This window comes from Panthera uncia, chromosome D1 (assembly GCF_023721935.1).
Source record: "Panthera uncia isolate 11264 chromosome D1, Puncia_PCG_1.0, whole genome shotgun sequence".
Taxonomy (NCBI): domain Eukaryota; kingdom Metazoa; phylum Chordata; class Mammalia; order Carnivora; family Felidae; genus Panthera; species Panthera uncia.
This window is the reverse complement of record NC_064808.1, coordinates 25,603,613-25,709,323: the sequence shown is the minus strand read 5'-3', so window position 1 is coordinate 25,709,323 and position 105,711 is coordinate 25,603,613. Positions and strand designations below refer to the sequence as shown.

General features: G+C 42.5%; 2 protein-coding genes, 1 non-coding gene and 1 pseudogene across 4 annotated transcripts; all 4 read left to right on the top strand.

The window, feature by feature from the left end:
• Positions 1-3,188: 3,188 nt before the first annotated feature.
• LOC125928935 (40S ribosomal protein S17-like) lies at positions 3,189-6,281 on the top strand (annotated as a pseudogene).
• Positions 6,282-26,311: 20,030 nt separating this feature from the next.
• On the top strand, positions 26,312-64,374 carry CAPRIN1 (cell cycle associated protein 1). 2 transcript variants are annotated; one of them, XM_049648460.1, is made up of 19 exons: positions 26,312-26,368; positions 28,373-28,588; positions 43,013-43,075; positions 43,189-43,275; positions 46,944-47,182; positions 47,270-47,352; positions 50,961-51,098; positions 52,276-52,328; positions 52,404-52,490; positions 54,475-54,630; positions 54,713-54,821; positions 55,935-55,996; positions 56,488-56,598; positions 57,060-57,209; positions 58,105-58,255; positions 60,706-60,900; positions 61,392-61,492; positions 62,544-62,607; positions 64,138-64,374. In XM_049648460.1, the coding sequence occupies exons 2-19, from the start codon at positions 28,373-28,375 to the stop codon at positions 64,200-64,202; spliced, it is 2,130 nt and encodes a 709-aa protein (XP_049504417.1). In that variant the 5' UTR covers positions 26,312-26,368; the 3' UTR covers positions 64,203-64,374. The 2 variants fall into 2 exon arrangements, with proteins under 2 accessions (XP_049504417.1, XP_049504412.1); XM_049648455.1 differs by lacking the exon at positions 26,312-26,368 and adding an exon at positions 27,592-27,787.
• A 1,989-nt stretch (positions 64,375-66,363) lies between these two features.
• Positions 66,364-105,158, top strand: NAT10 (N-acetyltransferase 10). Its single transcript, XM_049648451.1, has 29 exons — positions 66,364-70,281; positions 72,233-72,355; positions 72,668-72,759; positions 73,347-73,518; positions 75,239-75,361; positions 77,224-77,285; positions 78,696-78,810; positions 78,908-79,015; positions 82,126-82,259; positions 83,483-83,576; positions 83,719-83,817; positions 86,632-86,768; positions 89,515-89,639; positions 90,103-90,253; positions 90,528-90,624; positions 91,708-91,824; positions 92,658-92,759; positions 92,854-92,928; positions 93,716-93,832; positions 94,632-94,765; positions 94,978-95,026; positions 98,320-98,416; positions 98,495-98,605; positions 99,509-99,681; positions 100,182-100,301; positions 100,663-100,761; positions 101,131-101,204; positions 102,120-102,203; positions 104,410-105,158. Exons 2-29 carry the CDS (start codon positions 72,248-72,250, stop codon positions 104,519-104,521), a joined length of 3,081 nt encoding a protein of 1,026 aa, XP_049504408.1. The 5' UTR covers positions 66,364-70,281; positions 72,233-72,247; the 3' UTR covers positions 104,522-105,158.
• Positions 74,193-74,299, top strand: LOC125917300 (U6 spliceosomal RNA). The gene has a single exon (XR_007456147.1). It is a non-coding gene; the product is annotated as a U6 spliceosomal RNA (small nuclear RNA).
• Positions 105,159-105,711: the final 553 nt, after the last annotated feature.

The following is a 105,711-nucleotide window of genomic DNA, read 5'->3' as shown; positions in this document are numbered from 1 at the left end:
ATTAAAAAAAAAAAAAAAAAGACCTGGGGCGCCTGGGTGGCTCAGTCGGTTGAGCAGCCGACTTCGGCTCAGGTCATGATCTCGCGGTCTGTGAGTTCGAGCCCCGCGTCGGGCTCTGTGCTGACAGCTCAGAGCCTGGAGCCTGTTTCAGATTCTGTGTCTCCCTCTCTCTGACCCTCCCCTGTTCATGCTCTGTCTCTTTCTGTCTCAAAAATAAATAAAAACGTTAAAAAAAATTAAAAAAAAAAAAGACCAAATGAAAATTCTTAAAACTGATGCTCATCAGTATTGCTTATGTTCATTTGTTTTCATTGTAAAAGCAGTTTTAGAAGTTAATATGGAAGTATAATTCTATTTCTTTGCAAATTCCTAATTGTTATACCTTTCCACTTCTTTGGGGGGGAATGTTTTTGTGTTTGTTTTTGTTTTTGAGAGAGAGAGAAAGAGAGAGAGAGAGGGAGCAAGTGAGCGAGGGACAGAGAGAGAGAGAGAGAGAGAGAGAAGTGGGGCTCACCCAGGGCTCGTGTTTTTTACCTGAAGTGGGGTAGAAGCTCACTCGAAGTGGGTCTCGAACTCACAAACTGTGAGATCATGACCTGAGTTATATTCAGATGCTTAATGACTAAACCACCCAGGCGCTTGAAGAAGAAAGTTTTTTTTTTAATGTTTATTTATTTTTGAGAGAGAGAGACAGAGCATGAATGGGGGAGGAGCAGAGAGAGAGGGAGACACAGAATCTGAAACAGGCTCCAGGCTCTGAGCTGTCAGCACAGAGCCCGACGCAGGGCTCAAACTCAAGAACCGTGAGATCATGACCTGAGCCAAAGTTGGACACTTAACCAACTGAGCCACCCAAGTGCCCCAGGAAAGTTTTTAAGAAACAAACACTGGAACTCAAAGAGAGAGCATGAGAAAAGTATATCAGGGTAGCCAAAAACAAAAGTCCCTTGTTCCGGAGAAATCAGTGGCTTTGAAAAGATTAGCAGAAGACCAGCTCAGTTCACATAATGGCGTACACATTCTTAGTAAAACTTCAAACTGCTTTTTGTTTTCAGGTGTTAGGCTAGTGTGAAACAGGATTAAGGCCACATCCATTAGACTTCGCTTGTGTAAAGTCTGAAGCTGATTTTAGATTCTAAAGTTGACTTTTCTATTACAGTGAGACTGTCAAAGCTGAGTTTCAGGGCACATAGTGACTCAACAACTCCAGCTATATTTCAAATTCACTGAGGGACCCCGTCATTCCGGAGTCATTGAAAACTTAAACTCGTAGGGTCAGTGACTCTCCATGTTTCATTGTCCTGTCATTATAAGAAAAGCAGTGGAGAATGAGGCCGGAATACCAGCAAGGGAGAAGAGCCTGCTGGAATATGGATGAGCTAGAAATGTCTATGAAACTATTTTATTGGTGATGGTGGATGGGAAATTCTGGTGGGAGGTGAAGGGCGGGACAAAGTGTTTGCAGTGGACATTTCCCCTCCTGGCAATAGCCAGGAGGGAAGCTCCCCACCCCCATCACCAGCCATGTGGTTTGGGTGGGATTGACCCCAGCTCCATTTTAGATGGGCTGTGACTTGCTTAAGCCACGCTAGGCCTCTTAGTCACCATGGTCTTTCCAATGGGCACCTAGTGCATTGAAGGCAACTAGAATGCAAGGAAGTATTGGGACATCTGGGGGGAACTGTTTGCTTTCCCTACAGTGGGAGTATCACAAGAGACCCTCTTCCTCTGAAAAGTAGTAATAAGGACAGCACACCTGACCCACTTGGATTCTGAGTATCCCTAGGGTCCCTGGACAGGTCACCCAGCTGTTCAAAATCCATCTTTGCCATAGTCCTCTAAGAGGGCCTTTTTTTTTTTTTTTTTTCCTGGCAGGCATGTGTAGACATCCCATCCTGATGGAAACAGCTTTTATTCTTTTCTTATTTCCAGATCATGTGGGACTTGGTGAAAAATGACAGCAAACTCTCAGCTAGGTGCTTGTTCCATACGGGTATTGTGCTGAGTAATTTATATGTACCATCTAATTTTCTTTCAGTAGGTACTATTTTTACTATCGTACCTATTTTCTAGACGGAAAAAACGAGGGTTAGAAGAGTTAAGACACCTGCCCATGCCCACACAGGTGGCAACATCAAGGCCAGGGCTTGAACTCTTTCAGGGCCACATTGAAGGGTAAAGGCTACAGCTAATAATGTTAGTTACTGGTGGGAAAAGCCAAAGAGGCTGGTTCAAGGTCTCTTGGGCATAGATAAGCTGTAGCCAACATTTCCTCCTCGCCAGGAGACGAGAGCAGAAAAACAAACATTGCTTCGCAGCACACGTACTTCCGCATTAATTAGATGGTCATTACCAGGATCATTTCTTTCTGATTAGGAATGTGCCAACAAGCTCTGCTTTGGGGGGAAAGGACTGAAATCCCCCCTGCTTCTGTCCCTTTGGCACTGTCTGTGTGTGTGCTGAGTTGTGGTCCAGAAAGAAGATGGGGGCGGGGCGGGGTGGGACAGGAGCTGGGAAGGGAGACTGAAAAGAAGCTTAAAAGGTCCTGAAAAACTTGCTAAAGGTGTGAGGTTTGAGCAAGATAATGACTTAAACAATTGTCTTAAGGACAAAGGTGAATCTGAGATGTAGCATGAGTCAAGCTCCAAGGGGGTAGACTGGGAATACCCCCAATTCTAAAATGGGCAGATTCTACAGCAGAGAATTGGCAGAGACTGGTGCCCAGATCTCCATGTCATGATAATGGTTTTGAAGTTGTGTTATCTCTTGCGTCTTTTGTAAACAAACAGATTCATTTCACAAACATGTTCTGATGTCTTGCTATGTGCCAGGCACTGTCCCAGGAGCTAGAAGAATAAAGATAAACAGGAGGGAATCCCTGTCTTCAAGGAGTTTATAGTCTAATGAGGAAAATAAATATTGGAGAAAATAAAATGCTATGTGTTAAGTGCTAAAACGGAGATATGAGAATAACTCTGACAAAGAAGCTTCAAAACGACAATATTGGGGCTGAGTCTTGAAGGATAAGTAGGAATTCTTCAAGGACCTTACAGGAAGGAGAGATTCTATACAGAAGAACTTAGGTTTGCAAGGGTATAAAAGAATGCAGTCTGTCTATAGATCAGCATCATAATTTGTGAGACTAGAGTATAGGGTCTCAAGAAGGATTTGGTGGGAGGGGGACTGATATGGGAGAAGTAAAGCCTCGGAATAATTCAAATGCCAAAAAGGGCGTTAACACGGAGTGGATTTGTTTCTCTGTTTTGAGTCGGCTGAGAGGTAAGATAGCAAGATATAAGTTATGATAGGTACCAAGGTATATCAGTCAGGGTATAATCAGGAGACAGAAATCATACAGTCATTACAACAAGGAAAGTTCAGTATAAAGAATTATCAGCTATGACATGACTTTGGAGTGATGAATGATTAGTAAGAAGTAAAGAGAACTCTAAAGAATACAGAAATAGCAGATCTCTAATAGTAGTTCTATTACCTATATTATATCCAATCGCGATTACCCCTAAGGTTGAGTTAGGGTACAGAAGAAGAGCCCCCATGGCCGCTAAGGTTGAGCTCATACTGGAGAGGGCATGGCCATGGCTTACTGGATGGCAAAGGAGTCTCTGTGGTGCTGCACCTGTGAAACTTACCATAAATCTGCTCCCTGGAGTTCATACCCTTATACAACTGCCTGAGGAGGGACCAGGGGAGCCTGGCTGCTGGGCCCTGGTGCACTTCAGGGGCAGGACACCAGAGAAGACTGTCATGCAACTGGCCACTGGGGAAATGACATGTGCCGCCAGAGCCCAGTGTTGAAGGAAGACACAGGAATTCAAGTTTGCTGCAGGAACCAAGAAAGAAAACCCTTTCCTCCTGTAATATCTCTCCAGCACCCTCTACTGACAAAGCTCCAGGGTCAGCTGGCGAAGGACATATGTTAAAGGCCCAGATCCATTTTCACAGAACAGGCCAAAAGGTTGAATTGGAGCTGAGAGGAAGTAAATCTACAGCTGGCACCCAGGGACAGGGAAAAATTCTTCCGACATACCCCGAGAAAGTTATTTTCAAACTAAACTCACGATGTCAAAGTGTTATATCTGATAAAATCCTTTCTAGTGGCTAAAAATCTGTCCTGGGAGATTTGTGCCAGCACACCCCGTCTACTAACATGACTTTTCTGTTATTAGTATCAGGGAAAGTTGTTTCCATTTGTGATTAAAAGTGGTGTTGTGTGCCTTATTTTTAAATGGTAGTTAAGAACAGGAGCTTTGGAGTTGAAAAATCTGAGTGTGGCCAGTTACTTGACTGCCTGGTACACATATAAATATTATCAGACTGCTAATAGCAGCTGAAAAGAATGACAGCATACTAACACTTAAAATAATTCACTACATGCTAGACCTGACAGGGGCTTTAAAATATTATTTATTCATCCAATATTATATATCAACATTAATCAAATCTTGGAATTTGGGTAAGAGACTGGTTACAGATGTCATGAAGCTATATCAATATGGCAGTTAGAATGTATTGCTCTTTTCTCTGTATTTCTGAACTAAATGCCTTATTTGTGTGCCTATTCTAGTGCTCAAATCATTTTGTCTGTTATTACGGTATTATGGAAGATGGTTTTCACTAGGCAGTGATTTCCTCAGGATGAATACTGTTTACCCATTTTTCTTTTCCCTCCAGACTTTTAAAAATTATGTATTTTGCATACAATAGGCACTCAGATAATTGCCAAAATGGAATTTTTTATTTTATCATCAGTCTTTCCTTATTCTTGCATATCTTGAAATTCTTACAAACTCCCTGTAAAGATTTAAAGGGAACAAGAAGGTTTAATAATTTTGTTTTACAGAAGAAGATTCTGAGACCAGAGTGTTACCTGCTTAAGGTCACACAGCTAGCTTAAGGACAGGCCTAGGACCAGAACCTAAGTTTTGTTTATGGATTGGTCATTTTTCAGATATTGAGCTAGGTACAATGCTGGGCTCTACAGTTCTACGAATTAAGCACAAAGTCTTTGCTTTCAAAGATCTGACAATATATTGGGATGGGGGGGGGGACAGGGGACAAGTAAAAGTAATCCTATGGATACCAAGCAATGTGACAAGTGTACTACAGGGAAACATGGGCTGATATTGAGCTGATGGTCCAAATACTGAAATATTTTTATGTCACTGATCAATAGCCACCTCCCCTGATACCTTCTCTCAGACATTCCCATGATCTAGAAACTAAAAGATTAATTCAGGAGTATCCAGAACTCTGTTCTAGTTGTTGGAACCAGGCTGGTGTTCTGATTAGTCACTCTCAAAGCAAAGTCAGTTTTTATATATCTTTTCATATTTTGAATATCACCCTGGGGATATGCATAGGGAGTTAGAATTCAATGGAGTGTAGCTCAGGAGAGGGAACGAATTCAGAACAAAAGGTTAAAAAGCATCTTCAAGAACTTTAAAAAAGATTATTTTTATCTGATTATAACATATACTAAAGAATTTATGAAATACATATATTGTTATGTAAGATACTGTCAAGGGGTAAACTGAGTGAAGGGTACAAAAGACCCCTCTACTATTTTTCCAACTTCCTGTAAATCTTCAATTATTTAAAAAAAAAGTGTTGTTTTTCTTTTTAACATGAAGGAAACCTATCTACCTGGGTTGCTATTGTTAATTACAAAGATATTCAATATGCCATTGCAAATGGAATTCTGCTTGGGCTTAATTAAAATGCACAAATTTTAATGACAGAAAAGATTAAGTCTAAAATAGATCTGAAATATTTCACTTCACTAGTTTGCAGTATAACACAGACACATCTTACAAAGGTCAAATATTAAGGCCTTGGCCCTTTTACCCTACTGCCAACACAGGCCACGTTCTCACCGGAACCGTGAAGAAGGCGACTCGGGTCATCACTGAGACGTACTACACACACCTGGATGACTTCCGTACCGACATGGCCCTGTGAGAGGAGACCGCCATTATTCCCAGCCAGAAGCTCCGCAACAAGGCAGCAGGGCTATGTCACATGTCTGATGAAGCAGATGCAGAGAGGCCCGGGGAGAGGTATCTCCATCAAGCCGCAGGAGGAGGAGAGAGAAAGGAGGGCTAATTATATACCTGAGGTCTCAGCTCTGGATCAGCAGATCTTGAGGTAGATCCTGACACCAAGGAAATGTTGAAACCCTTGGTTTTGGTACTCCATCCAACCTGGAAGTCACTCAGCCTACGATCAGGATGAATTTCAAAACACCATGTGGAGAAGTTTGAATCTTCCTGCCAGGCTGTAACATCTTCAAAAAACCTTGGACAACATTATCAACATCATCATCATCATCATCATCACCATCAACAACAACAACAAAAGGGCTCGGTCTTATGGAAATCCCTCCTTCTCCTGAAGTTCTCCCTCATAGATGCCCATTCTCCATGATTCCTGTGGCCCATGCTGCATGTCAAACCCTGGAAACTCAGACTGCCAGGGCCCTTTTGGGAAGCACTGATTCACCCTCACCATTTCCCTCAGCAATTACTTGGGAGAGATTAGTCAGGAAGGTTCTAGAGTCTACCACTTGCTCAACCTGGAAGCATTTACTCCAAGCAAGGACATAGTCATTATCCTTAAATTCTTATGAAGTAAAGGCAGACCCCACCACACAGATGAGGCAAATATGATAGTCTATTTTTTTAAGTTCATTTATTTATTTTTGAGAGAGAGAGAGGGAGAACATGAGTAGGGGAGCGGCAGAGAGAGAGGGAGAGAGAGAATCTCAAGCAGGCTCTGCACTGTCAGTGCAGAGCCCAGTATGGGGCTTGAACTCACAAACCATGAGATCATGACCTGAGCGGAAACCAAGAGCCAGACGCTTAACCGACTAAGCCACCCAGGTGCCCCTGAAATTACTAAAATTTTAGAAAGCCATTTCTCCCTCTTCTTCAAAGTCACAGGCTGGCTAAAGACAAGCTCAGTTTGCATTACTAGACAGAACATGAAGTCTCAGTCTGTGGCATCAGTGTGCAGATTTAAAGTGAACTGTATAGCTTTCTTGGAGACCACTGAGTAAATGTTTGCCTCATATAATAATAAATAAGGAGCCCATTGTGCTGAGTTTCCCAAAACCGAGGAGTCAGCTCCAAAGAGAACTCCAGAAGCCAAAACAAATGACAGCTTCCTTGGATGGAATGACTTTACACACAACATGCACACATGCACACACACACAAACACACACACACATACACACCTATAAACACCACTGTGCACATACGCTTATATATTTTAGTCTAAGATTTTTCTTAGTTCCTATATATATTTTTTGAGTTCTTCTTCTGGTACCCCACAAGATAATAAAATAGATCAACATAAACACAAAATGACAAATAAATGAAGTTAAATTTTAAGAGTATCTTTTCAACTCACCTCTCAGTACAAGTAAATATACATGAATGAACACGTATATTTCACTCTAATGCAACCACTAAGTGAATATGTGAAAATCATACATTAAATAATGAATGTGAGATTCCCCATCTGCCAACATATGGAAGCGCTGATGAGTGGAGAGGCTGGGATGGAAATAAGTCACGGCATGTTAGTTCTAGAAGGCATGGTAACTGGTCTCCCAAGGTGGCTCCGATGAACCACTTTTTCTAGTAGCCATGCCCTCTGTAGTCCCCTCTCACGGTGAATCTGGGCTGACCCTTCTGCTTGCTTTAACCAATAGAATGCAGTGGAAGTGATGCTCAACAACAAAAGCATTTTTTAATTCTTTTTTTAAAAGTTTATTTATTTATTTTGAGGAGGGGTGTGAATGGGGGAGGGGCAGAGAGAGCAGGGGAAAGAGGGAGAGAGAGACTCCCAAGCAGGCCCCGTGCTGTCAGCCCAGACCTCACATGAGGCTCAAACCCATGAACCATGAGATCATGACCTGAAGTCAAATCAAGAGTCGGAGGCTGAACTGACCAGGTGTCCCAACAAAAGCATTTGTAACAATCAATTGCTATATAGAACTTAAGATAAAAAAAATATATTTTATTGTATGTTGTGTCTATTCATCTTTTATAGTGATAAATTATAAAATACACACAAACACATACATGTCACACACATACACACGTGCATGCACACACACACTTTTTTCCCAGAAAGCCAGTTGTTGAATATTCACCAGCACTGTTGGGCTTGCCTCATCTCAACATACCTTCCTGGAGTTGTAATCTTCTGGAAAAAAAACAAGTCCTCAATCCTTTTACTCTGAACTGGAAATTACTAAAATCTGCCAGAGTGGTCTTGGGTGACCCTTTGATCCCTGTGATAGGAAATACAAAAAAATCATTGTGATACAACTGCCCATGAGGATAGAAAGGGCGGGAAGCAGTGGACTCACTTCTGCATCATGCAAAAGAAAATGAAGGTCCTGAGTCTATGAGAAGGCCCTGGCTCAACTTCCTTAAAGGCAAGCTCCAAGAGAATGATGGAGTTGGTGATGCGGATTTGCTGTGGCACAGGGGATTCAAGGTGATCTTGATGTAGAATACCTTGGCATAAAGACCATCAGGCTCTATCCTGGCCTGCCAGGGTCTCAGCAGGCAGTGAGACCCAGTCTCCGGGTGACAACATTGAGCAGAAACTTCTCTGCACACAGCATGGGTTTCAGCCAAGCAAGCAGGCGGCATCCAGGAGCACATGCAGAAGACTTCAGGCTCAAGCAGGTCAGTCTGACTTTCAGCTTCAGAAGCCAAGCTGTGCTAATACCCCAAGTCCCAGAAGGCTTTTGGCTCTAAGTAAAGTTTTAGTGTCAGATGAGATTTATTTTCTAGAAAAAGAGCAGAAGCTTAATTTTAAAAAGGAAGACGGGAGGGGAAAAGAGGAAAGGATAAGGAAAAAAACATTTTGCCTGGTCATTAAAGACGAGCATTAAGTTGGGTTCAAATTTAGCACCATGGCAAAGGGCATGACATTCATCCTTAAAACGGAAGTGGAACGGGAATGAAGGTTCTCACATAGACACATCTTGGTAGGTTGCCAAAGGGCAATGTCCCAGCAAACAGGGGAGCTTGCCACCAAAGCCAGAGGTAGGGAACTAAGGGCAGAGAATGTTTCCTAAACGAGGAAGGTACTTTAAAATGTATGGTCTTTTTAAAGAACTGTTTTTTTACCCTCTAAATTTTAGGCCCAACCGCAGACTAAGCCTCAGTTACTAAATTGTAGCTCTAGATATTAGCTAAGTCACTTAAATTCTCTGAGTCTCCATTCTCTTGTATTGGTAAAATAACACCTGCCTCACTGTATTAATTGTGCAGGTTAAATAAGGATACAGATGAAGTGCTTGGCATATAGTGAAAGGTAGCCAGAATTGTTTCTATTGAGGCCTTTCAATCAGGATTAGATTAGTAACGCTTCATACTAGATTTTTAAGTCTAAGAAAGCATTCAGTTTTACTTAGGGTTTATTTCTTTAAATTTTTCTCTAAAATTAGGAATTATGGGGCACCTGGGTGGCTCAGTCAGTTGGGCATCCTACTTTTGGTTTCAGCTCAGATCATGATCTCGTGGTCTGTGGGTTTGAGCTCTCCATCGGGCTCTGTGCTGACAGTGCAGAGCCTGCTTGGGGCGCTCTCTCTCTCTCTCTCTCTCTCCCTCTCTGCCCCTCCCCCGCTCACTTGTGCACACTCTTGCTCTCTCTCTCTCCCAAAATAAATAAACTTAAAAGTAAAATAAATAAAATTAGGAATTGCTTCATTAACGGTTTCTGCAGAAAAGTTATTGAGGATGTTTGATGAGAGCAGGTACCTGGGACTTAGGAAAAACAATCCAGTTTGATATGTAGTCCTACACAGGTACTATCATTCATCTTTTTTTATGTTACCTAAATTTCAGGCATAGTGTGTAGAAAGAAAGAAATAGCCTCTGAAGGACTGTGCAAAGCAAATTTATAAGAACGTGTATATTTGGTGGGGGGGAGTGCCCCTGGTGATTCTGATGTGCAGTCATAAATATTTATTCGAATGAATGGATTTCCAATCCCTAAACCCCACAGTGGAGAACCTCTGGGAGCATGTTCAAATTTTGTTGCCAAGCTGTGCTTACTTGCCCTAATTTCCAATTAACTTTAGCATGCCCAGAGGGTACATGGCACAACACTTTTAGACCTTCTAAGGACTTACCAGACAGATATTTCATGTTCTGATAGGTCCGTGGCTCTGTAAGGGCTCGCCCTGCCCTCACCTGAGCCAGACTGCACACAGGTATTTATGGGTGGCTCTATTTTGCTCCTACGGCCAATTGAAGGGAAGGGCCCAATATAAATCCAGTCTCATCTTGAGAAGTAACAGAAGTCGGATTAATTTTGCTCTTTTCGTGGGGACTAATATGTTAAGTTAGGGCAACTTTGGGTCATTAGCCCCTTCTGAAGACCCTATAGAATTCTTCATAACCCCTTTAGGACATGGTGCCGGAATGAGAATTCCACCTGCAATCCCCAGAGAATTGATTGGGCTCTGACTCAAAGTGCCACTCCTTTCTCTACTGTACTTCCTCCATTCTGTTCAGACGGAACTTCCAGCTTTATCCTGACTCATATGCTAGTGTTTCTGCCTGAAAGGACACATGTGACTTCTCCCTCTATTAACAGGCTAGAAGCAAATGATGGCCAGGAGCGATTCACGGACATGTGTAATTTTCCCTGGGAACTTGATAAATGTTAGGAGGGAGAGGAGTCTGAGAGATACCGTAACATCTTCAAATCAACTACGTTAGGGCTTGGAGCTTTGAGATTCTGGAGTTAAGATTCAAAAATATTCCCAGAATTCAAGTGAAGTATCAATAAGTTTACTCCAAATTTCAGTTCTCTAACTTCCCCAAATATTTTCAGGAAAACCTTGGAAACAATTTGAATCCCTGCTAGTCAATCCGGTAAGGTCTTGGAGCATCAAAATCAGGGGGATTGCGGGGTGCCTGAGTGGCTTGGTCAGTTGAGCATCCGACTTTGGCTCAGGTCATGATCTTGCCATTTGTGAGTTTGAGCCCCGAGTCAGGCTCTGTGTTGAGACAGTTCAGAGCCTGGAGCCTGCTTCAGGTTCTGTGTCTCCCTCTTTCTCTGCCCTCCCCCTGCTCACCCTGTCTCTCTTTCTCTCTCTCAAAAATAAGTAAAACATTAAAAAAAATTTTTTTTTTAAAGATTAGGAATATTGGTACATTAGGGATATTGGTATTGGGATATTGTGACTTCATTTATGTAAACCAGCTTGTGAAGCCTGAGATCTAACAGCTGTTGGCAGCTCTATGTCACTGTTGTTCTGATCCAGCTGTCTATGCCTGGCAGTCCTTGGACGTTTCAAGCACTATCACCACTCCTTAGTGGAGCCAGACAGCTGATTATATCTCGGCCAAGACTTCACAATCTAAGCCCCAACAATTCCACAGTGCTGCAGTTTTAGGCCAGCCTCCAATTTTCCTGAACTTAGTATAAAAATCCTTCAGTTCACAAGGTAGCACTGCTTTGTGCTAGGCTCCTGAAAGGGATACTCCATAATACAGATTTCTGGACTCCGTGGTATATTCTCTGGGACTAAGCTGACATTACTTGAATTAAGACAAGACCCTCAACCCCCCCCCCCCCACCACCCACCCAAGCTGAATCTACTGAGGCCACTGGTGTCAAGCTGATGCCACCTAGAGTGAAGGGAGCCAACCCCTCTGTCCATTAACCCAGAATCAGACATCCTCCAGGAGATGGTGGATGGTGGACTAATCCACTCGGCACTCCCATCCCGGTTGTCCTTGCCACATTAGTCACTGGTTTTCCATCACATCTGTGGTCTCTGAAAGTGTGGACCTTGGATCAGAGCATCCACATCACTTGTAACACAACTTGTAATACAAATTCTCAGGCCCCACCCAGATCCACTCAGTCATACACTCTGGGAGTGGGTCCTAGCAGTCTGTGTTACAACAAGCCCTCCCCCGTGATTCTCATGCACATTAAAGTCTGAGCATGACTGCATTAGAACATCATCCCCATTATGCTCCGTATTTCCTTGTTCCTGAATCGGTACCCCTTCCCCCCTCCACTGCCCTCCAATGTACCTTCTGGAGCAACTGCTCTGTGATCAGCAAATTGCCCTTCATTCTCCACATCTTCCAGGCATTTTCTCCATACCTCCTCACATTAATTGAAGCCCAGTGTCTTCTAGAGAGGCCCTCTGTGGTGGTGGATAGGTGCTCGTATCTATTTACAGCAGGGCAGGTCCTTGTCCCCCTTCCTCTTCATCGGTATTTCTACACAATTACTTCTTTCCCACCCTTTTATAAAAACACCTACTCCATTGAAGCTCATGCCCTGTAGTTATATCACCCTTCCCTCTTCTCATCATTCAAGTCTTCTGTACCAGGCTCATCCTGGGTCACTTTGAAGTCCATTGTGCTGGTGAACACCTGAGCCTCTCCATTTCTTGACTACTTTATCTCCAATGACTTCCTCCTTTGTCCTCTAACACTGACTCTCAGAGTACACACAGAATCTGTTCCCCTTGAAACTACCTTCCCTCTAAAAATCACAAATACAGGCATCCCATTCCTGACCACAAATTCTTGCAGTATAGTTTGTTTGACCGCTATTCGCATTAGGATCATTTTCGAACCTCTTTGGGATATCTAATTCCAACCCTTCCCCTTTTAACTCCCCTCATATGGTCACCTCCTTTGTTCCTTTCCCAGCTTTGATTGGATGGCCTATCATTTCAGTCTTTTGTATATATCTTCATTTACTTTGTCTTTCTGACCTCTGTCTCTACTCTGGCAAAATCCAATCATGGTTGACATCAACCATCAATAAATCAGATATTGAATAAGCATCAACTTCATGTCCAGTACTTTTTATAGGCACTAACACTGCAAAGTGAACAAGTCAGATCATGGCCTTGGCCTAGTGGAGTTTATTCCCTATTGGAGGATAGATGGGGATGAAAAAATCAGACACACAGATATTCATTTATTTATTTTCCTTTTTTTTCTTCCAAGATTTTATTAAAATTCAAGTTAGCTAACATATAGTGTGGTATTGGTTTCAGGAGTAGAATTTAGTGACTTATCACTTACATATAGCCCAGTGCTCATCACAAGTGCCCTCCTTAATGTTCATCATATATCTAGCCCATCCCCGCCCCTACTCCCTCTCTTGCAACCCTCAGTTTGTTTTCTATAGTTAAGAGTCTCTTATGGCTTGCCTCCCTCTCTTTTTTTTTTATCTTATTTTATTTTTCCTTCCCTTTCCCTATGTTCATCTGTTTTGTTTCTTAAATTCCACGTGAGTGAAATCATATAGTATTTGTCTTTCTTTAACTTATTTCACCTAGCATAATACACTCTTGCTCTATCCACATTACTGTAAATGGAAGGATTTCACTCTTTTTGATGGTTGAGTAATATTTCACAGTGTATATAAACCACATCTTCTTTATCCATTCATCAGTCGATGGACATTTGGGCTCTTTCCATACTTTGGCTATTGTTGATAGCGCTGCTATAAACATTGGGCTACACATATAATATGCCCCTTATAATCAGTATTTTTGTATCCTTTGGATAAATACCTAGTATTGCAACTGCTGGGTCGTAGGGTAGTTCTATTTTTTAAAAAATATTTTTTAACATTTATTCATTTTTGAGAGAGAGAGAGAGATAGAACGTGAGTGGAGGAGGGGCAGAGAAAGGGAGACACAGAATTCGAAGCAGGCTCCAGGCTCTGAGATGTCAGCACAGAGTCTGATGCAGGGCTCAAACCCATGAGCCATGAGATCATGACCTGAGCTGAAGCTGGACGCTTAATCGACTGAGCCACCCAGGCACCCCAGGGTAGTTCTATTTTTAACTTTTGGAGGAAATGCCATACTGTTCTTCAGAGTGGCTGTACCAGTTTGCATTCCCACCAACAGTATAGACGGTTCCCCTTTCTCCACATCCTCTCCAACATCTGTTGTTTCTTGAGTTAATTTTAGCCATTCTGACAGGTGTGAAGTGATATCTCATTGTGGTTTTGATCTGTATTTTCCTGATGATGAGCAATATCGAGCATTTTCCATGTATTTTTTAACATTTACATGTCTTCTTTGGAGAAATGCCTGTTCATGTCTTCTGCCCATTTATTAACTGGATTATTTATTTTTGGGGGTGTTGTTTGATAAGTTCTTTATATATCTTGGATACTAACCCTTTATCCTATATATTTGCAAATATCCTCTCCCATTCTGTCAGTTGCCTTTTAGTTTTGTTGCTTGTTTCCTTCCCTGTGCAGAAGCTTTTTATCTTGATGAGGTCCCAATAGTTCATTTTTGCTTTTGTTTCCCTTGTCTCTGGAGACATGTCTAGTAGAAAGTTGTTGTGGCCAAGATCAAAGAGATTGCTGCCTGTGTTCTCCTCTAGGATTTTGACGGTTTCCTGTCTCACATTTAGGTCTTTCATCTATTTTGAATTTAATTTTGTGTATTGTGTAAGAAAGTGGTCTAGTTTCAGTCTTGTGCATGTTGCTGTCCAGTTTTCCCAACATCATTTGTTGAAGAGACTTTTTTCCACTGGATGTTCTTTCCTGCTTTGTTGAAGATGAGTTGACCATATAGTTGTGTGTCCATTTCTGGGTTCTCTGTCCCATTCCATTGATCTTTGTGTCTGTTTTCGAGGAACATAGATATTTAATATATGTCAGGATCATGGTAAGTGCTTCCAGGAAGAATAAGTGCCAATAAAGGGGATAGGAAATGATGGGAGCAATGGGGTGGGGAAGAGGGCAGCACTATTTTAGATGCCATGGTCTGAGAAGGCATCATGAGGAGGTGAGTTTTGAGCAGAGACCTGAATGAGGTGAGAGAACCAAGGCATGGGAGGAGACTCCAGAGAAAAGCAGGTGCACAGATCCTCAGGTGGGCATGTGCTTTGCCTGTCAGAGGAAGAGCACGGTAATGGCAGAATTGAAATTCAGAGAGTAGTACAAGATGAGGTGGGAAATATACCCACAGGATGTTTCATGAAGGTCTTATAGATCTAAATGAGGACCTGAGAGTTTGTTTGTTCCAAAGAAGCCACTGAAGAGTTTTAAGCCTTTGAATGAAATGGTCTGACTTTCCTTGGAAAACATCACTCTGAATACCGTGTAGAGATTATACTGCGGGGAAGGCATGGACGGAGTTGGGACACAGTGAGGGAATCCTGCTGTGGTCCAACTGGGAGATGAAGGTGCAGCCATACACTTTCTCTGTACTTCTCTCTGAAAGTGTGGTCCCTGAGCCAGCATCATCCACATCACCTGGAAACTTCTAATGCAAATTTCCGGGCCCCAACCCACTCATCTACCTACATTTATTAAACTTCTGGTCCCTTACATATCCCCTCGTTCTCAGAAAATAACCCTCACTTCCTACTTTGCAGGGAGAATAAAAAAAGGGAATCCATTGTGTAAGAATTCTTCCATTTCCCATATCTATAAAATTATTTCTTTCCAGTCTCTTCATACTAAGGACTTAACCCTCCGTCTAATTGTGGTCTCTCCATCTTATTTGCGTTTATTGTTCACGCGTGCTCAAATCTCTACCAGCATGCTAAAAATAATTTTCCCCACCTCGACCTCCAGCCATCACTCTGATCCAAAGCTGAACAAACTCTTTGAAAAGCTTCTACTTCATTCTCTCTACCCTCCAATCCCTCTCTCCTCCCCAACCTACTTGAACCTGGCTTTGGCTCCCACCATTACACTGAAAGATCTTTCACCAGGTTCCAGATAATCTCTTGCTGTTAAGACCATAGAAAACATTCAGCCATGTCACACATGTACCCCTGAGCTTCATGTTAAATTATTGGAATACTTTTGAACCAGTTTTATAAAGAGCTGCCACCCAAACCCCACCCCAATACATCCTCTCTCTCCCTGTCTCAGACCCTCCTGCTTAGATCCCCCTCACCTAGTAGCTGAGGGGTTAATGCCAGGCACAGCAAGTGCCCTCCTCACCCAACTCCCATATCAGCCATTCTGATTGGTTTGTATACTATATACTTTAGTATAACCCATCTCAGCTAAAATCACAAAACTTCCAGGCTCCTTCTTGACTGTTCAGAATCATTTAACACAGTGGACTCTTTGAAACAGTCTCTTTGATTTCTCTGATGACACACTCTTGATTTTCTTCTTGCACTTTTCAGTTTCCTATACTGCCTTTCCCCATTGACATAACCTTTACGTGTTGATATTGTTCTGGACCCTCTTCTCTTTGCTTTACTATCTCAATAGATCTCACTTATTCTCACCTCATGTCTTTAATCACTATCTGTATGCAAATGAATCCCACATTAAATGTTTAACCAAGACCTCTTTTCTGAACTCCAGACCTGACTCAAATATCTGCTTAGCAAATCATTTGGCTGTCCCATCAAATCTACAAATGTAACATGCATGAAATTGACTTTCTAGCTCTTAGCTTCCCATCTGTTCCTTCTGCAGAGATGGTTCTACCACCATCTACCCAGTTGCACAAATCAGAAAGCTGGGAGTCATCGGTAACTCCTCTCTCTCCCTCACTACCCCTTCACTACCCCTCATTTGCCATCAGTTACCATGTCCTATTTACTCTCTTTTAACCTACATGGGATATATATTAAATCCATTCCATTTGCTCCCCATATCCCCTGCCGTCTCTGGTTCAAGCCACCATCACCTCCTACCTCACTGATTATAGTGGGCCTCTTGTATTCCTGTGTCCATATTTGCCTCCCTCCATTCTATTTTCTCTAAAGCAGCCAGAGTGATCTTTTACAAAATGCAAATCTGATTAAACCAATATATCCTGTTTCACTCCCCTGGAGTTCAAAATGAGGTCACATTCCTCTTAATGTTCAAATCAGATGAGTTAGAGCCTTCAGCTTGTCTGCCAGGTGTGATAACTTCAGATTCCAAAGGTTCAGATGGTCTTAATAAACAGAGCTGGAAAATCTGCTTGACTCTCAGTAAAATGCCAGATTGTACTAGTCCTCTGTCCTTGGGTAGTCCTTATCCATTGCTGCATGATCTGTAGTGACCAGGTACAAACGTCCACCAAATAACCCACAGTAATCCTTACCCAGTGAAAGAAAGTGTTTTTAAGGTCTAAGCCCACCAGTGTTTCAGTTCTGGAGGTAGGGGGAAAGAATCTTTACAAATGTCATAGCCAGCTATGATAGCTCAATGCCATGGTAGGCCTGGGACCCAAATGTTAGAACTCTTCCCTTATTCAGCTCTTTTAGTTCATATACACGGACAAGGAGTGATGGTGGGTATCAGAATCTGCTTACATTTCCCAAGGCAAAGCCTTAATGCCTTTGTGAATTTATGCATGGAGATTGATTTGCTTGTGCTCAGGCCTGAAGGCCCCAATGCAAAGGATATTACCAGAGGCCAGCAGCCTGGGCCCCAACACTAATCAGAATGCACCTGAAGCCTAATGAGTTAGGGTGTAGTCTACCTCTTTCTGAGAAAGATCATTTTTAACCCAAATGTCCCTGACACTCTCTAATTCCTGTCTTGAGTAGGGGGTCTGACTACTAATTCAAGGTAGAAACACAGGAGAATCCCAGGAGCTACCTTCTCCCTGAATCACATCTAATCAGCCACCAATCCTTGATGATTCTACCTATGAACGTCCTTAGAATTCAGCGCTGACACTTAGTTCAAGCTCTGATTTGTTCTTTTACCATTTTAATCAGTTCCTACAGGTCACCTTGGCTCGACTTCCAATATAACCTCCATATTGCACTCATTGATCTTTCTAAAATATAAATCTGATCCTGCCTCTGTTCTGTTGAAAGCTCTTTAGTTAATCCTCCATGTATCTTTTGCAAGGATAGGATACTTAATCTGAGATGCAAGCAGCAGGAGTCAATGGATGGGCATCAGAAGAATTGTGAATCATATGCAAAACTGTACATGTGCATTTTCCCAATGAAATAGCTCACAGTTTTCATTGGAGTTTCAAGGGAATGTATTTCCACAGAAAGGCTAAGATCTACAGCTCAAGCTCAAGCTGTTTAGCTGGGATGAAAGGGATTTTCATGACCCGGTCGTTGCTTACCTGTTCGGTCTTATCATCCACATCTCTCTCCCTGCCACCCCTCCCCACTCAATACTCCAACAATGTAAAACTGCTTATGATTCCTAAAACACACCAGGCGATTCTATGCCTCCATGTGCTTTTGCGCATACCGCTCCCTCTGCCTGCAGTGCCTCCTTCCTTTATTTGCTTTTGTCTGCTTGTAAAATTTATCTTTCAAGATCCAGCTCTGGCAACATTTTCAGAGAACTTTTCCTGGTTCCCTCCTATGAAGAGTTAACCACTCTGACTTGTGAGCCACCTCTCTTTTTTTGTACAGGTGTCTGATTTGGCCCACCTTTGTGTCCGTAAGCAACTGAAATATGTTAAGGAGACATTTTTGTTGAAGTACAACATGTGTCCAGAAATGTGCAAACCGTTTAAGTGTGCGGCAGCTCTGTGATTTTTACAAAGTGCATACACCAGTGTTAACCGTCACTCGGATAAAGGAAAGGAATACTGCCAGGGTCCCGAAAGCCCTCTCGTTTCGCCCCCTGTCATTATCTAACCTCAAATGTAACCACTGTTCTGATTTCTTCTTCCATAAATTAGTTTGCCCATTTGAAAATTTCCGTGCCTCGTGTCCAGCTTCTTCGCTTTGACATTCTGTGTATGAGACTCATCCATGGTGTTTCTGGTAGCAGCAGGTTTGTTCACTGCTGTGTGGTATTCTTTTGTGCAATTTGCGTTTCTTTTTCTACCACCGATAGACATCTGAATTGTTTCCATTTTTAGCTACTAAGAACAGGTCGCTATGAACATTCTTATCCATGTCTTTCATTCACCTTACATATACATTTCTATTAGGTATACATCTAAAAGTAGAATTTCTGGGTTATAGCGTATGTGTGTATTCAGGATACTGCCAATACTGTTCTAAAGCGGTTGGGTCAATTTATACCCCCAGCAACAGTGTTGGAGGGTTCACGTTGCTGTACATTGTCGCCATTACATGCCCATTTCAGTTTTTTTTTTAATTTTTTTAATGTTTATTTTTGAGAGAGAGAGAGAGAGAGAGAGAGAGTGTGTGTGTGTGTGTGTGTGTGTGTGTTTGAGAGAGAGAGAGAGTGGGGGAGTGGCTGAGAGAGAGGGAGACACGGAATCCAAAGCAGGCTCCAGGCTCCAAGCTGTCAGCACAGAGCCACACTCAGGGCTCAAACTAATGAGCCATGAGATCATGACCTGAGCCAAAGTCGGACATTCAACCAACTAAGCCACCCAAGTGCCCTGATTTCAGTTTTTAAGTTTCAACCCACTTTGGTGACTGGAGTGTTACCTCACTGAGGTATATACTATACTGAATTTTATTTCTTTATATATCTGTCTACCCTCGTCAACACTGATTTCCTTGAGGCCATGGGACAATGTCTCATGCAGCATTGGGCACCAACATGTACAATGCCAGCACACTTGGGTGCTAAGGAAGTGTTTGTTGAGTGAACAGACTGTTGGAGAAGTGAGAAGGGGCTCACAAGTCTTCCTAAAGGCAAAATCAAGCTTTTGAGGTAAGTGAGTGTCTATTTTTGCCTAACTTTAAGTCAAGTCCTAGTCATTAGATTTGAGTGTCCATCCACTGCCAGTATTATTGTTCTGGTACCTTCTCAAGGACTCACTAGCTAGGTACTTCATAGCATTGATCAGGAATGTATATACCAGGGCTGTTGACAATTCTAACCATAAAGTTAAAGACACCTTGAAATATAATTGTATTTCCCTCCTTTCTGGCAAAATCACATCTAAGCCACCCGCAGCAAAGAAGAAGCTAATCCTTGTTTAAAGATGCTGATCTTTGTTTAAATCCTCGATTAAAGAAGTTAATCCTTGTTTAAACCTTGTGGGTTTGATGAACACCACTTCTCACAGAGATACGTTCACCAGGATAGCTTTAATAAAAAGGAAAGGATAGTAAGTGTTGGCGAGGATGTGGGGAAATTAGAGGCCTCACAGACAGCTGGTAGGAGTGTAAAACAAATGGTGTGGCTGCTATGTAAAATGGTTTGGCCGTTGCTCAAAAACACAAGCCTAGAGTTACCACAGGATCCAGACATTCTACTCCAGCCATATCTATAGAATTGAAAACACATGTTCACACAGAAGCTTGTACATTCATGTTTATAGCAGCATTATTCAGAATAACCAAAAAGTGGAAACAGCCCAAATGTCCATCAGCTGATGAATAGAATTCATAACAGTGGAATACTATTTGGCCATGAAAAGGAATGAAATACGTGTTACAACATGAGTGAATCTTGAAAAGATCGTGCTAAGTGAAATAAGCCAGACACAAAGGCCACGTATAGAGCCATCTACATAAAATGTCCAGAATAGTCAAATTCATACAGACAGAAATTAGGTTAGTGGTAGCCAGAGGCCAGGGGAAGGAATAATGGAGATTGATTTGTCCCAGGGAGGGACCGATAATGGATACACATTACTTCTAGGGGTGATAAAGTACTAAGATTAGATAATGGTGATGGCTGCATGACTGTCAACATATTTTAAAAAACACTGAATTGCATACTTTAAAAGGATGAATTTTATGGTATATAGATTATATCTCAATAAAGCTGTTATACAATATTTTGAGCTGTTAAATTTATTTTTTTTACTTTAAGAAGTAAAATTTACAATTTACTTCTCATCTGAACTGTTTGCTATAAGCTTGTACTGCTTGTGCAATTTCAAAAATACAAAGGTTTCAAAAATACAGGTGACCCTTGAACAACATGGGTTTAAACTGGGGGGGGGGGGGAAGGTCCACTTATAAGCAGATTTTTCAATGAATATAGTACAGTAATGTGAGTGTATTTTCTCTTCCTTATGATTTCCTTAACATTTTCTTTTTTCTAACTTGCTTTATTGTAAGAATACAGAATATAATACAAATACCATTCAACATATGTGCTAACCAAGCGTTTCTGCTATTGGTAAGGCTTCCTGTCAACAGTAGGTCATTAGTCACTAAGCCTGGGAGAGTCAAAAGTTATACACGGATTTTCTACTCTGCAGGGGAGAGTGTCCATACCCCTAACTCCCAGACTGCTCAAGGGTCAACTGTATATTTAATTATGATTTGTATTTTTTTTCCCTGTAAAAAGGTTGCATTAATGTACTTCTCCTGTATTATTACCTCTTTTTCTCATTGAACCGGGCAGCATCATCCTAATGAACTGGCCCCTGCCTTCTTCAGGTGGATGTCAGCATAGCATTCGTGAAGATTGTCACCGGCTCTAACTCCAAAGAATGCCGAGGACTATCATGTGCAGTAGGAAAGGGCTGGCACAGGCATTTGGTTCAGACCAGAAGAACCCGGGGAAAGTTTGCTGTTTCCTTCCCTCATTGTCCTTTGGAAGCAACGTCTTAATTGAATATGACTAGCCTGATCAAAGTCCCCTTCTACTTCTTCTCTTCTGGTCTTTTGGAGAGGAAAATACCAAACAAAAAGTAGGTACGTAAAACATGGTATTAGAGTATGTACCGTCACCTTCGACGGCTTTTAAAAATTTTGTCTTCCCCTTGGTTTTTTTCCTTGCTCCAATGATTTAAGAAAAAAAAAATTTTTGTTTTTAAATTCCTCTAATCCTGTGCTTCTCAAAATGTGGTTCCCAGCCCAGCAACACCCACATTACCAGAGGAATTGTCAGAAATGTAGATTATTGGCCATGGGAACCTGCACACGCCTGCACTGGGACTGGGACCCTGGGGCCTTAAGTAGCCCCCCTCAAGGTGATTGCGAAGGCTGCTGACCTTTTAGCACCCCTGCTCCGGTTTCTGCTTCTCTCTCTCAGCCATCAGCTTTTCAAGCCTAATGCACATTAGTAAGGCGCCACAGATCTGCTGAGTCACCCTCCTTTCCCTTCCTTTCCCTTACCCTAACCTTCGCCACTCTGCCTGGATTCTTTCCTTAGCATATTTCTCTGCATTTTCTCTTCCATCTTGGAATCCAACTGCTCTTTCCCAAATCAGCAACTTGGGTTTCTGTCCTTTCCCACCTATCCGGTGAATGACAACATGCCCTACTTAAGAATCCCTCACGGCATTGCCTGGGAAGAAAGAGGGTACCACGAAAAGAGGAATTTTTGTTCGAACATTTGTGGTACTTATTTTTGTAAAAATAATTGTGCCACTGCTATGGAGCAGAGATTGACAAACTCAAATGTGTAAAGGGGAGTTTGTGATTTTTAAAATGCATGTTTCCAGGGGCGCCTGGGTGGCTCCGTCAGTTAAGCATCTGGCTTCAGCTCAGGTCATGATCTTGTGGTTCGTGGGTTTGAGTCCCCACGTGGGGCTCTGTGCTGACAGCTCGGAGCCTGGAGCTGTGAGATCATGACCTGAGCTGAAATCAAGAGTCCAATGCTCAACCAACTGAGCCACGCAGGTGCCCCGGTGCCACAGGTGATTTTGAAGGTGGTGGGCCTTGCCCACTTTGAGAAACACTGGCTAAAGCATGAGCTTTATGTTGGGACAGGCCTTCCATACCTCTTCCCTTTGGAGAGTCTACGCTCACTGGAAATGTATACAAGAAAAAAAAAAGTAACACAGGACCTATATCTTTTAGTAACATTTTCCATGTCTTTAGTTTAGCAACTGAGTGCGAAGTACTGGAACAAATGACTACATTTTTGGCCCCATAAAATAGGGTTGCCCAATTCCAGCATTATCATTATTTTGGTCTGGATAATTCTGTGCTGTCCGGTGCTTTGCGGGAGGTTTACAAGTATCCTTGGCCTCTACCCACACTCTGTGTCAGTAGCACCTATCCCCCAAGTTGTGATAACTTAAAAATACCCCCCAGACATTTGCCAAATGTCCTTGGGGGAGCAAAATTTACACAGGTTGAGAACCATTGAAATGGGGACCTTAAGTGAAGAGAATGTACAATTCATATAAGTAACTCTATGGAACATTTGAATGCCTGTGGTCAAAGTATTTTTGCTTTTACATTAGAAATAGTGTGTAGCTTCTAAGAGTGTTCAGTTAGAAACGACAGTGTTTTAAGAAATCTGAAAAAAAATCTTATATCACTACAAAATATGAAGCATATCTCTAAAAGTAACATTAAGAAAGTTAAGGTGGACACATGAAAATGTAAGTGGAAAAGAAAGTTATCTCAGCTCATGACCACCATGTAAGAGGGCAAAGAGGCAGTATGGACCAACAATAATAATATCAATACCATACTGTATGTTAATACAGTAGGCGATGTTGACAAAACATTTGTGCCAGCTGTATTGTTACTTCTGAGAATGCAGAGGTGAGAAAGAAAACAAAATAACTGCCTTCTCTCATAAGGATCAGAGTCTAGTGGGGACTCAAGGGCACAGACAAATAATTACAACATTGACTGAATTAGCATTAAAAGGGCAGTACTGGAAAAATTATGATAGCAGTATCTACTGCTCACTTGTAGTAAAATAACTGAAAATTTTAAGAGACTTTAAAAGCCTTACTGTGTGAGCAGTATAGTTCACACCCAGGCCAGGTTTCTGTCATCCTGACAGAGAGTTAATATAATTCAGACGGACGTACCTCTCTTTTGATTGTAAATAAACATGGCATTAGTTTATTGGGTGATTGAAGTTGAGGCAGCTGGACTATTTTGACAAAATGATCAGGATAAGTAGTTCAATTACTCACTTCACTTGTCTGTGAAGAATTCAGACGGCTGTGGTCCAATGAATTAAGTGAATGTCAACTTGGGAGATTTGTGTTATTAAAATATGTTAATATTTGATACAGCTTTAAAACCAAGGTCTTGGGAGAAAGCGTCCATTTATAGGCACACCTCATTGTGTTGCACTTTGCAGATACTGTGTTTTTTTACAAATTGGAGGTTTGTGGCAACCTTGTGTTAAAGCAAACAGCATCTTCTCATTTCATGTCTGTGTCACATTTTGGTAATTCTCACAGTATTTCAAACTTTTCATTATATTTGTTACGGTGTTCTGTGATCAGTGATTATGACTCACTGAAAGCTCAGATGATGGTTAGCAATTTTTAGCAGTATTTTAAAATTAAGGTACATACAGTATTTTTTAGACTTATTACTGAACATTTAATAGACTACGGTATAGGGTGAACATAACTTCCATATGCACTGGGAAACTAAAAATTCATTTGACTTGCTTAATTGCAACGTTTGCTTTATCGTAGTGGTCTGGAACCGAACCCACAGTATCTCCAAGGTATGCCTGTATACACATATGCTCTCCCACTGGTTTGCTGGGAAAATGCTTTAATTTTCTTGTTTCTTCAGTGATCCAATTACCCCAACCTACTGCATGGCTCTGGGTTAGAAAAAAAGGTTAAATAAGAAAAAGACAGTAAAGGATTAAAAATCCACATAACCATAGCTGCAGTACCTTTTTTGTCAAGTAGGAATCAGACAAATTTGGTTTGCTGGGCCCATGGCATTGGACTGGGGAGGAAGTTAGACAAACGATATTGATTTGCCTTAAAATTTATTGGTCTTCTTGGACTTGCTGACCTGAGTAAGCAACTGTGAACACATTCAAACACCAAGGAAATGGGGTTGGGATGACTGTACATAGGAAATGAGAGTGTGGACAGCTATGCATATTCGCAAATATTTCTAGTTCACCTGGCTTCCTGCTAGGCATTTGATAGAACGGAGCCCTTTGGATGAATGGGATCATGTGACTCTTTCTGGCCAATGAGGTTTGAGCATACATGTGGCATGGCTGGCTGGGGTATTTGACAGCTAGAGATACTCCCTAGTTCTTTTCCTTATAATAATCAGCAACACATGAAATATGGTTTTATCAGCCTGAATCTACTGAATGACTACTGTGAGCATAGCCCTCTGCTGAACCTTGATGGATGTAGATCATTTGTCTTAAGCTTCTTCTGTAAAGTATGAGTATTTTAGGTTTTGCACACCATGCTGACTGTATCACAACTACTCAGCTCTGCTCTGTGTGGCGTGAAAGCAGCCATAGGAAATATATACGTGAATGGATGTGGCTGCAGCTCAAAAAAGCTTTACAAAAACAAAAGGCCACTTGGCCTTGGGACTATAGTTTGCAGACCAGACCCCTGCTTTAAGTCATAGCCTTTTTAGGATTGTTACTGCAGCATAACCTAGCCCATCTTGATATACTGTGGGCTGTGAGATGGCCCCCCAAGTGAGAATCTTTGTCATCTGTGTTATCTTTCCTGCTCTCTCTTGATAACCTTTCCTTTTTCCTTGAAAAGCCTAACTTAGCTGACCATAACTGCTTCCATAACTGTTACTGATGTGCCAATGAAAGGCAGCAGTGGCCTCTCCTCACACCTTCTCTGGAGCCCTCTTCAGCTCAAACCTGAATCATTCATTAGAGGTCTCAGTATCATTGGTTTCTGTACTTTAGAATCACCAGGAGGAGGTGTTAAAAACAGATTGCCGGGCCCCACCCCTGGGGTTCCTGACTGTAGGTCTGGAGAGAATTTGTCTAGCAGACTATTTCATGTCTGATCTTAAAGACATTGGTCCAAGGAATAAAGCAGTGCTTTTTTTTCTTCAAACTTCAATTTGTATGCACACATCAGCTGAGGAGCTCGTTAAAATGCAGATTAATACAGTAGGTCTAGGGTGGGGCCTGAGATTTTGATAGTGATAGAGGTCAGGCTGAGTACACTGAGTTGCAGGGGATATAGGATTCTAATCTTCCTTTCTAGCCTCTAGGTGTAGCAGTGCTAAACACAGTGCAGGTGCTTCAATCTTGAATAACCTTAGGTCAATATTGACTTGTCACACCTTACGATTTTGTTAGCAAACTCTGTTGGTTCTATTATCACAATACACAAAGCAACCAGCCACACATCACCACCGTCGTCGTCGTAACACCCTGACCTTGGCCACCACCACCTACCTGTGAGCCATATTTCAAAAGCCTCCTAATTGGGCCCCAGATTCTGCTCTTGCCCCACTCTCCCTCTTACCTCTAATCCACACTCACGGTAAATTCTTTACATAGCAGCAAGAGGATTTCTTTTAAACACAGGTTGATTACATCACTCCCCTGCTTAAAACTATGTGTGCAGCGACTTCGCATTTCACTCAGCAAAGGCGAAAGTCATGATGGTCTGGCAGGCTTCATAACACTGGATCTCTTTCAGATCTTTGACCTATCTACTACTCTCTGTTTCAGTCACCGTGGCCTGCTTGCTGTTCTTGAACCCACTGAGCACACTCCCATCTCAGATCCTCAAACTTGGGTGTTGCCTCTACCTGGAAAATTCTTGCTCCAAGGTAACTATTGGGCCTCCTTCCTCACTTCCTTCAGTTTGGTCTCAAGTGAACGGTAAGACTCTTCCTACTTTTTCTTCTGTATCATTTCAATATCTGACATTTTCTTTTCCTCGCATGAAATGAAGTTCCACAAAGATCTTTGTTTTGTTCACAGTCTCTAGCACTAAAGAGTTCTTAACACATAGTAAGGTGCTCAAAAAATATTTGAATGAATAGGTAACATACTTTGCAGCTAACTGGAATATTTTAAGGCTGGAGGCTGCTGTTGTTTCCCTAGGCTCCCTCAGGATACACTGTTGCCAGCCAGTATTACTCATTTTATTCCCCAGGGAATAGTGGGTTTGGTATATAATACTTTTCAAAATCCGTTTTCAGAGAATTGAAATTATAAATTGGTCATTTACTGTTGTCATACATTATGCGGCTGAAATTTCTGATCATGTTCGATACATTTTCTTCCAGCACTTGGCTTATTTTCTGTTCATTGTCCACACCCAACCCCACCACACCCCTAGTTTAATTACAGGACTGGAATAATTCCCTTTGAGCAAAAAAATTTTGTTTTGTTTTGTATTTAACATTCTCTTGCGAGTATTAGGAATCCAAAACAAAAAGTCTAATTTGTGATACTCGGGTTTATTGGATAAGTGTCATCTTAAGATAATTTTTAACATGAGTCCCGAGTTTTAAGACTTTTTATAAGCCACCCATCTTGCTCACTTCCAACCCGTTCTATAGGGAACTCCTAGGTTACCGGGTGATTGTTTTGTGGGGGTTAGAGGCGAGCTTTTTTCCAAAGACCTTTTGGGGTGTGGGAATTTGCTTGCTCGGCATACAGAAGGAATTCTAGAAGCTGGGACTGCACCACCCACCCCACGTACCCCTAACTTGCAGAAACCTTTGCCCCCCGCACCCCCCCTTGGCCCCAAGGCTCTTTACAGGGCAGGAGCCAGCTCGGATCCAGCTGCTTGACACCTATTGTCCCCGTTTGGACGTCAAGCGACTTCGCCTGAAGGACCCTAGGTTTGATTTCGCTCAAAACTCAGGACTCCGCTGGGGCACCCCTCCCGGGGCCGTCCCGACCTGCGCGGATCGACCGTCCCCCCCCAAGGGCAGGGGCTAGAGCGGCGCAGTAGGAGACCCGGTGGGCCCTTTCCCACAGGCGTTCGCGTCGGGCAGCCCGAGCGGCCGCGAAGGCCCCCGCCCGCAGCTTCTCCCGCCCCCTCCGCCCCAGAGGGCCGGCTGGCTAAGTCCCTCCCGCTCTCGGCTCTCCGCCTCACTAGCAGCGGCTCTCGGTGCAGCGGGGATAGGGCGAAGCGGCCTGCGCCCACGGAGTGCACGACACTGCCCGGAACGCACAGCCACCCTTGCCCCCTCAGCCGCCCACTCGGGATTTCCAGCGTCCTCTGCGCGCGCACGGTGAGCGCCACCCGGACCGAGGCGCTGACGGTGAAGAGGGCCGCTGCCCCGAGTGTCCTTTACCTCCGGATCGGCTGGACCTTCTCGAGGGGCTTGCTCCTCAAGTCTCCCCTTCCCCCTCCGCCCCCCTCTCCCCCGGTCATTTCCAGTGCCCTTCTCCACCCTTCTCCGCCTCAGCCTCGACCTCTCTCCTCCCTCCTTTCCTCGCCAGGCGACGAGTGCTGGCCGACCCCGGCGGGGACCGTTGCACTGGCCGTTGGCGGCCGGCTCTGCGAGGCCCCGCCCCCGGCGCGAGCCTCGGTACCCCGGGGCTGGTAGGCCGAGCCGGCGGCCTGCGCGGGGGAGGGGCGGGCCGGGGGGGGGGGGCGGTGCGAGGCCCGGCGGGGCGCCCTGCTGGCGGGTCGCGCGCGCGTCCGCGGTGTCTTCCTGCCCTCGCGGCGCGCGCCGGCCCCATCCCCACCCCCACCCGCTCGCGCAGGCTCCCGCCCGCTGCGCGTTTTGTCCCGCGTCTCGCCCCGTCCGCCGCCTGACTCGCCGCTCTTGTCCTTCCTCCCGCTTTTTCTTGTCTCCTCTCACGGTCTAAAGATGCCCTCGGCCACCAGCCACAGCGGAAGCGGCAGCAAGTCGTCCGGACCGCCACCCCCGTCGGGTTCCTCCGGGAGTGAGGCGGCGGCGGGGGCCGGGGCAGCTGCGCCGGCTTCCCAGCACCCCGTAACCGGCACCGGCGCTGTCCAGACCGAGGCCATGAAGCAGATCCTCGGGGTGATCGACAAGAAACTTCGGAACCTGGAGAAGAAAAAGGTGCCAGGAGTTGGCGGGGAAGGGAGGGTTTGATGCTCCAATCCTGACTGCTGTGGCCTGCCCTCTTCCCGTCCCTGTCGCATCCCCTCCACCCATCCCCACCCCCCACGCCCGGCCTGCTCTGTAAACGGAGCTTCGAGCCCTGAAAACGGGCTCCTAGGGGAGGTGCTTGTCACCTGACCCGGACGGGGCGCTGCCCCCCCTCCCGCCCCGGCCGCTTTATTACTCTCCTCCGGCAGTGGGCCAGCTTCTTGGCCTTTGGGAGTGGGATGTGTAAGGGCGGGGGCCTGCCCTGTCGCCAGACTTAGCCGTGTGATACCCTTCCCTCCGTCACCGAGGCCCGATTTCTTTGACGAGGGCCAGCGGGGAGAAATGAAGGGGTCCGGTGAGGGGGCTCAGGGCTCAACCCACCGCCTCGTGGAGTTGGGGCGGCCTATGTCCTACAGTCGTGGGGTTGGTCCGCTCGGTTACCATGTACTTGAGGCCTGTTCGGTGTGCCCTCACCTCTCTTGGGAGAGAAGTGTGATTTCACCCAGAATTGCTTCTGTGTCAGGCCCCTTTTGAGTGTGTCTTCGATTTGCTACCCCCCCCGCCCCCATCTGACGGGCGCCCCCACGTTTCCTTCTTTGTTTCAATTGTCTAGGTGCCCCCCTGAGCCTCAAGCTCAACTCGATCCCGAGAAGATTTTCTGCGGCGGCTCTTTGCCCCTCCGGGACTTTAGAGAGGGATGGGAGGGAGACGGCCACGATCGAGATTCGTTGGGGGGCGTGGGTCCGTGTTAGACCGAGGGGATCGCCGGGTCTCCGGGCACATGGAGAGAGCGTCTAACATGGCGGCGGCTGCGAGGAGAGGGAAGCGCTTTACAGGAGCTGCATTGTGAGCACAAAGCGAAAGCAGAGGGGGAGGGCAGAGACCAGGCAGCCGCCCCGGCTGGCCTTCCTCGCCCCCCCTCCGAAAAACAGTCGAGCCACACCCACAATTTTTTGGATTCAATAGTTTGCCATTCTAGGTCACACCGTGAGGTTTATCTTCAAGTAGGCCTTTTGTTTTATGTTTTCAGTGCAGGACAGTGTACCAACTCTGTTTGGAGCGGCACGTGTGTGTGTGTGTGTGTGTGTGTGTGTGTGTGTGGGTGTGTGCGTTCCTGTGTGGGTGTGTACATATGTAGAGAAAGGGTCTCGGCAGAGTGAATAATTCCACCTTCAGTAAGACTGGAGGTAGAAAGGGAGAAGCAAATCAGTAAGTAGTATGAAAAATTGGATAATTACATCTGTGACTATTATGCAAACTTTTTGCCTTTTACCTTAAGAAAAATAACTTTGCTTGGATAACTTTCGTTTGTCTGCTTCTAGTAAGACATTTATTATAAAACATCTTGAATTTTGAAGAAGTCATTTAAGAATGTTTATTTAGTCACCCACCTAACAGTGTTACTTAAGATGTTGATTGAGATAGTAGCTATTTAAAATTTGGGCCAGATAACTTGAAGAAAATGGTGACATTTAGGCCTTAATTACTTTAATTGCTTGTTTAATTGATTTTATAGTTTTTGGGAGTTTTAAAAGACATTTTTAGATTAGGTACTAATCTGTCTCATTTTTTCTACTGGGAATATTACTTGAATTTCTTAGCTTTTATTTGAAATCGAGAGATGCACTAATTGTGGATGTCTCCTACCTTTTGGTGATACTCTATTTTGATAAACAAGTGTAGTTTATTATAAATGATAAAAGTAATAGATGAATCAATATCAGCAAAGCAACAAAAGTATTTTACTTGTAAAGTAGTTGCATTTAAATACCTATTGGAATAAGCATGCCCAAGGCCAGTATCTTCTGAGTCTGCCATCTGAATCAAGATTTAGGAATCTTTAAAACCTCTTGCTACAAATAAATCCCGTCAATCTGGTTGATGCCTGAGTGGTTTAATTTTCAGAATTCTTCTAGGATAGGAATCAAAAATAGTAATGATGTAGTAAATGTTAACTATAGACATATAAATGTAGATATTTATATTTTAATGACTAAAAAGTAATTTTTCAAAGCCCTTAATGTAAAGTCAGGTACTGATTAGCAACCAATTTAGTTATGATATGACTGATTCTAGTGCTCCAAATGAGTATGGAAAAAAATTAGTTTTTAAGCCCCATGAGGACCTGAACAATGACAGGTCACTTGTGTATGGGTTTATATTGTATACATTGCCTAACACCTGCCACCCCCACCCCCATAGAAGAGAAAGTAATTACGGACTTAGGCTAGTAAATACTGAAAAGTTCTCTTGTAATGGTGGAGGAAAAAAACCTCACAAAGTAACAGAAGTATTTCGTCTTTTTTTTTTTTTTTTTGGTCTTATTGTCTTGAGTGCTAGGGAATAGAAAGGTCAAATTACAGGTAAACTTTTTGGTAACTCACACACTGAGCTACCTACTTGTTAAATAGCTAAGTTGGCAGTATGTTGTGACCTAACTACTATTGAAATTAAGTTTTACTTTTTGAGAGACTTAAGGATTTTGGATTTTTCTCTAAGCACATCTGGTTTCTAGTTTATATTGCATTTTTTCTATATCTAGATTTACTGTATGAAAATGTGATTTTTTTCAAAACATTAATTTTTCAGTAGTGAGCATTTCTAATAAACCTAAAATAGGATTTGCTTTACAAGTCAGTTTTGAATCTTTATAAACCTTTATGCAGTAAAGGAAGATGGTATTTATAAATAACTGGGTTTCTTTTTATTTCAGTCCATTTAGCAACTTCTGTTTGAGCTATATTTTAGACTTGACCTATTCATAACGGTCTTCAGGACAAAATCTTTTTTTTTTTTTTTAATCTTTATTTATTTTTGAGAGAGAGAGACAGAGAGACGGAGCGGGAGCTGGGGAGGAGCAGAGAGGGAGACATGAATCCAAAGCAGGCTCCAGGCTCCAAAGCCTTCAGCACAGAGCCTGTTGTGGGGCTCGAACTCATGACTGCAAATTCATGACCTGAGCTGAAGTCGGACACTTAACCAACTGAGCCACCCAGGTGCCCCAAAATCTCTTTTTTAATGGATTCTAAAATCAAGTGTCCTGACCAAAATTACTACTAGATGTGTATTATCACTTAGTTTAAGACTTGGAGAATTGCAGTAATTTTATTGTACTTCATTTAAAAAAACAAAGTATTTGTTAATTTTCTGATAAGTCAAGCCATTAGAAGAAAGCTAAGCATCTGTTCAGTAAGAATGCATGCTTAACATTAATGAAATATCCTATTATGTAATGCAACTAAATCGCCTGGTAGTTTTTGAAATTTGGGTTTATAAAGACTATACTATGTATGTGCTTAGCAAACAGAAGAAATGCAGTTATAATCAAAAGAATCAAGTGCAAAACTCCATTTACAAATCTTTTAATTTTTATAAGTAATAGAAATTGCCAAGTTTTCTTCATCAGTTTGTTGGTATAGAACAGGGCTATAGGCTAGGCAAGATGTTATTTTGAAAACAACTTTTAATTTTCACTGAAGAGAGAGCTTATTTATATGGTGAGATGTAATCAGTTTTGATGTAGAATAAAGGATGTTTAAATAGATGACATTTAAAATTTTCATGCTTTTTGTAAGTATAATAGGTCTAGACACTAGTGATTTTGGTAGGTGAAAGATTAACCACTGTTCTCTTGCAGAGCAGTCTGACAGCTTTGTAACCAATATGTGACCAAGACAGATAGCCAAAGTGTACTGTTTTTCATCTACTCTCTCAAGTCTTTTTTGCTCTTTAGATCTTTTTAGTTAATTTACTGAAAAAAGATGCTATCATTGTTAGGATAACATTTCTTTTTAGAGCATTGCAGTGTGCCTCTACTTAGAATTTTCAATGCAGCTTTTCTACAGAATTTCTTTGCTAAGTATTTTGAAATAATATTCTCAACTATTTTATAAGTAAAATCTTTCCTTGGGGCTAACATCTGAAGTTTTTCTTGACAGTTGAAATTGCTGATGTATCCGCTTCTCCCATTGGTTGCATGAACTATTTCTCTGCAATGCAGAGGGCAAGATTACTTTGTTTTGCATTCACCTTGTCACAGGAAAAAAAAAAAAAAACCCAAACATTTATAATGCTTCATTTGTTTCTCTCTGCTTGCCTGCCTGGGTGTGTGTGTGTGTGTGTGTGTGTGTGTGTGTGTGTGTGTGTTAGGGAGAGAGAGAGAAAGAGAAGTATTTAAAATTTGAATTTAAAAAGGAAAAGATGTGAATTTCCTCGTGTAATAATTATAAGTATCTTTTTCTTGCATGAGAGTAGAATCCCAAGTATTATAATGAGAATGAATTGGTTTAACCTGACCATGTTGTTTTACTCTAGAAAATTCCCATGTGGCAAATATTTGTATTAGAATACATTTTGTGTGACTTAGAGATTAAACATACAGTTTGTTATAATTTTATGTAATTAATACCTTAGTTTACATTTAGGAGGAGAGGAAGATTAGTACTGTTTCATCTTTTAAAAAAATTAAATTCTTTCAAAGGTTAAAATTATAACAACCTGGTGTCGATCTTATTGTTATACTGTTAATAGAATCTAAGATCATTTAAGGCCTTAAAGTCATCTTAGAATTTATTCTAATTCATTTTATGGAAGAGTTCATTCAGATGCCCATGTAAAGTCAACCAGTTTGGAAAGAGTGAATTCTAAGGTCTCTGGTTTTATGGGAAAGATTAGAATTTGTAATTTTCTGCAACGTAAGTATTTTTTATGTTTAAGCCAATACTGTAGAACCAGGTGAAGGCTTTAACTTAAATCTTTTTTAATTTTAGAGTTCCTCTGTTTTAAAGTGCTGAAAGCAAAAGGAAAAAGCTTTTTATTTCTTCATTGTTAGACCTTTATTTGTATCTTGTTAAATTGTGTTTTTAGGCTGTCCAGGTAATGGGTCTTGAGAAAAACAGTACAAGTAAAGCCCCATTGTATCAGGTGTCATTGGGACATCTGTATTGTTGTAATGAAATGAACTTTTAAAGTTTAAATTCTGATGTTTCTCTTTGTGCTTAAGTAAGCCCTGATGCACACTGGTCCGTCTTAATGCAGGCTTGGTATGTCGTAGACCAGATAATTTGGGAAAAGTGTTACCAGTAAAGCAGTAGGAGGTGTGTCAACCTTTCCATATTCTTGTATTACAGGCTTTGGATATTTTTTAGTAATTGGTCCGTTTTTCTGGTGGCAGTGAATTGTATGTAAGCAGTAGAGAAGAGTAAGAGGAGTAGCAGAAGAGACAGTATCAGCCAAAGTTGGAATTGTAAATTGCTTGGCTTCTGCTCATTTCTTTATTTCTCCCCCTAGCTGTACCAGTGCTTTTGTTGGATAGAGTATTGTGTGTAAAAACATACATGACAGAGACTTTATTGGGCAGAGTTCAGAATTCATATTTCCTGAGGAAAAGGGAAGGTGTGCTTTTTGGCTGTGCTCAGCTAAAGGATGCTGTTTCCTTTAACTTCCTGTACCACCTATTGTCTCTACACTTCCTTGACATTTTGTATTGTCTTATGCTCTTACCTTATGTGTTTTTCTAAATAGGTAGTTAAGCTCCTTGGGGAGTATGAATGACAGCGTATTGGGCCTTACACATGGTAAATGCTAAATATTTGTTAGTTTGACTGAATCATTATATAGAAATATTTGTAGCTTCATCAGTAAAATCCGGTTAAGACGGATTAACCCATGAGGGAGAAAATGCTTTTTGTACAGAGCTATTTACTTCAGTGTTTTTACTGAGATGGAATTTTTCCTGAAGAATTTTCTTTTGATGTATTTTTTAAGCGAGTAGAGTTGATTAGGCAGGTAGAGCACTTTTATAATTTTTTAAAAAAAATATTTATTTTTGAGAGAGAGAGACACACACACAAAGCCCAAGAAGTGGAGCGGCAGAGAGAGAGAGAGGGAGACACAGAATCTGAATCAGGCTCCAGACTCCAGGCTCCAAGCTCAGCACGGAGCCTGATGCGGGCCTTGAAACCATGACCCTTGAGATCATGACCTAAGCGGAAGTTGGATGCTTAACTGACTGAGCCACCCAGGCACCCCCTGCAAGTTGAGCACTTCTAAAATCTTGGTGCTATAAGCACAATTTGTAAATAGTCTTAGGAAGGAGAATAGATGATTCTTTGTATTTGAACCATTGTAAATGATTAGAAATTTTCATTGTATTCCCCTTAATATTGTTATCCAGACATAGAAATAACTGAAATATACTTTAATCATTGGGAAAAAACCTTTTGGTCTCCATTTTAAGTGAATTACAGTTCTCATCTTTTAACATTGAACTCTGAATAGAGTTTCTAAATCATTCATGTAATGAATGTACTATACTCACCCTACTGAGTAGTTTGGTTAAAGCAACTAATAATTCAAAAGATACTTGTTAAGATTATTGATAATCATTTGTTTTTCAGATGCACAATATTTAGACTTAAGAATTCAAAGTGGGTGATGCCGGAACTCTTCGAAATTATCCTTTTTTTGTTTTCCTACTAGGGTTAGCTGCTTCCATTCATTCAGGCTTAACTGCATAATTACAACCATGGATAAGGAATAAGGATTATCTGTTACCTTTTTTTCCCCTTTTTAGTTGGACAAAAGTTTTATCAAGTTAAACTCCTGGTTACTTATTTGCTCGAAAGATTATCTTACAAATTGTCTTAGAAAACCTCTAATTTAGGAGCACCTGGGTGGCTCAGTTGGTTAAGTGTCTGACCCTCGGTTTTGGCTCAGGTCATGATCTTGCGGTTTTGTGAGTTCAAGCCCCACATCAGGCTTTGAGCCTGATGGGATTCTCTCCCTCTCTGCCCCTTCCCCACTCATGCTGTCTTGGTGTCTCTCAAAATAAGTAAAAAAATAAGCTTAAAAAATATTAAAAAAAACAAAAAAGAAAACACCTAATTTAGCATCCTCTTACTATTCTTAGTGTTAAGAAATCCTGCATTCTTGACAAGTGTTCATTCAGTTTCTGCATTAATCAGTCTTCTAGGGCCTGGTAGAATGCTGACTTCTGCTACATGAGCACTGTTAGGGATCATCTATGGATTGTACTATATGTTCTCTCTACCCTCCTTTTTATAATTGAGGAAACTTTTGTTTCTTACGGTCTTTCCTGTCTCCTGTGAAGTTTATTAGCAACTAATTGTCAGTTGAACTGGTGGAGAGTGAACAGGAGGCAGTCAGCTGCCTACCATTATATGGGCAAAGTCAGAACTGATGTTTCTAGGTGAAGAACAGGGAATGTAGGGATTGGGGACTTGAAATAATGTCTAGAAAGTCCACTGAAGATTATGGAAAGTTGACAAGAAAAATCTTTATCTTTTGTTTTTACATTTGTCTTTCGATAGGTTTTCAGTACTGAGAAGTGATTTATTTGGCCTGGAGACACAAAATAGCTTCTAGATGGGTGCTCTTACTACTTTTGTTATTTTAGGCTTTATTTTTAAATTTTCTGTCTCAGTGTGGAGATCTTCTTAATTCAGAACAGAAGGTACAGTTTCTTGGGTAGCTAAGCTAGTTTTTTCAGATGTTGTCCCCTCCTAATCTTTCTTGTTGTGACTGTTTATAATTGTCTAGTTAAGGAATTTGGTTTTTTGGAGTCTCTCCTTTGCTATTTCTTTTTAATTGTGTAATTTAAAAAAATGTTTTCTTTATTCATTTATGGAATTTCAGATCTAACAGGAAGGAAGGAAAGCTCAGGAGGATAGCTGTTCTGGATATTCATCATTGGCATCCTCACAGCACTGTATTGAATTTTTAAAAACCATTTCAGTTAAGTAACTTTGGTGGTGGTGAAAAAATCTTTGGGAAGAGTGGAAGATCTAGGTGTACTGCGATTAAGTCACCTAATTTTTACTCTGGTGAAAGGAAGGGAGGAAAACAGCAGCAGGACAAAAATGAAACGTAGCAATGGCTAGAATCCAGAGTGACAAAAAAGAGGGGTGTAATGAGGCACAAATGATTTTTCTGGGATTTATGACCTTAGGCAAGTTACTAACTGCCCTTTCAGTTTCTAATTAGGTGAAATATGATTGATAATAGTCCTTGCTGATAGGGTTAGCTACCTGATATTTAAAATTTGAATGTCACGTAGTGAATACTGTCAGCTATTAAAAGCAACAAAGAAACAGGAGATAGGGGATAGAACTGGGCTGTACTTCTTGGGTAATTATTTGTCAGGACCACATATACATATAATCTTTTGACATTTACTGGGCATAGTCACATCTCCATACTATGGTTCCCCTTTAGAGACCAGATAATCTGGGAAATGGCCTGATTTTTATCTTAATCATATGTGGTGCTATAAGTGAATCTTTAATACTCTTAGGATGCTCAGTAGTTTGAAAAGGAGCCCTAAATAAGAATTTCTAAATAATTATTTCCAGATAGAATGTAAGAGAGCAGGTTTTTGTTACCAGTTTCGTGATAGGCTCTTTGATAAAGATTTCCTTTTATGCTAGGAAAACAACTCCATTTTCTAGAAAAAAATACTTAATGTTCATTTTATGTGGATGATATGTGTAACAGCCAATTTATTAACTAGGTGTTAGGCAGCCATGTTCTAGCTTAGGGAAGAAAAAAAAAAGCTGTGTTTGTCTGGAGCCCTTTGCTCCTATCCTTGCCCCTTTGCGTTCATCGGAGTTCATGTTGGATCAGTCATTGTGAAAGGCAGTTTATTTATATATTGATTTAGTTCATACTGCAAATTTTAACCTCAAATGCAAAGTTTTTCTACTTGGACTTAATTTAAGCCATTTGGATGGGATGTGACAATATGAAAGAAGTTTGTCTTTGAGTAGTCTACTCATGAGACTAGTGCAGATACATCCTTTTTTTTTTTTCTTTTTGAGATCTCTGAAAGCTACTTAGGAGTGAGCTGAGATTGCAAACCAACCTCATTTTCAAAGGTAGAAAATTAAACCAGTTGATTTTCCTATGAGGCTTTCTGTTTCTAGTGCAAAATTTGGCACTCACCAGTGAGTTTAAGTGCTCTAAACTTCTGGAGCTTGGCTCACAATGCAGAACTTAATAAAAGTAGTATTTATGAATGGAAGATGGTACCCGTTCAATGTTTGGATCATAAATGGATTTTTTCTTGTGTAACTAATGACTAGGTTCAATAGATTTATAAGCTGGTTTAGAAAACCACTATTCAACAAGTTTTCGGAGTTGTTTAATGTTAAACCTTTAACCAAATTGAGGTTGCCATATAATGTGTTTTATGGTCACAGTTTGTATTGGTTGTGTGATTCAGAATAATTTCTTATTTCTAAGACTCAACTATTACAAGTGAATTGCAATGTATTTGATCTAGGTTAGTGTTTCTCAAACTTAAGCACACATTAGAATTAACCAGAAGGCTTGTTAAAACACAGATTGCTGGGTCCTGCCCCCCAGAGTTTCTGATTTAATACGTCTGGGGTGGTGCCTGAGAATTTACATGTCATTTTTCTTTTTTAAAGATTTAATTTTGGTGGGGGAGTGCCTGGGTGACTCTGTTGGTTAAACATCCGACCTTTGATTTCAGATCAGGTCATGATCTCATGGTTTGTGAGTTCGAATCCCACATCGGGCTCTGTGATGGCAGTGCAGAACCTGCTTGGGATTCTCTCTCTCTGCCTCTCATTCTCTCTCTCAAAAAAAAAAAAAATTAATTTTGTAAAAGTAATTTCTTTTTTTTTTTTTTTTTTAATTTTTTTTTTGTCAACGTTTTTTATTTATTTTTGGGACAGAGAGAGACAGAGCATGAACGGGGGAGGGTCAGAGAGAGAGGGAGACACAGAATCGGAAACAGGCTCCAGGCTCCGAGCCATCAGCCCAGAACCCGACGCGGGGCTCGAACCCACGGACCGCGAGATCGCGACCTGGCTGAAGTCGGACGCTTAACCGACTGCGCCACCCAGTCGCCCCTGTAAAAGTAATTTCTATACCCAGCGTGGGCTCTAACTCAACAACCCCAAGATCGAAGTCGCATGCTCCACCAACTGAACCAGCCAGGTACCCTGAGAATTCACATTTCTAACAAGTTCCTAGCTGTTGCTGATGTATTGCTGGTTTGAGGACCACACTTTGGAAATCACTGACTTGTAGACTAATACAGGGTCTCTGCTATGTAGAGTTAATTATGTGTAATAGTGAACAGAGGTGACTTTAGTTCAAATTTCATGGTGATGAAAGTCTTATACACCCAAGCAACCAGGAGATCCTGTATTATATGGACAAAGGAAAAAAAAAAACACCTCGTGCCTTTTAATGTAGAACACTTTTTTCATTGTCTTTGCAGTCTTATTAGTAAGTTTTGAGTTTCCTCAAATGAGAGCTGTTTATTAGGCACTTTGATCAGACTCAGCATCTTGCTTTTTTAAAGGTCGGGTAAGGACAAGGGGACGGGATATTTATAACAGTAATATAGCAAGTGTTAATGGCTATATAGAGGAACAAATGTAAAGCTGTAATGAAACTTTTGTTTTATTATGGTTAGAAAAATGTTCATGAAAGACCTGTAGTTTCCATTCATTTGATTAATAACATTTTTTTTTATTGGACACTATAGCTGTATTAATTCATCTTACCAGATATAAGGAAGTGTGGTCTGCTTTTGAAAATCTTCTGTTAAAGACCCTTGAGATTTTTAAGTTATGTCATGATTTTTGAACATATTTCTTCTGTCACAGTGAACTGTCATTTCTTGTGGTGTTAGTGGCAGTCCTTCCTTTCAAAATTAGGGCTCTTGGGGTGCCTGGGTGGCTCAGTCGGTTAAATGTCCAACTTTGGCTCAGGTCATGATCTTGTAGTCTGTAGGTTTAAGCCCTGCATTGGGCTCTGTGCTGACAGCTCAGAGCCTGGAGCCTGCTTCAGATTCTTTGTCTCCCTCTGTCCCTCCCCCGCTTGCGCACGCTCTCTCTCAAAAATAACATTAAAAAAATTTTTTTTCAATTATGGCTCTTAAATTGTTATGAATTGATAAATTTGAAACCTGTTATAGCAATATAAAAATCAAAAGAAACAGATGTACGAGTTCTAATGAAATAGATCTTTGTTTTGGCTGCACAGAGTCCTTTTGCCTATTTTTTGGTGACGGTATTTCATGAAGATGTGTACTGTGAAACTGAGTTTTGCATAGCAGCTGCTTTCCCTTTCTTTTGATTTCTCTTTTACCCTTGTTCCAGTTACTCCTGTGTGATAAATTACTCCAAAACTTACTCCATTTTATTACGCACACATTCTGCCTGTTAGGGATTCAGACAGGACACACAGTGGGGTTGGTGTCTCTGCGCTAATGATTCCCGGGGCCTCAGCTGGGAAGACTAATGCTTGTTTGCTTCATGTCTGGTGCTTGGGCTATGATTCTAACACTAGGATTGCTGACCAGAATTCTTAAATAAGACCTCTTCATGGCTTGGCCTCCTCATAGCATGGCAACCTCAGGGTTGTTGGACATCTTTTATTTATTTTTATTTTTTAAAATGTTTTATTTATTTTTTGAGAGAGAGAGAGGCAGAGCATGAGCAGGGGAGGGACAGAGAGAGAGGGAGACACAGAATCCGAAGCAGGCTCCAGGCTCTGAGCTGTTAGCACAGAGCCTGATGCGGGGCTTGAACCCACAAACCGCGAGAAGGGTTATTGGACTTCTTAAATGATAGCTTGGGACTCCAAATGTTTTTAGTGACTAGCAAATAGGACAGAGATACATTGCTTTTATGACACAGCCTTGGAAGTTGTACAGGATCACTTCCACTGTACTCTGTTGGTTGAACCCCACTTAGTACAATGGCAGGGGAATTGGACTAGTTCTTAATGGTGCAGTGAACAGTATGTAGAGCTACAGATGTGGCCATTTTTGGAAAATGCAATCTGCTGTAGAGTTTGGGTTGGATAAATACTAAATTTGATACTGTGTAGAAAATTGGAGCTTTGCTTTTCTCTAAAGGTTATTTATTTTGAGAGAGAGAAGGTGGGGGAGGGGCAGAGAGAGGGAGAGAATTCCAAGCAGGCTCCTCACTGTCAGCTTGGAGTCCAGTGTGTGGCTCAAACTCATGAACCATGAGATCATGACTTGAGCCAAAACCAAGAGCTGGACGCTTAACCAGCTGAGCCACGCAGGTGCCCTTGGAGCTTTTCTCCTTTAGGGTAGCTTGCCCAACTATAGGATAGTATAGATTCATATTCAAAGATTATTATAGGTTAAAGTCTTGGCAGTATCCTAAAATCTGCCAATCTTAATAACTTTTTTATTTTATTTTTTTATTTTTATTTATTTTTTTAACGTTTTATTTATTTTTGAGACAGAGAGAGACAGAGCATGAACGGGGGAGGGGCAGAGAGAGAGGGAGACACAGAATCGGAAGCAGGCTCCAGGCTCTGAGCCATCAGCCCAGAGCCCGACGCGGGGCTCGAACTCACGGACCGCGAGATCGTGACCTGAGCCGAAGTCGGATGCTCAACCGACTGAGCCACCCAGGCGCCCCTTAATAACTTTTTTATAGGATGAAATTATAATTTTTTTATTATACAAACTATATGTTCATTGCAGGATATCTAAGTGTACAAAACAAAAGCAAAAGGAAAAGAGTTCCACCTATAGTTCTACCACTCAGGTACATTCTTAACATTAAAAAAGCTTTTCATATATATTTTTGCATATAAACCATCATGATTTAGGAATTCGATTTGACATCCATTTTGATTGGCATGTATGGTTTTAAATTTGTAAGACATTAAATGATAGAGCTAAGCTAGGTATGTAAAACTCTACCCTGTAAGGGATATATACTGCACTCAACTGTGTATTATTTTTAGATTTAGCAACAGTTTCTTTGAAGAATGTATGAAAAAGGAAGATAATAAATGCTAGGTATGAGCTAATAGCAGTTTTTCTTTTGCCTAGCAGTGAATTCAGAATTTTTACTCTACTAGCACTACATTTCAGGCCCTCTTTCCATTTGCATATCTTCTGTTATCTGTATATTTCTAAATAGAGGAATCCTGACTATAATAAAGTGCTATTATACCCTAAGTCATCATTAAAAGCAAATCTTGTTTGTTTTTTTCTTTAAAATAGCCTACCCTTTTAAAAAATGAGTGAGTTGTCTTTATTCATCCTCAGAGAGTGTTCCGAGACAGTTGAGCTTATCTTTTTTACCTGGAATTAGGCCTGTCAGATCAGTGTAGAAAAAACTTCCATTTTTCAACTGGTAGACTTGAATTTTATACCTCTTCAGCCGGAGGTCATTGTGTGAAATAGTCTACTTAAGCATAAAATTGGGTACTTGGATCAGCCTTTAATGTTTTAATGTTTATTTTGGTTTTATTTGCCTCTAGGATAACTAAGGAATTGTTAGGCTTTTAATTTAGGGTGGAATGGTTATGCAAGTTGACTAATGGTTCTGGTGCAAAGAAAATGGATGATTTGACCTAAAACAACTTTTTAGTATTATTTTTAAACTTGTTTCTTGACCCTGAATGCATTTTATCAGATTTTGTGTTTCGTGGCTAATTTTATTATTACTAAGGGTGAGGAACAATATATGTTCATAATTTATTGTGATTATATTAATTTAAAAATTTGTCCCCTTTAATTTAGGTTTCTACTTATTCCTGCTCCTCTGACCTTTAAAACAATAACTTGACTACTATCAAGAATTGTCAAGAATTTTTGACTATTGTATTACCTGAGTATCTTTTCTTTGGGGTCTTATCTAATAATAGCCTGGGAAACTGCCAACATTTTCATTTTAGTTGGAGGAAAAAGATGACTTAAACCAGAGGTTAATTTTCTGTCCCACTGTCATATTTAATTCCATTTGTGAGAAAAGAAAGCAAAGCTGTTGAGTAATGTACTATCCATAGGTGATGTGATAGCTTGGAGTATCATGTTGTTCAAGAGAAATGGATGAGGCCTATCAAAGACAGTATGCACATGGGTTTTTTTCAGGGAAAATACACTCTTTTTATATCACTTAGTCACACGAAGTGAGGAAGTGAGGTGAGGCAGGGGGTGAGGAAGGGATAAGAATTTAACATTATAAAATGTCTGATATGCTTCTGTGTAAGTAGGATCATAACCAAATTGTGGCCTTCACCCATGTTGGTAGGAACCATTTGTGCAGGCCATCTGATGCATATCTCTTTTGAGAAACCTAAATAAACAGTGTTGTATCATGTCATTGGCTTATACTATAGAATTTGGTTATTATTCAGCGGGGGCTGGAGTATCTGCATTCATATTTTAGCGCACTATTAAACTAAGTTATTTTATGCACAAAGTTAAACTGAAGTTAACTAAAAATTATCTTTAGGGCAAGATTTGAGACAAACTTAGAGGATTATATGGGTTTGTTATTTCAGCACGGTTAGGCTGGTATATACTTTAATGTGGGGCATAATTCTTTTTTTCTTTTTACATAGGGCAAGCTTGATGATTACCAGGAACGAATGAACAAAGGGGAAAGGCTTAATCAAGATCAGCTGGTAAAGATGCTACATTTTATTGAAGATTTTCTGCTCACTATTTTTAATAAGAAAATTAATTTTGTGGTTCTTTATGTTTCCAGTAAAGTTGGGCTCTGTCTTTGTTATTTTAGGATGCCGTATCTAAGTACCAGGAAGTCACAAATAACTTGGAGTTTGCAAAAGAATTACAGAGGAGTTTCATGGCATTAAGTCAAGATGTAAGTAGAAGACTATGTATATATGTTTATGAAATATTAAAAATAAGGCAAAAAATTTTATTTATTTACGATTGATAAGCTCTTTGTAAGATGAGAGGATTGGATCCAATTATATCTAAGATGCTTTCCAGTTCTGTAAAGTTTAAAGTAACACCTGAAAAATGCCTTTTTAAAATTTTTAAAAATAATTTATTGTCAAGTTAGGTAACATTCAGTGTATATACAGTGTAGTCTTGGCTTCAAGAGTAGATTCCCATGATTCATATGTACAACTAGTGCTCATCCCATCAAGTGCCCTCCTCAGTGGCCAACTCACCACCCCCATCAACCCTCAGTTTCTTCTCTGTATTTAAGAGCCTCTTATGGTTTGCCTCTCTGTAACTTATTTTTCCTTCTCTTCCCCTATGGTCTATTAGTTTCTCAAATTCCATGTATGAATGAAAACATCTGTCTTTCTCTGACTGACTTTTTTTTTTAAACGTTAAAAAAATTTTTTTAATGTTTGTTTATTTTTGAGAGAGAGAGTGTGAGTGGGGGAGGAGCAGAGAGAGGGAGACACAGAATCCAAAGCAGGCTGCAGGCCCAGGCTCTGAGCTGTCAGCATAGAGCCCAATGCGGGGCTAGAACTCACAAACCGTGAGATCATGACCTGAGCCGAAGTCGGACACTTAACTGACTGAGCCACCCAGGAGTCCCAGACTGACTTATATCACTTAGCATTATACCCTCCAGTTCCATCTACGTTATTGCAAATGGCAAGATTTTATTCCTTTTCATCACTGATCCGTTCATCTTTACATCTTTATCTGTTCATCAGTTGATGGACGTTTGGGCTCTGAAAGGTGCCTTTTAAAAGGACTGAGTCTCAGATATGACAAATATATATATAGGAGATACCCTGAAGATCTCTAAAAAATTAGCTTGTATATACGTGTATATATAAATGTAGCAGGCATTTATTTTCTGTATATTCCTTTATACCTAATGACCATCTTATAATTCTGTTAACTATCAGAAAATAGGTCTTTTTTTTTTGGTAATCACTGTCTCCATTAGGGATCTTAAGGAATGTGGCAGAGTGGGATACATTGCTCTTGTATCAACTCGTGATCCAACAAAGTAAAGTGGTTTTGTGTTTTTCCCATACATCTTTTGATGTGATAGAAACCTTTGGGAACAGGACAAAAATGAAATACAGGCAAAGTCAAATAATTTGAAACTTGAGATCAGAAAATTAATCTTCTGAATTAGTATTAGCTTATTTGGAGAAAGGCTAAAAGCACTGAAATACAAAACTGCCTCTGATTTGGTAAAATGAATAACAAAACAATTTATTATGTGATGAGAGACATTGCAGTACAGAGATGAAAAGTTCTGATTCTGGAACCATACTGTCTGGTTTGAACCCTGATTCTGCCACTTAATAGTTGTAGGACTTTGAGTTACTTAACTTGTCTATCCCTATATCACTCAGGGTTTTCTAGACAAACAGAACCAGTAGTATCAAAAGAGAAGGGGGGAGAGGAGTGGGGCCGTCACACTGCTTCAGTTTTTTCTAATCTGTAAAATGGTGATAATAATGGTACCTCCTTCATCTCAGGGTTGTGAGCAATATTTGATGCATAATTAATATATTTCATGCACTTATTACTTACTAAATTTGATTAAAGTTGGAAAATATTGATGGTATCCCTCAAAATGGAATAAATGAAACTTAATTTACACCCAAGTTGGGAATTGATCCACTTAGGTCAGATGAATCCTGGCCAATTAACTTTCTGATTAAAAAAAAATTTATGGGTTATAGAAGTAGGATTGCTATACAATTTAATAATAGAATCAGTCTATTTCTAAAACTACTAACACTGTGTAAGTGAAAATACTTGTAGTCTCCTTTGCTTTTATGTTAACACTGGTATTTTCAGGAACTTTTCATTGGGTCTTTAACTTCATTGGCAGTCTTTTTATTGAACTCTGATCCTTTATTGCGCTTTCCCACAATTGTTAAACACCTTTTTTGTTTTGTATTCAAGAATTCTTTAATCAAGCTCCAGCCTACCTTTTCTAGATTTCATATTTTCCTTACTTGAACTGCTCATTTTACTCAGAGTGGCATTCTTTATCTTACTTCTTTGGTTTTATTGACTTATTTCATATTCCTGCCTCTATTCCTATATTTCCTGCCTTTGGCTAGTGGCTGCTTCTCTGTCCTAAAATTGTACCCCTCACCCCCAGTAAGATTATGTCCCTTTCTCCTTGAAAGCTTTCTAGAGTGCCCTAGCTTGGATTTCATATCTCTGTTCATATGTACTGTTCACTTGCCACTTAACTGCTAAATATCATTTAATCTGCCCTCTCTGCTGCCATCATAGATTTGTCTTATTGTAGACTTTATTGTTCTCCTATGTCTCTTCCCCCATTACTCCCTTTATTATACATTTCTTTTTTTTTTCTTTTTAATTTTTTTAAATGTTTATTTATTTTAGAGAGAGAGCGGGAGTGGGAGAGGGGCAGAGAGAGAGGGAGACACAGAATCTGAAGCAGGCTCCAGGCTCTGAGCTGTCAGCACAGAGCCCGACGCAGGGCTTGTACCCACAAACTGTGAGATCATGACCTGAGCCGAAATCGGACGCCTAACCGACTGAGCCACCCAGGCGCCCCTTTATTATACATTTTGTATGTCTTTATTTTGGTTTTCTCTGTCTCAATTTATCCCAGTGAGGCTTGAGAAAGGGGAAGAAGGTGGGAAGGATGATACTTTCATGGCTCTTGAAAAATTGACCTTTCTTTAAAATTCTGACCATTCTTTGAGCCCAGTCTGACACTGGACATGAGAAGAGAGAGACATACTTGAGTCTGGTTGATGTTCTCCCTTCAATCTTCACAAGAAAGTAAAAGACGAGTACTAGGAAAAGAGTAGTGGGAAAAATACATGTGTACTGAGCATTTATTTGTCTTCTGCCACCTTCTTTTTCTCTGCCAGCATCCCCTTATTCATAAAAACAAGTTAGTTTTAGTCACTATTTTCAAAATGTTGGGATAATATAATGCTAGCAGTGGGTTGTGAGGAAGCAGTGGTGGGTTTTAGCATCTCTTTTTAAGTTGATAGTAGGTACTTAAAATGAAAATTTTGGACCAGTTTTCCATAGAGGAGATGGATATAGGTAAGATTTTTTTTTTATTTTGCTGTACTCGGGTTTCTTTTTTAATTGGCTTGGATTCTTAATTAGAAATTATAATTCTTATACTTTTTATTATGAAAAATTTCAAAACTAAAGAAAGGAATATAATGAATACCTCTGTACCCATACCCAGCTTCTACAGTTTTTATCTCATGGACAGTCCTGTTTGATATACTCCCTTGTTCCCTGTCAGCCAGATTATTTTGAAGCAAATCCCAAATACATTGTTTTATTGGCAACATTTAGTGTTACAATAATACCTTATAGGGAAAGAAAGATGTGTTCTGAATTTCTAACATCTGCTTAAAACAGATGATGTTATGAGATATTAAACTCTATTTGTACGTTAGGAATCAGCATTTTGTGTATCAGGATCACATAACTCATCGAGTAAAATATGTCTTACATTGGAAATGAAATTGGTTGAACTAAATTGGGAGTTTTGTGAAATTCATTTTAACGTCTATGCTTAATATTTTTATGCAGATTCAGAAAACAATAAAGAAGACTGCACGTCGGGAGCAGCTTATGAGAGAAGAAGCAGAACAAAAACGTTTAAAAACTGTACTTGAGCTCCAGTATGTTTTGGACAAATTGGGGGATGATGAGGTGCGAACTGATCTGAAGCAAGGATTGAATGGAGTGCCAATATTGTCTGAAGAGGAATTGTCATTGTTGGATGAATTCTACAAATTAGCAGACCCTGAACGGGACATGAGCTTGAGGTATAGTGGTATTTGGTAGTAGAAACTTCTAAATGTTGGCTTGACAACTAAAAGGTAATTAATTAGCTTTTTAATTATTATTATAAGGTTGAATGAGCAGTATGAACATGCCTCCATTCACCTATGGGACTTGCTGGAAGGAAAGGAAAAATCTGTATGTGGAACAACCTGTGAGTATTATAATTGTTGTAACTAAGAATATAATTTTGTAACTGAGAATCTTTAAAAGTTAGTTTTCTTTTTGAAAGTAATGTTAATTGGAGAAATTTTTAGAATTGTGTAAGTAACATTCATCTACTGTTTACTTTTTGGTTTATTTCCTTTTTTTCCTTTCTGCTGTGTGTGTGTGTGTAAGTAAAAAAAAAACCCATCATGAATCAATAAATCTGTAGAGATGGGAATCCCCTGACTTAACACGATTTTGTTTGTAACTTACTCTCTGCTTGAGGTGGACAGATTAATACTGAATAGGCTTTCCAGAGTTCTTGGTATTAGATAGGGACTGGTTTTTCCTTATGGCTGAAATTTTGTGAAAAAATACTTACTATGCCTCATACGTTTTACTCATGGTCATTGCCTTCATCTTTCCTTAGTTTTTCATAGACTTCTGGTAATTTGAGGACATTAATTCTTTTGTGCTTTTTAAAAACCTTAACCTCAAATATGCAATGTTTATTGACTTTAAAGAAAACAAAGGACATTTAAGCTTCACTTCATTGGTAAATTAGGAATTTTAGGTTTATTCTCTTAGTAAATAATAGGTTCTTATCTTTGCTATTTATAAAGGTGGTTTAGGGAAGTAGATTTTTGAACATCTTAAGGTAAAAGTGCTTATACCTTATTTTTAGCTGTTTGGTGAAAAATTAAATCGGATTAAAAGCTTTAATTGGCAAAACTATATGATATAATTTGGATTGTATTTGCTTTAAGGAAATGGGTAAATCAAATATGAAGAAACAACTCTTTTATATCTTTTCATTTAAGAAATAATTTTCTTGAGGCACCTGGGTGGCTCAGTCGTTTAAATGTCTGACTCTTGATTTTGGCTCAGGTCATGGTCTCACAGTTCGTGAGATTGAGTCCTGTGTAGGGCTCTGTGCTGCGCAGAGCCTGCTTGGGATTCTCTTTCTCGCTCGCTCTCTGCCACTTCCCCCACTGTGATTCTTTCTCCCCCAAAATAAATAAATAAACTTTTTTTTTTTTTTTTTTTAAGAATTTTTCAGGGCTCTGGGGTGGCTCAGTCAGTTGGGTATCTGATTTTGGCTTAGGTCATGATCTCATAGTTCGTGGGTTTGAACCCCATGTTGGGCTCTCTGCTGTCCGAGCAGAGCCCCCTTGGGATCCTCTCTGTCTTGCTCTCTCTCTGCCCCTCCCACACATGTATCCGTGATAAACATTAAAAAAAAAAATTAAAAATAAACTAAAAAAATTTTCTTTGTTGTGTTGTTTAGTGTATTTCTTTGTAAAGAAATCTTTGTGTCTTCTTAATTTTAGTTTTGCCACAAATATGTACAGAAGTTTTATTAGGAAGAAATTTACATACGTGTATAAACTTGTTAGCTTAAAAAAGTAGTTTTAGTTCAAGCCTGATCAATTTTTCATGAACGTTATTGATGAGTAACAAGGGTTAAAGTATAAGTTTATATCTTTTTAAAAAAAATTTTTTTTTTTTTTTTTAACGTTTATTTATTTTTGAGACAGAGAGAGACAGAGCATGAACGGGGGAGGGGCAGAGAGAGAGGGAGACACAGAACTGGAAGCAGGCTCCAGGCTCTGAGCCATCAGCCCAGAGCCTGACGCGGGGCTCGAACTCACGGTCCGTGAGATCGTGACCTGAGCTGAAGTCGGACGCTCAACCGACTGAGCCACCCAGGCGCCCCTATAAGTTTATATCTTGTTATGGTGTTTTTTGCCTAGTCTTGTTTACCTACCTTAGGAATGTAACATCTTTATAACTAATGAAAAGTTACTAATGTATTCAAGTTAGTATTTTTTTTTTTAATTTTTTTTTTCAACATTTATTTATTTTTGAGACAGAGAGAGACAGAGCATGAATGGGGGAGGGTCAGAGAGAGGGAGACACAGAATCTGAAACAGGCTCCAGGTTCTGAGCTGTCAGCACAGAGCCCGACACGGGGCTCGAACTCACAGACCGCGAGATCATGACCTGAGCCGAAGTGGGCCGCTTAACCGACTGAGCCACCCAGGCGCCCCTCAAGTTAGTATTTTTATGTGCATTCAGTTTTCAGATTTTTTTTGTATGCTTATTTATTTATTTTGAGAGAGAGAGAGGCAGAGAAAGAGAGGGAGAGAATCTCAAGCAGGCTCTGTGCTGTCAGCTTAGAGCTTGACGCCAGGGCTCGAACTCACAAACCATGAGATCATGACCTGAGCCTAAATCGAGAGTCGGTTGCTTAACCAACTGAGCCACCCAGGCGGTCCCTCATGCATAAGTTTTTTAAAATGAATAGTTTTGAGTCGTGAGCCTCTGAAGTGGGGAAAGGAAAACATGAAATGTTTCGCATAGAAAAAGTTGTTGGTAGTTTTATTGTTAATAGAGGTAATTTTACGATATTTTAATATAGTCCTGGGAAATTTTATTTTTCTGTATAGTGACCGATTAGGGAATAGATACATTCTATGTACATAGGTATATTCTATGTTTTCAAGGCTAGGAAATTGAGATTCGTCTTTGTTGTTGTTTTTGAGTGAGAGGGGGAGAGAGAATCTTAATCAGGCTTCATGCTCAGCGAGGAGCCCAAGGGCCAGGCTCAATCTCCTGACCTGAGCCAAAATCAAGAGTCTGACACTTAACTGACTGAGCCACCCAGGCAACCTGAGATGAATTCTTGACACACACCTTCACCTGCTGCTCTGCCCTCTCATATCTTAGTGTGTACCAAATTGTGACAGTTTTTTGCCTTTCAAATATCTTCTGAATCTGTCTCTCCTACGTTTCTCCCTTAGTGCATTCTCTTAACTGAATCCACCCTCCCCATCCCTCTTTAAAATTTTTTAATGGCTGTCTTTTAAATTAAATTTTATATACATTTGTCTTTAATTTAAAGACCTTGCATGTTTTGGCTCTTAATCAGTTTCTCCAGACTAGTCTGTATGCTTTTTCTTCCTCCCTATCCCTCCTCAGCTACAGTGCATGCTTTCATTTTCTTATATTTGGTACCCCTTTTCTATATCCTTATCCTTTATACAGGGCTTTGTAAATGGTGTTGCTTCTGCCTTGAAACACTTCTTTCTACTACTCATCTTCTAGATCTCTGCTCTTGCAGCACTCACACACCAGGAAAGCTTCCTGTGCCTCTCTCTGATTAGGTTCAATCCATTGTACCTCTTTGTAGTACGTTTCACAGATGTGATTTCACTGTTTTTATACCTGATAACTTTTCTCTATTGGACTGTAAACTTAGGGAAACTTAGGGAGGGCAGATACTGTATCTTTTACATATTTTGTAGCCCCATTGCCTAGCACATTGCCTAACATGTAGGTAGGTGCTAAATAAATAATGAATAAATGATAACTGTCAGCTTTTTTTTTCTTGCAGCTACATAAAATATATAAAGTTTAGTACTAATAGATTCTTCTTGTTCTCTATTATTCCATAATTTCTGTCCTTAGTGGACTTCAATGTTTTTTATATGTATGTTTCAGTAACAGTTGATAAGGTTTTTTTTCTTACCACAGCATTTTGTAGCATGTTGAATCTTACTCAGGTCAGGCATGCCCGATAGTCTAACATTATAATTCATGTTCTGTTTTTAGATAAAGCTCTAAAGGAAATTGTTGAGCGTGTTTTTCAGTCAAACTACTTTGACAGCACTCACAACCACCAGAATGGGCTATGTGAGGAAGAAGAGGCAGCCTCAGCACCTGCAGCTGAAGATCAGGTAGCTGAAGCTGGTGAGTACTTAGGTGGATATGAGCTGTAGTGTAGGAATCTTGGTTTTACTCTCCTTTGCCACAAGTTCAAGCTCTGCATTTATTTAGTTATGTATGCATACTGAGAGTTTTAAAGGAGCTTTAAGCACAACAAAACATTAAAACAATGCATATTAAGAATAATTCCCAGAGGTCTTGAAGATCAATCATTTACTTATTAGTCTTGATCACTATTACAAACTGATAACTTTTTTTGTTGCAATATTGCTGGCCTGGAGTACAGATGAGGGGAAGTGTTTTAGGACTTTTTAAGTACATTTTGGCTGACATACCTAGATTTATTGTTGTTTACCATGCCAGTATATGAAGTGAATAGTATGAAGGGTGTGTGTGTGTATGTTAAATGATGGGGAGATTATAACTCTAATCCTGAACCATAAATTTCTCAGTGGCAAGGGATCTTTTCAAATTAACTTTAGTACAACACTAATATGTAGGTAAGCACTTACCAGGAATACTTTTATAACTTAAGTTGATGAATAAAATTCTCAGTACCATTGGAAGCATTGTCAGAGTATGAATTTTGAAATGGTTGAAAAGAATCAGACTGCCTGGATTGTAATCTTGGCTTTGACGCTCATTAGCTATGTAACTTTGGGCAAGTGACTGAATTTCTCTGTCTCTTTATCTCTGTTGAGAAAGCAGTACGTGAAAATATATATATGGTGCCTCTCACATAGTAAGCACTTTATACAAGTCTTAGCTATTAGGTTGAAACTAGAAGGGAAGATTGCACATTGGTGGAATTTATGGTTGCAGATGGACATAGTAAGCCTCCTCCCCATCCCCCCAACCACTTTACCAAGTAGGTTAAAATAGTAAGATTTTAATCTGTATGTTGCTGTATGATAGTACTCTAAGAATAGAGAGGTTTTAACTTAGGTCTTTATTGGCATTATACCTAGTCCAGAATAACTACTCTTGAGCCTAATTTATTCTGGAATAAATGGTAAAGAAAACTCTTTCTAAATATTGTAAGAATGATAAAATACAGAAACTTAATGCTGACTATTGTAACTTTGTAAATAAATTCCGGCTGTTTGATGGTAAACTGTTAACTTAATTGGAGTTGAAATGAATTGTTAATAAAAAAAAATACTTTCTTAACACTCATTTATGTCAATTTTTAACTACTTAGAACCTGAGCCAGCAGAAGAATACACGGAACAAAGCGAAGTTGAATCAACAGAGGTATGATTTTTATTTAATGCTAGCTTTCCTTTTCTGCCTTTCAAACAATTCTCAAACATTTATTTTGCTTTGCAGTATGTAAATAGACAATTTATGGCAGAAACACAGTTCAGCAGTGGTGAAAAGGAGCAGGTAGATGAGTGGACAGTTGAAACAGTTGAGGTAAGAGTTCTCTCAGTTGCAAAGTTGATGTCTTTTGTTTTAATTAGTCATTTTTATCTCTCCTAAGAACAGATTTAGTTTTTTGCATTATTAGTACATTTACTGTCATATTCAACTTAATACACATAACAGGATCATTATGTTTTAAAAAGTAATTTGTTTATCCCCGTGTATGTTTAATAGAATCTCTGCTGATGTGGAAGTGGGAAAAAAAAGTTATATAAGGTTATTAAAGTACATGATTTTCTATTGTTGATACCAGGCTGCTGTGTAAAAATCTGGGCTCCCACATAGATAACCTCCAGAAAAGGCCCACCTTCCAAGGGATATATTGGAGTTTCCTCTTAGACTCCTCTTTCTCCCTAATGCACTAGACTTCTGGTGTTTCCTAATTCTGTCCCTTAATTGACATTACCTTTTTTCAGGTCCTCATGTCTAGTTGAGAGGCTCTCTTCATATTTTTCTTTTCTAACTGCCCCAGGCCATCCTATTCACTTTTACAGGTCAATTATTAGAAAAGTTAGTTTTGATTAAGTTACTTTCACTTGAAACTCTTTGATGGTGCCGTGTTGCCTATAAGATAAAATCAAATGCCTTACCAAATTAGTCCCAACCATCCTTTCCATCCTCTTTTAGGTGACTTCTTTTATGTATTCATATATCTAAAGTGCAGAAAAAATAATATGTCTTCTATCATTCTCCAAAGGTGCAATTGTAGTAGTACTTTTAGCTCTTATTGATGTGCCAAAACATACTACTGATAACCTGCCCCTGACCCCAGAAAGTTACCTAGTTTAGATGAAAACGCTGTTCCATGAAACCCTACCAAGACAGTCTGTATTTGCTGAATTATGCAAGGCAGTTCAGAAATACTAGAGGAGGCTTAGAAGAAAATAAGATGTAAAAGATCTATGTAATGGTGGTGTGCGAACCTACTGGGCCTTGACTAAAGTAGATTTGGTGTGTATTTTCAGGGAAGTCAGATAATAGGTATATATTAGCATGGATATGCAGGTAGAAATGAATTAGCATATTTGTTTTGTTGAACATTAGGAATGGAAAGTATGGGTTGGCATAGTAGGAAAAGACTGGGAAGTAACAGTGCTTTGTAGTTAAGTACTTTTTTGCATTTTATTGAGGGAGAAAAGTATATTATCACACTTAGCACCATGCCAGTATGGTTTGTTTTTAAGTACTTGGCAGGTAGGGTCTTTTTAAAGGCTATCCATATGGGATTCTAAGGAATTTTTTGACCAGCCTGATGTAGATGACAGATCAGTTGGTCTTTGTGATCAGTTTAGGTAATGACGATTATCTCACTATTGCTTATAAAAGAAAATAAGGTTATGACTTACCGAGGCTTACCAGGTATGAGTTGCCCAGGTTTAAAAGCCAGACAGAATGTAAATTTTGACTGATGTAATAAAAATTAGATTTCCTAGAAGAGCAGGGAATTAGTAACAATAATAATCAGAAATTATTAGAGCTAGGAAAAAGGTAGATATAGTGAGCTTTGGCTTTTGTAGCAATTTAGATAAGGTGATAGGGCTTGATTCTATGGTATTGACAGAATGAAATGGTGGGAACTCAAAGTTTGATGATAAATAGTAACTTTTCTTGAGTGCTGTTTATCAGGTACTGAGGTGGATATGTATTTGATAAATATAAATTTACTTACTATAGAAGGCAGAGCAGTTTAAGCACAATATGTTTTTTTGGAAGTAAGCCTGGGTATTCCTTTGAAAGCGGTTTATAAAGTAAATCTGAAAAGCTACGTGGCAATCATGTGGAGTAGAGAACACTGTAGAAGTAATAGCACTGAATGTTAAATTTGGGATAATTGTCAGTTGGAGTAGCTATATTAAAGCTGACTATCTTGTTTATAATGTAGTTCCATATATAGTTCAGGGACCTGTTGTGATGGTCATGAATGGAGCTCTTTCATTCTACCAGTCTGCATGTCCCCCCACTTCGTCCACTTTAGGTGGTAAATTCACTCCAGCAGCAACCTCAAGCTGCATCTCCTTCAGTACCAGAGCCCCACTCTCTGACTCCAGTGGCTCAGGCAGATCCCCTTGTGAGAAGACAGCGAGTCCAGGATCTTATGGCGCAAATGCAGGGGCCCTATAATTTCATACAGGTAGGTGCAGTTCAGTCAGACACTAACTAACTGAAGGTTTAAGTGTTGACATTATTTAATTCCATTATATCCTAACTTGCAGGATTCAATGCTGGATTTTGAAAACCAGACACTTGATCCTGCCATTGTATCTGCACAGCCTATGAATCCAACACAAAACATGGATATGCCCCAGCTGGTTTGCCCTCCAGGTTAGTAATTGTACAGTTTTGTGTGAGAAATAATAGGGCCAGTGCTTTCAGGTTTTGTAAAAAATGTGAAAATGAATTTTTCCCTTTTAACGTTTGCTTAACTTTTGGATTTTGTGTCTTTTAATTTGATAAGAAATGTTCTTTATTCCTATAATATGAATAACTGTGGTTCCATTTTTTTAAACTTTTTATTGTCATATAGACTTAAGTACGTGCAAATGTAGTGTTTGAAGAGTTTTCACAAACTGAACACACCAGCACTTAGAACTGGAACATTACCTGTACTCCAGAAGCCTATTTGTGTGTACCTCCAGTCACTAGTTATCCTCTCTTCCAGCCCTGTGGGAACCATTTCCTGTAATTTAGATAAATGAAATTTTGCTTTGCTTTTTAAGTTTCAAAATTCATTTTAGCATAAAAATAATAGGGGTGTCCTTCTCTGAAGGATGCTTGCAGCTTTTTGGGAGAATTTCTGAACATTTTATTACTTAAATAAAAATGAGATGCAACGGTCTAAGTGGGAAAGAAGAGGATGCTTAAGAGGAAAGGAGAAGATGAGTCAAAAGACAGTTGAAGTTTCAAACTCTTAATAGTCTTACACCATTTTTAGAAGTAGTAGCACCAAATAGAGTTGTTGGTGTCTTCTTTGGGTTAAGTGGACTGTCTTTCTCAAGGACCATTAGTAATTTTGAGTCTTGGTTTTTTTTTCCCAGAACATGGCATTAAGGGCACAAAAGTTGGAACTGTATAAAATATTTAATGTCTTCAGTTTCATAAAACGAGTTGCTGAATAAAAGCATGTGTAATGACACAGTTAGTTTGGTAGGGTAGTTAGGATTTCTCTAAAGTAAAGGGTACTCCTATCTCTGTAACATCTCTACCAAGAGTTAGAAAACAGATTAGGGTTATGCCTTCTAGAAATAAAAGCAATTGTGAGAGTATACTAATAATGACTATCAGGGAACCAAAATGCTCACTTGAAAGCTAAAATCCTGCCTATACTTTATTTCTTTTCATGATCACCAAAAAGTGTTTTTTAGGATTTGGCTATAGAAATTTTTTCTGAAGAAATTTGATTTTGGATAACAGTGTTGCTTTTGGTTAATTTTGCAGTTCATTCTGAATCTAGACTTGCTCAGCCTAATCAAGTTCCTGTACAACCAGAAGCTACACAGGTAGGAATGATAGAAATATTGTTGCATATTTGTTTTTAATCTGTTCTTGGGTCTCTTTCTTTAATTAGTGTAATGAAAGTCAGGTATGAATTTTATCATTGTACAAGTCTGGTGAGGGTAGCTGTCTACTTTTATTTCCATGTTTATGTTTACTTTGGTATTAGTAATTTAAAAATAATTTTTTTGGTTAAATCTTATGTTTATGATAGTAAGGAATATGCTTTTTTTAAACAGTAAAATTTGAGAAGACACATTTTAAATTTCATAATTCTAAAATTTAGTGTAAATGTTGCCATTCAGAAGCATTTGTGGGGGACTTCATAACTGGATTGGGTTTATTTAATGTTCATCTTTAATATTATATGTATTTTTTGCAGTTGTTAGATTTTATATAGTCTATTTAACAGGTATATCTGTCTACTTCTTAGCCCTGTCTGTATTAGAGTTGGTTTATAACAGAAAGCAGCTTTGATTGCTTTATTTCTGTGTAGGTTCCTTTGGTTTCATCCACAAGTGAGGGGTATACAGCATCTCAACCCTTGTACCAGCCTTCTCATGCTACAGAGCAACGACCACAAAAGGAACCAATTGACCAGATTCAGGCAAGTTTCTGTTACTAGGTAACATAAACTTGATAGGCACTTATTCATGAATTGGGCAGAGGTAAATTATTAATATTGTGACTCCTTTTGGACCTAATCCATGCGATAACGTTATTTTGCTGTTATGCAATACAAGTATTTTGCTGTTATGAAATAGTTGAATTTTTTTTTTAAGTTTTATTTATTTTGAGAGAGAGAGAAAGAGAACATGAATGGGGGAGGGGAAGAGAGAGAGGGAGTGAGAATCCCAGGCATGCCGCATGCTGTCAGTGCAGACCCCAATGTGGGGCTCGACTCAGGAACTGTGAGATCATTACTTGAGCTGAAATCAAGAGTTGGATGCTTAACCGACTGAGCCACCCAGGCGCCCCAGTTGAATTTCTTAACATACTAAGACTTGGATAGTAGACTTGGCTAAATTTAGTTTATCACTAAAGTGCATCTGTTTACTTTGTGTTTAGGCAACAATCTCTTTAAATACAGACCAGACTACAGCATCGTCATCCCTTCCGGCTGCTTCTCAGCCTCAGGTGTTCCAGGCTGGGACAAGCAAACCGTTACATAGCAGTGGAATCAATGTAAACGCAGCTCCATTCCAATCCATGCAAACGGTAAGTAAAGTAAACTAACATTAAATGGCTAGTGTGTACTATCATCATGCCAAAGTCTCAACAGAAAAGTCTTCATTTAACTTTGTGCTTGAGTGTGCATCTACCCAACTATAGAGTATATTTAATTGATAAACTGATTTTTCCTGCTCCCAGAGATAAATTTGAGTCTTAGGAGTTATGTGCTCTCATATCTTACTGTTTTGTAGTTTCATCCTTTAGATTTGGTTAACAAAAGTAAACATGCAGAAAAGTAGACTACTGTATCTGTGTATGTAAGTCATTACTGAGATTTAACAACTGTCTACATTTTCCCATACTTGCTTAATTTTTTATTTTACTGAAGTTTCTCATAATAAATTTCACCTGTTGTACTTCATCCTGGTTTTTCAGTAAGCATCCCTAAATTGCAGAATTTCTAGGAAAGGATGAGAATATTGTAATTGATGGGATACAGTTAAATCAGTGCTCATGGGAAAGTTTATAGGATTAAATACTTAAAATAGTAACTTTTGGTTAAAATGTCAATAAGAAGAAAATTTAAATGAATGAAATATTCATAGAATTAATTTCTGTAAGTGACATTGTATCAGTGGTTTGCATCTCTTAAAAAAGATTTCTTATTTATAGTAACATTTCCAAGACTGCTGATTTTTGTATTTTTAAATTTTGAAACCCAGTTATGCTCTCCTTGAAGTGTTATATGGTGTGTGTGTGTATACATATATATATGTATAAATATAAATATGTATATGGGGGGAATATACATGTGTGTTTGAGACTTCTGTAATGTATTTACATTTGTCAGTAAAACCAATATTGAGGTCTGTCATATTAAAAGTAGGGAAATTATTAGCAATAAGGAGATGAAGTAATCATTTACTTTATTTACTTACAGGTGTTCAATATGAATGCCCCAGTTCCTCCTGTTAATGAACCAGAAACTTTGAAACAGCAAAATCAGTACCAGGCCAGTTACAACCAGAGCTTTTCTAGTCAGCCTCACCAAGTAGAACAAACAGACCTGCAGCAAGAACAGCTTCAAACAGGTAGGAAAACCAGTGTCCCTTCCTTGGCGGCTTGCTTTCCAACACCGTTACTGACAGTGTTAGGAGGGTTTACACTTTAAAGTGGCAGTGTCCACAAGTTTTTGTTCTAGTAGTAGACTTTATGGAATTTTTGTTGCAGATCCTGAATTAAATCAAGTCCATATTTATTGTATGTGAATTATGTGCACTTTTTTGGGAGGCCTTATACCCATTTTCCTTTGGTCAGTAAGCTTTCATAATATCTCTGTTTCATTCTGTGATTTTAGTGGAACTTGTTAGATTATGATCTACTTTACTTTTAATTGCTAATTAATTAAAGCCGGCTAGCATGATACCTGGTAGGTAGTTAAGTCAGTTATACAAAGTTAAGCAGTAAGGAGTTGTCAGTGTGCTAATTATAATCAGTAAAACATGCAGAAATCTCTTGGTGGCTGCATTTGGTAGAACTAGGTTGAAATAAAATCCTTTTTGGCAACTAGGCAAGTAAGTTGGCTAGTTACCATACCTGTCATAACAATGTAGATAGAGATATCTTAGATTTCTTAACTTTGTAAGGCATTAGAAATACCTGCTTAGGTCTTTGGTTATTTAGATCCTCGGTTGTTTAATTGGAATATCCCACAACAAACTAGCAAACCTTGCTAAAATCATAGGAGTTAATAGTTTATCAGACTGATTGAAATAACTATGAAATACTCTAATCGTCTAATTTCTTGATAGACTTTGATGAACATTATGGATTTTTTCAGTACTAAATTCTTACATATCCTTGTAGTATTTAGCACTAATTAGTAGGAAGTTTGAATCAGCTGTAATCTGATGGATATTTATCCATTAGGCTATCTATGTTCAGCTTCTGAATGATAAAGCTGGGCTTTGTGCTCAGGCTCCTTTAATTATTGCCATGTACTCATAAGCATGTCAGCACAATGGGCCCCCAGTACACCTGCTCTACAGCAAATTGTAGTATCTAGTTAGGAACAACATGAAAAAAGGATATGGCAAGAATCTGGCTATTTATGGACTTAAGAGTTTATACTGTACAAACACTTCAATAGAAATTCTGGGGTTTTTGTTGTTTTTTAAGTAATTCTGGTATTTTAAAATAAAGACCACACTTTAATTGTATGAGTTTTATTTATTGCTATGAGTTTCCTTGCAGTGAAATTTGGCCAAGACTAATAAAATTCTTATTGATAAAAAGTGAGGTGAAAATTCACTTCTTTTGCCACTCTCTACATGCCATATGAATGACTGTCTTTAGATAGAAAATGTCACCTGTAATCATGATATTTACCTGTAATTTTAAATGTAGGGAATGTAGGGAAAGGCAGTCTGTGTAGAAAGACCACAGTGAATAGTGTAATTAGTCCATTAATTGCACAGTTCAAAAAGGAGCCATAACATCCCTTCCACTAGGCACACTTTAGCTTTTTCGTTGCAAAATAGTATTTTAAGAACCGATAAATGTATTTGGGGCTTCCTGAGGCCACAAAATATATCTGGTCAAGTTTTTCAAGAGGTACACCACCTTTTCTCTCTGTCTAAACATGGGGGATTTGGGCTGGCTGTTTTTTGTTATTGGGGCGTGGGCCTTCCTCTAGTCTATACCTTCCTCACCTCCCAAAGGTAGTGTTAGTATCCTGTCTTTTCTCCCCTGTGCATTGCGAACATTGGTTTATACCTGAAAGGTACCTCTGGGCTTAATTTTTAAAGATTTCTAGATTCTAGACTTCCCATTGTGGAAGGAGGGGGGTGTGCAAGGTAGTGTGAACCTTCTAGAATCTTTTCTTTACCTCATCAAGTTGAGTGCCAGTGTGAGTACTATTTAACTGTCTTCTTAATTGGTTGTACGTTAAAAGTACTTGAAATGGAATCAGGCATTAAAGGAGGTATAAGGTATAAGACTTCTGCTAATTTACCTTCATAATTGACTGAGTATTCTACCATATGGTTGTTTAGCTATGGGAGAGCATGGTTTTGTAGGTTTCATTAACGTGTCAAGGGAAGTTTAAAAGAATAAGAAAGCTTCTACCACTAAGGAATTTTATAGTGAAAAAATAATTAAATGATACACAGTGGTAATTGTACTGTTTTAGTATGTAAGATCTTTTGAATTATTGTGGGTCTCTTGTGCTAATAGGCAGATGCCTCTCAGAAGATGTTTAATAATACAGGTTTTCATTCCATTTGGAAGGGATAGAGTTTTGTGCTCTCACACATTGTGTGCTTCCAAAAGTTTGGAACTGTTGTTGGAGAATTGCTTAACATATGGGCAGGAGAAAAATAGGGACTTATGTGTAGGTTTCCTTATTGGAAATGTGAAAACTTATTTAAAGATGATTTGAGGAGAAGGTATAAGACACTTCTTAACCCAGGAAACGTGAAAGAACAAATTGTAATGAGCTGTGTGTGTGTGTGTGTGTATAAATTTTTTCTTTTTATCATAGTGGTTGGCACTTACCATGGTTCCCAGGACCAGCCCCATCAAGTGACTGGTAACCACCAGCAGCCTCCCCAGCAGAACACTGGATTTCCACGTAGCAGTCAGCCCTATTACAATAGTCGTGGTGTGTCTCGTGGTGGCTCCCGTGGTGCTAGAGGCTTAATGAATGGATACAGGGGCCCTGCCAATGGATTCAGAGGTAAAGGGGAAAAAAAGTAGCAAGTTCTTGTTCCTTTTTGATTTGTAAAATAGAAATATGTCATGAGGTTTTTGGGAAAGATATGTATGTATCTCTGCGTTAATCTCTCATGTACAGCTTAAACATTTAAACATTTTTAGTATATTGTAGGTTATTTAAATTGACAAAATTGGTAATGGGTTTTTTTGTATGTGTCAAATCCATGTTTTCCATGTCTCTTGAGGGGATAATTGCTTTCCATTATCAGAGTTTATGGGGATTTTTTTTTGTATGTGGGGTGTGTATGTGTGCATGGATGGGTGAAATGTCCTCTTCTAAGGAAATTAATACTCAGAAATTTAGGAACAGATTGGATCAGGATGGGAAATTAGAAATTAATTTGAATTACTGGCATGGCTTATAATTTTTCAGTTCTTCCCTTGGTCAGTAGTAAGAAAGTAAAAATTTCTCATATTTAGATAAGAAAATTATTTTCTTGTCCTAAATTTTAGGAGGATATGATGGTTACCGCCCTTCATTCTCTAACACTCCAAACAGTGGTTACACACAGTCTCAGTTCAGTGCTCCCCGGGACTACTCTGGCTATCAACGGGTAGGTAGAAGTTGCTTTAAAATATAAACCTGACCTAAATAAGCCAATGAAACAGACTGATGGGGTTGTTTGGACTTGGATAACTAAGTAATTTGAGGCTAATTTTGCACATTTTTACAAGATACTTTATTATGGAGAATGGTGACTTTTGCTTTCCCTAGCACTCTAGTATAGGTACTCATTTTTTAGAGTCTGTTAAAAAGAGAATGATTTCATGCCCTATTGGTGGGAATGCAGATTGGTGCAGCCACTATGAAAAACAGTATGGAGGCTTCTTAAAAAATTAAAAACCATACTACCATATGATCTTATAATTCCACTGGGTATTTAGCCCAAGAAAATGAAAACCCTAACTCGAAAAGATACACGCACCCCTCTGTTTATTGCAGCATTATTTCTAATAACCAAGATGTGGAAGCAACCCAAGTGTCCCATCAATAGATGGGTAAAGAAGATGTATATATACACAATGGAATATCACTCAGCCACAAAAAAGAATGAAATCTTGCTATTTGCAGCAACATGGATGGACCTAGAGGGTATAATGCTAAATGAAAAAAGTCAGAGAAAGACAAATGCCATATGATTTCACTCATGTGGGATTTAAGAAACAAAAAGACAAAAGACGAGACTCTCTATAAATAGAGAACAAATTTGGTAGTTGCTAGAGGGGATGTAGATAGGGGGGATGGGTGAAACAGATCAAAGAGATTAAGAGTACACTTACCTTGAGCACTGAGAAATGTATACAATCGTTGAATCATTATATTGTACACCTAAAACTAATACTGTATGCTAATTACACTTAAATAAAAATAAATTTGTGTCGGAGAAAAAAAAGAATTGATTTTTAAGAGCAGAGATATTTCATTGAATGTTCTTGAGAGTAACAGAAGTAAATTACAGAATAACTTCTGGCTATCATATATTGAAATGTCTAAAAAGAATAAGGACAGATTTTGTGTTCTGTGTGAGACACTAAGAATAGATAGATGAGAAAGCATTAAAAAAAAATTACGTTTTCTTCAGTACTAACTAGCTTGTCTTTTAGGATGGATATCAGCAGAATTTCAAGCGAGGCTCTGGGCAGAGTGGACCACGGGGAGCCCCACGAGGTAATATTTTGTGGTGGTGATCCTAGCTCCTAAGTGGAGCTTCTGTTCTGGCCTTGGAAGAGCTGTTCCATAGTCTGCATGTAGGTTACATGTTAGGAATACATTTATCATTACCAGACTTGTTGCTAGGGATTAAATGAAATGCTCTGTTTCTAAAACTTACCTTGAACCCAAATTTAATTTTTTGAATGACTTTCCCTGTTACTATATAAATTGTCTTGAAAACTAGAACATTTCTCCTCCTTAGAAAAAGTGTTTTTCCAACTGCAAATTATTTTTCAGGTCCTAAAACCTGCTAAATGTTTTTAGGAAGTACTTACTGAAACATTTTTGTAAGACATTTTTGGAATGAGATTGAACATTTATATAAATTTATTATTCCTCTTTCATTTTTGAACATGCATATTATATTTTAGAGTCAGAAACACTTTAATGGCCAGATAAGCCATAGTTACATTTAGAGAACCATTTAGAAATGATAGAACTAATTGAAATTTCAATGCCTTTGGATCACTAATAGCGATATAAATGTCAAATTATTTCTGACTTTTAAGTAAAACATACAAAATCCTAACTAACTTACTGAACTATATTTAAAAATTGTAGGTTTAGAGTTTCTGATTTTGTCTATTACCATAGGAAAACTGCTTCCTCATTTGGGCAGAAAGTCAACCTGTGTAACAATTAGAGGTAGCATTTCATATGATCTGAAGTTCTAAATGGTTCTCTGATTTAAGGGAAGTTAAACTGAATAGGTTTCCTCTAGGTTTTGGCCATCACATGTATAAAATGTATATTAAGGAGGAATTACAAAGTACTTTGATTTCAATGCTAGTAGAAACTGGCCAGCAAAAAGGTGCATTTTTAAAGTAATGGATCACTTGGGAATTATTGACTTGAAGTATCAAAGGATATTTGCATGTGAATGTGGGTTATGTTCTTTCTCACCTTGTAGCATATTCTATGAAAGTTGAGTTGACTGGTAGCTAAAAATCTGTTTTAACAGCATGTAAAAAGTTATTTTATCTGTTACAAGTCATTATACAATTTTGAATGTTATGTAGTTTCTTTTTAACAGTTTAGGTAACAAGGTCTGTTTTTCATTCTGGTGCTTTTATTAATTTTGATAGTATGATGTTACTTACTACTGAAATGTAAGCTAGAGTGTACACTAGAATGTAAGCTCCATGAGAGCAGGTACCTTGTCTGTCTTCACTGCTGTATCTATTTCCAACGCCTGATGACAGTGCCTGGCACACAGTAGGCACTCAATAAATACTTGTTGAATGAATGAATGAATGAGTACTGGTGGAATACTCCATTAGCTCTACTCTTCTTTTAGCTAGAGAACATGAGCAAATTTGCGCATGACAACTTCCAGGACAGGTGAACACTGAAGAATTGACCTCTTAAACCTAATAATGTGGTGACAAGCTGCCCACATGCTTCTTGACTTCAGATGAAAAATCTGCTTGAAGGCAAAACAAATAATATTTGAAAGAAAAACCAAATGCCATTTTTGTCTTCTAGGTCGTGGAGGGCCCCCAAGACCCAACAGAGGGATGCCGCAAATGAACACTCAGCAAGTGAATTAATCTGATTCACAGGATTATGTTTAAACGCCAAAAACACACTGGCCAGTGTACCATAATATGTTACCAGAAGAGTTATTATCTATTTGTTCTCCCTTTCAGGAAACTTATTGTAAAGGGACTGTTTTCATCCCATAAAGACAGGACTACAATTGTCAGCTTTATATTACCTGGATATGGAAGGAAACTATTTTTATTCTGCATGTTCTGTCCTAAGCGTCATCTTGAGCCTTGCACATGATACTCAGATTCCTCACCCTTGCTTAGGAGTAAAACATAATACACTTTACGGGGTGATATCTCCATAGTTATTTGAAGTGGCTTGGAAAGAGCAAGATTGACTTTTGACATTGGATCAAATCTACGAGTCAGCCCTAGAGTTATTCAATGGTAATTGACAAAACTAAAATATTTCCCTTGAAGAAGGAAGGAGTGGAGTGTGGTTTGGCAGAACAACTGCATTTCACAGCTTTTCCAGTTAAATTGGAGCACTGAACGTTAAGATGCATACCAAATTATGCATGGGCCCTTAATATAAGGCTGGCTACCAGCTTTGACACAGCACTCTTCATCCTTGGCCAAACGACTGGTTAAAAACACATGTAAATTGCTTTTTAACAGCTGATACTGTATAAGACAAAGCCAAAATGCAAAATTAGGCTTTGATTGGCACTTTTTGAAAAATATGCAACAAATATGGGATGTAATCTGGATGGCCGCTTCTGTACTAAATGTGAAGTATTTAGATACCTTTTTGAACACTTAACATTTTCTTCGACAATGACTTTTATAAGGATTGGTACTATATATCATTCCTTATAACATACATTGTCTGTCACTAATCCTCGGATCTTGCTGTATTGTCACCTAAATTGGTACAGGTACTGATGAAAATATCTAATGGATAATCATAACACTCTTGGTCACATGTTTTTCCTGCAGCCTGAAGGTTTTTAAAAGAAAAAGATATGAAATGCCTGCTGCTACCACCCTTTTAAATTGCTATCTTTTGAAAAGCACCAGTATGTGTTTTAGATTGATTTCCCTATTTTAGGGAGATGACAGACAGTAGTTTCAGTTCTGATGGTATAAGCAAAACAAATAAAACATGTTTATAAAAGTTGTATCTTGAAACACTGGTGTTCAACAGCTAGCAGCTTATGTGGTTCACCCCATGCATTGTTAGTGTTTCAAATTTTATGGTTCTCTCCAGCAGCTATTTCTGTAGTACTTGCATTTATCTTTTGTCTAACCCTAATTGAATTCTATTTTTTTCTCATGGAGGCATTTCTATTCAAAGTGGCGATTCCTTCACTTAGATGCATAGGGAGAGTCACAAGTTTGATGGAGATGACAGTTTAGTAATTTATGTACTGTTGGAATTTGTGCTAGCAGTTTGAGCACTAGTTTTGTGTGCCTATGAACTTAATGCTGCTTGTCATATCCCACTTTGACTTCATGGAGAATTAATCCCATCTTTTCAGCAAAGGCTACTAATACTAAGTTAATGGTATTTTCTGTGCAGAAATTGAATTTTGTTTTATTAGCCTTTAGCTAAGGAATTTTTCCAGTAGGTGCTCAGCCACTGAAGAAAAACAGAAACAAAACACAAGAACGATTCTCAAACATTCATTGTTAGACAACTGGAGTTTTTGCTGGTTTTGTAACCTAAAATGGATAGGCTGTTGAACATTCCACATTCAAAAGTTTTTTGTAGGGTGGTGGGGAATGGGGGGGTATCTTCAATGTTTATTTTAAAATAAAATAAGTTCCTGACTTTTCTCATGTGTGGTTGTGGTACATCATATTGCAAGGGTTATACGTTTACTTTTACAAATGAGTATTTCTTTGGCTAGCACCTCCCGTTGTGTGCTTTAAATGACATCTGCCTGGGATGTACCACAACCATATGTTAGCTGTATTTCACGGGGAATAGATAAAATATTCATGGTTTACTGGGTAATCCCTAGATGTGTATGCTTACAATCCTATATACAAAACTAAATTTGCTATCTGTGTAGAAAATAATTTCATGACATTTAAAATTGAAGTAAATAAGTGATTCTTCATACAGTGATCTCTATGAATCAGTTCAGAGATGGGATGGGGGAGAAATGCTTTCTAGGTTTCAAACTTCTATGCATTAGTGTAGATGTTGTGAATGTGTAAAGGTGTTAGTAGTTTCATTATTTCTGTGTATGTTTTTAAAAGAGTCGTTCTTTTTGAAATAGTATAATTTTTTTTTTGGCATTCTATCACAGTCTAAATGTAAAGCTTTTATGTCTCAATTCAGCTTATATTTTTTAAAGGAGGTGCCTTGTTATGAGGCAGAGAACTTTTTAAAAAGTCCCGTTAAGATCTGAGTCTTGGTACTAAGTGTTCTGTATAATATGTGAATACTTGTCCTACCTGCAGAAGACCTTTTGTTTGGTCAAATGCATATTTTAGCAGAGTTGCAAGGAAATGACTGTCACGTGTGTCACTGTAGCTTCTTGGTATAGTAAGACTCCACATATAAAGTACTTTTGTAAATGCACAGTATCAATCATCTCATGTGGATAATGAGACTTCTATTTTAGAGCTTTAAGGTAGAATGTCGTTGATGACCTTGGTTAGAGCAGTTCTATTTCTAGATCTTAATATCCCTACTGAATATGGAAGAGTTTTGCAATCACTGTATCTTGATATTAAAACAAATATCCTTTGAAACATTTTTTATCAGTTAGCTTCTACAGTTCTTTTGTCTCCTATATATGCAACTCTGTTATGTGGGAGACTTTTCCACTTATAGGAGGCATGAGAATGTGTTTATTTTCAGAAGGCCCAATAACTGAAGTGCTCTGTTGACAATTCATAAAATGTAGAAGCAGTTGAGTATTCAGCCTCCTGAGTGTCTTAGGAAATTTGTACTGTTCATTATATTTTTAGTAATATATCTAATTAGGGGATTGAGATACAGGTAAGCACTGAGTTCAAACCCTTCTTCATTTCATCTTTAAGTTCCTGGATCCTCATCCCACTTGAGTTCTTATTAAGCACTTTGGCTATAAATTATATTCAAAGAATCAGTATTGCCCTTAAGCTTATCCCTTCTGTAGAGTCAGTGGGGAGGGCAAACCATCAGGAAAATGAAAGTAAATTGTTAAGGCTTATCTCTATACCTTTTCCCATTCTGACTGACTTCTATAAAATACTGGAAAAGAATAGTGAATGTCTTAAATTACATAGATTAAATATTAAAATCTGATTTCTTACTGTCCTTGAGTGAAGTCTGCGTTAGTTGTGTATAGTATCCAGCAAAGCTCTGAAGTGCTCCTTGTGAGAGGAGAGGAAAAACCTTAACAGAAAATCTCTCTGGTAGCCTTGTCTTCTCAAGAGTCTAGACTACCACCACCTTCTTTCAGTCAGGAGCTCATTGAATGTAGGCAGTGAAAAGACCACCTGATCTAGTAAATAGTAAAGGCAGTTCTTGGTGTATTCCTACTTGTACGTACTGCTTGAAGTACTGTCTTTATATTAGGGAGACACCGTATTAAGCCAGTGAACTAAGGCTTTATTTGGCAAGTTTGGGTGTCCCTTTGCCAAGCATAATGGCAAGCACTAAGCATTCAGTGGTGACAAAATCACTGTGGTTCCTGCTTTCACTGAGCAGTCTGTTCAAAGATAATGATGTCGTGACACAAAAATGTAGCAAATGCTGTGATGGAGCAACAGAGTTGATGACAGCTATAAAGGCCATGACTGCAATAAATTATGACCTAGTCAAAATGATTGGGAAAGACTTTGTTGAAAGGGATAATTGAACTAAGACTTGAAGGATGAGGAGTAATTAGGTAGAGGAGTGGAGAAGAGAGCATATCCAAAGAAAGGCACACTCTTCCAGGACTGAGAAAGCTATCTGCTCAAGTAGGAGTATGTGTTTTAGTAGAGTTAGAGGCTGAAAAACAGGTAAAGAGTACTACAGGTGGCTTTACAGTTATGTTCCATGTTTTGTCTCTTAAGAACAGTTGGAAACTAAGGTTTCTAAGCTGTGTGTGTAGGGGGCCAGGAGTGGGGTAAAGGATAGTGGGTCACCTAACAAAATTGCCATTTAAAGAATACACAATGCAGTTTTGAGAACAATCTGTATGGGGCGAGAGATGTCTATTGGGAGTAGCCCGTGAGAGAAATGATTACAACATAAAGTGGAGGGCAGTAGTGAACGGATCTTACATATTTCCTGTCTCACTTAGTGCTCAGTATCCTTTCCTGGGTAATCCAGGCTTCAGTCGTGAGACTGATCTCTAACTACATTCTTCCCTAGGCGATCCCATCTAATCCCAGGACTTTGAATACAATCAGTATTTTAGTTCCTCCTAAATATTCCTAGGTCCCCAATTACTCCAGTCTTGAGTGTTCCAAGTCAATCTCTTCATTAACCTGCATTCATCCATTTGCTCAGGGCAAATACTTTGGGTATACTTTCTTTTGTACCCTGTATCTAGTCCTTAACCAAATCCACATAGTTCTACCTTGAAAATACATCCTGAATCATCTAACACTTCTGACCACCACTATTACTAGCTTAGGACAAGTAACCGCAGTAGCTTATAATGGCTCTCTTTCTACTCATCATCCTGTAGTGATTTTTGTGGACAAGTCAGGTTTTGTCACTTCCTGGTTCCCCAAACTCCACTGGTTTTCCCGTCATACCTAGAATTAAATCCTAAATTTTGGTCTATGTGCGTTCATTATTTGGCCTAATTGCCTACTGGTTTTGTTCTTGCTCACTAGTCGATCTTCAAGCATGCAAAGGCTTTTCACTCAAATATTCTTAACGTTCATTCTTTCTAAATTCAGGTGTTTGCTCCAGTGTCATCAGCTCAGAGGCCTTCCATGTCCACCACTAAAACATACCCTTAGTTACTTTACTTATTGGACAGTTTTTTCTTAATAGCACTTAAAGCTTACCCAGAATTACGCAAACTTTATAAGTGAAAAACATTTTGGTCACTTTATCCCTTGTGTCTGGCATATTGACATTTGTTGAGCGAATATGAAAATGATGGGTGTTAGACTACAAATGGGTAGTAGTGATGATTACACCGGAATTGGAAGTGTCTTGGTTTGAGGAAGGAGTTCAGCTTCAGACATTTTGAATCTGGGGTATTCAAGAAATGTCAAGCAAGCAGTTGGAATTTGTTTACTTGAAGTTCAACAATCTGGCCCAAAGACAACGTGTAAGAATATACAGGTGGTTCTTGTAGTATAAAAATATATAGGTGGTGCTTGTAATATGCTTGGGCGGGTTCGCCTGGGAGCTGGGCGGGAGGAAGAAGTAATTTAACAAGAGCAGAGCCCCAGAGCTGATTTTCAGAAGAGCGCTATCATTTGATATCCAGTTTAGGCCTAAAGGGAATTTACAAAGTACCCGCACCGGTGGGTAGAAATACTGAGTTTCCGACAGGTCTACAGGGTCCTTTCTTCAGGTGTGGAAGATCAAGTGAATAAAATAGGCCTGCTGACCGAGTTTCCTCATTTTGTCACGTTAAAATGGGAAGTTATTTAAATAAAAGGGTAAAATTACGCACAGATCCCTGGAGTCGGTCGTCTCGTATAACTAGGATAAACACTAAGAGCCATGGACCCCCTTACCGTGTGCTGCCCCGGGCCTGTCTGGTAACCCGGGCTCGCCCCAGCACAGCGGCAAGCGCTTATTTTGTCCCTCGGAGCCAGGGCATCATGATTCTGATACGAGAGGCAAATCGCACCCGTGCCACTTGGAGCAGAGACTAAATTCCAAAACCGCGCTGGCCACGTAGGCTGCAGCTCCGCCTCCCGGGCATCTGACGTCATCACATGGAGACATGGTTGCCGAAAGTCCCCGCACGCACTCCGCACCGCGCCGATAGTGCGCTCGGGCACATGGAGCCTTTCAGTGCCTGAGCAGGATGCGCGTCGCGGAGTGAGGCCAGCGCTGAGAGCGCGCGGTCAGGCATCGCTAGGGGCAGCCCGCCGCTCCCTCTGGGCTTCTGGAGTAATTGGGTTTCCCCACGTGCTTCCGCTTGGCTGCTGGCTGGGATCCGCTGGGTTCGGGGTGCAGGTACCCAAGACGGGATGGCTGGGGATGGGTACCAAGGTCGGTGTCTGTGTCCTGCTTGGGACCAGAGGTGGCCGGCTCGAGGATGAGGGCTCTGTATCCTTGCCAATGCTCGGCCCGCGTCGACTGCCGGCCCACACGGGCGCTCGCTCCTAGATGACGGGCTCCTCTTCCCCGATTGGCGGCCACTCTCCGCGTGCTTCTCGAGCGCTCTCCGGGGTTGCGTGGCTCCATCTCCACCTTCTGGGGAACTCTAGTTGGGGGTCTGGGTGTGTGTGTGGCGGGGGGGAGGTGACAACACTTTTGCTTTCCGCGGAGCTTGCCTACGGTTCCTGGTTTTGGCGCTAGGCATTAAACCGAGGCAGTCTGATTCCAGATCCTCCCATGCTTTCATTTGTTTGTCTAAGCTCATTCGTTTATACTGTTTTTTCAGGAGTCACATTCAGGACTTGTTTTATTTGCTAATGCATCTAGAATGGTGACTGGCACATAGATACTGTGTTTACTTGTTAGACAAATAGACGAGTGAATGAGGAATAGTTCTCTTTCTTTTCCTTTCAAGGCCCTCTTCCTACGTTAAGCCTTCCATGGCAATTCCAGCCCACGGTAATCTCAGACCTTCATCAGACTATTGGCTGTACTATTACTTTTGCGTCTAGTTTTATCTGTCTTTAGACAAATTGTCCCTTATCTCTTTCTCTTGAATATTCTCTGCAAGGAGAATGAAAGCTCCTTGAAGTCAAGTCTTATCTGGTATTGTTTCTGGGGCTCCCACAGTAACTAGAGCAAAAAGCAGTCCCTACTAATTAGTTATTGATTGATTTGTGTGTGATCTCTATGTGGCCTCAACTCAACTGACAAGTTGGGCAGAGTGGGGAGCTGGAAAGAGCTTAGGCTTTGGAGTCGGGCAAATTTGAGTGTGAATCCTGTCATATTCCTTCCTTAAAATACTTGAATTCTTTATACTTGCTCCTTTCCTTATAAAAAAGGAGCCATTGATTGTAACATAATGTTTTATACTAAGAAAGCACTGCTAAAATCCATATTTGGATTGGAGGGTAGAAGGACAGTTAAGGCACACTTAAGGTTCAATTAATGAACTTTATATTTAGAATGCAGCAGGCTCTGTAGTTTCTAGGTAGGCTGTCATTCTTCCTTCAATGTTGTAGAAATATAATTGATATTCCTGATGTTTCTTTGGTGCATTTTTTGTGGTAATAATGCATTATTGTATTGTACGTAATCCTAACTTTAAGGTCTGTCTGTACAGGCTTCAGTACGGGTTTCTCTCCTTTGAGGAGACAGTTGGACACATTTCATCACAGTAATATTCATTGATTTCCTTTCTCTGATTTTATTAGTAATGCATATGAATAAAAAAAAAACTCTAAAAAAACAAAAGAACAAAATAAGAACCACCTGCAGTCTCACCATCCACAAAAATTACATTTTTGTGTTTTCTTTCAGGTTTTTTTTTCCCTTCATGTTATGTACATGTGTTAAAAAGATGGTATCATGCTTTGTTCTGTGATGTCAGTCTTCTCATAAGCATCTTTATCCATATCCTTAGATAATTTCTGAAAGTGATTTTGAAGGAGCTTTTTTGAGAACTGCCTTATTCTCTCACAAATATACCATTATATATTTTAATCATTCTATTTTGTGGAGCATTGTTTCAAGTTTTTTAAAAAACTCCTTGATAGAAGTATGAAACACAGCTTCCCTTCTGACTTCCATGCTGAGGAAACATTTTCTTTGCCTCCCAAGCCTCAGTTTCCTAATTTTAAAAATGAGACTGACATGTTCCCTAGGGAGCAGTTTGAGAGTTAAGTAAAATGATACTTCCCAACGTGCCTTAGCATAGCTCCTGGTCCCCCAAGAGGCTGCCAGCTAATGTTCCTCACCCAGAATCTGGCGTTCATGTCCAGTTGTGTTTCCTTTCTCTCTCTTTCAGTGATAGTCTTTCACCATGCATCGGAAGAAAGTAGATAACCGAATCCGGATTCTCATTGAGAATGGAGTTGCTGAAAGGCAAAGGTCTTTGTTTGTTGTAGTCGGAGACCGAGGAAAGGACCAGGTAAGACCTCGTAAACACTTCCTGGCTGACTTCGTGTCTTGTCCCACAGTTAGCTTGTTACTGTTCCTCTGAGGTTTCAGCACATAATAACATTAAGGTCCCTTTGACTGCTTTTCTCTACATAAAATGCCTTGTGAGAACCTAGGGGTGGACTGAGCGCAAGGTTAAGAGTGTGTGACCAGGCTTCTAGTCCCTGCCTGGGCACTGCCCTCTCCTGGCCCTCTGTTTACTTTCCAGATCTGTCAAAATGAGGTCTGGCAGTCTCTGAGGTCTCTTTTGGCCATGAGATTCTGTGACTTTTTCCTTTGGCAGGTGGTCATACTCCATCACATGTTGTCCAAAGCAACTGTGAAGGCTCGGCCTTCAGTGCTGTGGTGTTATAAGAAAGAGCTGGGGTTTAGCAGGTAAGTTGAGCCTTTTGAGTGTCCCATACCATTTATAGTTGCTGCTCCTTAATTAAATGCCAGGAAATGATTATCTGACATAGTTTTTCAGGGATTGTTAGGGAGCTGCGACCTCTGAGGACTCTTCCAAATAGCGAAAATAATAGAGCTGATGTCCTTCTTTCATTCCTGACGATAAATTTCAAAGCCACCTTGCCTTTCCCAGGTCTTCTGGGGAACGGCACTGTGTAGTAGAAGCTTTGGCTTGAGACTAAGGTAATGAGGTCACCAAGGTTGGTTTCAAGCTCTGGTCTAGCCAAATAGGAGGTTTAGGTACTCTCGTTACCCTTCTTTTGAAGATGAGAATCTGTGGAAGGTGCCAGGGCAGCACAGTAGGATTCCCCCACAGACTCACCCCTGGCTCCGGGCCCATCCTCTTAACCTCTCTACTCTTTCCTTCACTTTTAAACGGAGGGCGTTGGCCCTGCGATAGCTCAGTTCCTTCTGGCTTGAAGGTCTTGATGGGTGATCAGTGAGCCTGTCCCCTGCTCCCACCCCTTTAGCCTCTCTGGTTAACTGGCTCTCCTGGGGTGGGTGGGTGATTGCAGTCACCGGAAGAAAAGAATGCGACAGCTACAGAAGAAAATAAAGAATGGGACGTTGAACATAAAGCAAGATGACCCCTTTGAACTCTTCGTGGCGGCCACAAACATCCGCTACTGCTACTACAATGAAACCCACAAGATCCTGGGCAACACCTTTGGCATGTGCGTTCTCCAGGTGGGTGGCTTCCTCCAGCTTGGGACTGGCGTCAGAGAGCGGAGGGCTCCCCTCAAGAACAGGCGGACAGGAAGGAGAAAGATTGACCCATACAGCCTCCCCCAGGCAGTATCAGTGGAATAGTTGGCCACTTTCCAAAGCAAATTGGGTAACTCACCCCATGTAAAAATAAACTTTTCCACTTAAAGCGACGCTTAACCTAGAGATACCAAAACTGACACAGGTGCTCCATCATGGCTGGTTCTAACCGGCTGAGGATGAGAAAGAAAGTATTGTGAACTTAGAGGGACCCCAGATTCCCAGATCCTAACTAGAAGTAGCCGAAGACTTTGGTGAGCAGGGAGCAGTGGGACCTGTTTTAACTGGCTGGGTGTAGTCCTTAAAACCCCCTCACTTTTCCTCCACAGAGAACTACCTGGTACATTTCTTCTCTGGTATTCTTGTCTTGCCAGAACAAACTTCACATTTTTTTTGTTTCCAGCTCTGGCGGTCTCTGTTTTATCCTTTGATTCTTGGACACCTGTGACCCCCCAACTCCCCCCCACCCCGAAAGGAGAACACATTTAAGCCCCCGTCCCCAATTTTGGTGCGTGTTTATCATTTGCATGTAGTACCAGGATTACGTAGGTCATAAGTTGTACCTTATGAAAGGTAAGTTAAGAAATGAGGGGAAAGTGCTCGCCTTGGCAGCACATATGCTAGAGCTGGAATGACACAGAGAGGAGTAGCATGCTCCCTGTGCAAGGGTGACACACAGCTTCCTGAAGCATTGCATAGTTTTGGCATTCAGAGGGCACTTGTTAGGATGAGCACTGGGTGTTACATGTAAGTGAAGAATCTCTAAATTCTGCTCCTGAAACCAACCTTACACTCTATATTAACTAACTGGATTTTAATAAAATCTTGGAAAGAAAAAAAAAGGGGGGGGGGCGCCTGGGTGGCTCAGTCGGTTAAGCCACCGACTTCGGCTCAGGTCATGATCTTGCGGTCAGTGAGTTCAAGCCCCGCATCGGGCTCTGTGCTGACAGCTCAGAGCCTGGAGCCTGTTTCAGATTCTGTGTCTCCCTCTCTCTGACCCTCCCCTGTTCATGCTCTGTCTCTCTCTGTCTCAAAAATAAATAAATGTTAAAAAAATTAAAAAAAAAAAAAAGGAATGAGGGGAAAAAAAATCACGGATTGGAAGTTTTTGGTTTATTTTTCTTACATTCCACTTGTTTGTCCCATACTGCTGGCTTGCATCCCACCTTGTAGACTAGAAAGGAGCATTTTGCTTCTTCTCACCTGGCCACTGGTTGGTAGTGAGTGCTCTTAGGCCACCACTGTTACCAGGTGCAGTGAAGATGGCTCCTTGAGGCAGCGGCTCCCCCATGTGGGGCAGTTTGAGTTTTGTCAGACAGGTTTTATGTAAACACATCCGAAAATGAACGTGAGGTATTTGTGAAATACAAGTGCAAATCACTGGAGAGGATTTCTTCCCAGATAGGATCTTGTGTGAGGCTATTAGACACACTTTTGTCATACAAAACCGGATACACCTCTTGCCCAGTGCTGGGCTCTCTTCTGTGCCCCTAAGTAAAGGGAGGTGTGTGGGCCCCTCCTGGTGAGTCGAGTGAGGGCTATGGTCTTGGGTTCGTGTTCGGAAGCCCTCCTTTTATTTAGTTAAACTTCCCCGGGGGTGCTCTTTGTGTGACTAGCCCTTTTTGAGGTCTCTTTCTTTCAGGATTTTGAAGCTTTAACTCCAAACTTACTGGCCAGAACTGTGGAAACAGTGGAAGGTGGTGGGCTGGTGGTCATCCTCCTACGGACCATGAATTCGCTCAAGCAGTTGTACACAATGACCATGGTGGGTATATGGTTTTTAACTGAGTTGTGGCGGTTCACATCAAGTGTGTTTTTGCTGTTGGCCACTTTCTTTTAGGAGTTCCTATGGAGGGGGCACCTGGGTGGCTCAGTTGGTCAAGCAGCCGACTCTTGATTTTGGCTCAGGTTATGATCTCACTGTGGGATCGAGCCCCATGTCAGACTCTGCACTGAGCATGGAGGCTGCTTGAGATTCTCTCTCTCTCCTCTCTCTGCTCCTCCCCTGCTTGTGTGTACTCTTTCCTCTTCTCTCAAAATAAGTAAGTAGACTTTAAAAAAAAAATTCCTGTTGAACGGCTTTAGTGAGCAGTCAGCACAAGGTTTGGGTTGGGAGTTCTTTGACTGTAAGTAATGAGAAGGTCACTGCAGAGAAAGTCAGTGACCTTGAGTGTGCCCAGGCATCTCTGAATTTCACATTTCCTTTCAGGTATTTGTAAATTCTATACCTGTGAGATTCATGTATGTGGCAGTTATTAGGTAGTTACATTTCTGGGATGGTATTCTGCAAAGAGCCACGCCAGTGCCCCCATTTTGGATTACCAAAAAGGGACCATGCACAGACTTGCCCACCAGTCCTCATGCTAATGGATAACGAAGGAACATTTGCTGATTCCACTCCCAGTTTGGCAAGAGATTTGACTGTGAGAGGGGTAGTTTCCACCCAAAGCTGAGGACATGGTTAGGAGTGGGAATATGTCTCTGTGGATTCACAACTAGTCTGCGACCCCATCAGTATTGCCATTTGCATGTTCCTTGTGACAGGTTTTAGTCACAGGCCTGTGGCCCTGCTCAGGAATGGCGTTAGAATTGGCCTCAGGGTTTCACAAGCTGCGTTTATGCGGGGACATGGACTTTTCCACAGATCTTAGTAGCTGCTTCCCGTCACCGCTGCTTCTGTAGCCCCTCTGGCTTCCTCAGGGGCCCTCAGACATGCTCAGTATGCTCTCATCTCATGACCTGTGCACTTGCTGTTGCCATTGGGATATCTGCACAGCCCGCTTCTCACTGCATTCATGTCCCTGCTCACATACCCCCTCCTCTGTGGGACAGACTCTGTCTGTCACTCCTCGACCTGCTTGATTGTCCTTCACAGCATCTGCCAGCTACCTAAAGTTATATATTTATTTGTTTGTTGCCTGCCTCCCTGTGCTGGTCTGTAAACTTCATGAGGTTAGGGACTTAGTTTTCCTCACTGGTGCATTCCCTGATTCTGGAAGAGTGCCTGGTGTTTAGTAAGCACTCGTTAAATACTTGTGAATGAATGAATGACTTTTTGCCCACATCAGTTTGTTTGTCCTCCTTCCCCCTTTTCCCTGCTGCCTGCTTCTCACCTCAGAGGTACACCATGTAAGTAGCCACACCCCTGCCATTTGCTGTCACTGCACATTGTTTTTCATTTGGAGCATTTGCCAGATTTTTTTTTTTTTTTCTTCTTACTCGTTTCCCTCCGACCGTTAGACTGTAGGCTCCATGAGAACAGAGTTCCTGCTTTATTGAATACTGGTGTATACCCGGCATGTCTGGTTCACGATTGGTATGTGTGTTTTATTGAATGAATGAACGAACACATTTTATGATGCTGGATAAAATGTGGAAAAAGTCAAAGCCGAGGTGAGAGGATGTTTGTTGTAATAAAAAACATTACCTTTAGCATTTGATGATCCATCCCAGTTCCAGCAAATAGCAGCTGGGCTGTTCAGCACAGCAGGTTCTGGAGGAGTGGGTTTCCAGCAGTAGCTCTGGCGCCTCCTTATCCCAGGCTTGCTTGATAAAGCTGCTTCACATTTGGACCGCGGGCCGCAGCGCTGTTGGGATGTCTGTGTTCACAGATGTTGTCTCTTTCAGGACGTGCATTCAAGATACAGGACGGAGGCCCATCAGGATGTGGTGGGACGGTTTAATGAGAGGTAGGTCTGAAGCACATTTCTCGGGTCCTTAATTGTGGGGAACCGCGGTGCAGAGAATATTTTTGTCTTGGACCCAGATGAAAGCCGTGCTTTTGTCTGAGGGAAGGTAGCACAGGGGTCCAAAATGGTGAGATTCCTGACAGCAGTGGTGGTGGCGAAGCCAACTGGAAGCAGTGAAAGTGAGTGGGGAGCTGGGGCCTGAACCAAGCCACTCTCCTCTCTGGCTTTTAGCTTACTCATCTGTCAGAGGGGTGATTTGTCTGGATCACTGTTTCCCAAAATGTGTTTCACAGAACACCAGTATTTTAAGAGGGACTTTATGTCAAAAGGGTTTCTGCCAGATACGTCTGGGAAACGCTGATACAGTTTTTCCTGTGTGAAGATTCACGGTAGCCTGTTGTAGTCTCCAAAAAGTGTTGCAACGGCAGGGATCTATTTAACGGATTGTTTCCCAGATTTATTTGACCATAGAGCCCTTTTTTAGGAAGCATCAGTTAGCAGCCTGTGAAACACCTGAAGAAGCTGTGGCCTGGATCAGTGGTCCTCATCTACAGCAGTCTTGCTCCCTGGGGACATTTGGCGATGCCTGGAAACCTTTTGGTTGTCATGACTTGGGGGGAGGGAGTTGGGGGGACGCTACTGGCATCTAGTGAGTAGAGGCCAGGGGTGCTGCTAAACAGCCTAAAATGTACAGAACAGTCCCACACAACCAAGAATCATCTGGTCTGAAATATTGCTGGTGTTGAGGTTTAGAAATCCTGGCCTCGGTGAAGCTTGGGGCCTTTCCAGTTTGAATCCTCTCTGGTGTTTTCATTTAGTAGATGGAGTAGGCCAGTGGGGGCGGCCCTGTGCTGCTGGATAGAATGGAAGCCTGTGAAAGTAGCATGTGAGGTTCTCTTCTTGCACCTGTGGGAGAAGTTTGACTTCTCTAGCCAAACACATGTTTTCCTGCACATGGGAATGTCTATGTTACATTTCTTGAGGCAGCTTTCTTCTCCCTTTTCTTTGTTTTTTCTTCCTTTGTGGCAGAAGGTAAATTTGTGACTGGTGATCATTTGTGGAGTGGGGTAGGAATTCCCCATTTAAGGATGGCCTGAGACAGCTCAGTCCTCAAAGGGTGAGCCTCAGAGGTGTGGGAAGGGCCCTATGACTCAGTTGTGCACAGTAGGAATGCTTGTAACCCGTCTCGAGAGAGAGAGTTCTGGGTTTTCTTGTTTGCTGTATAGAACGTGTTCAGGTGCCTTGTAGATGAGGCTCAGAGTCCTCTTACACTGCTCTCCAGCTGGGTTTTGGCTCTTTCTAGCTTTCTTAGAGACGTGTGGGCATCAAATCATTTTCCTCAAGAAAAGCCACACCTTTATCATGTATCGGCCCCTCCCCCCAACACCTCATTACGGTTTTGTTCCTCAGATTTATTCTCTCTCTGGCCTCTTGTAAGAAGTGTCTTGTCATCGATGACCAGCTCAGCATCCTGCCCATCTCCTCCCACGCTGCCAGCATTGAGGCCCTACCTCCCCAGACCCCGGTGAGTCAGCCAGGGGTCCAGGAATCTGGGTGAGGCCGTGTTTTTTGTGTGGACCCTCTCGTGGCAGTGGCAGACCTTCTCCTCTCCTCTCTGGTAGGATGAGAGTCTTGGTCCTTCTGATCTGGAGCTGAAGGAGTTGAAGGAGAGCTTGCAGGACACCCAGCCCGTGGGTGTGTTGGTGGATTGCTGCAAGACCCTAGACCAGGTGAGTGTGGTGTGCCGAACTTCCCTATTCCAGTATAGACAGGGCAGAGGTAAAATAGAACATGCAGAAAGCAGCGGAAGCCAAGTTAGGACAAGTGAGGATTTGGATCCTCCTTGGGGAAGGGACCTTTTCTCTTGCTTGAACCCCTGCAGCAACACCAGGGCTAGTCTCTGTCATCTGCCTTCATGGCAAGTCCAGAGATTATGTCCCCCTTCACCCCAGGTCATCAATTCCCTGAGTAGAGGGTCTGGGGGGAGATGGATGGAATTTAAAGAGGAACCCCCCAGTGCTTTTTCCAAGAGAGGGTGATGTATCTGTATTATTCCATTTCAGTCCAGTTTTGATGACTTAAAGGTTTTGGCCTATGCCTTGCATAGAAGTGAGAGGAGAGCCTGAGGCCCCTTGTACTTACTCTGGTTCCAGAGTGAGGCCTGATAAGGCCCTCCAGGGTGGGATGGACCTGATCTGTAGGTACAGATAACAGACTGGGTGGGAGCTTCCAGAGTGCATTTCTGTGCTCACGGAGGTGGCCAGGGCTGGTAAACTCGGATTCTCTCCTGGTTCCTGGGGTGAGCAGAGCTGACCGGGCAGTGCCCAGAAGCCTTCAGTTTGTCAGGTGTGTTCAGGATTCTGATCATGAGCCTCTTGGCACTGGACTCTGCCCTCATGATGGACAACAGCTGCAGTGACACGTCCCACTTGGGGCAGAGCCCCAACAGGCTGATTCCCTTGTTCATTCTAGAAATAGAATTATTAGCCACATAGCTCTCTATGCAGAGGCTGCAGGCTTTAGGTGGCTTTGAATCCAGTCTGGGTATCCTTTGTCAGAGGAAATGCAAGAGGATGGAGAAAGGGCAGAAGAGGGAGAAGCTGTAAAAGCAGCAGGAGTGTTAGAAAAAAATACGTAGAAAAAAAAACACTGAGTGTGAAAGAGTGTTCGTTAAAAATGGAAAATGGTGTTTCTACTTGGCAGTCTCGCTCTGTAGAGACAACTGCCATTAACAGTTTATTTTGGATACTTCTGGAACTTTGTCTACGCATACAAATGGATATTTTAAAAATACGTGAAGGGGTTACACTGTACAGTGTAAGTGATCCCCTATTACGCATTGGGTTGGTTGGTTGCAGTTTTTTTGCTGTTATAAACTGTGCTGTTAGGATCTTCTTACAGATACGCATTATCTCTGGGATAAGTTTTTTTCCCAGAAGAGTTGCTGGATTAGATTGTGTGTGCATTAAAATAGGTGTCGTGCCAGTTTGTGGAACCAGCAACAGTGTGTGAAAATGCCCTTTTCTGTACGCCTTGCCAGCGTTGGCTACAGTTAAACTTCCAAGCCTACCAATGTGCTGTGGGAACACAGGATCCCTGTTTTTGTTTGTATTGCTTTAATTATGAGAGAAGCAGGCACTTTATCATATAATTACTGGTCATCTGGGTCTTTTTGTTTTGTAAATTAGTTTGTGTATTGGTTTTTCATTTTAGCAAATTATTTTAGAATGCGTTTTCAGTTCAGATTTCTTACTCTTCTATTCTTACTCTTCTTTTTTAATAGTGGATTTTTTCTGGTTATGTTTTGTCGGAGTTTAAAACTTCTCTAAACAACAAAAGGGCAAAATACGGTGTTCAACGAAGGCCACGTTAAGATGAGCTGGGCCTGGATCCCCTGAGTGTTTCCTCTGGAGAGACTCTGGCTTCCTGGAGCTCTTCCCCTTCCTTCCCTTCCATTTGCCTGGGCTTGTGTCTCTTCAGTGTCTTCTTAGTGTTGCTGCCTGGGTGTATAAGGCAACTTCAGGACCTGACAGGCCAGGCTGGACCATCTGGTCTTCTTCCCAGTCTTGGTGGCCTGTTCCCAGGGCAGATGCCAGTTGGGTAGTAGAGTTTGGCCCCTGAGTAGTGTTGTGGTTTCTCCTCTCACTCAGTGCCTGCTCTCTTAGGTGCCTGACACGACCCTAGGCACTGGGCTCAGCAGTAAAAAGGAGGGGCACGCCTGCTTTGTGGGGCTTATGTTCTGGTGGCATGAGACTGACCGTGAGTCAAGGAAACCAGCCCATCCTGAAGTGTAGTAGAAGGTGCTGTGTGCAGTGTGGACACAGGGCATCAAAGAGGGGTCGGGGGTGCAGGAGATAGGTAGAGGCTGCGGCTCTGGGAGGCTTTGTTTAGAAGGTGATCCTCAAGCAAAGCCTGGAAGGAGTTGGGGAAATGAGCCATGGGGCCATTGGAGAGAGTGCTTCTGGCAGAGGGGCCACTGTCTGCATAGGCCCGAGGTAGGAGTCTGCCTGGGGTACTTGAGGACCAGCAAGGAGGCCGCCAGGGGTGAAGCAGAGTGAGCAGATGAGAGTAGGAGGAGATGGCAGAGGTCACACGGCACAGCCACGCGGCCCTGAGGGCTTGGCCTTACTCTCTGAGAGGTGGGTGCCGTGGAGGGTTTCACATGCACAGTGTCTCAGCCCGGCTGCCGGAGGGATTCTTAGGCTGAATTTTAAAAAAAGATCCCTCTGGCCGCTCTGTTGAGTCTAGACTGTAGGGGAACAAAAGGGAAGCCGAAAGACTAACTAGGAGCCTACTGTAGTAAGAGGGGATTCAGGATAGTGGCTTCAACCAGCCCGGTAGAGGATGGCACTGGTGAGGAATGGTAGGATTTATACATATTTTGAAGATAGCGCTGATGGGCTTTGCTGGTGAGTCAAGTGTGGGGAGAAAATGGAGAAGGCTTTTGGCTTAATCAGTTGGACAGTTAACTGACAAGGGGAAGACTGTAGATGGAGGAGGCTGGAGGGGGACACTGGGTTCCCCTCAGGTCAGTCAGAGAAGCCTGTCTGATGCACAAGGGTAGACACACAGGGGCAGTTGTGTGTATACAGGAGTTTGATGGGTGGGGAAGAGGTCTGGACCAGAGACATGAATGGGGTGTTACCAGCATCTGAGGGGCATTTAAAGCCTTGGGCCTGAGAGGAGATGACCAGGCAGTGAGAAGCCCGAGTGCTGAGCCTTGCCTCCTGCAGGAACTGCCCCCACTTTGATTTAGCCTCAGCTTCTCCACAGTGGTAGTAGTAGATGGCTGAAACTTGGTCTTTCTCAAAGCTCACCTGATAGGGTTCTCTTTTCACAGGCCAAAGCTGTCTTGAAGTTCATTGAGGGGATCTCTGAAAAGACCCTGAGGAGTACTGTTGCGCTCACGGCTGCCCGAGGAAGGGGGAAGTCTGCAGCCCTGGGATTGGCTATTGCTGGGGCAGTGGCTTTTGGGTAAGGAGGTCTGATTCCCCCTCTTTGGGAATTCTGAACTCTCAGGGAGAAATGTGCAGGATAGGGGTCAGGGGACTAGGAGACTGTTCCTGGGTCTGTGCAGGGTCCTGTGTGATTTCTGTAGGTCATGGGTTCTGGTCTGGAAAATAGCAATACCGCTTCCCCCAAGCACGCCCAGCCCCAGCCCCATGGGGCACATATATGTGTGCAGGCACACATGGACACATACACCAGGACCTTCGTGATCAATATTTAAAGTTGAACAGATACACACAGAAAGTTGGACAGACATAGAAAAGCAAAGAAATGGGGGTAAGAAACGTTAAAACTCTTCAGGAGATGGGAATGTGTATGACCATGTTTGCTAACTGCGAAAAGTACAGGTTTGGCATTTGAATGATTTTGATCAGTAGAAAATCTTGTTTGCTTTTGAGGATCTACATTTGAGTGTTTTTTGTCCTGGGTGGAAGATTTATGCAGTTGCCAGAAGAGTGTGTACTTCCAACTTCGCAGTCAGAAATAATGGATCTAGAATTTACCATGTCCTCATATGCATTATCTTCCTTGGTGCTCCTAATAGCTCCGTAAGCATTTCACAGATGGGTCAACCTAGGCTCAGGGAGTTTCAGTGACTCACTCAAGATCCCCCAGCAAGTCAGTGCTGGTAGTGCTGGGGCCGAGCCCAAGCCTTGACTTGTCTCTTGTCCCTGCTGCTCCAGTGGTACCAATCAACACCTTAGCTGTTAGCATCCTTTACAATGAACGGGGGTCCCCTGCAGGTTCACTGTGGCCTTGGCCTGAGCACTGATTGAGCTATCTGGCCTCACAGTTTGGAACCCTCTCAACACAGCCAGTGATGACTGTGAAGCCACCCTCTTGTCCCAGGACACGGGCTTGGGAAGCAGCATGCTGGCTCTGCACACTGAGGGCGTTGTGTCCAGTTACCTCTGGGCAGTGTGCCTTCACAGATGTCGTAGCTAATTGCCAGGACATACTACCTTCGAGTTGTTAATGTGTTTTCGTTAGTTTGGGAGGAAAAATATCCTCAAAACTGGAGTTGCTTTACTTTTCCTCCCTAAAAAGTGTTCTTTTTTCCTGCCATTATCTCTGGTTACCACCTGTGTGATAGGGCGAACAAAAATCTCTTCTTTCCTCTTAATGTTCCCTAGAAGTCCCTTGGATTTCCTAATGACTTATAAAAGTTCTCTTCTTTTGTTCAATAGGTACTCCAATATCTTTGTTACCTCCCCAAGCCCCGATAACCTCCACACTCTTTTTGAATTTGTATTTAAAGGATTTGACGCTCTGCAGTATCAGGTAGGGAATTAGAATAAGAACTCCCATTGATTCAGAGCTGGGTTTAATCTAGGTAAAATCTTTGGGATGCCTGCTTACTTTAATTTTCACTTCTAAAGCTTGTTTCTAAAGTTTGTCATTGGTTTGACTCTCTTTCCATCAGGAGCATCTGGATTATGAGATTATTCAGTCTCTCAATCCTGAATTTAACAAAGCAGTGATCAGAGTGAATGTATTCCGAGAACACAGGCAGACCATTCAGGTGAGGCTCATTCTAAAACCCTGCTGAGTGGGGCCAGTGTCCTGCTGTATTTAAATACAGTAATTTCACATCATTTTATGTCCTGTGTAATTGCATGTCTTGTATACAGTGTTGTTGTTTTATGATAAACCTGGTCCAGATTTTCAGCCTCTTCTCAACGAAGACATTCAAGCAAACTAACAAATAACGTATGTAGCCAGAATGGAAAGTTGTAGTTTTATCCCTTGAAAATTGAGTAAGTGTATTTGTGAGTATGCTAATCAGCTAGAAGAAATACAGTTACTGTTCTGACATCAGTTCTCATTTTGCTGGGTTACAGCAGGTTTTGAAATGGTGCATCTGTAACTAGAACAATAATCTCTCCATTTAAAAGAAAAAAAGAACTTTGCAAGATGTACTCTGAATCTTTGTGGTTTAGCCACTGGCCTATTTTCCTTTTTAAACAGTGTTTCCCTGAAAGCTCTATAAATCTCCAGTGCTCTGGAGGCCTGAATGGCTTGCACTTGTCCAAAGGCTGCAATTTTGTTCAGTTGTAGAAAAGCATCAGTGTGACAGGCTTGCAGAAAGGATGGGGGCCGCTGGGCTCCTAGCGGAGGAGGCTCATCGATTATTTTCGGACTTGGGTCCGGGTGGGAAGTGGGCCAGGCACACTTGGCAGTTTATGTCTTTGACCTTTATGCTCGTTAAAGCATATGTATGTATGCCTGTCAGGATGGTATTTCTTTTATCAAAGGTCCAGATTGTAAATAATGGTAAGTGTTTATACTTTTGATCTAAGGAGCTTAATTTTTTCTTACTGGGTCTCTTTCTAGAATCTCTTCATTCTTTAGTTTCTTCCACTTTTGCCTGACACCCTTGGCTGAGGTGGGGGGGCGGGTACAGATGGCGGGGTAGGGTGAGGTGGAGGGCAGGAGGCCGCAGGGAGAGTGCGGCGACCTGTTAAAACTCAAAAGTACACAAACCAAGGAAGGAACACTTTTCTCTGAAATGCCCAGGCTCAGCCCTGCTGCTCCTTCGATTTGTAATTAGAGACCTGCTTGTATTGCCAGAGCCCCTTTGTCTCCAGACTGGAGTTTAAGCCCAGAAGAGGTGACCTGACTTTATGAGGCTCCATTTGTGTCCCTTGGAAGCCTCCTCTTCCTTGCTGGAAATTGAGAAAAAGACAAACATTAGATTAAAGTTGGCTGCGTCTCTTCAGGGGGCTGCTTTCTGCTGCTTTTATGAGGTGCTTGTTTAATTTTTCCCCTTAAGAGTCCCAAGACATGGGGCCCAGCCGAGGGTGTGTGTTCCGCTGTTCTAACTAAGTGGAGTTGCTGTCTCCCTGACCTATCATTCAGCTTCCAGCAAAGCAGTTAGATGATCTTGTAATGAAATACTTCAGAAAAGTGCAGAGATCAGTGGAACACTCAGATACCCGGCACTTAAGCCTTAGAAATGTTGACATTTTGTTGTTTGCTGTGTTTCTTTCATATTTTAAAAGTCCTTTTTAGTTTTGTTTTAAAGACTGAAAGCATCACAGACACAGTTGAAGCCCTTCTTCTACCCCTCCGCATCGCATTCCCTTCTTCTGCCCCTCCCTATAGGTAGCTCTACTCTGGATTGGGATTTCCTTCTGATTCACATGTTTGTGTTTTACTATGTAATTATGCCTCCATAAATGGTAACATACTGTACTTGTCCTTTTTCAGCCTGCCTTTCTTACTCAGCATTTGTTTTCAAGATTTGTCCAAGATTGAAGCTTGTGGCTTGGGTTGAGTTTAAGCACTGTATGTTTATATTACCATTTATTTATGTTCTAGGGGTGGATGTAGGGAGCTCTCGGTTTTTAGGGTATGAATAGATTTTCAGCTCTCTTGGATTTTGCCAGATTCTCCTTCTAAAAAGTGTACCTGTTTACCTTCCCAACAGCATTTTTTTTTTTTTTTTAAGTTTTGTTTCTTCAAGTTCTCATCAGCACTGGGTGTTTTATTGCTATTTAATTTTTACCTACCTGTATGTGAAATGGGATCTCCTTGTTGTCTTTGGCATTGCACTGACTGCTAGTGAGGTTGAGTGTCTTTGTTTATGTTAATTGGCTGTTCAGGTTTCCTGTCCTGTAAAATCCCTCTTCATGGCCTTGAGCAAACTTTAAAAATAGCAGGAAGCCCTGAAGAAACTGAAGGGGTGGTTTGTATGCATAAGGGTGCCAAACTTTTTGTGGCATCAGGTGGCCATGCTAATAATATAAATAAGGGTGTGTGAGTGTGTGTATTAGGAAGGGGTGGAGTCTTAGAAGCATCCTCACCAGTGCGGGGAGAGTTGGTTTTCCTAATGACAGTATCCGCGCAAGGAGCGCGGTACCCAGTGTGTAGCAGGTACTTGAGAATGGTGATGTTGTCCCATTTGCTGCCCCTGAGGCAAAGTCAGAGCCAGGCTGGGGGGGAGCATGAGGAGACAGAAGAGAGAAAGGAGAGGGCAGCACCACCTATGAGTACTAGGCCAGGCACCAGCCAGGGCGTTTTTCCAGATTTACCCGATTTTTCTCTCAAGCAGCCGTCAGATAGGTATTTCCTCCACTTTCCAGGAGAGGAGTCTGAGGCTGTGAGGGTTAGTGACCTGTTCAGGGGCACACAGTTGGTGGTTGAACTTCTGAACCCAGATGTCTGGCTCCAAGCTCATTCTGGTTTGCCCTGCCACGGAAAAGTGGAAAGGAGGAATGGGAGAAAGAACTGGGAATAGAACGAGAGAGGACAGAGTGGCCTTTATGAGGTGTCTTGGGGACCGCAGCTATGGCACTGGGTGGCCAGGTAATAAGAGAAATCTTCCTCCCTGCAGTATATACATCCTGCAGATGCTGTGAAACTGGGCCAGGCTGAGCTCGTTGTGATCGATGAAGCCGCCGCCATCCCCCTGCCCCTGGTGAAAAGCCTCCTGGGCCCCTACCTTGTGTTCATGGCATCCACCATCAACGGGTAAGCACCTGGAGTGGGAGTCCTTGCTCCCCTTGTCGGTTCTTGCTTGTTAGGCTGGGGGGCGGGAGGCGGCAGAGGGAGAGGGGAAGAGAATCTTTAGCAGGCTCCACACCCAGCCCAGTGTGGATGATGATCTGAGCCGGAAATCAAGAGTCAGACCCTTAACCCACTGCCGACTGAGCCGCCCAGGCGCCCCGAGAGGTAGCTTTTGTTGTATATTTTCTATGTGTTCGTTTTACTTTTTTGTTTTGAACAAGAATGTAAATATACTTTACATATTGCTTTTAATTTTCTTTTTTAATGTAACAATATTCTGTGAACTCTTTCCAGGTCAATAAATATGTGTCTTTAGTATTGGAAAGCTTTCTGTGTGGAAATCACATCTTCTTAAAGAGAGAATTCTGTATTACAGATTTATTATTGTGTCTTCCTTACACTGAAAATATTTAAATAAAGTGGATTTTACTTTTTTTGCTAACGGCTTTGTTGAGACACAGTTCGTATACCATACAGTTTTACCCACATCAAGTGTATAATTTGGTGATTTTTAGGTTTTAGATCTGTACAGAGTTGTGCAACCAGCACCATAATCACTTTTACATTTTCATCACCCCCAAAAGAAAAACCATACCCTTTACCTGTCACTGTCCAGTCTATCCCTAATCCCCTGCCTTAGGGAACTACTCATCTACCTTCTCTGTATAAATTTATCTATTCTAGACAGCTCATGTAAATGGAGCCATACAGTACAGGGTCTTTTGTGACTGGCTTCTTTCACTTACCATAATGTTTTCAAGGTTCATCCGTGTATCTTTTATCGGTATTTCCTTCCTTTTTATGGCCCAGTAATACTCCATTATATGTTTATATACATTCTGTTTTTCGATTTATGTGTTGATGGACATTTGGGTTATTTCTATCTTTTGGCTGTTAGGAATAATGCTTCTGTGAACATGGGTGTGTATATAGGTTATCTGCGTGGACATGTTTTCAGTGCTCTTGGGTATATACCTAGGAGTGGAATTACTGGGTCAGATAGTAACTTTATGTTTAACTGCTCAAGGAACTGGCAGACTGTGTTTTCCAAAGCAGCTGCACCATTTTAAATTCCCACCCGCAGCATACGAGGGTTCCAAGTTTTCCATATCCTTGCCAGCATGTGTGTTAACGGCTTTTTGATTATAGCCATCCTCGTGAGCGTGAAGTTGCGTCTCGTTATGGTCTCCATGTGCACTTCCCTGATGGGTGGTGATGTGGGGCATCTTATCATGTGCTTCTTTGCCATTTGTGTGTCTTCTTTGGAGAAATAGCTATTCAGATCCTCTGCTCATTTTTCTATTTGGCTTATTTGTCTTTTTATTATTGAGTTGTAAGTGTTCCTTATGTATTCCAGGTACAAATACATTATCAGATGCTTGATTTACAAAAATTTTATTCCATTCTGTTATTTTCCTCACTTTCTTGATAATGCCTTTTGAAGCATAAAAGTCTGTTTTGTTGCTTGTGCTTACTTGTTTTTCTTCTTTTTTAAATAAGTAAATGAAATTCCTTCGAGGAAGCTTTGTTCTGTGAGGTGGGGCAGAATAAAACACTCGAAAATTCCAAGTTTTTTTTTAAATTTCTTTTTTAATGTTTATTTATTTTTGAGAGAGAGAGTGAGACAGAGCATGAGCAGAGGAGGGCCAGAGAGAGAGAGGGAGACACAGAATCTGAAGCAGGCTTCAGGCTCCGAGCTGTTAGCACAGAGCCTGATGCAGGGCTCGAACCACAAACCGTGAGATCATGACCTGAGCCGAAGTCAGACAGACGCCTAACCGACTGAGCCACCTGGGTGCCCCCAAAATTCCAAGTTTTTGATTCTTCTTTAAAAATAGTATTTGAGTGAGAGGAAGTATTTATACAGTTTTGAAATATGACCACAATGAGTACTACGAAGTGTTGCAATACTGGATTAAAAAGACCCGGGTGCCTGGGTGGCTAAGTCGGTTAAGCATGTGATTTTTGATCTCAGCTCAGGTCTTGATCTCCGGGTCATGAGTTCAAGCCCCACATTGGGCTCTGCACTGGGCATGAAGCCTACTTTAAAAAAACAAACCCATTGAGCAGTCTGCCCCCTGTGGTCCCTGGGGCTGTGACTAAAGGAGGAAATCCAGATGAGAAGAGCTGGCTCAGTGATCTGATGATTTCTTTTTTTCCAAAATTCTTGTTAAGTTGTTTTATGTCACCTTTTCAGTGAAAGTAGTGATGAAAGGAATTACTAAGTGGTGGTTTATTGGTTTATTCAGTCTTGATTTTCCAAACTGGAAGCACTCTCTGCCTGCCTTCAAGCATGTTGCTTCAGTGGCTCTCACTCACGGACCATTTAATGTAGTTCCAGCTCATTATGCTGAATGCTTTACACATCATCTTTCCAGTCCTTTCAGTTCACAGCATGATCCTGTGAGGTGTGTAGAATAATCCCCTTTTGAGGATGAGGCTAAAAGTGAGTGATGAGTTCTTTGCTCAGAGGTACTGAGTAGATGTGCCACACTTGAGCCACACTGCCAGCCCCCAGCTGAGCCACCGAGGCCACCTTGCCTCCTTGGGTGTATGGATGCCCTGCTGGAAGTCTAGAGGGCAGTGGGGCTGTCAGCGGTGAGCAGGAGCTTGGTATTTCAGCAGGATGAGGGAGGTGGTCCTCTGTCCTCTCCTGGAGAGTAGATTTGGAACCTCATTCATGCCTGATGGCCTTTGCTTTTGCTCCTAGCTACGAGGGCACTGGCCGGTCCCTGTCCCTCAAGCTGATTCAGCAGCTCCGTCAACAGAGTGCCCAGAGCCAGATCAGCACCACTGCTGAAAACAAGGCCACAGCGACAGCCAGACTGGCATCAGGTACCCCCAGAGCGCTCAGTGGGCCCGTCCATGGCAGGTCCCCACAGATTCTCTTGCTGGATCATCTCCTTATGCCACCACAGGCGGTACCAAACTGTCATACTGTCAGGCACGAAGGCTGGGTCCCCAGGAAGGAGAATTGCTTTCCCCAAGGAATAGCAAGCCAGTGACCAGATGGGAGACTGACCCAGGCCTTCTGGGTTGGGCCCTTGTTTGTTACTGCCTTAGGGCACGGTCACATTGACTTAGATCCCTGTGGGATCAGTGTCATGGCAAATTGAACATCCCCCAGAATAGTTTAAAACCACTCAGTTAAAATCTTTAAGCTGTATTTATGTGGGCATCAGGTGACAAAGAGAAAGTAGAACATTTGCTTTGCTCTTTTAGACAAACACATTTAATAATTGTTTCTCGTGTGTGTGTGTGTGTGTGTGTGTGTGTGTGTGTGTTTTGTGGGGAGCAGCGCGAACGCTGCATGAGGTTTCTCTGCAGGAGTCCATCCGATACGCCCCCGGGGACGCGGTGGAGCAGTGGCTGAACGACTTGTTGTGCCTGGATTGCCTCAACATCCCCCGGATAGTCTCAGGCTGCCCCCTGCCTGAGGCCTGCGAGCTGTATCCTCCCGGGTTCTGTGCCCGGTGAAGGGAGGGGGGTGATGGAAGAATTCGGTTTTGGCACTTTGTTTCATAGGCTGCTGCTCGAAGGAGAGGGGGAAAGTTAGACATTCTCCATTTTCTTTCTGTTCCCTCCCTAATGTGTTCTGTGCAGGACACAGGGCTCTTCCTTCTAATCCGAGGGACACCTACATATCCAGGTTTCCCTTTGGAAGCAGTGTGTCCTATTTTGGGCTCTCTTTGGTTTGTTTTGGTTGCTTAACTCCAGACTCAGCTACTACGTTAACAGAGATACTCTCTTTTGCTACCACAAGGCCTCCGAAGTTTTCCTCCAAAGGCTTATGGCCCTCTATGTGGCTTCTCACTACAAGGTAACTGCAGCTGGCTGAAGTGGGTGAACTGCAGCTCTGACAGTCTCCCTTTACCGGGTTTCCATGTCTTGTATTCCCCAGTGGCTCAGGTGACTATTCTACTGGGACTTAAATGTCCTGATGTTGTCAAGGTCCACTGACCTTGCCGGAGGGATTGCATTTCCCATGGTCGTTCAGGCCTGTCTTGGGCTCCTAGCTTTGCACACGGAGTGTGGGATTCCTGCACGTAACTCCATGCTTGGTGGGCGGGGAGGGTGGAAAGCTTTGCCTGTTTTCAAACGGGTTCTTCTATCTTTTACTTGTCTGCTGATCAGATAGACTCAGATGACGTAGCAGCTGTTACCTGGTGGTGCTGACTGACCCAGCCCAGCCTTTTACCTCTGGGCTATTTTTAAACGTTTATTTATTTTTGAGAGAGACAGAGAGCATGCATGCACGCAAGTCGGGGAGGGGCAGAGAGAGAGGCGGATAGAGGATCCAAAGCGGGCTGTGTGCTAACGGCAGAGCCTGCCATGGGACTCAGACTCACAAACCGTGAGATCGTGACCTGAGCCGAAGTTGGACACTTAACCAACTGAGCCCCCCAGGACTCCCCGCCCTGGGCTATTCTTAAGGAGCACTGGATGAGAATGTAGAATATTTGAGAGTCTTCAAAACTAAAGGGCACATTGGGAAGGACATTTCTTGAGTGTCTAGGTAGCATTTTTGTGAACACCCCTTAATGGGAGGCTGAAGAGTTGGTGCCAGAAGTGGTGATAGGTTTTCTTGAGATAACCTCTTCTCTGGGAAATGATAAGTTCACTCCCCCGCTGTGAACTACACAGTGCTAACTAGGCAGTCTTCTGCCCTCTGCAGCCTCAGTGCTCGTGGAGAGATGACAGCAAACATTTGAGGCAAAGTCCCACATAGGCCATCTCGGAGGGTCTCAGGCTGGCGGCCAAGATGCTGGAAAAGAGCTTCCCCAAGTTTCAGCTTGCCACTTGGCTTTGGGGAAGGTGGTGCTCCAGTCAGTGACTCCGGAGTGGCCTCTTGAGTAAAGGACAAGAGGAGTGGTTCTCATGGACCCGTATTTGTGCCCCACAGAACTCCCCCAACGATCTCCAGATGCTTTCTGATGCGCCTGCCCACCTTCTGTTCTGCCTCCTGCCCCCTGTGCCCCCCACCCAGAATGCCCTTCCCGAAGTGCTTGCTGTCATCCAGGTATGCTGGCATTCATTTGAAGAACCACTTAGGAATCAAGGATTAATGGCTCAGTAACTGTGGCCTGGGAGGGGGAGTGTTGATTCCTGGTGCGGAGCCAAGTAGCTGGGTCATCCGGGGCAGACAGTTAGGATGTGTGGAAGGGAACCACTGCCGACAGAAACCCAGAGCCCCACTGATGGTGAATAGATGAAAGTCGGAACTGGCTGCTCGCATTTTGATTTACAGCTCCTCCTAAAACAGGATTTGTTTGTTTTCCTCTTATTACAAAAGCAACATGTGTACTTCTAAAATTAGAAAATACAGATGGAAACATGGGATCATAGTGTTTGGTAGTCTGGGTTTTTTTTTTTTTTTGCAGTGTGTCAAATATTCATAATCTCTGTAGTTTTTATTTTTTTCATAATTTCTGTAGTTTTTAAAGGTTTTAAAGGCTGCATTATTTATGCACGTACCATACCGTGTATAACCATTCTCCTTTTATAGACACTAGAGTCGTGAATTTGCACTATTTCATATAGAGCTGCATGAGCATCCCGTGTCTTAATTGATGTTTGCACATGTGCACATTGTGTGGAGACCCTCTTCTAGTGTAGTTTCTGCGCTTTGGGCCAGAGTTTGTCTGTATTCTACCTTGTTATGACAGTGTCCGGACGCTCCTGGGGCAGAGTAATGACTGTTCCACTGAAAATGGAAGTCAGTTACAGGGTGAAGCCTGAACTGGAGTGGAAACAGCTGGCCTCGTCAGGGAACTAGCAGAATGCTGATGATCTGTGAGTGGGCTCTGTACCTGGGCTGACCTTTCTGTCTACACTGTCCTGCTTCCCCCATAGGTGTGCCTGGAGGGGGAGATTTCTCGCCAGTCCATCTTGAATAGCCTGTCTCGAGGCAAGAAGGCTTCGGGGGACCTGATTCCATGGACCGTGTCCGAACAGGTGTTGCACTTTCCCTGGTATGGCTGAGTGAGTGAAGTTGGCGGTGTTGGAGGACTTTTTGTTGCTCACGTACTGCCCTGTGTCTCCCACACAGTTCCAAGACCCAGACTTCGGTGGCCTTTCAGGTGGAAGGGTTGTTCGCATTGCTGTTCACCCGGATTATCAAGGGGTAATGTGTCCTCGTGCTTCTCAAACCTTCGATGCTTTATTAGCTGCAGCCGTGTTGCTAGCAGCTTGTGAGGGCAGGTGGATTTGGTGGTATGAATGGAAGGCTGGTCAAGGAATAAGCAGTTCCAGGAACTCCTCTGCCATGAACAGTTTTCCTGGGGCTGGGGGTGGTGAGTGGGCAGGACAATTGTATATGCTTGCTTTTCTTTTGTGAGGACAGAGCTCTTGTGAACCTGACCTACTTTTCACTGTTATCTCCTCTTAGAAATCCCCACTGCCCGGGTGCCTGGGTGGCTCAGTTAAGTGTCTGACTTTGGCTCAGGTCATGATCTCACAGTTTGTGGGTTTGAGCCCCGTGTTGGGCTCTGTGCTGACAGCTTAGAGCCTGGAGCCTGCTTCATATTCTGTGTCTCCCTCTCTCTCTGCCCCTCCCCCGCTCACACTCTGTCTCTCACTCTCAAAAAATAAACAATAAAAAAAAAAAAAGAAATCCCCACTGGGGAGTCCGTTGTGGAGACATCAGTTTGGGGCGTGCTAGTCTGTGGATCAGAAAGCCCAGCCAGCCATCCTCAGGCTCAGGCTAGATGGTGTGAGAGTGAGGGTCATAGCATGCTCACTCTTAAGGGTCTCTCTTTGGACCTCTTTGAGGGGTTTCATTAATTCTCTTTGCCAAGTGTACTGTGACTCAGAGTGAAGGCTTTCTGGAAGAAGTTCAGGGACGTAGAGGTGATTTAGACAGATTGAGAACATTCTCTTCCTTGTCTGTCTCCCTCCATGTTTGCTCACAGATGGGCTACGGCAGCCGAGCTCTGCAGCTGCTGCAGATGTACTTTGAGGGCAGATTCCCTTGTCTCGAGGAAAAGGTCCTTGAGACGTCACAAGAAATTCGTACCGTCAGCAGCGAGGTAAGCATCTTTTGGCCGAACTCCTTGTTCCTGGAGGATAGTTCTCAGGAGCATCTAGAACTGTCCAGTGGTCTGGGCTGTCTGAGCACCAGCAGATTTCCTCCTGTTTTGGAGAAGCTCTTGCTTCTCCAGCTGCCACTGGAGTTGAGAACCTCGGATCAGCATTATCAGCATCACCTGGAAACCTATTTAAAAAATGCCGGTTTTTAAGCCCTGCCCCCAGTCATGCTGACTCAGAGGGTCAGGAGTGGGGCCCAGCGGTTTGTGTCTCAGCTCCTAGGTAATGCCGCTGCGTGCTCCAGCTTACAGCCGCCGAGCACTGAGCCGGGTCTAAGGGAAGTTGTGTCTTTCTTGGTAAGGTGATAAACGCCAGGAACTGTGATGGCTTCTCACACACGTTCACTTGATTTTCACAGTAGCCCGTTCAGGAGGTGGGGAAAGGCCTTATATTTAAGGTCCGGCTTAGCGCTTTGTTACTTCCGAAGTCCCAGACCCATCTGATGACAGAACTGGATCTTCGGAACCCCACCTCTGTCTCTCTTTAAATCACGTGGCTGTTTTCCTGAATTCTGGGTTTGGAGCGGTGTGGTTTCATGCATGTCCAGGTGTTTGGTATACTTGGAAATGATCACTGGACTGAGTGGTGTGCCTCTATTTTAAAATCCAGGGAACAGAGAAATCTGTCCCAGTTTTTACTGTGTTTAGGTCAGAGCCTGGTATGGTAGCGGTGCTTGGGAATGTTACTAAGCTTCCTCTCCCTTTACTGGGTGGACTGTGTTCTCTTCCTGGCATCCTGTAGGCTGTCAGCTTGTTGGAAGAGGTCATCACTCCCCGGAAGGACTTGCCTCCCTTACTCCTCAAACTGAATGAGAGGCCTGCTGAGCGCTTGGATTACCTGGGTGTGTCCTATGGCTTGACCCCCAGGCTCCTCAAGTAAGGGTCTGCCTGCTCTTTCTCTTTCACATCACCCCGTGGCCTTGGTGTCCTGAAAATGAGCGTTCTGTGGACTGGGTTTGCCTTTCCAGCTGGTGTGTTTGTCGGTTCCGTTGACCACTCCCCCACCCCTGCCCAGCCCTTCCCGTCTTCATCTGCTGGCCAGTCTCAGAAGGTGCGCACAGTGACCTGCTCTTTTTGTGTCTTGGCAGGTTCTGGAAGCGAGCTGGGTTTGTTCCTGTGTATCTGAGACAGACCCCGGTGAGTGAGGTGGAGGAGGGGTGTGGGTTTGGAGTTACAGTTGGTGACAGGTCTGTCCTTATATGGAGCCCAGGTGCCTCTTGCTATGCTCTGGGCACGTGTGCCCTGCCTCCAAGAGGTTTATTCTGATGGACACCAAAACAGCCATCACCACTTCAAGGCCATGCGATCACACACTTCGCTCCCCCACTGTGTGGTGCACACTCGGTGTGTACCTGGCTTTGGGCTTGATTGTAAAATGGCAGAAGTGTGTGTGGACTCGTTCGTCAAATTCTGGAATCCTGCAGCCTGGGGCCTCCTAGAATTTGTGAAAAGTGTAACAGTGTCTTTAGGACAGGCTTGCAGATGCACAGCCTCAGGTATGTGAAGGAGGGATGTGATTATGTGGATGACCAAGCCATGGAGGATTATTATGGAAGGGAGAGAGTTACTGGGAGTTCATTAAAAAAAAAATCTAGCACCTGCAATGAGTAAGGTAAGCCACAAAACTTATTTTCTAATGGGTAGAATTAGGCAACAAGAAAGTGAAGAAATGAGAAGTTTTTTAGGTTACGCTATGTGCCGTGAAGAAAAAATTGGAAGTGTAGCGTACTGAGTGGTCAGGCTTCTGAGGGGTGGCCTTTCCAACTGGACCCTGAGCATAATGCACTAGCCACATGGACGGTCCTAGAGAAAAAGGTGTTTCTATTTTTATTATTTTTTTTTGTTTTTAAATTTAGAGAGCCTGCCAAGTGAGTGGGGGAGGGGCAGAGAGAGCAGGGAGAGAATCCCAAGCAGGCTCCTTGCTGTCAGCGCAGAGCCGGATGCGGGACTTGATCTTACAAACTGTGAGATTATGACCTGAGCTGAAATCAAGAGCTGGATGCTTAATTGACTGAGCCGCCCAGGCACCCTGAAAAATATGTTTCTAAGCAACAAGTGCAGGGCCTGAGGTGGAAGTGAATCGGTGATTTGAAAGCGACAAAAGAAGGTTGGCGTGGGTCATTGGCTGGGGACTCTGTTTTCTTCCCTCCAGTTGGAGGAAGGTGTTCAGGAGCTGTGGCTGCTGTGTAGACAGTGGATGGTGGTGGCCCAAGAGTGGAGGCGAGGATGTGGGTGGACGAGAGATGGGGTGTGGGCTGAGGAGGAAGCGGTGAAGATGGAGAGAAGTGGCCGAGGCTGGGCATGTTTGGGGGTGACACTGACTAGAACTGAAGGATTGGATTGCAAGATGAGCGAACCAAAAGAATCGAGGATATGGGGCGCCTGGGTGGCTCAGTCGGTTGAGCGTCCGACTTCGGCTCAGGTCATGATCTCACGGTCCGTGGGTTCGAGCCCCACGTTGGGCTCTGTGCTGACACCTCAGAGCCTGGAGCCTGCTTCAGATTCTGTGTCTCCCTCTCTCTAACCCTCCCCTGTTCATGCTCTGTCTCTTCCTGTCTCAAAAATAAATAAAACATTAAAAAAAAAAAATCGAGGATAATTCTTAGGTTTCTGGCTTGAGAGTCAGTAAGAAACTGGGAGATGGAGGTGTTATTTGCCGAGAAGAGCCGCTGGGGGAGGGACAGGTTGAGGTGACAGCGGGAATGCCCTGGCACAGTGGGAGATGCTTGTCAGATGCCCGATGGGGACAGAGACAAGCGGTGGCCTGCAGGAGTCTGGCACTCCAGGTAGAGGTTGGGGCTGGAGATGGACACTTGGGAGCGTATTCTCAAGAGAATTTCCCCCCCGGGGTCAAGGACTTTGTTTTCTTCACAGCTGTAACCCCAGCACTTAATATCATCTACCACGTGTGGTATCGTGTTCGGTAAATACTTTTCAGTGAATGAGTACGTTTTAAAAGTTATCGAAAGCTTGGACTGAAAGTCGACTGAGGGTGCGTCCTGGACTGTCCAGCCTTTGGAGGAATGAGTCAGGAGACGGCAGAGTGGCCTTGAGGTGGAGGAGAAAGTTGGGGAGCGTGTCAGAAGCCAGGATTAACCAGTGTTTCAAGAAAGGGACTTAGTGGCTTTCGGAGAGCAAGTAAGCTGAGGACAAATAAATGGTCAATGGACAGTGGTGATTAGAAGGAAGGCAGCTCCTGGAGAGCTCAGGGCTCATCCTAACTGGAGAGAATGCAAAGTGAGGAAATAGATGATTCATATGGGAAGTAAAAGGGGTAGAGAAACAAGGTAGCTGCAGGGAGACTGGCATTCAGGGGAGTTTATCTGGTGGGAGATTCTAGAACATGGTTGTTTGCTGCAGGGTATGATTCTGTAGAGATCACACAAATCGTAGTACAGGTGACGGGCTGGTTGCAGACCTCGAGGCAGGGGGAGTAGGACCCTGGGTGCAGGGGGTGAGGTGGCCACCTCATCCTTCACAGCAACAGGGAAGGCAGAGAGTTTGGGCACAGAAGGTGTGGGTCAGTTGGTTGGGTTGGTGCTGGGAGGACGAAGTTCTGTTTTCCCAGATGGGAGGCTGAGAGAAGGGGTGTTGGAGGTTTGATTGTTTTGGAGTGCACAAAGCCCCCAGTTTCCACGGGCGGTGCCCATTTGAGAGTTTAAAGTGGGCCTGGTGAAGACCACTGGGTGTTCGGCTGCTTCTGTGTGGGCAGAGCAGCTCCCAGGTGGGCTGGGTCCTTGTCAGTGAGTGGGGCTGAGGCTGGGCTTAAATTTGCTGGTCGGCTGTGAGGTTTGTGCAGACCATCGAGTTCAGCATAGACCACGGTTTATCCCTGTGCTCTTGTGCGGTGTGCCACTCATTTGTGACATGGTGTGGGTATTTTGCTATGTGAGTGCTCTTTGGTCAAAATCCAGTAGATGTTTCTATTGTGTGGGGTTTGTGGTTGTTATGTAATAAAAACGTAAAGACCTATGTTCACTATTTTAGCACCTAGAGAAACTTGCATTTGCAAGCTGGTTGCCAGTATGGGAACTCTAGGTTTGGGGCAGGGAGTTTTGTTGTAAGTTACCCAAAACCTGTTGATTGGATCATGTGGAGTTTAAGCTGTAATGACTCAGAGTTCAGAATCTGACCTGATGGCGTGCGAGTGGCTCACTTCCATGGGTCTGGAGCAGACCTTGTGCTCGGACGATCTGAACCGCTCTGCTCCACTCCTGTGGCACCTGCTAGGAAGTCACAGAACCGAGGGGCCTCTGAAAGCTGTTATGCAGGAATTGAGGCTGTGTGGACATGCAGGCAGTGCGTGGGGGGCTCTCCTAGCTGAGAGGAAGGAGACACCTCTGGAAGCGCTGTGTCTTCCTGCCCTTCAACAATGACAGCTTCTTCAGAAAAGGGTGTTCTTGGTACCAAGTAGGCATTTGTGTTTCCAGAATGACCTGACTGGAGAACACTCGTGCATCATGCTGAAGACACTGACTGATGAGGATGAGGCTGACCAGGGAGCCTGGCTCCCGGCCTTTTGGAAAGGTAAATTAGAGTAGAAGGGAGACAGGTGACAGGCAGGCGGCCCCCAGACCTCTGACTCTGTGCGGTTGTCCTCCACAGACTTCCGAAGGCGGTTCTTAGCCCTGCTGTCCTACCAGTTCGGCACCTTTTCGCCTCCCCTGGCTCTGAACATCATTCAGAACAGGAACATCGGGAAGCCAGCACAGCCAGGTGAGCCTCGAGGACTGGCACAGAGGGCTGGTAGTGGCTTGGTTTTGTGGAGGCAGGAGGTGGGCGTGGTGGTCCCGGAAGGCTGGCTTAAGAATTGAGGGATGGGCCCCCGGCCTGCATCTCCCGCTGACCCCCCTTCCCGCCCTTGTCCTAGTTGGCCCTGCTCTGCCTTAGGGGCACCTACGCCCACAATACTTTCCATCTTTGTAACAAGACTTTGGGTGTCAAATAAGTTCATATAGCTAGTTAATTGTGGAACTTGATTTAAATTCTGTGAGCTAGGGTAACCAGCTCAATTCTAAGGCTCAGTGTCCTCATTCATGAAATTTGTAATAAGAATATGTACTCCTTCTCCTGTGGCTGACACATGGGAAATGCTTTGGACATGTAAATTCCGTTGGAATATTTAAAATAGTAAAAAGTGTAATGGGTCATTAGTATTAATAGCTGTAGGTTTTTTCTGCTGCTGGGTATGTGTGTGCACCTTTTCTTTTTTCTTTTTTCTTTTTTTTTTGCCAATTATATTTTAATGGAAAAATCTGTTTTCCTCAAACTGGGCAGAGCATACACACTTTCTGTGAAGCTGGGTCCTGAGGAGAAGTGGCAAAGTGGGGAAGGAGTGTTGTGCTCCTCTATCCCTGGGACGCTGGAGCCTTTCCTTGGTCTGATGGGCTGGCGTGGAACTCTGAGCAAGGGTGACATGCCAACCGTCCGCCCTCCCTGCGTGGCTTGAGGCTGCCTGCCCTTGGCAAGAGAAAGGTCAGGGCTGGCCCAGAGGAAGCCCTGTGGAGGAGCAGCTGTTAGGGCGCCACCAGGGGACCGCTGTGTGTTACTTGGGAACCCCATCAGGCCTTGTAAGGACGTCCGGCTGCTCTAACGTGTCTGGCTCTGTTGCTTGGACAGCACTGTGCCGGGCCGAACTGGAAGCCCTCTTCCTCCCCTATGACCTGAAGAGGCTGGAGATGTACTCACGGAACATGGTGGACTATCATCTCATCATGGACCTGATCCCGGCCGTCTCCCGGATGTATTTCCTAAACCAGCTGGGGGACCTGTCCCTGTCTGCGGCCCAGTCAGTAGGTTATCTGCTGCTTGTGTGCCCATTCAGTTGGATGCTCTGATGTAATTTTGTGCATTTGATTCCTTACGGTTCTGATCGATGGGTAGTGTTCTCCCCGTTTTACAGGTGGGGGGACACTTGGGCTCTGAAGTTGACTCATGTGCCTGGCCATACAGTCAGAGGAAGAGCTGCAGGTTGAACTCACATTCTTCCCACCCCACCACATTGCCTTGATTCTAACTCTACCTTAGCAGAGGTTCAAGGGCACTGTGTAATTTAAAATGCAGCTGTGAAGCAGCTGTTTGTCAGGATAATCAGTTTGGGGATTTCAGGAGGAGGAAGCATTTCTTGGTGGTTTCAGTAACACGGTGAAAGAGAAGATGCCAGAACAGACCATACCAGTCGATATTTTGTGACAGATAGCTTTGGTCAAAAGAAAGTGACTGGTTCTCCGTGCCCTTTTAATGGGTAAGGGCCTGTCCTAGTGGCCACTCCAGCAGATTTTCCATCCTCCAGGCTCTTCTCTTAGGCATTGGCCTCCAGCACAAGTCTGTGGATCAGCTGGAAAAGGAGATTGAGCTGCCCTCAGGCCAGTTGATGGGACTTTTCAACCGGATCATCCGCAAAGTGGTGAAGGTAATGTCATCTGAAGGCAGGGTTTTGATCTGTTTCAGATAATTCAACAAACTCACTCCCTGCCCTAAAACAAATAGATGTTAACGTTTGGCCTTATTTGTTGCAGATCTTCTCACTCACTCACTCACTCTCGCTCTCACACGAAGAAATAGGGGCCTTCAGCTCTATATGGAATGTTCCTGTGCTTTCTCCCAGGGGCGGCACCACTGTTAGGAATTTGCTATCTTCCAGTCTGTGTTTTTCTACTCTTACCATGAAGGGGTGCACTCTTGCCCATGTGAAGTGTGTGCTAAGTGACTCGGTAGTGAGTGACGGGGTCCCAGCTGCCGCTCCGCTTCATCTCTCGGCCGTTGTCTTGCAGCTGTTTAATGAAGTGCAGGAGAGGGCCATTGAGGAGCAGATGGCGGCAGTGAAGGATGTGGTTATGGAGCCCACGATGAAGACCCTCAGTGATGACCTGGTAGGACCCGCTGAAAGCGTGGGAATGTTGGAGGCACACCCGTCGCCCTGGGGGGAGAGTCCTCCGCCCTGACGCAGCGGAGTCCCCCTGGCCTGCGTGTGCTCGCGCTCTCACTCCCCGATGTGCGATGCCCCCCGAGTGGGTGTGTGCAGGCGGTCCAGCACTGCTACTGACAGCTTGTTTGTCCTTTCAGGCTTTTGCAAACACACATTTGATATTCTTTTAGTAAGAGCTGCCTCTGATGGCGGGGGAGGGGGTGAACCGAGGAGAAGGAGCTATCTGCTCTCATAGTGATACCGTGCCCTCTTTTTCTGTCATTTGTCCTCTGCTCGGCTCTGATCTGCTCTGTCTCTGGGGCTTTGACCGCAGGATGAAGCAGCAAAGGAATTCCAGGAGAAACACAAGAAAGAAGTGGGGAAGCTGAAGAACATGGACCTCTCTCAGTAAGGCCCCCGCACCGCTCATGGGGAGTGGAGGCTCCCCCTTGGCCTTGAGGACCCTGGGGACCTGTCTGCAGCTCCCTTCTGATCCAAATCCAGGTGCCCTGGCAGCTGTCACATGGCACCATTTTAGAAGCCAAACAGCTAAAACCTCTCTAACTCACTCTGCGTATTTTGAGGATTTTCCCTCAGGTCCCCAGGGAGGGGTGCTAATTGATGAACATCCATTTTCAATGGCTGCTTTTCTCTGTTTGGCTTTTACATGTAAACTTGATTCAAGAAAGGATTCTACTGCCTACAAATAAACCAAAACCCCTTGTTCTAGAACCCTCTGTGAACTAGGACTCCTAGTCCCCCTGAGCTTCAGCTGTAATGGTGTCATCCGCTCTGTGGGTTGATGTAAATGAAGTTTCTAGAATTAGTGGCCTCTGAGCTTCGTTGACCTGTAGCCTCCTGACTGAGTCCTTTAGAGATGGTGGTTGTTGGACACATGAGATGGAGGACCCTGGAGGTCCCTGGGCAGGGTTTTGAGCTCTGCCCTCAATTCACAGTATCAAAACCCTGACTTGCTGGGGCTGCTGGCTTGAGAGAGGTGGGGCGAGGTGGGGCAGGGAGGCACGATTCCGGGGCCTGTGGGCACCATGCCTCTTGAGGTGGGAGTGAGCAAGATGCTTGTGGGGCCATAGGAGGCTCCCCCTGCTGGACAGTTAGTGAGAGTATGACTCCTGGCAGGCCCTGTGGCCCTCCTTGGCTCCCATGAAGCTCCCTAGTGTGCAAGTGCCCCTTCCCTCTGCCGTTCACGCTGGTGCGGCTGGCCGGGCCTTTGTGATGGGCCATGTCTGCTGAGAATGTTGTCACTATCTTCTTTTGAGCAGGCTTTGAGATTTTCCTTTTTTTTTTTTTTTTTTTTTTTTTTAGATACATAATCCGTGGAGATGATGAAGAATGGAATGAAGTTTTGAACAAAGCTGGGGAGAATGCCTCCATTGTCAGCCTGAAGAGGTGAGGACCCAACAGACTTCTGGCAGGAGAGGCTTTCTGGTCTCTCAGCTCCTCTAGTGACTTTCATTAGGAAATAGGAGGTCGAAGCAAAAGCTTTGAGGGACGAAATCACTATTCTTTCCTTGAGGGTAGCTCCTTTGGTATCGTGTTTCCTACAGACGAGGCAGGGCCATGGGGCTCTTGTGGGCATCAGTGTGGTGTCTTGTGCACCCTCACAACGGCGGTGCCTGCTTTATTACCAGCACTGCTCTAAAAATGAAGTGACCGAGGCTCCAGGGTGTTAAGTAACTTCCCAAGAAGCATCCAGCCAGTAAGAGGCTGAGCCGGGGTCAGGACCAGGTGTGTCCACTGCTGAGGCTGGAGTTTTACCTGCTGTATTCCCCTTGCTTGAAGCTGGTGATTCCCCAAGTCTTGGGTCTTAGAGTTCCTTTGCATCATAAAAATTGAGGGCCCCCAAAGGACTTTTGTTTATGAGGGTTATATCTATCAATATTTTCCATGTTAGAAGTAAACTGAGATGTTAAAAAATTCATCCAGAATTAACAATCATGGACTCATTATGGTTTTGTTTAGAAAAATAGCCTTTGCCCACAAAAATCTTAAGAGTGGCATTGTTGTACATTTACGTTTTGCAAACGCTGTCTGGGTTAATAGACAGCAGCCGACTCCTCTGCTTCTGTGTTCATTCTGGTGCCATCGCACACCTCGTAGCTTCTGGAAGACTGGACAGCTGTGAGAGTGAAAGTGAGGGGCAGACAGTGTGTTTGTATTGTTGTGAAAACAGTTTCCCCCTTGGGGCCCACCTGGAAGAGTTGGGGATCCCAGGAGGCCCTGCTTGAAAACCTCCCCCTCCAGCTGCTTCTCTGCAGAGGAGGGCATTTGTAGATCATGGCTTCTCGGGCTTGAACCTGTATTGGAGTTCCTGGGGAGGAGAATGAGGTTTCCCCTGCCCTCGGCCTCTGGAGATGAACTTCCACAGCTGGTTTGGGGTTAGTGGGGAGGTGAGTTCTTGGCGTTGCCATAGGATAGGTTCCCTTGAGGGATAGATTTGGAAAGAAGATGTCTTGTGACTCTAGGAACTATAGATCCCAGAAATCAGATACTGTCTCCTACAGTCTCCATAAAGTTACTGTGGCATTTTGAAGGTTCCAGCAGTGCTGCCAGCCTCAATCCCCGGATGCTCTCAGATGTGGCATGAGAGCTCACTGTCATCGTGTCCTAGTTTCTGGTTTGGCCAGGATAGCAGATGACGCACAGGGCCTGTGATGGCTCTGGCCTTGAGCATGGTGGCTTTGACTGGAACAAAAGGCTGGGGCGTGTGCTTGGTGTGGACCCCGCTGGTTCCGCGTCCCTCGGAGCTTGGCTTTTCCTGCCATTTGGCTGTGTCACTGCTGGTGAGGAGCCTCCTGCTTTCACTGGCCTCTGTGGCAGATCTGCTTGAAGTTCTCTGAGTCAGTTCTACTCTTGGAGATAAAAACACTGATACCTATCATTGTATTCTTTGAGGCCTTGCTTTTCTTTTTTGAGAGGTCATTTCGTTCAGGTGATGGTAGTGGTCTGTGGATGGAACTGTTTGCTCTCTCGTCATAGGGAGGTGTTTGTTCCTAGGACGAAATGCCACTGGAGAGAATCTTTAACCTGCAAAAGGGAAGGAAGGTGGTAGTCCTTTGCCGAATGACTCTGGTACTAAGCTGTCAGCGAGGCCGCCCCTGGCCAGCTGAAACGTGTAACCTGAGTTCCTACTCCTTTCGGTTTCTCTCTCATTTAGGAAAAATAAAATACTACCACGCTGGAAAGTATTACAGGGTGTTCTTGGGAGAGTCCTGCTTTGTATTAGAGACTATCCACAGGGTCCGTGGGATAATATGTCTGCTTTTGAGTGGTGGGAGGGGAGAATGAACAGCAATCCAAAGGGAATTCAGATTTCAGGTGTTAAGAGAGATTTATTTCTCCAAGGAAGAGCCTGGTCAGGGCAGGAACTGGTTGGCATGTTCCCCCCAGCACAGTGTCTGGCGTGCAGGTAGGCTTGCAGAGAACATTTCTGTCTCATTAATGTTTCAGATGGTGAAAACCCGTTTTCAGACAAAGCAAAGCAAGCCTGAAGCAAAGCAGTCTGAAAGATGTTACAGATCTGTGCATATTTCATTTTCTCTTTCTATTTGTGGGGGTTTTTTTTTGTTTGTTTTTTTTTTTTTTGTCTCTCTAGTGACAAGAAAAGGAAGCTGGAAGCCAAACAAGAACCCAAACAGAACAAAAAGTTGAAGAAAAACAGAGACATGAAGAATAAAAAAGATACGAAACTGAAGTGGAAGAAATAGGAAGGTGGGCATCCGTGGCTGACGCGTAAGGAGAGGAGTCTGACGTGCTGAGCTGTCTCTGGCTGGACCGGGTGGCGGCCTGGATGTTAAAAGCAACGAAGTCCCCATCAGACCCGGAAGCTGCTCAGGAGTTCAGTCCGTGGGCCAAGCTTGGCTTAAGGCGACATCCCTTCTGTGCTGGTCCGCTTAGAACTGGATGGTTGGACAAACCTCTGGTGCTGCTGAGGGCCTGCCTCCCCTCCCCCTGTCCAGGTCTTTTTTCCCCCCATAAGTTCACACTTTGCTCTGGGCCCAGCTGTTTTGGCCCCTTCCCACCTGTTGGAAGCCACGCTGACTCTTGTCCCTTCTCAGACATTAAATGCACAGCCTTCTGGTGAAGCTCAGGAGGCCCCTAATGGAGCCCTGGGCCTCTCGTCGTGGCCTAGAGCAGCAGGAGCTCTGGTCCAACCACGTGGCCGCGGCAGGTCATTGTTCTGTGCGCTGGGCTTTGCTCTGCCGTGAAGCATTCCTCTCTTGGCTCCGCAGGCCTGCTGCCCTGTGTCCCTGGAAAGCTTGAGCTCTTCATTTAGGAAAAGACTATGACATTGAGTCCCCAGATCTGTTATTTCATCTATTTGGGAAAAAATGTGCAAGACCATTTTGCTAGCAGGGGTGAGGGAGGGATAGAGAATCTATTTTTAATAAAAAGCTAGAAAGACCAACCGCCTGTGGGTGCTCATTGACCCCGTGTGGGTGGGAGTGGTGCCTTGCCTTGTTTCTCCTGGTAGGGCTTGGCTGCCCGGTAATCTCCGGAAGGAGTTGGTACCGAGGCCGAGGGCGAGCAGGGGCCAGGGCTTACCGACCCAAAAGCCTTTGGGAGAGTGGCCGGCACCCACTGTGCTCACTGTGGTCCCTCTGAGGGACATGCTGTGGTTCCGGGAAGCTAGCTAGCTGTGCGTTTCCTCCAAGCTTCTGTCAGGTCATCGGGTCCCTTCTGTTGGGTACAGGAATTGTGTGGTGACTTCACGCATACTTTGGTATGCTGTTTCACGGTATCTACTTTCTGGTTCTAAACCCAGTACTGTGTATTGAAACCTTGACCCTGAGGGCCTCTGCTGGTTTCTGTAGGATTGTTCCTTATCCCTGTCACTGAGGGTGAGAAATGCTCAAGGTGGAAGTCGGCTCAGTCGTGCTCTTGTTCTGATCTGCTG

Bases quoted from the DNA above. Each gene is read 5' to 3' on its own strand.
- CAPRIN1 (XM_049648460.1), top strand. From the start codon at position 28,373: ATGCCCTCGGCCACCAGCCACAGCGGAAGCGGCAGCAAGTCGTCCGGA. The intron at 43,276-46,943 runs GTAAGTAGAAGA...ATTTTTATGCAG, and splicing joins TCATGGCATTAAGTCAAGAT to ATTCAGAAAACAATAAAGAA. The intron at 57,210-58,104 runs GTAAGTAAAGTA...ATTTACTTACAG, and splicing joins CATTCCAATCCATGCAAACG to GTGTTCAATATGAATGCCCC.
- NAT10 (XM_049648451.1), top strand. From the start codon at position 72,248: ATGCATCGGAAGAAAGTAGATAACCGAATCCGGATTCTCATTGAGAAT. The intron at 78,811-78,907 runs GTGAGTCAGCCA...CCTCTCTGGTAG, and splicing joins CCCTACCTCCCCAGACCCCG to GATGAGAGTCTTGGTCCTTC. The intron at 83,577-83,718 runs GTAGGGAATTAG...TCTTTCCATCAG, and splicing joins TTGACGCTCTGCAGTATCAG to GAGCATCTGGATTATGAGAT.